Source organism: Chanodichthys erythropterus, chromosome 9 (assembly GCF_024489055.1).
Source record: "Chanodichthys erythropterus isolate Z2021 chromosome 9, ASM2448905v1, whole genome shotgun sequence".
Lineage (NCBI taxonomy): Eukaryota > Metazoa > Chordata > Actinopteri > Cypriniformes > Xenocyprididae > Chanodichthys > Chanodichthys erythropterus.
This window is the reverse complement of record NC_090229.1, coordinates 3,807,038-3,924,730: the sequence shown is the minus strand read 5'-3', so window position 1 is coordinate 3,924,730 and position 117,693 is coordinate 3,807,038. Positions and strand designations below refer to the sequence as shown.

At 35.6% G+C, this 117,693-nt stretch overlaps 4 protein-coding genes across 15 annotated transcripts; 2 read left to right on the top strand and 2 right to left on the bottom strand.

Moving 5' to 3' along the window:
* Positions 1-7,129: 7,129 nt before the first annotated feature.
* si:dkey-178e17.3 (somatomedin-B and thrombospondin type-1 domain-containing protein) lies at positions 7,130-31,970 on the top strand. Of its 2 annotated transcripts, none has more exons than XM_067394290.1 (5): positions 7,130-7,501; positions 23,008-23,193; positions 24,019-24,109; positions 29,892-30,050; positions 30,130-31,970. In XM_067394290.1, the coding sequence occupies exons 1-5, from the start codon at positions 7,273-7,275 to the stop codon at positions 30,233-30,235; spliced, it is 771 nt and encodes a 256-aa protein (XP_067250391.1). In that variant the 5' UTR covers positions 7,130-7,272; the 3' UTR covers positions 30,236-31,970. The 2 variants fall into 2 exon arrangements, with proteins under 2 accessions (XP_067250391.1, XP_067250392.1); XM_067394291.1 differs by having other exon boundaries at positions 23,011-23,193; positions 30,130-31,960.
* A 6,356-nt stretch (positions 31,971-38,326) lies between these two features.
* snap29 (synaptosome associated protein 29) lies at positions 38,327-43,622 on the bottom strand. 2 transcript variants are annotated; one of them, XM_067394289.1, is made up of 6 exons: positions 43,479-43,622; positions 42,776-43,028; positions 42,500-42,699; positions 42,199-42,284; positions 39,363-39,467; positions 38,327-39,278 (listed from the first exon to the last, which is right to left on the bottom strand). In XM_067394289.1, the coding sequence occupies exons 2-6, from the start codon at positions 43,025-43,027 to the stop codon at positions 39,118-39,120; spliced, it is 804 nt and encodes a 267-aa protein (XP_067250390.1). In that variant the 5' UTR covers position 43,028; positions 43,479-43,622; the 3' UTR covers positions 38,327-39,117. The 2 variants fall into 2 exon arrangements, with proteins under 2 accessions (XP_067250390.1, XP_067250389.1); XM_067394288.1 differs by having other exon boundaries at positions 42,776-43,033; positions 43,479-43,594.
* On the top strand, positions 42,932-105,419 carry pi4kab (phosphatidylinositol 4-kinase, catalytic, alpha b). Of its 9 annotated transcripts, none has more exons than XM_067394285.1 (57): positions 42,932-43,060; positions 46,966-47,082; positions 48,370-48,463; positions 48,560-48,648; positions 48,722-48,794; positions 48,867-49,129; positions 51,901-51,967; positions 52,185-52,333; positions 54,679-54,744; positions 54,923-55,019; positions 55,118-55,306; positions 55,614-55,714; positions 55,813-55,942; positions 57,574-57,703; positions 57,860-57,955; positions 58,038-58,221; positions 58,460-58,563; positions 59,906-60,074; positions 61,680-61,730; positions 70,915-71,023; positions 71,140-71,276; positions 71,622-71,755; positions 73,285-73,367; positions 73,657-73,727; positions 73,817-73,941; positions 75,277-75,358; positions 75,453-75,536; positions 75,618-75,707; positions 77,543-77,662; positions 77,743-77,784; positions 80,816-80,830; positions 81,009-81,101; positions 82,613-82,769; positions 82,906-83,033; positions 83,104-83,262; positions 85,710-85,861; positions 85,989-86,096; positions 86,171-86,298; positions 88,447-88,605; positions 89,346-89,425; positions 90,954-91,153; positions 91,325-91,415; positions 93,986-94,153; positions 94,250-94,303; positions 94,679-94,799; positions 94,870-94,999; positions 96,601-96,671; positions 96,763-96,835; positions 97,222-97,292; positions 97,460-97,566; positions 97,779-97,883; positions 98,224-98,349; positions 99,983-100,103; positions 100,179-100,338; positions 100,418-100,507; positions 100,807-100,890; positions 105,262-105,419. In XM_067394285.1, the coding sequence occupies exons 2-57, from the start codon at positions 46,984-46,986 to the stop codon at positions 105,311-105,313; spliced, it is 6,231 nt and encodes a 2,076-aa protein (XP_067250386.1). In that variant the 5' UTR covers positions 42,932-43,060; positions 46,966-46,983; the 3' UTR covers positions 105,314-105,419. The 9 variants fall into 9 exon arrangements, 8 of the variants coding, with proteins under 8 accessions (XP_067250386.1, XP_067250381.1, XP_067250388.1 ...); XM_067394280.1 differs by lacking the exon at positions 42,932-43,060 and adding an exon at positions 44,942-45,226; XM_067394279.1 differs by lacking the exon at positions 42,932-43,060 and adding an exon at positions 45,738-45,853.
* serpind1 (serpin peptidase inhibitor, clade D (heparin cofactor), member 1) lies at positions 62,616-69,131 on the bottom strand. Of its 2 annotated transcripts, XM_067394278.1 has the most exons (5): positions 69,036-69,131; positions 67,850-68,772; positions 65,120-65,393; positions 63,281-63,425; positions 62,617-63,037 (listed from the first exon to the last, which is right to left on the bottom strand). In XM_067394278.1, exons 2-5 carry the CDS (start codon positions 68,769-68,771, stop codon positions 62,846-62,848), a joined length of 1,533 nt encoding a protein of 510 aa, XP_067250379.1. In that variant the 5' UTR covers position 68,772; positions 69,036-69,131; the 3' UTR covers positions 62,617-62,845. The 2 variants fall into 2 exon arrangements, with proteins under 2 accessions (XP_067250378.1, XP_067250379.1); XM_067394277.1 differs by lacking the exon at positions 69,036-69,131 and having other exon boundaries at positions 62,616-63,037; positions 67,850-68,807.
* Positions 105,420-117,693: the final 12,274 nt, after the last annotated feature.

Sequence of the window (117,693 nt, the reverse complement as noted above, 5' to 3'; positions counted from 1 at the left end):
TATTGTAGTTAATGGCAATTTAATATTTTGCTCAGTTATAGCTTTACCAACAGGTGCAATCCCACCACTTTTTTATGGGTCCTCACAGTGTGCCTATAAATAAGTGTCAAATTTGGAAACTATCTAATTTTGTTTAGGAGTTGTAGACATGTATATGTACGAGTACATAAAAAATGACGCATGCACGACTTTAATTGCTTTAATTGCCACTTTCTTTCAAAATTTTAGCATTTGGGCTGTAACATTTAGCCAATGACCTGTTTCAGAATTTCCTAAGGTAGTTTTGTCTCGATCGGATTAACGTTTTTGAACGTTGTTTTTACGCTAAATCGCAACATTGCACAAACCATAAGGCGAAACCTAGCATGTTACATATCATTGGACTCACCAAGGATACGGGAATCTAAGAAGATGATTCCAATGAAAATGGGATGTTATGAGCATATGAATATTTGATTTCACCACTAGGTGGCGCTGTATCAAAACTTCTCAGGCACCTTCATGGCATCGTGCTGATGACCCATACTAATGTGTTAAAAAAATACAGCATTTTTCTACAAAATGCAAAATGGCCGATATGGTAAAATTGGGTATCATTCAATTTGGCATGCTGCCCTGAATCTAACAAGACAAAGTTTTATAATTTTTGGCCAAATCGTTTGGAAGTTATAAGCAAAAAAAAACAACATTTTTGCTATCTCCAGACCAGTAGGTGGCGCTGTGCCAAAACGCTGCATGTAGCCTCAGGTCATGCTTGTGATGACATGTGCCAAGTTTGGTCAGAATATGCTAAAGCGTTGTGGAGATATAGCCTCACGTCCAATTTGGCGAGCTCTTCTTCTAATTTGTTTGCGCGTTATTCGAGAACAGTTGGGTTTATTAAAAAGCTTTTGAAAACTTTTGCCAGCTGAAGATGATCTGATTTGATTTTCATGAAAATTGGAGCAACCGTCTAGGAGAAGTTCAAAACATTTGAGATTATTTGGTGGGAACATTTGGCGAGAAAAGTTTCATGATGGAAGGGTGCAATCGAATGGTCCATTCATTGAGCCAAGGAATCGGAGGAAGTTTTGTTTCTAACCCTTATGGTTCAAAGGTTATTAGCGTAAACATGAGTGAAACTATGTGGACTAGTGGTGGTGCTAGAGTCAGGGTTCCTACGCGGTTTGGAAAAGTATGGAATTTGATTTGAGTAATTTCCAGGTCTGGAAAAGTATGGAAAAATATGTGTTTCCAGACTATTGTCTCTATTCATTTTTCTAATTTATTATACTTGTAAACTAGTCACTTTACAGCGAAATTAGCTCTTTTGAATCTAAATACATAATTTATGTGAATCGTGTAGATCCGAAGAGGTTTTTTTCAGGGCGAGTGCGTGTCTCAGGATTCTCACAAGAATGGAAAATGGGCTACTTTCCCATAGACTGGAGTGAGTTGTGATCTTTCTTGGTGCTCTATGGCGTGATAGATCGCTGTGGCTCTCGTGAACCAACCATCTCTTCTGCTTTACTAGTTACAGCACAAAATAAACATGATTGAACATCCAAAGGTATGTTGAAAGATAAAGTACAACTTACTGAAATCTGTATCACATGCAATCAATCAATCATTGTTTAAACTGCAGAAAAGCATCAATAAAACAGCATGTAGCCTACCTCAGAAAAGCCGTTCAATGTCCAAAAACTCATTATTCAGCTAAAAAATGAACTTCGAGAGGAGCATTTTGCTAAATATATGCACTATAGGCTATTGCATATTCATTGTATTTGTACTTAACATGTGCTTCGATATTAAATGTATAAATCTGTTTCATGACAGCCACCATCTAAATAAAAAAAAGAAAAATAAATGTCATTAAAAATTTATATACACTTCCTTATGTGTAATTTAGCCTATATGAAAGTAGCTTGCAAATCAGTTTTAACCAATTATTATAATGATGTACCAGCTGTAGGCCCCAAATGAATCAATATTGAATCGAAGGTAATCAAATCGCAAGCTTCTGAATCAAAATCGCATTAAATTGTGAAATTTTATCAATTATCAGCCCTACTGTCAATAATTTATTTTTACTTTTTTTTTACTTGAAGCAAATGTTGGTTTTCCCATTTATGTTGTTGTCAGAGTGCACCAGAATGCTTCATTTACATGTTAAAATCACAAAAATCTTCTCCTGAGGGAGGATGCCCCCAGACCCCCCTACAAAACTTTAGTTTGTACACATGACCTTTTACACCTCTTCTTACTTTGCAGATGTTTATAAACTTATGCATTTCTAAAATATTACAAAAACTGATACTGTGCTTGTGTAGGCTACTCGTACTCATAGGCTACTTTTATAGAAGTCTTTTGATACCAACAAATACTGACAACAGAACAGAATGGATAAATCAGAGAAGGATGTCTATGAAGTAAATGTGTCGAATTATTAGAGTGTTAAACAAATTAAATATTTACACCTATGTAGCGAGTGGTATGGTCAGAAAAGGAAACAAAGTCACTACGCCACCCTTTTAAACAGGGAATATATTAGTACTTTAATTAATTTAGATTAATCCGCAACAGAAGTCACACATGAACGTAGTTTTAAGAAGAGAAGGGCCTAACTTTATTTCAACAATCAAACACTGATTTAAAAATCACTAAAAGACTGTAAGACCCATACTAAAAACATGAAGCAGAGAAAACATAGAAAAGGAGACTGAGGCATACCAATGGCAGAAAATCGTTTGGAAGGAGGTCTGGAAATTTGAGTCTGGAAAAGTATGGAATTTTGAAATGGAAAATGCGTAGGAACCCTGTAGAGTACGGGAGAGGATTAGGGCCAAGCAATAATAAAAAAAATAAAACCATCTCGAGATTAAAGTTGCTAAATTTTGAGAAAAAACTTGTTAAATTTCAAGAAAAACGTTGAGATAAAATGTTGAGAATAAACGTATTCAATTATGAGAAAAAACTCATTAAATGACAAGAACAAATTCGTTAAATTTTGAAAAAAATGTCGTTAAATTTCAAGAAAAAAGTCGAGATAAAGTGTTGAGAATAAAGTCATTAAATTACGAGAAAAAAGTTGTTAAATTACAAGAACAAATTCGTTAAATTACAAATTTGGTCTCATAATTTAACGACTTTTTTTTCTCGTAATTTAATGACTTTATTCTCATAATTTAATGGCTTTATTCTCAACATTTTATCTTGACTTTTTTCTCGAAATTTAACGACATTTTTCTCATAATTTAATGAATTTGTTCTCGTAATTTAACGACTTTTTTCTCGGAATTTAATGAGTTTATTCTCAACATTTTATCTCGACTTTTCTCTCGAAATTTAACGACATTTTTCTCATAATTTAATGAATTTGTTCTCGTAATTTAACGACTTTTTTCTCGGAATTTAATGAGTTTATTCTCAACATTTTATCTCGACTTTTCTCTCGAAATTTAACGACATTTTTCTCATAATTTAAGGAATTTGTTCTCGTAATTTAACGTCTTTTTTCTCGGAATTTAATGAGTTTATTCTCAACATTTTATCTCGACTTTTCTCTCGAAATTTAACGACATTTTTCTCATAATTTAAGGAATTTGTTCTCGTAATTTAACGTCTTTTTTCTCGGAATTTAATGAGTTTATTCTCAACATTTTATCTCTACTTTTTTCTCGAAATTTAACAAGTTTTTTTCTCGTAATTTAACAAGTTTATTCTCAACATTTTATCGACTTTTTTCTTGAAATTTAACAAGGTTTTTTTTCGTAATTTAACGAGTTTATTCTCAACATTTTAGAATGAAACTGGACGTTTCTGAATGGTTAGTGGATAAGTTGATGTAGTTGCTGTGGAGTTGATTCAACTCATCCACTAGCATGTACCTGTTTGCCAAACAGCGCCATACACACCAAGCTAACGTTTATGATTGCTATGAAATGGTCTAATATTTTTTCCAAAATATCGCTCGGACAGAAACGCTCCTTTTTTAGCAATCAGTCTTGCCAGGGTCAACTTGCAGGCTATCCAAGCTAAAGAGACTCTAAACAGTGTTCAGCGCTCGTCTGTGCAGACAACGACAGAACATCTAGCATGCTTTGCTCCAACTTTTGCCATGGCGTTAGAACTGGTACACCGTTTTTGATTGCAAAAACAAAATGGCGGCTCTGGGGGTGGAACCATGCAGATTAAGGGGCGGTAATATTATAATAAGATCCCCTTCCTATGTAACAAGGGGAGTAAAATCTGAGCGGCTCGTTTTTTCACATGCATGCAGAGAAAGTCCTACCAAAACAAAGTTACTGGGTTGTCCTTTTTCACGTTTTCTGGGTTGGTAGATGCACCGGGGACTCGGTTATAGCACTTAAATACGGAAAAAGTCAGATTGGATCAGAATGAACTGAATCCAACACCCACCCCATCCATAACTCTCACTCCAAGCTAAACTCAAAAGCTGGCAGCCCTGGTATTCGGCCAACAAATGTGACCTCCGGAGGACGCAGCCTTCGAAATGAGACATGAATAACAATAGTCCTGTAATGGGCAGATTCTCTGGCAGAATGAAGGATTGTTTTGAGTCTGTCTCCTGTCTGTCTCACACACACACACACACTGTTGAGAGATTCCTCGTCTCTTTATGTCCCGCTACAATAGCTCTTTGTTAGATACATGGAAAGGAATCCCTTTCTCTCTCCCTCTTTTTTTTATCAAATCCATCTTGTTCAGTCTCAAGATCTCAAAGTAAAATATGACCAACAGATAACAAGTTTGACCACATGCTTCATTGATCTGTGAGGCCCTGAGAACACCGATGGCCCTGTATCTGTCTTTTGTTTGTCCTCTGAATGCTGCCGTACAACTGTCGTCACAGGAAAACTCCCAGCAGCAGATGTTTTACGGTGTCGTCCTGAAATTGACCGAACACATACATACACGAGCTCTGATGCGCGAGTAATCGCATTCATGCTCTAGAGAGAGACCCGTCTCACCTCAAAAATGACTTTCTTTCTCAGTGTTTCTGTCTTGTTTTCCAACACAAATATCTAAAGACTCTTATATCAAGATACATTTACTGGAGAAGCAAACTGACTGAAGATATTAAGTCTTGTTTTCTGAGAAATTGATCAAAATGAAGTGAGTTTGTGCTTAAAATGAGAAAAACATCTGCCAATGGGGTCAGAAAAATAAGCAACACTTTACAATTTGTTAACATTATTTAACGTATTAACTTACATTAACAACAAGCAATACAGTATTTATTAATCTTTGTTAACATTAGTTGGAAAAATACAGCTGTGTGATGTTTGTTAATGCTAGTTCACAGTGCATTAACTAATGTTAAACAACTTGATTTTTAAAAAAGTATTAGTAATTGTTGAAATTAACATTAACTAAGGTTAATAAATGTTGTATAAGTATTGTTAATTCCTAGTTCATGTTAACTAATATTTTAAAGTGTTACCAAAAAATAATCTTAATTCAAAGAGAAAATGTTTATTTTTCTGACCCCATTTTTTTAAAAGAATTAATATTTTCTGTAATAAAAAGTAAATGTATCTTTAGATATTTGTATTGGAAATCAAGACAAATATATGCACTATGAAAATCACTTTTGCTCAATTAAGTTCTAAAATGATTTTTTGTTTGCTTCTTTCTTAATTTAAGCTGTTTAATTATTTTACTATTGTTATTTTACTCTTTGTTGTACTAATATTATTTGTTACTCTATTTGAACTCTTATGTGCAGAAAAAATGTTCAGAATCTGTTTTCTATCAGACATTAGTGATGTTTTCCATCTTTGCTATGAATTTGTCAGACAAACTGGCTCCGTTACATGAATTAGCAGCTTGTATCAGCTCATTCTCGCTCTCAGTGGGGGGTATTTCATAATAATCCAACCACAATCATATAATTATCACGTCCATCACGAGGTGAGGAAACAAACAGATGTTGCGTAATAACAGCTCAGAGTGCTGATCTCAGATCAGATGCATTTGAAAAGTCTGACACTCAGTTCAGCTCATGCAGGCTTGAGCAATTGAATTAAAGGATTAGTTCACTTTCAAATTAAAATTTCCTTATAATTTACTCACCCCCAGCATGTCATCCAAGATGTTCATGTCTTTCTTTCTTCAGTTGAAAAGAAATTCCAGGATTATTCTCCATATAGTGGACTTCAATGGCCTCCAAACGGTTGAAAGTCAAAATTACAGTTTCAGTGCAGCTTCAAAGAGCTTTAAACAGTACCAGAAAAGGAATAAGGGTCTTATCTAGAGAAACAATCGGCCATTTTCTAAAAAAAATTTAAAATATTTTATACATTTTAACCATAAATGCTCATCTTGAACTAGCTCTCTTCTTCTTCTCTATTTGAATTCCAGCAGTGTAGACACTGTTAAGTGTATTACTGCCCTCCACAGGTCAAAGTTTGAACTAATTGTTATATACTTGCATTAGCATATTGAATATGACAATTTAGTTCAAACTTTGACCTGAGGGGGGCAGTAATACACTTAGCAGTGTCTACACTGCTGGAATTATAATAGAGAAGAAGAAGAGAGCTAGTTCAAGATGAGCATTTATGGTTAAAACGTATAAAATTAAAAAAAAAAAATTAGAAAATGAGTGGTGGTTTCTCTAGATAAGACCCTTATTTCTCATCTGGGATCGTGTAGAACGTTTTGAAGCTGCAATGAAACTTTAATTTTGGGCTCCATTGAAGTCCACTATATGGAGAATAATCCTGGAATGTTTTCATCAAAAACCTTCATTTCTTTTCGACTGAAGAAAGAAAGACATGAACATCTTGGATGACATGGAGGTGAGTAAATTATCAGGAAAATTTCATTTGAAAGTGAACTAATCCTTTAATGAGATTTAGATAAGAGCAACTTCCAAAATGTGCAGTTTTACAGGGTCTTCAGAACAAATCAATCAGGGCTTTGAGGCAAAAAGCCATCTAAATGTAACAAATATGCCATAGATATTTAGGATTTATGTGTGCAAAAAATAGCCAGAAGTGAAATGACATTTCTAATCCAACATTTGACATTTCTTTTACACTCTAGTATTGGTTTAGTGTCATTGCGTGCGCGCCCTGCAGGCGGCGCTGTGCGAGACGCGCTTCAGTCAGCCAGCGTGCACGCGCACCTACAGATGAACTTCAGCGATGCTCCTGACTGGACTCGCTCGGTGCGTCTGAAAGTGCGCAGATCTGTGAGAAAGTTCTTTTAAGCGGCATCTTTAGTATTAAAGCGAACTCTGAATAGGTTTTACGACGCGCCGTGATGGTGATAATGACGGGAGCTCGTGTTTGCGCGATGTTTGTGCTTGTAATGTGTGTGTCCGGAGTGTGTGAGGCGGGATGCGCGGACAGACCGACACCGAGATGCTGTCCGGGACGGAATAACGAGTGCGTGGAGAGGAGCGCGAGGAGAACCGTGTGTTACTGCGACACGTACTGCAGGAGGAGCGGCGACTGCTGCGACGATTACCAAAACGTGTGCCACATATCAGGTGAGTCCGTTAAACGACGTCGACGCCGATATAATGAGCCGTTAACCTGTTGCGGCATCACGTGACGTCACGCCGCTGTAATTGAAGTGCGTGAATTATAATTTTTTATTTATTTTATTTTTTTTGTAAACCCTTCGACTTAAAATATTTACTTGAAATAACCCCTGAAAATTTTAAGTTAATATTTTAATAATTTAACGACGCATTCGTCATTTTTAAAGTGTTTTATTAACGAATATTTACTTAAATTTTACTGTTTTTATTGAATTAATTAGCTTTTCATCACGTTTTTGGAAACCCTGCTGTAGAACAAAAAAAAATGAAGCTGAAGGATATATAAAAGAACCACAACACTCGTCAATTCTCACTTTTATTATGATTTTCAGTGGATCAGTTTCTCACACAAAGCATTATATGACTTAAGAAGATTGGGAATAAAAGTGCACAAGTCACGTGATCAAGTGTTGGTTACTATTCACTTTTGCTTTGTTAAAAAAAAGAACAGTAACACTATATTTTGCAGTATGATACATGTAGTTACTATTGTAATAACTATAAATTATGCATAATTACATGCAACTAACCCTAAACCAAACCAAAACCTAATCCTAAACCTAAACCTATAGTAAGTACATGTAGTTATTTAATATTACTCAGTACTTAAATGTATAATTACAGTGTAACAAAGACACCTTAAAATAAAGTGTAACCAAAAGAACTTAAATTTTACTCTTTTTTTTCTTTTTGATTGAATTAATTAGCTTTTCATCACGTTTTTGGAAACCTGCTGTAGAGCCAAAAAAAAAAAAAAAAAAAAATGAAGCTGAAGAAGAATATATAAAAGAACCACAACACTCGTCAATTCTCACTTTTATTATGATTTTCAGTGGATCAGTTTCTCACACAAAGCATTATATGACTTAAGAAGATTGGGAATAAAGTGCACAAGTCACATGATCAAGTGTTGGTTACTATTCACTTTTACTTTGTAAAAAAAAAGAGAACGGTAAAACTTTATTGCCATTGTTACATATGTTATATGTAGTTACTATTGTAATAGCTATAAATTATGCATAATTACATGCTACTAACCCTAAACCAAACAAAAGCCTAAGTACATGTAGTTATTTAATATTACTCAGTACTTAAATATATAATTACAGTGTAACAAAGACACATTAAAATAAAGTGTAGCCAAAAGAACCGCTAGATATTCTGCTATAAACATCTCCTTTTGCATTCTACAGGACTAAAAACACATTTTACAGTTTAATTCCTATATTTGGACTGAAATGCTGTTGGATAATTCAACTTAAAATTTAAATAATGTCAATTTTTTCAAAGCATGTTCTCAAATTTGGAAGATTGTAAGAGACAGAAGATTGAGGTTGATGGAGTATTGACAGAAATCAGCGGCTCAGAAACAGCTGGTCTCTCAGAGCAAATGATGTGACGTGATGAGTGAAGTATGTGTGTTGGTGAACCTGTGAACCATCATTATCTGTCTGTCTCTCATCTGCTTCAGCAGAACTCAGAAACGGCTTCAAATACACCTTATGTATGTGTATAAACAGTACATCCCATCAGCTCATGGCAGGAGCAGCATTCGGCTCTATATAAGGCAAAGCAATGTAAAGACGGCTTTCATCTCTCTGTTTTGACTTGAGGGAGGTCTTGAGTGGCTTCCAGGTTTGTTGGGCTTCTCAGGAGTTGCTCAATCGTCTGTTTACACTGTAAAACTCTCAGCTATATCAGTGAAACTTTAAAACATCTGAAAGCAGAGCATGACATCCGACAGTGTTTGAACCAAAAACACTTCGGTCGCACTTATAAATGAGTGTCGTTGCATTAGATAAGAACACAGTGTCGTTTTATTGAAAGGAAAGATACACAAACTGTTTAAAAGCAAAATATTTCACAAAAAGGAGTCGAAAAAATGCACAAATGGTTGTGATTCATGAATGCTTTTTAATGAAAACAGTCTGCAGATTACTGCTGAAGTGAAACACTGCAAAAATGAAAGTGAAAAATTAAAGAAGTTTAAGTTTACTGTAAAACAAATGTACGTTATTAATAATTTTTTTATTTTACAGAAAATATACATTTTGAAACATTTTTACTCTAAAATAGCTATAAAAACAAAGCCTTTGTGTAGCAATTAGGCATGTGACGGTATCAAATTTTCATGTTGCGATAATTGCATACGCTTATAACACGGTATACGGTATTATCACGGTATTGAAATAAGTTGCAAAAAAAGTGTTGTCATAGTATAACAGGTTTAAGAACTCTTAACTAATGAAGCCTTATGTCACTAAGTTTTACTGAACAATAACAAATAATCAGAAAATTTTCAATCATTATAGAGCATGTAGTAGTCCATATTAAAATGTAAAAATGTTTAAGTTTGGAAATAAATAGCCAGTTAAGTCTTTAAGTATTGGTGCTGTGATGAGCAACTTTGTGAAAACAAAAAACTGAATGGCTGTTTGAAGCATTTTAATTACTGTTCAGTAGCACAGCTGCTGTTAACGGGGTTTCCGGGGTAACCGCAGCATTTCTGCTATTCCATCAGCGCCCTCTGCTGAACATGCACTTTCATTCAGCGCATCTCTTTCACTCATTTTGCCATGTGCTTCTCATGCATGTTGGGTTTGTTTATATAGTGCGCGTGCATGCTGTGGATTTTATATGGTTGATGAAAATTTGAATAAAAATTTGAATAATTCATAATAAATAATTATTCATGGTATTTTGAGGTGCCCACGTAACAATATTGTGCGTATTTATTATCGTGATATGTCGTATTACCGAATATCGGCACAAGTTTAGTAGCAATTAGATGCTATTTACACTAAGTGACAGCAGCAGCATTTTCTTATATATATATATATATATATATATATGCTATTTACACTAGGTGAAAATAGCGATAGATTCTATTTACACCATGTAAAAATATCAGTTTTTTTGCAATAAGAGTAAATAGTAATTAGATGCTCTCTATACTTTATATTGGCAGATATTATTTGCACCTCAGTATTTTTGTACATTAACAGGATGCAATAATATCATAGAGTGTAAATGATTATATTTATTAAAATTATTAAATGGATGCTGCCTTATTGGGAGAATAAAATCCCTCCCTACACCTTCCTCTAACCCTACCCAATAAACACTTAATATTATTAAGCACTTGTTTGTAGTTTATTTCCACTTTTAGAACATTATTATCATTTTTACTGAAAATAAATGCGAGCTCGGCAAAAGGTGGATTAGAACCTGCGTCGATCACGTTAGAAGCCAAGTTTGCGAGCCTTACTCGCTACTGAAGACGTTGACTTCTGTGCATCTTTTTAAAAACTTAAGTGACCCAACCAGACATTGGTGGGCGGAGCTGGTGTAAATAGTGTTTGCCAACAAGGGACGCTATTTGCACTTAGTGTAAATAGACAGCCAATTTTTTATGCTTTCTCCTGTAACAAATTAAGACATTTCTGTCACAATATCACTTCTATCACAAAACAGTTGCCAAATATGGAACCTTGAGTTTCAGACCCTTCCAACGATATGTGTTTTTTCAAGATTAGAAAATGTTTTAATTATAAAATAGTCAAAATAAATTTTGTAATATGAAACAGTACACCGTCCACTAGGGGGAGGAGCTCGCTTAAAGGTTTTAACCCTCTTTGACCCAAAAATTGTTTACGTTATGGTCACACTTGTATTGTTCTTGGTCAAAAATGACCAAATTGGAAACAAATGGGAAGCAAATTTCATCTAGTGGAAACGTATTGCGCCCAAACAAAATCTTACTGAAGCTCATTTTTTTAGAGATCAATCACAAATTTGGAACCCAGTTGTTTAGATGTCTTTGATTTTCTCACAGTTTTAGAGTAAAATGTGTTTTGTAAAATATATATTTCATATGAAGTATTTTTAAATACTAATTTAAAAGTATTTTTATGCATTTTTTTCATAATAATAAACTTAAACTTCTGTAACTGTCAGTGCATTTTTCACTTCAGCAATAATCTGCCAGATATCTTCTTTAAAAAGAGACCAAACTGAATTTACGATGTTTTACGAGTTTCAAAATTTCATTGTCAAAACGTGATTAACAGGTAATAAATGGATCAAAACTATTCCATAAATATAATTTAGTACCATAAAATCCCCCAAAAATACAAAATATTAAATAAGAAACATTTTTGAACTAAAATATATTTCATTTAAATACATTTTTTTTGTTATTTTTGAAGAGCATCAGAGGGTTAAAGTACCAATTCCATGTTGACGCAATGTCCAAAGTTTTTCACAGTATGAATTTTGAATTTTTAAGCTTTTAAATGATACCTAATTTATGATGATTGCTAAAATATGTGATAGAAAAAAAGGCAATAAAAAAGAACATTAAGGGGTTAAAACTTGTAGTCTCTTCATCCCTTGTTTCGTTTCAGAGAGCTCAAATAAAGTTCTTCAAAGTTAACTCATCTATTCTTCGGATTTTCTGTCCAAACCGGACGTTGTTGGCAGGTGTGCTGTTGTCTTTGTGACTGTTCATCGGCATTGTCGCTGTGCAGATTGTTTTTATTATGAGTAATGTTGGGCTGGAGGGATTCGGTTGGTTTTTTGGTTTGTTCCCGTTTCCAAATAACAGCTTGTTCTGATTCATTCTGACACATACACTCCCTTACTCATGATTACTGCCATATGTGTGTGTGTTTCAGCAGTAGACTTGATATATATATAGCTGAGGAAACAAATATGCAAAATATTTTCTAAAAGAAAAACAGCTCTCTGAACCCTTAAGCAGATTTATATGTGTGTTTGGGTGTGTGACATTGCTAAACAATCATAGCTTAGAATTTTTCAGATTTATTTTCTTAACAATTGATAAATCTCAATATTTATTTGCTCAGAAATGGCTAATTTTAATTGGTGGTTCATTTATATCAATCAACCACACAGCCAGAAAGATTATTCAAAACCTGTAATGTAAGAATTAAAACAGTTAAGTCTCATTAAAAATAATCAAGGAAGGACCAATATAACAATGGGAACTACACAGTAAAAAAAGAAGCAATATTTACCTTCGTATATTTTATGTGCGTGTGTTTGAAAATACAGCAGTGTGTTTTTCATGAAGAAGGACGTCACCTCAGCCGCATGGAGTGAACAAACACACAGTGTTGAAATGGCAAAAATATAGAGGAAGAACAGGAATAGAGGTAGAAAGAAACCCATTTCTGCCCCTTTCTCTCTCCTGTAGCCTGGAGCAGGTTTTATTTAATTAGCTGCTCTTGATGTTTCCAGTAATTGTTCCCAGTCTTGGCTGTTATCTAACTTCAGATTATGTTGTTCAAGGCTGTGGGTCATTTACGGTTACACTCTGAACCACAAGTGAACTATAATACTAAAGCACAATGACTGTGTTCTGGAGGGATTGGTTTTGGACAGGACTGGGTCACATTATATATTGTCTGACGGTAGAAATGTTTAAACCGCTAGAGAGCTGTGCCGTTTATTATGTGAAGCATTGATGTAAGATTTATATTTGCTATGGATAATATGAACTGTTATTTGAGTCCATCAAAAGCACAAAAGGCAAGAAAACAATGAAATGAGATGAAGTACCTGTGCCATTTTAAAGTGTTTTATTGGATTATCCAAAAATACATTGAACATATTTGGTTTAAATGTCTAAAATTACAATTTGTTCAACCTCCCATTGCCAAAATAACAGCTCTGGATCTTCTCCTATAATGCATAAGGTTGATGAACACATAGCAAGAGATCTAAAACCATTCCTCCAGATCCTTCAGATTCAGAGACTCTTTTCTTCAGCTCATCCCACAAGTTTGTGATGGGGTTTGGGTCGGGGACTGCTATGTCCATTGGCAAAAACTTCATTCTGTGGTCAGTGAACTATTCTGTTGTTGATTTTGAGATGTGCTTTGGATCATTGCCATGCTGGAAGATCCAACCATGAGTCCATGACCCAGTTTAAGCTTCCGGACAAGGTCAGTCAGGTGTTTATGATACCGTGTCCGTGTGTCCTTGGGTCTTTGGAAGAAATTTAGCCCCACAGCATGTAAAATCCACCACCATACCTCACATGTTTCTGTCTACTACGCCACACTTACCTCTGATGTTTTTCCAAAAAGCTTCATTTTGGTCTCATCTGACCATTAAACCCAGTCCCACTGAAAGTTCTAGTAACGTCTGGCAAACTAGGTGCGTGAGATGCCACCAAATGTTTTTTTTTTTTTTACTGCAATCTTCCCAAACAGGTTGTGGTTATATACAGGTGAGGTCTGATCATAGTTTTGGAGACTTTCTGACCCCAAGACTTAACTCCCTGAGGTCTGAAAACGCGCCGGCGCGTTTTGCAGGATTTTTTTCACGTTGCAGCAAAACAGACTTAAAATACTCCGTCATTTCTTGTCATAGAGACATTAGTAATATATCAATTAAAACTATAGAATGTCTTCTTTTATTTGTGTACACTCAGAATAAAAACCCAATGTTGTGCTTTTTGTAAAATAAAGAAAACTAACATGATGCGTGATCTCTCGTGTCCCTCTGAATGAAGTCCAATCTGATAGTTCTCAGAAAATGAACTGTAACTTATGAATACTAATGACAAAAAAAATGACACTTATGTCTAAAGAAACGTTGAAATGTCAGGTTTTAAACAAACATTCTGTGTTTATGTAATCTGTATGAAAAGAGAGCCATGTCAGAAGTCTGTGATTCAGCTCATTACCCGCTAATGCCGCCACGCCCACGGAGCCAGTGCTATTCAGACGCAAATTCAGAGGCAATACATGCATTCATCATCTCAATCGTGTATTTATTGTCTTAAAAAGTGTTTATTTGGATGTTAAAGCCATTAGCGATCTGTAGAAGACATGCCATTAGTTGCTAGTTCCTTTTCTTCTTTATATGAATTTGTGGCCTAAAGGTGTACAGAGAGCGCCCTCCGGCTGCAAGTATGAATTAAAAACACCATTCCTGAAATGTCCTCTTCTTCTTTAGAATAATTTGTGGACTAAATGTGCACAGAGAGCGCCCACAGTATCCAGCACTCATATAGATGACAATAAATATTACTTCTCAGTATAGAAAATTGACATAAATATATAAGAATCCATCAGTATTTCTCCAAATGTGCATGCTTTTAAGCTAAAAGCCTATATGAAATGCCATAGAGGTAACATAATTGTTCAGACACTTTGCATCACAGAAATACATTATATTTTAAAGAATATAATAGAATACCATTATTTTAAATTGTAATAATATTTCACAGTATTGCTGTTTATGATGAGCTGAGACATTATTACAGAGGTTTTTTTCACAGCCTACCTGACTGAAAGGCCTCATTAATATGCAAGTCATTTCAGGTCATTATTATGCGATTATTTTGTCTTCTCAGATGTAAATGGCCCATTATTCATGATCATTCACGCCTCCATGCATACTGTGTTTCTTGACAAAAAGTGTCTTACAAAAACTAAATCAATATATTGTTTTATATGAATGAGTAGGCAGCATAATTTTTACATAATTCTGAAGCAAAAACTCTAGCCTACAACCTCCAATACCCAAAAGTCTTGTGAACACAGATTTAATATACTTTTTTTGGCCTTATTTCAGTGACTTATTTTTTTTGTTTTTTCAATAACCACGCATAAACATAATTCCTTCAAAAATACAAACATGTACATACATGTTCCTCACATATTATTGTAGCCTAGTTTGTGCTGAATACAGTGTAATGACACTTTTGTCATTTATTTGTTTATGAACAACTGAAAAAAGCACAAATGTCAGGGCATGCCAAAACTTCCCCAAGCCCCAAATCAGCCTCAGACTCCAGAGGGTTAACTACCATCTGCAATTCTTACAGTTTGTTTGGCGACTCAAAACATCCTCAGTGTATGGGGGGCCAATATAGACACACATCCTCTTCCAGGTAGATTGTCACCATCTCCAGTTGACTTAAACTTCATAATTATTGCCCAGATAGTGGAAATGAGTATTCCAACAATTGACCCATCGCAAAGACCCGTCCCCCCTTAGTTACTGTTGCTTTGTTCGACAAGCCATGGCGCTGTCATGCCACACAGAGTGAAAAATACATTGCAGAGCAAAACCTCTGTTGAGGTACCAAGCGAGCTGTACCAATACTAAAATGTGATGTGTAAACACTGCAGATCACTTATTGGTCAGAGAGAATCATCACTACCAGCATCATTGGATTTGCGATACAAGACACCAAACCCGCTAGATTTAAATAGTAGCAGCCACCGCGGTATCATTTGTTCAAACTACTTTTTTAAAGGACTTGCTTTAAACGACCGTTGCATGCAACTTGAAACAAGAAATGGCTGAACCGTGGTCAAAGACTATAGAATAACACAAGTTATACGAGTGTTACTCGTATTGTTTTGAATGGGAAAAAGTGTAACGCACAATATGGCGGAATAAGTCCCGCCTTCTAAATAAGAACCAATCGCCGACTGGTAAAGTCATTGCATCACTGCAGAGGCCGTTAGAAGCACTGGTTTCTATAGAAACAGTCAGACTCGCACCTCCGAAATGAGGCACAAGAGACGCGCATTTAGGTTTGCGCATGCGCATTAGCTTGATCCAGCCTGAAAAATAGATTTTTTGTCATGATTTCAAGAGTTTGGAAAAACATTTATGAGACAGTTGTTGTCAGATTTCATTGGTGATTGCAAATATGAAATTTAGTCGTAAGGTTGGCGAACAGTTTTGGAGAATTTGATGTTTCCCCATTCAAAGAGATAGGAGCTGCATGATGCCCAGGATGCCAGAGAGGCATTTCAAAGATGGCCGCCGAGTGAAATGACTTGTCTTAAAAGGACTTTGCTGTGGTCCATACACGAGGTGGTGGTGCAACTATAATGATCAGTCTATAATCACACCCACTAAACTGAAGTGGAAAAGCAAACCGATTAGTGCCGCTCAGTAACCTTCTGTCACACATCATTACGGTATTCTCAGGTCTTTCCCGTAGTGATGGATGATTATAGGAATTTTGCCTTTGTGTCACTTCAAATTTAAAGCTCAGTGAAACAGGAAGTCATGCCTTATCACTTGAAGGTGCAGTAAGCGATTTCAGAGAAACACTGTTGATATTTTAAATCACCAAAACAAACACGCCCCTACCTAAATGGACCACAACCATCTTAATAGCTCCGCCCCAAATACATGAACATGCTATGCACCACAGGCACCTCCCCGTCATGAGTGTATACGCCCCTTACTGCTGATTGGCTACAAGTGTATATTGGTGCTCGGTGTGATCCACTTTTAACAGCATTTCTCAGAAATCACTTACTGCACCTTTAAGTGTTCCTGATCACTAAAGTGAACTTAAAAACATAATATACCATACACATGGGAATATACTTCAGTTAGATTTTTTTACTCATTAGAATTTGTAGGGGTGCAAATAATTGTGGAAAACATTTTTCGTGAAAAAAAAAAATGGTTTTATAATTTTTTAATTAAAGGTTAGATTTATGTGAATATTTTGAATGAAAGATTAAGAGGAGCAATTGCAAACCATTATGGATATAACCATTATTTTAAAAGGTTTCTTTATATACAATTTTGGCCATACTATATTCAAGCCTCGTCTTTACAATGCATTCAAGCATTTCTGCCAAAACCCCCAGTCTACTATGAAAAAAAGAGGGTTGTTGATGTGAAATGTGATTAATTAATTAATGCATGACATGATTAATTATTCCATTAATGCAGCTAATGGAGCTGAGCAGATATGCCTGAAGTATAACCGAATGTAAATTCTGCCTAAGGATATTCTATAACACAGAAGATTCAATCAAAGTCAAAACAAGTTATAAGTAACAAAACACTCAATTACGTCCCAATTTGGATGCACAATTAAACAACATGTTGCTGGCTGTAGGAAGTTTGTTTACTAAACATTTTTATCATAATCATATCAATCTTGTATTATTATAGCAGTAGTCCATGGGAGGCTGGGGATTTTAACATGTGAGAGGTTTTTAGGCAGTCTGCTTCACATCATACACCTTAAGAGATGTTTAGTCTGCAGGAAGTGTTATTAAGGTTTCATGGTCTGTTTTGAACACTGATTTTATTCTGATGGCTGGTGAAAGATGTTGTTTCTATGACTCTGTCTTTGCTGTGAGGTTAGTGTGTTGATGTGAGTCTGTTTGATGTGTCTCAGGACAAAGTTTACTGTCTCTGTGACAGATTCCTGAAACTGGAGGAATGCTGAGGAATATCTAACGTGGGTTTGGTGGCCCTCGTAATCACCCGAATAAGAGCGTGTGTGAACAGTAAACAGGAAAACGCTGGTGCACATGTTGTGTGTTACCTGACTGAGTCAGCTGCATGTCTGCTCCTTTTCAGTTTTTATTTCATGAGCGTATCATCTTGAGGAAAAACACATGTTCCTCCGCTGGCTCCTCTCTGTCCTCCCACATCATCTCCTGACGAGACTACCGTTAATTAATACTCAGCAGAGCTGCTCCATCTGTGTTGCTTTGGCTCTGTATACAATGAATTAAAGTGTGCGATTACAGACTTCTAGTGTGCTGTTTTTCACTGACAGATCTTTGTGTGGCAATCAAATATTCGAGAGATTTCTGTATTATTTTCCTCCACATTTTGGGCATTCATTCAGAATTCTTTTAGTACTTGATTCTTTTAGAATGATTAAAAAGAACCCGGAATCACTTTAGATCTAATTGATCTGTAACACTTTACAATAAGGTCTCATTGGTGACCCCAGAGAGTGTTAGGGAGATTAAAACGTGTTGGGACCACCAGTGATGGTCCGAGTGAAGAGAGGCTTCTGGGAACAGGGCACGGGGCATATCTGCAGAAGTAATGCAGGGGAATGTGGGGAATTTGACAGGCCCTTTGTATGGAGGTGTGTGTTTGTGAGTGTGTTTGTGTTCATTGTGTCACTCTGGTGCGGAAGAACAGAAGAATGAGAACGAGCCATGAGGTCAGAACGGCATGAATGAAATAAAGCAGTGATTCCCAATAAGGGATACGTGATTGTTCATGTATCAGCATGATTTCAGCAGGAATGCTAATTTTTTGTCTTCCCTTTAAATTGCTACACAGATTTTATGTGGTTTACATAAGTCTGTAGGGCTGGGAAAGTTGTGCAACTTTAAGTGTGCTTTGGATTTCTTTAAATCCATTTATATACTTAAAATTGTGGTGCAAAACCCAGATTTTACTGCTCTGAGAGTCAAACAGGCCTGAAAACAGCAATAAAAAACTGATTTACAGGGTTTTAAAGTATCTCAACAAGTAGAGCGCACATCAGTCCAGATCAAATAAACAAATTAATTGGTTTATTATCATTGAGCTTGAGTTGTTTTGATTTTATTTGCTCTTTGAGTGTGTACTGATGTGTATTTTAATATTTTAATATGCAGTATTTTGTACATCAGTACTTTCAGTGTGGTTTACAGCTGCAGTCTACATGTGCTCCACGTTTGTGAGAATGGTGTGTGCTGTACATGCGTGTGAGTGATGCTTGTACCTGATTGCATGTGTGCACGCCAGCTGTGTTCGTGTGGTTAGCATGTTCTGGTGGATAACGTGAGCACATGTTACATATACAGAGTTAATCCTAAAGACTTGCTCTAAAACTTGGTGCATTATATCACACTGCTTTTTGAAAACATACAATATCCAGTGTTGAATGTATTATGCAATTTTTCAGTCTAATCATACCACTTCATTAGCGTCTTATTTTAGCTGGATTAATGGTAAATTTCACAAATAATTACAAAGAAACGGCAGGTAACACATTGAATTAAACATAAAAGTATTTTTTGCAAAATATACTCCACTAATCTGTTTTATTCACAATATTTTTTTAAGCTTTATTATGCAAAACACAATCTTTCTGAATAAACAATCAAAACAAACACACTTATTTTATGATAGTTCTTTAAGGAAACTCAGTTATGGAGAGAAAACCAAAATTTTTAACTTCTCCTAGTTGGTGAAAATGTGCTTTAACTCCCTGAGGTCTGAAAACGCATCGGCGCGTTTTGTAGGATTTTTTTCACATTGCAGCAAAACAGACTTAAAATACTCTGTCATTTCTTGTCATAGAGACATATGTAATATATCAATTTTAACTATACAATGTCTTCTTTTATTTGTGTACACAATGTTGTGCTTTTTGTAAAATAAAGAAAACTAACATGATGCGTGATCTCTCGTCTCCCTCTGAACCCTCTGAAGTCCAATCTGATAGTTCTCAGAAAATGAACTGTAACTTATGAATACTAATGACAAAAAAAATGACACATGTCTAAAGAAACGTTGAAATGTCAGGTTTTAAATTGTTCAAGTCAAATCGAAAACGAACATTCTGTGTTTATGTAATCTGTATGAAAAGAGAGCCATGTCAGAAGTCTGTGATTCAGCTCATTACCCGCTAATGCCGCCACGCCCACGGAGCCAGTGCTATTCAGACGCAAATTCAGAGGCAATACATGCATTCATCGTCTCAATCGTGTATTTATTGTCTTAAAAAGTGTTTATTTGGATGTTAAAGCCATGGTTAGCGATCTGTAGAAGACATGCCGTTAGTTCCTAGTTCCTTTTCTTCTTTATATGAATCTGTGGCCTAAAGGTGTACAGAGAGCGCCCTCCGGCTGCAAGTATGAATTAAAAACACCATTCCTGAAATTTCCTCTTCTTCTTTAGAATAATTTGTGGACTAAATGTGCACAGAGAGCGCCCTCTAGCTGCAAGTATGAATTGAAAACACAGTATCCAGCACTCATATTGATGAAAATAAATATTACTTCTCAGTATAGAAAATTGACATAAATATATAAGAATCCATCAATATTTCTCCAAATGTGCATGCTTTTAAGCTAAAAGCCTATTTGAAATGCCATAGAGGTAACATAATTGTTCAGACACTTTGCATCACAGAAATACATTATATTTTAAAGAATATAATAGAATACCATTATTTTTAAATTGTAATAATATTTCACAGTATTGCTGTTTATGATGAGCTGAAACATTATTACATAGGGTTTTTTTCACAGCTTTCCTGACTGAAAGGCCTCATTAATATGCAAGTCATTTCAGGTCATTATTATGTGATTATTTTGTCTTCTCAGGTGTAAATGGCCCATTATTCATGATCATTCACGCCTCCATGCATACTGTGTTTCTTGACAAAAAGTGTCTTACAAAAACTAAATCAATATATTGTTTTATATGAAGGAGTAGGCAGCATCATTTTTACATAATTCTGAAGCAAAAACTCTAGCCTACAACCTCCAATACCCAAAAGTCTTGTGAACACAGATTTAATATACTTTTTTTGGCCTTATTTCAGCGACTTCAATAACCACTAGGGGTGTAACGGTACACAAGTCACGGTTCGGTACAGTTTTCGGTACAGCAGGTGGAGAGAAAACTAAACATAAAATTGCTTTTTTTATTATTAAACAGAGGTTTACTGAACAAATTGTGTTTTTGTGTTTTTGTCTTTAAATATATTAAATTAAATTAAAACTAAAAGTTTCTTAAGGATAAAAAAAATTATCTCTGCTAATGCTATGAACTATGTAGGGAGCCCTAACTTGAAAGAAGCCCAAACTATTAGCCTAAATTCAATTGCTTTTTATTTTGAGATAAAATAATCAACACTCAAATAACAAATTGTATGCAAACCTGTAAGCTGCACCTAAGGCAGTTTTTGCATTAACTTCTAAATGTTTTTACTCCAATTCGTTGTTGAAATATAATCATTTCTACACAGTGGCTGTTATTTTAACATCAGATTTATTTAAACATACATTAAATAGCCTAATCAGGATATCACTATTAAGTAAAATAATGAATATATTGGCTAATACAGTGCATATATTAAGCGAAAGAGTTCATTTCTCTAGCGAACTAACAAGCTGTGAACACTGAATGGCTTTTCTGAGGTAAATGCATCATGACATAGGCTATTGTTGAATACGGACGCTTTCATTGATGTCTTTCCACCGTTGAAACACTGAATGAGCGATTACATGAGATATGACCGTTTCAGTAAGTTGTACTGAATCTTGCAACATACCTTCAGATGTTCTTTCATGTTTATTCTGTAACTAGTATGAAGGAGGAAGAGATGAACACATTCACTTGCGCTCCGCGCTCGCGCTGCCGGTTGAACTGAGGCGCCTGTACAGTGATCTGTCACCCCACATCAAAGCACGTCAAAATGGCATTTTCTGTTTAAACTTCATGATTTCGTGGACAGAATTTGAAGGATGACACTTTGTTTCTTATCGAAAGTAACAAAACGCAGAGCTTATTGCGGTTATTGGTGGTGAATATTGGTTGCAATGTAATGCTTCGGTACACACGTGCACCGTACCGAAAGCCCTGTACCGAAACGGTTCAGTACAAATACGTGTACCGTTACACCCCTAATAACCACGCATAAACATTATTCCTTCAAAAATAAAAACATGTGCATACATGTTCCTCACATATTATTGTAGCCTAGTTTGTGCTGAATACAGTGTAATGACACTTTTGTCATTTATATGTTTATGAACAACTGAAAAAAGCACAAATGTCAGGGCATGCCAAAACTTCCCCAAGCCCCAAATCAGCCTCAGACTCCAGAGGGTTAAGAGCTTTAGTTTGGTTGAGATATATAGTAGCAATAATGAGTAAACCTAAAACCTAAATATTTGTTCCTTCTCCTCAATACAGGACCACAAACACTGATGTGCCACAGAAATCACTGTCTTAAGTTTACTAATATTTTCAAACTTATAACCATGTGAATCTGTCGGGGATCTTGTGTTCCTCTGAACCTCACATGAGAGAGCAGCTGTGTTTTTGAGATCTACACTCAATGTCGCTTGCTTTCTTCTCTGTTTGTGTGTAGTATGAGGTCGTGTATGATGTCACTGCACACAGCTGCTCACCCATGTAAGGTTACAAACTCTTAATGTGAGCTGGTATACATGCATTTGTCACCTACACTTAAAAAATTAATTCAGGGGAATTTTTTAAAATTAAGTTGCTGTAACTTAATTAAATTGTCTTTATCTTTGGAAATTGGGCAGTGGATTTCTAGTTCCCATCATGCTTTGCTTAGGACTGGATGAGGAGAATAGAGTGGTGCAGTGATGCATTTTTGTGGGCCAACCCGTAAGTTATCATCATACTAGTTTTGTTTATGCAGCAAATTAAGTTCCTCTAACTCAATGTAGATTGTTGGTTAAGCAGTTGTCATAACAAAAAAAAAATGATGCACTATTTTTTTTGTTGATCCAAAACATTTGTTTTTATGGTGTACTTTAATATTAATCTAACTAACTATCTTTAACATTATTCCCTTTTATGACTGATTGCATGTAAACGGTTTTCATGGTCGATTTAAAGAAAACATCTGCTCCTCTCTCTCCTTTTCCTCTCAGCAGCTATAGACTGTGAAGTCAGGCAGTGGGGTCCCTGGTCTCCCTGTTCATCTGTCTGTGGGGCGGGGACTACAGAGCGAAGCCGACAGGTAGCCACGCCCCCACGCAACGGAGGCGCTCCGTGTCCCGATCTCAAACAGCGCAGAGGGTGTCTCGCACACAATGAGGCCTGCAGTGCAGTTAAAGGTAACATACAGACTTGCTCGGTTAAACCCTAGTATTGCTGTCTTCTGCCTACATAGGCAGCACACTTCTAAGGCAGCATCCAAACTGCACTGGACTTTTTTCACATTTCAGGGGTTCTGAGATGTGGATGTCATCATAGTTGAGTAAACTCGTATTGTGGTGAATGGAAACTGCACCACCTATACCACCTAACTTTGCATTGGGAGTGCGCATATAATCCCTTAATATGCTATGTAGACAACACACTAGGTTTTGAAACAGCTAGTGTGTCAATGTGTGTGTGATCCAGGGTGAGATAAAGAGGGAATGAAAAATGTGTGTTTGTTTATAGATTTGGAGTCAATGTCAGTGTATGAGAATTCCCACATCAGTATTGCATTATATCAGTACTAAATCATTCCACCTTCAGAGGCTTGAAGAGATGCATTTTACTACCTCCGTGTCTTTGAGCGCAGATGTGTGCTGCATTTATTGTTTTTTCAGCTGAGATCTCATAGTAAGATGTTTGACAACAGACAAAAGTTGGCAAATATATTTTTTCCCCCAACGTTCATTATTTTAGAGAGTTTTTCACCATTCTAATAACCTTTTAGTGTCTTGACAAATGCATACAAATATCCCATAAATGTCTTTCAATCAGTATATACTGTAAGCTCATAAAAAAAAGGCATGAATTAATTATATAAGAATGAGAAATATTGTTTTAGAAGTACACTGCTTAAACTGTCCGTGTGTGTGTGTGTTGTATGCTCTGGTGCTGTGTTTTGTCTCTGGAGGAGTTTAATTTGCTCTCTTTCATTATCTTGATCTCTTCCTCCTCTTTAGAGGTGGCCAAAATCCTGCCTGACTCATTCAAGCGGAACTTTAAGGACCCTTGGAGACGGCCGCACATGCTTATGAAGGAGGAGAAGAAGAGGTGAGAGTGATGGAACATTTTAGAAAGCAGAACAAATGCAACTGCGAAAATAAAACAGAACATTAACAGATAATTCAAACACATTCCTATAACCGAAGGTTGCGCAGAGAGTTTAATCATCAACAGTGTTGCCTAGACTTGCAGTGACCTTCACATCTGGAACAAGACGAATATGTAGCTGTTTGTTAGGATTATTGAAATGATCGTTAGTCATAGTTTCAGTCAAACCAAGACCTGGCATGTGGTGGATATCTGTGTTTTGACTATCCAGGTACATGCTGGATAATTACAGAAAGGTATCATCAAGATATTTGTATTTGTATATATGGGTCAATGTGTAATCCTGAAAGTCGCATGAAATTAAAATTCAACCTTTTAATCTTCGAAGTGCATGTATACGTTTTATAAAAAAAAAAGACTTCCAAAAGACATCCAATCAACAACTGGATGCAAAAAACAAGACCCTGTCCTACATTTTTATTCAGTAATTCGATGCACTTCACAATATGGAAGAAAAGATCTGTCACTACTTCTGTTTTATCGTGACTTCAAAGGGATAGTTTGCCCCAAAATGAAAATCCTCATTTCATTCCAAACCCTAATGAACTTAATTTTTGTTCAAGTTAATTAGCAGCTTATGGAGCAGAGTACTGTGCACAGTAAAAAAAGAATGGACACCAGTGCTTCCCACAGGTTTGAAATATACTCGCGGTGGTAGCCGCCTATTACCCACGGCACAAAAATGGTCTACTACATGTGACAAACAAATAATGTGTGATTTTTAACAGTATTTTTATTTATTGAAATTAATTTTAATTACATAGCATATTACACTTAATTACATACTATTATTATGCATTGTAAATTATGCAAAATTACAGCATTTAAATGGTTTTCCTTTTCCTATGTTCTCCTTGCTGTCATATAGTGTCTCTCTCAGTGAATGGGACACAGATTTTACTAGTAAAATTTATAAAATGAATAATATATGTGTCAAATGTTCTTAGTCTTTTCTTCCTGTGGGGGAGACTACTATCATTTACTATGAATTAAATGGAAATCAAATTAAATACAATTTATTGTGTAACCAAAATACCAATAATGCCCAAAAGAAAAAGAAAAAAACTTAGCGTGTGACTTTTAATTATAAACAAGCCTGAAATACACCGGGACTCTTATTTTGAAATGTCTGTACTATTGCAGGCTGATCCTTCAGATTCTTACAATCGTCTAAAACATTTTATATAAAGAGCATGAAGTAGAATTTGTAAGAATTCACCAACTTGAGTTCATTAGCAATCGCTTGGCATAAATCTGTGCTTTTCATTGATTGAGAATCACTTTGAAGCAGACTGAAGCGCTGTTGTGCGAGCTTGTAGAACACGCAACAGCGCCCCCTTGTGACTTTGCAAAATGCAGCACCCGTGGGAATGTCAGTGGGAGTAAACATTTCATTACCTTGCGCGGATATAAAAGTATAAGAGGATAAAAATAATAAAAGCAAAAATGTGTCTCCAAATATACTTGGACGGCTGTTATAACACGTGGTCGCCCCGCCCAAGTAAAGTCTATGTGTGGGAAGCACTGGACACTTGGGCTGTAAAGATAAAAAATGGCGACAAAAAAAAAAAGTAACTTAAAAGTAGTCAACTTGTACACTACATTCCAAGTATTTGTGTGAGGGACAACCCAAAAGTCATTATTCACTGGGTATCTTTCTGCTCAAATTCTTCTATATTCTTCTACTACACGCCGTTTTTGTGTGTGTCCCTTTAAATACAAATGAGCTGCTGCTCCCGGCTCCCTTTCCAGAAGAGGGCGGAGCTTTAACAGCTCAACAACAACAAAGCTGGAGAATCTCACGCAGCCAAATTGAGGATTGTCTCATTGACTCAGGAAGATGTTACAATTTTTAGAATGAAACTGGACGTTTCTGAATGGTTAGTGGATAAATTTATGTAGTAATTTATGTAAATTTATAGAGTTAATCGTTAGTCAACTCATCCACTAGCATGTGCTAGCATAATCTTTTGTGCAAATCCAGCGTTGAATTGACCCTTGTTTGTGAAGCAGTCCGGCATAAAATGACTAAAAACATTATAATACAACAACTCTTCCTCTTCTCTAAAGCAGCCCAACATGGCCTCGCCCCCTTTGTTGTGTGTTCTCGGGGGCGGGGTTTATGTAAATTTTAGGGTTAGTGATGTCACCAACCTGGGAAGAAGCCTGTTGTATAGTCTCTACCAGCCGTTTGTTGTAGTCCTTAAATTCTGTAAAAGAAAATATCTCCCTTTGCACTTTGAGCGTTGTAACTTTGCTGATGTTGTTTATGTTCAAACAGCAACATTACACACTAACTAAAGTTAAAAAAGTGAAATCATAATCAATATAAAATATTCATACTAAAAGCCACAAAAACCTTTTTCACAGGTTCTATTTTCTAAGTACATCATCCTAAATCCACAACTTAATTTAAATAATTTCACAAGCCCATCCTTAAGTCACTTTATGTCCTTTGTTACATCCTTAGTAAAACCTGACTGAGGACAGGAAATCAGATTAGTGTGTGTGTGTGTGGGACATTAAGAGAATGAATGCGACATGTGATCAGTGTGCAGATAATGAGGAGTTAAATAGGATAGCAGGAATTAAATCGCAGGTGCAGGTTCAAATGAACTGAGATTAAACGACTATCTGAGGTTCCTTCTAAGCAGCGCAGGAAATCCTAGAGCACACCCTTTCATTAATCACAGGTGTAGTTTCAGCATGATGGATGTGTGTGTGGGTGAGAGAGAGAGAGCATGAGAAAGACGACCAGGACAACATGCAGACCACAGAGGAGGAAGGAACGCCACAAAGGCAACACATCAAACTAAATAATTCCAGCGTAGGAAGGCTGACCTTTAACCTTATACAGCCTGCACTGACTGCAACACACAAGCACACACAAAGGAATTATTATTGAGACAAAAAGAAAGTGTTTAAGAATCCAATCTTTAATACTTTGTGGACAGTGTATAGTACATGATTCAAACATCTTCTGACCAGTGAATTTCCATGGCTTCTCCAGTTTAATGATTACTAGATAATGACATTTATACATTGGAATTGTTTGATATTTTAAAGCCAAGCATACCTAGAAATGAAGCATAACATTATGACCACCTTCCTAATAATGTGTTGGTTCCCCCTTTTTTCTGCCAAAACAGCCCTGACCCGTCGGGGCATGGACTCCTCTAAACCCCTAAAGGTGTGCTGTGGGATCTGACACCAAGATATTAGCAGCAGATCCTGTAAGTTGTAAGGTGGAGCCTCAGAGGATCGGACTTGTTTGTTCAGCACATCTCACAGATGCTTGATTGAATTGAGATCTGGAGAATTTGAAGTCTCAAACTCGTTGTTGTGCTCCTCAAACCATTCCTGAACCATTTTTGCTTTGTGTCAGGAGCATTATCCTGCTGAAAGAGGCCACAGACACCAGGGAATACCGTTTCCATGAAAGGGTGTACATGGTTTGCAGCAATGCTTAGGTAGGTGGTACGTGTCAAAGTAACATCCACATGGATGGCAGGACCCAAGGTTTCCCAGCAGATCATTGCCCAACGTGATTCATCAGACCAGGCCACCTTCTTCCATTGCTCCGTGGTCCAGTTCTGATGCTCACTGTTGGCTCTTTCGGCGGTGGACAGGGGTCAGCATGGGCACCCTGACTGGTCTGCAGCTATGCAGCTCCATACGCAACAAACTGATGCACTGTGTATTCTGACACCTTTCTATCAGAACCAGCATTTAACGAGTTCGTTTGCCCATATAATCTTTAGGATATTAGGTTAGCTAATTTGGCTTGCTGTCCACTGAGGAGGGGCTCGATGAAGCATCTTCAACTCGAGCTCTGATACACCCCCCAGTGAATAAATATAGGATGTGATTACATAGGGCAAGGTACCTGAAATGAAGGTGGAGTTTGGGGAGGTGGAGGGATGCTGAAACAGCTGAGACTGAAGAGAGGTAAGCAGCTGCTTATATGCTCTGGCTGTTGATTGGAAGATTAGATGGGCTCGCTCATCTCTAAATTACGTTTAGGAACTTCACTAACTTCTTGAGCAATTTGAGCTCATCTGTTGGACCCAGTCGCTGGTTCACCACTGTTGGAGCACTTTTGATAGATACTGACCACTGCAGACCGGGAACACCCCACAAGAGCTGCAGTTTTGGAGATGCTCTGATCCAGTCGTCTAGCCATCACAATTTGGCCCTTGTCAAACTCGCTCAAATCCTTACGCTTGCCAAATTTTCCTGCTTCGAACTCATCAACTTTGAGGACAAAATGTTCACTTGCTGCCTAATATTTCAGGTGCCGTGATGAAGAGATCATCAGTGTTATTCACTTCATCTGTCAGTGCTCATAATGTTATGCCTGATCAGTGTATAAACCGGGTGTGTCTCATACGTCCTGAAAAGTGAAGCTGCGGGCTCTTTGATCGCCCCCTGGAGGCTGGATGCAGTACAGGTCATAAACCCCGCCCTCTCAATGCAGTCGAATGAGACTTCAGTGAAAACTTAAAATTAAATTCTGCTTCAAATAAAACTTTCTGAAAGATGGTTTTGGTCATTTAAGGTAGTTGTTATCACACTGATATATATTCAATTGTTCGTTTTTGTGATGATTTAGATTTTAGCTAGCAATTTGATGCTATAAAAACGGGGCGTGTCGTCATGATTCGAAGTTAATAGACAGCTTGTCTGAGGACTGTCGGAGCTTCGAGGGGAGATTGAAGATGTTAATTGTTAACTGTTGTTTGTTAACTGATGTTAACTGTTAATTTTCGATTTCTTTGTTATTTAACACCAACAAAATGAGTTGTTCAGCAGTAAACTGTACTAACCGACCTACAGGATCTGACGGATCACTGAACTTTTTTTCTGTAACATCAAATGTGGGTGTTATAAGATAATTAATAAATGTTATTAGTTAAGATAACACACCTAATGTTAACCATGTCAGGAAAAAGCAGGTGATCGTTATCTGGCAGTTACTTATTATTTTTATGGGTATAAAATAATAATTAGCAGGACAAAACTAATGATAGCTTACTCTAATTACAGCAATCGATCTCCTGTAACGTTAGTTGAACTTGATTTAAAATGGCAGGACCGTTTCTGACGATTTAGAGTTGTTTCTAGTGACATATTATATTGAGTTTATCTGATGAATTTGCTGTTTTAAAAGTATTATTGCTCTAGTAACAGAATAGCCTATTATTTTATTGGTAGAATTTTAAATTGTATATAATTTTTATAGTCTATTTAAAATACATGAGTGATGACGCAGTCGTCTGGGCGGAAGTTTGATACCACGACTCCGCCTCCGGCTCAACTGACGATTCCTTCTGCGCATGCCCAGGCTCCAAACTTTTTTTTTTTTTTGACGTATTGCGTAACGTGTCCATTTTGGCTTCAGTTCAGTACAATGGAAGGAAGCGGCGTCGCGTCGTCCATCTTTTTTTACAGTCTATGGTATATACACTGTAGACATTTTATTAATGCCATGTCCGTTTTTTCTGTGATTTCAATGACCCTGATAGAAACTGGCACTGTCAAGCTCCAAAAAGGACAAAAACATATATCAATAAAAGTAGTCCAACATAAAAGTTGCTCATTCATATGCAAAGTACAAACAATGTCTTTGCTCATATCATGAGTGTGGCAGGTTTGCCAGATTTCCAGTGAATAATATAGTTTGCAAATGGTGTTATTTTGTCTGAATTTCTCTCTTTTGCAGTTATTGCGTGCAGATGCGTGTGAAGCAGGCGAGCGCTGCGTGTAAGGTGAGACCGTGGAGTGCTGGTTTGGTCCGCGAGCGCGCCGTATGTGTCGAGTGTCAGAGCGACGCCATGACGACCGATAACCGCTGCCTTGGAGACGGGCTGCAGAACATCAGGTACGTATTGCACACGCATTCATATGCAGACACGCTCACAAAAACTGAGGTCTTTAACATATAATGTCTTTTCCACTAGGACCTACTGGACCGCTGCATCAGCACCAGGTTGCTCTGGGTCGTGGGTTCGAGAGTCATTCACTGAGGACTGTCGGTGTCCATCTTACTCCATGATTTTTGTCTGAACCAACACACCCTTTAAAGCTAATTTTGAGGGACATGTTATTCCAAAGCCTATTTTTTAAGCCAAATTGTCTCCATCAAAAGTTAAGCAATAACGCCACAGCATATCCATGTATCTGTGCCTCCACCAAACCAACACACAACCCTGTTTTTCTGAAGCTCTTCTATCTACCTCCAGAATTCACCTGCACCCGTTTCTGATGCCTTATATTATAGTTTTCTCTGTACTGTTTTTCTACTCTGATTCTGATGTACTGTATTTATATACGTTTGAATGTATCTTCCATTTGTCAGTTTGTGTGTTTGTGTCTGTGCAATTATGCACCTGCAGTAATGTTTGTCCGTTTTGCGTGTTTTTGAATGCAAAACTTGTTTGTTAATGCACGTGTCGCTGAAAGAGAAGCTAATGTTTATGAATGTTTCTATTTTTAGTATTTCAGTTTCTCGAGATCCCTTCTTTGCTCTTTTTCATGAGTTCTGGAAAGTGTCCTGACCTGTAGAATACTATGAAGGGCACTTTCACACTGTTAAACCAAAGTCGCTTTGACATTAGCGTTCAGTTTGTTTGGTTGGTCTGAAAGCTGTATTTGAAACCGCACTTGATTCTTCTTGAAAATGGGATAGGGTTCTTGTGTTTGCAATTGGTATAAAAGCCAAAATGGTGCAAATTGTGGTCGTGAACTACATCTGATGATGTGCAATTTGCCCGTGACAGTATAAATTAATTTCTCTTTGCTGCTTGTCTCTTCATAAAATCCCATTTATTTTATTAAAATAAATTTGCAGTTTATTTATTATTACAGCATCTCTGACTCTCGCGCACACATATAACATCAGGACTGCGCCAAATAAACGCTTTCTAGATTGCAGCTTCATTGTATTTTTCATTAAGTAATATTTCAACAGCTTGAGATTTATTTATGCTCTTGTATGATTTTGTTATTTGCAATGTTACTCTTTTTCCATCACACATTAAACAGTCATACGTCTGTTAATTTTCTTTCATTTCTTGCATTTAGTTGTTGTTTTTCAGTGTCATAATTGACATATTGGTGTGACTCTCAGATCACTAACCCAGTCATTGGCGTCACCGAGCCGAACTAGGTATTTAGCGTGCATGTGCTCATTACAGATCAAAGGGCTTGTCTTGTTTACATACACCCGTCTGCACACATACTATGCTCACTACATATATTTTATGGCATTATTTGCATGCTTGCTCAGCAGAATGCTAAGTACAGCATACTTGAGATTCAGGTAATGTGTTTTCTCCCTAACACACTTGAGGTTCAGTTTGTTGGATGGAATGTACCTGAATGATACCCAACACAGTTACTCTAACCAGTACATTCTGCACTGCTTTACATATACAAGCCAAACGTTTTGGCACACGATTAAGGGCCAGTTTACATGCAAATTTATTTCCATAATGACCAACACAATCTACCAATTAGCATCTGGTTTAAGACATGCTTTTTTGGGCGGTAAATAATGGCACAAATACCAGTAAATTGACTAGCTCAAACCTTAGTAAATCCCCTTGTGATTGTAAAAGATGTAGGCTAGTAAGAGCTGTGTGTCTAAAACTTACTCCCCTGAACTCAACGACAGACACTAGAGACTGTGGTATTTAGCCTCCTTGTTAGAGCGCCCGACTCCCATGCCGGTGGACCCGGGTTCGAGTCCTGCTTAGACCGGGCAGTTTGAACAGGAGGGGTTACATGATTTTCATTTAAATACTCCACAAATTGTCTGAAAGGGAAACTCCACCAAATGCATATGCAATAAGGTCAGCTGCAAAAATAACTAAATTTGTTATACTTATTAAAACCCTGTAAAGCTTCTGCTTAAATGCTTTCAATTCATTTTGCATAAACAACATGATACAAACATTAGTTTTCTAACTAAATGAATGTATGAATGTCTTTACAAAAATTGTGTATATACTATATATACATTCTTTACAAATAATGCAATTACTATGTATAAATAACCACATGCTACTTTATTTTGATTTTACCAAAAATATTCCCATTTAATACACTACCGGTCAAAAGTTTTTGAACAGTAAGATGATTTAATGTTTTTAAAAGAAGTCTCTTCTGCCCACCAAGGCTTCATTTATTTGATCAAAACACAATAAAAACAATAATATAGTGAAATATTTTTTATGATTTAAAATAACTGTATATATTTTAAAATGCAATTTGTTTCTGTGTTAGCAAAGCTGAATTTTCAGCATCATTACTCCAGTCTTCAGTGTCACATGATCCTTCAGAAATCATTCTAATATGATGATTTGCTGCTCAAGAAACATTTATTATTTGATGAACAGAAAGTTCAGCATTTATCTGAAATAGAAACCTTTTGTACCATTATCAATAGTTCTAAAGTTTGGGGTCAGTAAGATTTTTTTATTTATTTATTTATTTATTTTTTGGAAAGAAATTAAATACTTTTATTCAGCAAGAGTGCATTCAATTGATCAAAAGTGACAGTATAGACATTTATAATGTTGCAAAAGCTTTCTATTTCAAATAAATGCTGTTCTTTTAAACTTTCTATTTATCAAATAATACTGAAAAAAATGTATACAACTGTTTTCAACATTGATAATAATAATAATAAATGTTTCTTGTGCAGCAAATAGGAAAATTAGATGCACAGGGATGGAGGTTCAAATCTGGTCTATGTCATGAAAAGATCCCTCTCCCCCAACTTCCTGTCTGTTCTTTACTGTCAATATACAAGAAGAATGGCAAAAGCCCATTAATAATAAAAAAGTGACATCACTGAAAAGACAACAGATGAGCTCAGTGATTATCTTACCAGTGAGGTCATTGTTAATTTTACCACTGAGCGCACTGGAGAACTTTCTAATGGGGTCTGTGAGATTTAAAGGTGTTTTCTTTAGTGTGTACGTGGAATGGGAAACAAGTTACATTAAATAAATCTTAGAAGGTTTTTTAATAACTTCAAATGTATGATTAAGTTGTTTTACTAGGTGCCCTTTAGGTCATTCGAGATTCACACATGGTTATTGATTGATTACTGAACTACCATCATGCTTTCCTTGTCAAACTCCAGTAACTATTAAAAATAATTTACTGGACTGCACTGTTTTTAATGTAAATAAACAACGTTTTTACTCAGAGAACATGAAAAATACCAGGATATCTGAGTGGATTTTCTATCTTCTATTAATCTTAAATGTCTTAATTTAGCTTCATTCATTAATTGTAATTATAAAGCGATAATATTTTTGGTGTGCCATCAGCGATTCGGAGCACCAAAATAACGTGATTTCAGCATTTTTTGGTGGTTTGACACGCGATCCAAATCATGATTCGACACGCTGATTCATAACGCTCTGAAGCTTCCTGAAGCAGTGTTTTGAAATCGGCCATCACTATATAAGTATAGTTATTTCGTTTTTTTGGCACACCAAAAATATTCTTGTGGCTTTATAATATTAATATTGAACCACTGTACTCACATGAATTGATTTAAATATGTTTTTAGTACATTAATGGATCTTGAGAGAGGAAATGTCATTGTTGGTTATGCAGGCCTCACTGAGCCATCGGATTTCATCAAAAATATCTTAATTTGCGTTCCAAAGATCAACAAAGGTCTTACGGGTGTGAGGGTGAGTAATAAATTACATTATTTTCCTTTTTGGGTGAACTAACCCTTTAAATGAAATGACTTTGGTGCTACAGGCTGGGTAACCGAGGGGGAAAACATGTCATCTTCTTTGGACCACTGCTATATGGGTGCTGACAGCAGTGAATTCTGGGATTAGGAGTTGAAAAGAAAGGCATTTCGGCCCGGTTGTCAACTAAACATGAGGAAACTAATTCGAAAGTGAGTATGACCAATGAAAATCTGATTAAAGTGAGCAGAATTGTGTTTTATCCGCAGTGGTATTTCAACATTTGTTAGGTAGGCAAGCCAAGAACACTGGGCGTAACCGCTGCAGTGCCAGTGACAGATAAACTTTTCCCTCGTGTGTGTATTTTTCCTTTCAGGAACAGACTGCAAACATTTTTCCCACAGCCCTAAACCCTACGTTTACAAGCAATATTGTGACTTAATGAGTAAACTGATTACATAATAAACCACAGAATGTCACAGCGCAAAACTTACCTCAGCGAAAACAGCCGCCAGTCAGTCAGTCTCCCGCGCAAAACAGATGCTCGCGCGGACCGTTAATGATGGCTTTGAGACGCGCGCGCAGATGTGCACGCGAGAAGGAATGATAATGAATGTGTGCGACTCTGGAGAATCTCCACTCTTTGATCTATGAACTAAACGTTTTTCGAGCTCGTTTAGCGGATACTTTCGTTTGAGCTAAAGTAAACAGAACTTAAAGGGTTAGTTCACCCAAAAATTAAAGTTCTGTCATTTATTACTCATCCTCGTTCCACACCCATAAGACCTTCATTCATCTTCAGAACACAAATTAAGATATTTTTGATGAAATCCGATGGCTCCGTGAGGACTCCATGTGAGTACATACTCCTGCCATCGCTCGTTTTCTGCTCTGCCATCACTGCTTTTTACCACAAGTTCTCATAGCCAGCAATGACATTTCCTCTCTCAAAATCCATTCATGTACTAAAAACATATTTAAATCAGTTCATGTGAGTACAGTGGTTCATTATTAATATTATAAAAAACAAAAAAATAACGACTTATTTAGTGATGGCCGATTTCAAAACACTGCTTCAGGAAGCTTCGGATCATAAATGAATCGGTGTATCCACCTGTTTCCGCGGGGCGCTACTGTAAAAGAGAACGTGGGTACAACTTCCGGTGAGGCGGCGGAAGTAGCATACCAATGGTATTTTGTGCGCTAATTAGCGAAGAGGCTAAGTGTTTTTTGGATCATTGTTTACTTTGTAAAGTTGCAAATCTTTATGAGAGATGTCGTTACGGCGCTCAGGGACAACATCTCAGTTTACTACATTAATATCACAATACAATAAACAGTTTTCGTGCCCTTAATTGCTCTTTACTTTACTGACCTTCCACAAAAGTGCTGCTGCATGACTAGAGCATCCAGACCCTGCAATACATGAACAACCCGCGGTCTGTACTTCCCGTCACTGATGCACCAAAGCCTTATGATGTTATTGACTCCTAACGTGTCGTGCGTGCCAGAGCCAGTCGCGTTTCCACTGTATGCGATGCTAAAGGCTACTTGTGTTAACCACTGCGATAATACACTTATGGAAAATATCAGAGACTGCTTGAGGAATGAAGACAGTTCTTATGTGATTATAATCGTGTATTTATATGGTTTAATGTTTTATCTGTCTCTTCCATGCCTGTTGATTCCTGACAAATGCATATTTCACAGATTCACACTCCGGTTAACTCGTATAACTCATAACTCTTGTTGTCTTCTCATGAGCTCCCTCTGTTGCTCTGGCTGAAAGGATCAGGATAGATAGACGGAGAGATCGCGCAAACATCCTCGGATATCAATCATCGCATAATTTAGAGGAAAATCAATAGAAAGTCTCAGAAAAGTGACGTAAACATAGGGTATGTTATCAATATATTTCTAAATGTGTAAGCCTTTAGATTTAAAAGCCTTAATGGAGTTGTTTTTTGCATTCTTGTGATCGCAAATAAATGGAAGCAGGCCTAACTGAATAGGTCTGTGTTTTCTTTTTGTCAATATAAATATCAGTTAGATTTAGCATGATTGATGTGCACTCCTGACATAAATTAATACATTACTATTACTGTAACATTTTTTTTATTGTAAAACATTGTTCAAATATTGATGCTGGAATCTTAAATCTTTAAGTAAAAAACAAACGTTCGCAAGTTTGGATCATTAAATCTTGAATCACTGTCAACTGTTGAATGAATGAGTGTCACGTCCAGCTTGTTTACTTCGAACCGGAAGACGCTCCCACGTTTGACGCAAGGCCTCATGGGGCGTAGGAAACTTGTGGATAGAATCAGCGGTTCGGAACGCCATAGTCACGTGAGTTTGGCAGTTTGACACGCGATCCGAATCATGATTCGACACACTGATTCATTATGCCCCGAAGCTTCCTGAAGCAGTGTTTTGAAATCGGCCATCACTAAATAAGTCGTTATTTTGTTTTGTTTTTTGGCGCATCAAAAATATTCTTATCGCTTTATAATATTAAGATTGAACCACTGTACTCACATGAACTGATTTAAATATGTTTTTTGTAAATTAATGGATCTTGAGAGAGGAAATGTTATTGCTAACCATTTAAGATATTGTTGATGAAATCCGATGGCTCAGTGAGGCCTCTATTGAGAGCAAAGAAACTCTCAAGGTCCATAAAGATACTAAAAACATATTTGAAACAGTTCATGTGAGTTCAGTGGTTCTATCTTAATATTATAAAGCGATAAGAAAACTTTTTGTGTGCCAAAACAAAAACAAAAAAACGAATTTTCAACAATATCTATAAGGGCCGATTTCAAAACACTGAAGCTTCTGAGCTTTATGAACCTTTTGTTTTGAATCAGTGATTCGGTTCTCCTATCAAATGGCTAAACTGCTGAGATTCGTAGAGCTCTGAAGCAGTGTTGTGAAATCGGCCCATATAGATATTGTTAAAAAGTCGTTATTTAGATTTGGTCTTACAGGTGTGGAACGACATGAGGGTGAGTAATAAATTATATTATTTTAAATTCTGGGTGAACTAACCCTTTAATGGACTATATTCACGGTTACTTCCTGGTTGTCGTTAAGCCAGCTCGGGCATTTCCAGTGAACTGTCATCTGTTCATTCTGTAGTCGCTGTACATCGACACAAAACCATCTATGGTTGACTTTTTAATGTTGTATTCATATTTTAATGCAGTTATCACATTTACCTAATTTGCCAAAAAATCAATTTTATTGATTGCAATAAAGACAAAGCTATTGGGACCGTTTAAAAATGCTGTGTCTGTAATTAGACACATTTTTTCCCCCATCACTTCAAATATTATTTTTAATGTGATGACCACAAACATTACTTGTTCATCCTTCTGAGACTGTCCCCAATGTAAAACCAAATGTTTAAAAATGTAGGAAATTCAACATTTGATAGAAAACACTTATTTAAAAATAAAAAAGACGATAATTACCATTTTAACCAGCAGGTGGCGGCAGAGTAGCATTCATTTGGGCATATATCTAATCGTTTATCACTTCGCTTTATATTAGACATTATAACATAACTAGGTTTAAAAATACATTTTGTCAATGTGAAGTATGAAATACTCAAAAAAATCTCATGAAAAACAATAACTTTTCTTGTAAATGAATGACACAAAGTGAGCACCGCTCTCTCTTTATAATCACAGCAGCTGTCAGTCAGTGCAGCACAGGATCAATGATTTCAGCACACTTGTGAAAACACATTTTATTAAATTAATCTAACTAAAGTGCTCAATAAATATTTAATTTATGAAGCTTTTTTTCACATAAAAGTGTGAAAACTGATGGTCGAATTAAACTTAGCCGAGGTGGAACACTGAGGTACTTCTTTATTTATTTTTTATGCTGTCTTACGTTTGAATAACTAATTAATGCTATGCCTATTTAAGTGACTATATTCTCATTAGTATTACACTACTGATGCTCAACACACCAGCAAATGACTCTCATCGGAAGTTTTCGAGCTGGCTTATATTATTGAGGAAGTTCTAAAGAACGCTCTGTGCATATAGTCCATTAGTTCATGGTCTCTCAATAATAAAATCAAGATGTGTGATATATCGCCATCTAATGGACTGATCTTACAAGTACCACTTCAACTAGTGCACTGTGGCAGTATCAGAGATGGTACTTTGATATATAGGGTGAATTCAGGGTGATTTGGGACAAATTTTGCCATTGAGATGACTTGGAAAAAGTGTCCCAATTAACCTGAATTCACCCCTACCATTTAAATAAAATAGCATAGTATTTACTCCAATAATCACAGGGTACATGCACAAAATTGTACTTTTTGTGCATGCTCTTTACTGCCCATAGATGATGTTTTCTATCCATTATTTTGAATCTACTGAAGTGACAAATTAAGTGACTAACACAAATTACAACATTATATTTTATTTATGTTCACATATTCCATATTCATCAAACAGAAATTGTTTGCTTTATTAAGAGTACAACATTTGAACAATAAATTCCAGTCGACGCAGAAACGATAGTGAAACCTCAGCAGATTCTGTCTGGTAATATCATACAAAGCTACTCTAATATAGACCTGAAAAAGAAAACACGATTTTGTGGGTTGCATTCACAAATAGTGATTAACAAAGACTTGAGTACTAATCTCTATAATGAAGTCTGAGATCAGTCAAGTGTGAACATTAAGGCAGACCAATATCTTTCTCACTATTTAATCACCTTTATACACAGATTAGTGTGCTTACATGGGCTGTACTAGCAGGAAATGAGGATACATCATTATAAAAGTGTCTGACGAAAGCAGATTTCTCATAAGGGCGCAAAACAAAGTAATTTATAAGCATTGGCCATATTATAATTGTGCTCAGTTAAGGAGTGCAAGGTATGTGGTTAAAATTATTGAAATGGTTGAAGTCTGGTGTGCGAATCTCTGACATACTTTTCTTACAGCTAACATTTTCAACTCAAAGTTTATCAGCCGTTTATTCACATCAATCTTTAACCCACACACAGATGCATAGTATAATCGGACATGTGTTAGTGACGACTAAATGAAGGCAGCACTGAAATAATGAGTGTTGAACTTCTCTTTCAACACACATAAACACACTTCCCTTGGAGAGAAGATGAAAAATGTTTTTCGATTTGGATGGCAGACAGCACCTCAGCCACACCTCCAGGAAGTGACATCACACTCAGGGTCTATTTGAGGTTTTTGAGTTGCCGGTTGGTGGAGCTGATCTTGCCGTCCATGGTGTCGACCTTATTGAGCAAAGAGTCCAGAGAAACGTCCTGGTCGTCGATCTCCGCCTGCAGTCCCAGACCCAGATTCTTCAGACGGCCCAGACCCAACGACATTTCATCTGGAGACAGAAGACCAAACACACATCAGATCCTGGCTGTGAGCGACCTGATCAAGGGGCAAGAGAAGCTCTTGTGTTTCTCACCGAGGTTGCTGTCCAGCTGTTGATGTGCGGCCTGCAGCTGTTTGTTCTTAGGATATCCGTTCTGATCCGGTGGTCCATTATCCAGGGACGCAGAAGCTCCGAATCCTGTTCAAGCAAACATATGTGATTTTGATGAACTGGTAATAATGATGATGGCGGCTATCGAAACACTGCAAAAAATGGCTTTCTTCCTCAGTATTTCTGTCTTGTTTTCCAGTAAAAACATTTTACTAAGATACATTTACTTGAGAAACAAAATGACTGAAGATATTAAGTCTTGTTTAATGAAAAATGTATCGAAATTATGCTTAAAACAAGAAGAAAGATCTACCAAAGAGGTTAGAAAAATAATCTTGTTTTCACTTTGAATTAAGTTTGGCAGATATTTTTCTAGTTTCAATCACAAACTCACTTAATTTTGATAATTTTCTTTCATTAAATAAGACTTAATATCTTCAGTCATTTTGCTTCTCCAGTAAATGTATCTTGATTTAAGAATGCTTAAATATTTGTGCTGGAAAACAGAGGAAGAACAATTTTTTGCAGTGCATGAAGCTTTGAAACCTTTGCGAATCATTGATGATTTAAGTAAACGAGGCTTCTTTATGTCAACTTTCAGAACATTTTGAAATTGCAATGGTTTACCACTAGGGTGTGATGATCTCTGTGAACCCATGAACCAGAGTCTATATGGTTTTTACCTGATCTTGGATCAGTTTTTAATAACACATTAGTATAATAAATACGGAGCCTCGCACATGACATGCAGGAAAAAAAAAAAGTAAATCATGCACATGACGTAATATTTTGTTTCCTCGATTTATAAATCATGCACATTATTTACTATTTCATTCCTTCGATTTATAAATCATGCACATTATTCACTACTTCATTCCTTCGATTTATAAATCATGCACATTATTTACCATTTCATTCCTTCAATTTATAAATCATGCACATTATTTACTATTTCATTCCTTCGATTTATAAATCGTGCACATTATTTACTACTTTGTTCCTTCGATTTATAAATCATGCACATTATTTACTATTTCATTCCTTCGATTTATAAATCGTGCACATTATTTACTATTTTGTTCCCTCGATTCGCTAAATTGTGCACATTATTTACTATTTTGTTTCATCGATTCGCTAAATCGTGCACATTATTTACTATTTCGTTCCTTCGATTTATAAATCATGCACATTATTTACCATTTCATTCCTTCAATTTATAAATCATGCACATTATTTACTATTTCATTCCTTCGATTTATAAATCGTGCACATTATTTACTACTTTGTTCCTTCGATTTATAAATCGTGCACATTATTTACTATTTCGTTCCTTCGATTTATAAATCGTGCACATTATTTACTATTTTGTTCCCTCGATTCGCTAAATTGTGCACATTATTTACTATTTTGTTCCCTCGATTCGCTAAATTGTGCACATTATTTACTATTTTGTTTCCTCGATTCGCTAAATTGTGCACATTATTTACTATTTTGTTTCCTCGATTCGCTAAATCGTGCACATTATTTACTATTTCGTTCCTTTGATTTATAAAACGTGCACATTATTTACTATTTCGTTCCGATTTATAAATCGTGTTTAGATTTACTATTTTGTTCCCTGGATTCGCTAAATTGTGCACATTATTTACTATTTCGTTCCTTCGATTTATAAATCGTGTTTAGATTTACTATTTCGTTCCCTCGATTCGCTAAATCATGCACATTATTTACTATTTCATTCCTTCGATTTATAAATCGTGCACATTATTTACTACTTTGTTCCTTCGATTTATAAATCATGCACATTATTTACTATTTCATTCCTTCGATTTATAAATCGTGCACATTATTTACTATTTTGTTCCCTCGATTCGCTAAATTGTGCACATTATTTACTATTTTGTTTCATCGATTCGCTAAATCGTGCACATTATTTACTATTTCGTTCCTTCGATTTATAAATCGTGCACATTATTTACTATTTTGTTCCCTCGATTCGCTAAATTGTGCACATTATTTACTATTTTGTTCCCTCGATTCGCTAAATTGTGCACATTATTTACTATTTTGTTTCCTCGATTCGCTAAATTGTGCACATTATTTACTATTTTGTTTCCTCGATTCGCTAAATCGTGCACATTATTTACTATTTCGTTCCTTTGATTTATAAAACGTGCACATTATTTACTATTTCGTTCCGATTTATAAATCGTGTTTAGATTTACTATTTTGTTCCCTGGATTCGCTAAATTGTGCACATTATTTACTATTTCGTTCCTTCGATTTATAAATCGTGTTTAGATTTACTATTTCGTTCCCTCGATTCGCTAAATCGTGCACATTATTTACTATTTCGTTCCGATTTATAAATCGTGTTTAGATTTACTATTTCGTTCCCTCGATTCGCTAAATCGTGCACATTATTTACTATTTCGTTCCTTCGATTTATAAATCGTGCACATTATTTACTTTTTTGTTCCCTCGATTCGCTAAATCGTGTGCATGATTTCCTTATATGTTCCCTCGATTCGCTAAATCGTGCACATGATTTACTATTTTGTTCCCTCGATTTATAAATCGTGCACATTGTGCACATACACTTTCAATAAAACATCTGTAATTGGTTTGTAAAAGGTGTTTTCACTGCATTTTCATCGTTTTGACCAGCAGGCGTCACCAGTGTGTGGCGATTCCAGCGCTTTGAAACAGTGAATCTCTTTGTAAAGCCACTGGTTCTATTGATTCAAGCTTCCTTTCTCCCATCGCTAGGTATTACTGGCAATACTTTGTAAGTGCACAATCATGTGTTTGTGTTTACCAGATGTGTCCAGTTTCCTGAGGTTCGGATGGCTGGCTTGATATTTATCTTCCTGCTGTTTGCTCTCCGCAAGTGCATTCTGTAATCTGTAATATCATCAGACATTCACAAAATTACAAAACCGTTGTGTTGTTAAGTAATATTCAGAAATGTTGGACTTTGCATTTCCAGATATGACATCTTTCCTGACTAAGATCTGATGTGAATCAAAACAAGGGGGAAAAAACAGGACAATTATAGCACTTTTCAGTGCAGGTAAACTTCTAAAAGCTACTAATTTTGGGTCAGTATTTATCTGCACCTGCTGTTGGCCTCGTAGGACACCGGCTGGTCCTTCTGTGCAGGTTTAGGAGGTTCAGGTTTGCCTTTGAAATAGTTGACCATGCCTCCCCACACACTCTTAATGGTGTTTATGTGCCTCTGGCTCGTCCTCATGTCCTGCTCCATGTTGTCAATCATTCTCTCGGTCCTTTTCAAAGCTTCACCCTGTCGAATCAGTTCCTGTGGGAGGACAATAGAGCGATTTAAATAAAATGTGCGGTGTATAAGAGACAAAATACACTGAGGTTCTTCTCACCTCTGCCGTCTCGGATCCAACCTTCTCCGATTCGTAGATGAGTCCGAGCGAGCGGTGGCTGCTGTCCACGGCTGACTGCGCTGTACGCATCACTTCCTGCTGCAGCTGTCTCTGTCGTCTCTCTGCCGGACTCATTGAACTCTCCTCAGGATCATCGTCGAAGTTAAAGCCTCGTCTCGGTGCTGCGCGCCCCGAGTCCTCTTCATCATCATCATCAGCGAAAGGATTGTGGGATTTGGAATAGGCAGACATCCTGTGCTTGAGTGAGAGGAGATATAATATAATGTAATATATTTATTTTCATAAGATGTAATAATAAATAAGGCAGTTAAAGGACAGTTACATTTCTTCAAGTGGCTGTACCATGGTTATCAGCTGTATATTACCATGGTAAATGTCCAAAAAACATGGTACTTTCTGTTAGTATATAGATATGGATCCTGAAGAAGCTAATATAACTGAAAAAACATATATAGATATAGATTAAGCGTGCAAAAGTGCTAATATTTCATAAATATATGTATTATTTAACTTCATTTAAACTGAAAATGCTGTAGAAGCTCGTATGTTTGTAACTATCGAAGCTACTGTATGTTTCCTGAAACAACCTTTAAATAAACCTTACATCGTCTTCAATAACACTTCCTCTCGGTCTATTTGATTAAATTTCGATATATTGAACACTGTATCGATAAATTTGTACCTTTGATCGCTGGAGGGAGATTCGTTCTCTTGCTATCAGCTGAGCTGACGCTTATGGCGAAACAACTTCCGGTGGTGTCATCGTGACGTCAGATAGGCTCCTCCTCTGATGCTTTTTGTTTCATCTCATTTTCACTTTTTGTTGTTATTATTTATGACAGGATTCGAAACCAAGAGCTGGGATTTGAAAACAGAGATAGCTCGAGCCACAAAACACACTTTTGAAGTTAATTATAATAAATGTAAGTTATTCCAAGTATTATTATTATTATTATTATAAATTATATATATATATATATATATATATATATATATATATATATATATATATATATATATATATATATATATATGCACTACCAATTGTTATTATTAATTATAAATATTGTTAGTGAATAATATAATAATGATATCAATAATAATAAATTATTATTATCATGGATATCAATAATTAAAGTAAATAATAATATATGAATTTTACTACTACAAATTATTATTATTATTATTATTATTATTATTATTAATTTTTATCATGGTCAATTAATAATAACAATAATAAATATGATTATTATTATAATAATAAATAAATAATATATTCTACTACTGCAAAAAATATTATTAATTATGAATATTATTAGTGAATAACAACAACAATAATAAATTAATATTATTATAAAATTAATTGTTAATATAAATAATAATATATTAATTATCAATAAATATTTATATATATATTACTACTACTACAAATATTATTATTGATTATTAATATTGGCAACGTATTAAAAGTAATAACATCAGTAATAATAAATGGTTATTTTATAAATATGAATGATTAATATTCTACTACTAATAATAATTATTCATAATTATTAATATAGCAGATTAATAGTAATATAATAATAATAATAACAAATGTATTATTATAATTTAAAATAATAATAGTTCAAATAAATAATAATAATAATAAATGGTTATTATTATAAATATTAATTATTAATATACACAATAATTTATTAATTCTACTAATAATGATAGTTATTAAAATTACATAAAAATATATTCTACTACCACTGCTGCTAATTATTACTATTATTATTAATTATAAATATTGTTAGTAAACAACAACAATAATATTAAAAATAATTATTATATCATTTAATATAAATCATATATTCTACTACTACTACAATTAATTATTAATATTGTCGATTAATAATAACAACAACAAATGCATTATTATTATTATTAATCATTATTTCATACATTAACATTAATTATTTATAATTATAGAGTAACAACAAATGAAGCTGCAACAAAAATAACATAAATGTATATATTTTAGCCAATGCTCTGTTAAAGTGTTTAAAGTTTCTCTTTCCTGTTCTCAGTTTTCAGTAATAAAGCTGTCAAAACTATTTCCTCATTTATATATCTATAACCGTCCATCAGTGTGAGCCAATAAGATAAACTACACTGATGATGCTTCAATGCAGACACGCCTCGCGCTCGCGCTCGCGCTCCGTCTCTCTTCATCGGCTGTTATTTGTGCCTTCACACTTTCCGTATTGCGGTCGGGTTTTCCTTCACCGCGGGCAGCAGCAGGAATCATCGTTCGCGTGTTTCCAACTTTCCCGTGGCGTCTCGTGAATCATGGCCACGCGCGGCGGCACGCGCGAGTTCTATTTCAACACGGTGCTGTCGCTCGCGCGCTCACTGGCAGCCCACCGACCAGCGCCCGTCGAGAAGGTACAAGAAAACACACTAACGTTACACTGACTGCACTGAGATCACGCTGCGCTGCATTGTTATTATATCACTGCGCTGCGTTACCTCGATGCGCGCGACAGGTGTCACAGGCAAGTTTGCTCATTATGTGTGAGTTATAATCTGAAATATAATAAGGCATTGCATGCATATGAGACTTACTATACTTATAAAAGAATTGCATATGCTCCAAACCGTCTTGAAACATAAAAATAAAAGCTTTTGCATGGTATTTTGGCTGTCCTAAAACATATAAACCAAACAAGAACATCTGTAAATGCTTGTTTACATTTTATGAGATATGTTTGATGTATGAAACTGAAAAACAAAATGTCTAGTCACATGTTTAAGCCGATGCCAGGCACTAAGTGGTGCCGTCTCGTGCCAGCAGCGCCGATGCTGGTGTTTTCTGGTGCTGTTAAAGGGTTTAATGCAGCAGCAGCAGGTGTTGATTTCCTCTTGAGCTCTTGTGAAATGCATTGCCACACTGCAGAAGGCGTGACACGTTCATCTTTCATGCATGATCATGCATTTCCGCGCTGTTTAACCCTTCGTTTGGGGGGCACACTCAGGGCCCTTGGAGTCTCCAGAGACCACAGGCAACTAAATGTAATTTTATAACAAAATAATTGTTTTTTTTGTTTGTTTTAAACAAATGTAATTTTACTCTGTTTATTAATGTTTTTACTCGAAATTTGTGCAGTTTTTGGAGGATTTATCATATTTTTTAAATGTATATAAATAAATAAATAAAAAAATATTTTTTTTATACAAAAACGGCGTTTTATGTTATAATTCACTTTATAAAAGACCCACATTTCTAAATTTCGTTCATGGGGATAACATGGATATTTGACATGGTTTAGTGTAAGATTTTTGCCCATCTTTTGGAAAATGCGGTTTTAAAAGTAAGAAAAATTATCACTTTTACCAGTAGAAGCTGCAGAGCTCCAATAAAAAGTGATTTTGCAATAAATAATTTTTTTTTTTTAAAACTTATTTTTTTCCAATACAAAAAAAAATGCTAAACTTTGACAAAAAGTAGCTTTTATTGTCATAATTGTGATTTCATAATATTTAGATATGAATCCAACTGAAAAAACTTGTGAAAAGATGTCTTTCAGTCAGTCAAATAGCACATAGTGGAGCTCTGCTGCCATCTACTGGATAAAGTGATAATTTTTTACTTTTAAAACTGCATTTTCCAAAAGATGGGCAAAAATCTTACACTAAACCATGTCAAATTATCCATGTTATCCCCATGAATGAAAGTTAGAAATGTGGGTCTTTTATAAAGTGAATTATAACATAAAACACCGTTTTTGTATAAAACATTTTTTAACTTATTTATATAAATTTAAAATATATGATAAGTCCTCCAAAAACTGCACAAATATGAAGTAAATACATTAATAATCAAAGTAAAATTACATTTTATTTATTTATTTTTTTTAAACAATTATTTTATTACAAAATTACTTTTTGTTGCCTTCTGTCTGGAGACCCCAAAGACCCAGAGTGTGACTTTTTTTTTTTTTTTTTACCCTAACATAAACAAGAAAAAATATTTTTTAATTTATTTATATAAATTTAAAAGATATGATAAATCCTCAAAAAATGGGTCTCTCTTGGGTTTTCTCAGGTCTTTCTTAGAGGGAAGTTGTTTAGGTGTTTATTGTGACAGTTCAGCATCAGCAGCAGATTGTGTGTTTCTCCATCAGGTGCAGAAGTTATTATGCATGTGTCCGTGCGACAGCCGCGGCGTCTTCAGTCTCGATGTCCGGCGCAGGGATGCTGTCATCGCTCTGGCTGTGTTCCTGGTCGAGTCAGATTTACAGGTGACTGAGGCTGATTATCGGCTTGTTTTTCACATGTGAAACTGTGTGTGTTCATTATATTTTGGGGACAAAATTGTTGCTAAATATAACCTCCCTTTGGGAACGTCCTCGAATGGAAAGTTGAAACTGGTTTATGAGAGAAACTGCATGCAAAATTTGTATGTTTCTCTGCATAAACACACTGTATGTGTGTGATTTGGTTTCTTTTTTGAAGCATATATATAGATTTTGGTTTGAATTATATTCAGATCAAGTCATTATTTATTGAAATATGCACAAAAATTAAATAAATGTTAAAAATTAATGCAAAAATAATAATTGTAGATTTTATAATATAAGTAAATAATAATATATTATTGAAAAAAATATGCAAACAATTTTAGAAAAGAAATTTTAGTAAAAATAAAGATGAATTGAATGCAAAAATAATTTTAGAAAAAAGTTAGTAAATAAAAATGATAAATATGTAAAAAAATGTTTTAGAAAATATATTTTAGTAAATAAAAATAATTGAAAAATATACAAAAAATTGTAGAAAATACATTTTAGTAAATAAAAACTGCAAAAGTAATTGTAGATTTTTTTAAGTTAATAACAAATTATTATTGAAAAAATATACAAAAATAATTTTAGATGAGAAATTGTTGTAAACAAAAATGATTAATTGAAAAATATGCAAAAAATTATTTTATAAAAGATATTTTAGTAAATAAAAATGATTAATTGAAAAATATGCAAAAATAATTTTAGAAAATAAATTTTAGTAAATAAAAAAGATTAACTGAAAAAATGCAAAAATAGATTTTTTTAAAGTAACAAAAAAATTAAAAAATAATTTTAGAAAAGTTTTATTAAATAAAATATGCAAAAATAATTTTACAAAATACATTTTAGTAAATAAATATGATTAATTGAAAAATATGTAAAAATAATTTTAGAAAATGCATTTTAGTAAATAAAAATAATTGAAAAATATGCAAAAATAATTGTAGATTTTTTTTTAAGTAAATAATAATACATTGTTATTGAAATAATATGCTAAAATTAATTATTATTACAAATAATTACAAAGCTTGTTTTTCACATGTGAATCTGTGTGTGTTCATCATATTTTGGGGACAAAATTGTTGTTAAATATGACAACCTCCCTTTGGGAACGTCCTCGAAGAGAAAGTTGAAGCTGGTTTATGAGAGGAACGGCATGAAAACTGTGTATGTTTCTCTGCATAAACACACTGTATCTGCATCTTTCCAACACATGGTTTGTGTGATATTTGTCTTTCTCAGCACAAAGACACAGTGGTAAGTTACCTGCTGAGTCTGCTCAAGGGCTTACCCAGAGTGCAGTGGGTGGAGGAGAATGCTGGGAGGAAGTGTAAAGGTACCAGTTGCTGATTCATCTCTCATCAAGTACATTAGTGTAAATGTAAGCATGCACACCAGTGTTTAAAAGTGTGATATTTTGATGTGTGAACAGAGACTCTCCCCATGGCGGAGAACTTCAGCTTCTGTCTGGTGACGCTCCTGTCTGACGTCGCTCAGAGAGACCCAGAGTCTCGCTCGCAGGTCTGATCTTCAGCGCTTCTTTACATTTCCATGTTTTTTTCCTTTTGCACTCATTTAACGTCCTTCTGTCCAGATCCTGGAAGCGGTCATGGAAGTAATGCAGTCTCTGCTGGAGATCTGCCAGACGCCGGAGAACCAGGATAAAGGTGATTCCCTTTTTCACTTCACGAACACACGTTTATATTCGCACCCGTCTGACTCTTGTCCTGTTTCTGCAGTGTACCTGTGCAGGTATGCTGTCCCGTGTCTTCTAGGCGTGACTCGAGCTTTTGGTCGCTACGGTAACGGCGATGAGTCCCTCCTCTCGCAGCTCTTCCCGCGAGGAATGCCGCAGCCGGCTCACCGCGTGTCTGTGGAGACAGAGGGCATTCGGAGGAGATCCTTCAATGACTTCCGCTCTATTCTGCCCAGCTCTCTGCTCACGGCCTGCCAGGGAGACACGCTGAGACGCAAGAGTGGCATCGCCAACCCTGACGCACAGGTCACCGCATGTGTGCCGAATGAATACTTGCATACTGATTAGTGCAGCATAATGACTATTACTTGAGAAAAAGAATAGTATGTGTAAAAGGATGCATTATGCAGTGATAAACGTTTCAAACTAAATGTATGTGACCGTCACATGACCTCATGTTGTGTTTAATTCAGCTGGTGGTGTTCGTTTATCCTCTCAGGAAAAGTGATTTATTGAAATATGCAAAGAAATTAAAGAAATATTTTAAGTAAATAAAATAAATTATTATTGAAAACATATGCACAAATAATTTTTTTAAGTAAATAATACATTGAAAAAAATGTGGAAAAATAATTTCAGAAAATATATTTTTATGAAATAAGACATTTTAATTGACATATGGAAAATTTTTAGAAAATAAATATGAATATAAAAATATGCAAAAATAATTTTAGAAAATAAAATTTAGTACATAAAAAAGTGCAAAAATAATTAGATTTTGTAAAAGTAAATATTAATGCATTATTATTAAAAAAATATGTGAAAATTATTATAGAAAATACATTTAAGTAAATAAAGTTAATATGTAAAAATATGTAAAAAGAAAATTAGAAAATTTTAGTAAATAAAAAGGATTAATTGACAAATATGCAAAATAACATTTGATTTTTTTTAAAGTAAATAATAAATTATTGAAAAAATATGCAAAAATAATTTTAGAAAATAAATTTTAGGAAAAAGTTAATTGACAAATATATAAAAAAGTAGAAAATAAATTTTAGTAAATAAAAATGATTCATTGAAAAATATACAAAAATAATTAAAAAATTTTTTAATAATTATTGAAAAAATATGCAAACATAATTTTAGAAAATAAATTTTAGTAAATAAAAATCATGAATTGAGAAAAATGAAAAAAAAATCTAGTAAATAAAAATGTTCAAAAATTTTTAAAAAAGTTAATAATAATAATAATACATTATTATTAATAATAATACATTATTATTGAAAATGTTTTAAACAATTTTAGAAAAAATAACTAAAAATGAATTATTAAATAAAATGCAAAAATGTAAGTAAATAAAATTAAATATTTATTATTGTCTTATCCCTTGGCAGTCTGATCTAAAACTAAAAAAAAATCACAGTGGAAAGTACTTATGTTCATTTATCAAACTGGAAAAGGTCAAGTTGAGCACATTGCATTGTGGGATACAGTATCCCAAGCACTGCTCTGGTTGTATGCTGCACATTTTGGGGGGAAAAAAAGTAGTTGGTCATCCATGTACTCTTTGCATTCAGAAGTTTCTCAATCTGTGCACCGTTTAGAGCAGGGGTACTCAACAGGCGGCCCGTCAGCATTCAATTTGTGGCCCGCATCATGCTACATATAAATGTATATTTATTATAATTTGCGTCTAAAATTAGCGTGAATATTACTTCGTTTTTTTTTACACGTACACAAGGGTAGGCGTACAGTGCACGTGACGCTGTAATCATCAGCAGAGATCGCGTATAGTGTACGCGCAGCACAGTTTTTCTAACCGCAAAGAACAATAAACTGAAGGCACTTTGCACGCGCGCATTGAATAGTTTTTGCACTAATTTAGTTTGTCCACAAGGTGTCAGCACTGAAACGGGCTGTTGTTTCAGTCTGAAAAGAAACGGATAAGACGGAACAAGAGTAACAACAAACACAATAGCCGACCGTGTTGAAGAGCGCTCGTTTGAGGGGATTAAAAGATAGCAGCAACTCTAATTTTAAACAAGTACAAAGACATTTTATTGTAACTATTTGAGCGAAAAAGACTAGACAAGCATTAATCTCTCTAGTGCGCATGTGTCGAGCACTTGTGTTCGTGAACGCCATCAAAGGCTCGAGACTGTGCGCGCAAGTAAAAAACAAAGTAACCTTATTTTTCCATGATGAAATGCAGTTGACATTCCTCAAACTTTGCAGTGTGTAAGTTGCCGAGCATCATGAAAAACACACCTTTTATTCTTAATGTCAATGTGTTATAAACAGAAAGCAAGCAGCGCTCCCATTAAAGATCTGTCATCACATCATTGAGCTCACGGAGAATATCTGATTTATCATGTTTACAACGTTGGTTATAGTTAGATAATTCATAAAATTGTGATTGAACATTAAAAAAAAGAAAAAAAAAGATTTTTGGATTCTTACCAAATTAAAAGGTAATAATAATATAAATAATAAAACGTTTATTCTCTGAGTATAAATAGGTGCTATAAAAAGTGTTAAAAAGGTGCAATGGAGTATAAAAAGACTATAAAAAAAAGTGCAATGTTTTCGTCTTACGGACAAACTCTTATCAGCCAGTGAACAACAGCCAGACCTTAAATTTCTTGTGAAAAGAAATGAAATGAGGATGAATAAGGAATGAATAAGGATTTCTTTTCATCAGTTCTTGATTTTCTTTATGCATTTGTACATTAAGAATACAGCAAGACAAGCTATTAATCATTTTTTTTAAATGCCATTTATCATGTTAAGTGACACTTTAAAAAGGACACCATACTATTAAGACTTAGCTAGATAATAAACTGCACTTTTAGTAAATAAACAGTAAAACTACAAATATTGTCTTAAGTAGGCCTAAAAAGTCTTACGATCCAAGTTATAATTTGTGGCCCTTTGCGTTTCATTTGGTTGAAATGCGGCCCTCTTGGCCTCTGAACTTGAGTACCCCTGGTTTAGAGTATGTATCGCAGTAGTATGTAGTATGAGTGGTGCAGTATTGTAGTATGAATTGGTAGATGTGCTGTTATGTTCACAGGTGAGTCCGGACAGAGGCGGACCGTCGCCCTGCTCTCCCACAGCTCCAGGGCCGCAGTATTTTGAAGGTAATGTCAGGTTTGCTGTGTCACAACTCTAATCTCTGAATGGTTTAACGTCTGAACATTCTTCAGCAGATTCTGAGTTCAGAGTTCATGTGCTTGTTTCTCAATAAGCACCTTTAGTTCTCAGCGTGTTTTAGCTGTTTGTTGGTTTAATTCCATTACATTAAAGTTTAGCAGACATGTAAATCTGGTTGTTTGTGGCGGTTGATTGTTTCTTCAGGCTCTTATCTGGCTGATGGCAGTGCTGTGAATCCAGATTATTACTTTACGACCGTCAGTTCCAGCTTCTCCATCTCTCCTCTCTTCATTGGTGCCAGCGGACTAGAAATAAACGTCCCATTAGAGCTGCTGAGACGCCTCTTACAGATGGTACACACACACACACACACACACACACTTAATGTGATTTCTCATTGTTTGGCAGACAATAAACTCCTTATGTGAATCTTTTCCTCATGACATCACTAGTGATAACCTGATATGGGCTCTGATCCTGTTATCTGATAGAGCGTCCATATTTAATGTACCTAATGGAATATAATAATGGCAAATGAAATTGCTAAAAGGAACACTTCCTTAACATGATATTTACTCCAAAATACATCAGAACGGAAATGTGTTCATTATCCGTTGACTGAGCTGTGGATTTTGTGACTTACACAAGGGGGAATTGAGCCTTCTGTTAATCAGCCAGTGTTATTGGCTGATGCTGATAATGACACTATTCATAGATTTCAGTCACATGACTGGCGCGGAGAGAGCAAAACATCTATAGATCTGCTGCACAGGCCTGTCAATTTTCAGTGTTTCAAACCATGAATATTTAGATGGCCTCTCAAAAGAAGAAAATAGGCGCTGTGCAGACCGATCGGCGTATGACATCAAAGTGCCACGAGAGTGATTCAGAAGCATAAGGAGTCGCTTGAACAAGCCTTTCACTTTTCATTTCTGGATGAATCCGCGTTTTTGAACAAATCTCTTGAATGAATGATTCAATGACTCACTAATAAAGACTTCACTTGTTTCATTACTAGATGAATCAGCATTTTGAACAAATCTCTTGAATGAATGATTCAATGACTCACTAATAAAGACTTCACTTGTTTCATTACTAGATGAATCAGCATTTTGAACAAATCTCTTGAATGAATGATTCAATGACTCACTCATAAAGACTTCACTTGTTTAATTTCTGGATGAATCAGCATTTTTAAATGAATATCTCGAATGAATGATTCAATGACTCACTCATAAAGACTTCACTTGTGTCATTACTAAATGAATCAGAATTTTTGAACAAATCTCTTGAATTAATGATTCAATGACTCACTCATAAAGACTTCACTTGTTTCATCACTAAATGAATCAGAATTTTTGAACATATCTCTTGAATGAATGATTCAACGACTCACTCATAAAGACTTCACTTGTTTAATTTCTGGATGAATCAGCGTTTTTGAACAAATCTCTTGAATGAATGATTCAGTGACTCGCTCAAAGACTTCACTTGTTTCATCACTAAATTAATCAGAATTTTTGAACATATCTCTTGAATGAATGATTCAACGACTCACTCATAAAGACTTCACTTGTTTAATTTCTGGATGAATCAGCGTTTTTGAACAAATCTCTTGAATGAATGATTCAGTGACTTGCTCAAAGACTTCACTTGTTTCATCACTAAATGAATCAGAATTTTTGAACATATCTCTTGAATGAATGATTCAATGACTCACACAAAAAATCTTCACTTGTTTCATTACTAGATGAATCAGTGTTTTTCAACAAATTGCTTGAATAGATCCAAAGAATCCTTTTTTTCATTATTGGATGAATCAGCATTTTTGAACAAATCTCTTGAATGAATGATTCAATGACTCACTCATAAAGACTTCACTTGTTTCATCACTAAATGAATCAGAATTTTTGAACATATCTCTTGAATGAATGATTCAACGACTCACTCATAAAGACTTCACTTGTTTAATTTCTGGATGAATCAGCGTTTTTGAACAAATCTCTTGAATGAATGATTCAGTGACTCGCTCAAAGACTTCACTTGTTTCATCACTAAATGAATCAGAATTTTTGAACATATCTCTTGAATGAATGATTCAACGACTCACTCATAAAGACTTCACTTGTTTAATTTCTGGATGAATCAGCGTTTTTGAACAAATCTCTTGAATGAATGATTCAGTGACTCGCTCAAAGACTTCACTTGTGTCATTACTAAATGAATCAGAATTTTTGAACAAATCTTGAATGAATGATTCAATGACTCACACAAAAAATCTTCACTTGTTTCATTACTAGATGAATCAGTGTTTTTCAACAAATTGCTTGAATAGATCCAAAGAATCCTTTTTTTCATTATTGGATGAATCAGCATTTTTGAACAAATCTCTTAAATGAATGATTCAATGACTCACTCAGACTTCACTTGTGTCATTACTAAATAAATCAGAATTTTTGAACAAATCTCTTGAATGAATGATTCAATGACTCACTCATAAAGACTTGTTTCATTGCTGGATGAATCAGCGTATTTGAATTAATCTCGAATGAATGATTCAATTTTATGTTTTTATTTCTGGAATTCAACTGTTGCGCTCTATTAAAAAATAAAGCTGAAGTAGCTTGACTTGATGTGAATACACTGTCAAAATCTCCTAACATGGATTCATCTCTTTCCATCACTGTTGTTTCTGCAGGTGAAGCACTTTGTCTCCGATTCATTCCTAAAGACTCTGGACGCTGTTGTGGTCGAGGTTACAGAGGTAAAGCTTCAGGATTTTCTCTGGATCTGCTGCATACAAGATCAATACTGTCTGCTGAAAATGCATTACACAGTATTTTGTCTTCAAATAACGTCACAAACCAGACACTCAAGCATGTTTGATAGCTGTTTGTCCTTCCTAATTCTCCCTTGCTTTATTTTTTTCTCCATGTATGAAGGCAAATCCAGCCGTCGACCTCTTTTACAAAGTCTTCAGCGACCCGCTGTATGTCAGCATGTTCAAGATGCTGCGGGACACGCTCTATTACATGAAAGGTTGATAAACTGAGCTCTACATGCTTTATTTGCTGGATTAATTGTTTGTATTTGACCTTTGCCGTGCGTGAATATTTCATGTTAATCGCTCTGTGCAGATGTGCAGACGAGCTTCGTTAAAGAGGTTCATGACTTTGTGCTGGAGCAGTTCAGCAGCAGCCAATCAGAGCTCCAGAGGGTTCTCCATGAGGAACGGTTGCCAGGGGAACCCAGTCCTCTGAAGCTCCGTTGTCATGCCAACGCAGCCTGTGTGGACCTCATGGTGTGGGCCGTCAAAGATGAGCAAGGTCTGTGGCATCCTGCCAATCACTGACGTCTGCGTTTATAGCACAGCACATACACAACCGGGGCATGTTGTCACACTCCAGTGGAGCTATTTCTGGGTGGAATTGTATTATTATTATTATATAAGAATGTCATTTTCTATATAAACTGAAACATGAGATCAATATGTATCTATTTTCATCATACACATTTATGGTCTTACTGTGAACTATTACAGAGAATGTGTTTTTAATAGTGCTGTCAAATCCATTAATCGTGATTTAATCACATCTAATGTAAAAGTTTGTGTACTGCTCGTTCCTCTTTCAGGTGCTGAGAATCTGTGCACTAAACTGTCCGAGAAGCTCCAGTCCAAAACGTCCAGTAAGGTGATCATCGCTCACATGCCGCTGCTCATCTGCTGTTTACAGGTGAAGACTGACCGATGACACAGAGACGAGGCCTGTGTGTGTGAGAGGTCATGTGAGGAATGACACTGTGTGTGTGTGTGTGTGTGTGTGTGTCTCAGGGTTTAGGGCGTCTGTGTGAGCGCTTCCCTGTCATCGCTCATTCCGCCACCGTGTCTCTGAAGGACTTCCTGGTGGTTCCGTCGGCTGTGCTCATCAAACTCTATAAGTATCACAGTCAGTGCAGTTCAGGTCAGTTCAGCATCCGCCTCCTCTGAACCCTGTCCTGAATGATGTTTTGTAGAGAGAGATTTTATTACTCTTGATAAAAGTCTGTTGTTTATTATATAATTTATATATCTATTTTTATTATTTATATCATCCATTTTCTTATCTAACTATATGTTTATCTGTTTTATATTTATTTTTATTTATTTTCTATTTATTTGTATTTGTGGTAGCACTTTACAATAAGGTTCATTAGATAATGTTTTATCTAACATGAAGTAACCGTGATCAATACATTTGTTACTGTATTTACTAATCTTCGTTAATGTTAATGAAAATTCAGTTGTTTGTTCTTGTTAGTTCACAGTGCATTAACTAATGTTATCAAGATATTAATAATTATTAGTAAATGCTGAAATTAACAAAGATTAATAAATGCTGTATAAGTGCAGTTCATTATTAGTTCGTTAACTAATGAACCTTATTGTAAAGTGTTACTGTATTTAGTTGATCTATAAACTCTTCTTCTTGTATATTTATCTATTTTATTCATCTCATTTATTTATATATCTATTTTTTTATCTTTATGTATTAAGTATTTTCTGAAGTCTATTTGTTTAAATGGTTTATTTTATAGTTTTCTGTTTTCTTAGTTGTTTGATCTTTATTTATTACTTATATCTACTTTTTATATATGCTTTTTTATCTGTATTTATCTTATGTTTATTTTATCTATTTTCTCATTGATCTATTTTTATCTGTTTATTTTATATTTATTTGTCTTTTTTCTTTTCTTTTATTTGTATATTTATTTATTTTGTTATTTATTATATTATGTATATTATTTTCTTCATCTGTTTTGTCAATTTGTTTCTGTTAATATATATATGTATATATGCATGTATTTATATTTTATTTATTCATCTATTTTCTTGTCTATTTGTTTCTGTTGTTTATTTTGTGTATTTATCTTTTTTATTTATTTTTATATCGGTTTTCTATCTATTTATTTATACATCCGTTTTTCATTTGTGTTGTTTATTTCTATCTAATTTGTTTATATATGTATTTTTATCTGTATTTATCTTATATTTAATTTATCTATTTTCTCATCTATTTTTATCCATTTATTTTATATATATGTTTTTTCTTTAGTTTATATTTAGTTTATTTATGAAGTTATCTATTTTTTTTTATATATAATTATTTCATTGTTATTTCTTTATTATATTATGTATATTATTTTCTTCATCTGTTTTATTGTCTGTTTGTTTATCTGTTGTTAGTTTATTTTATCTATTTTCCTATATATTTGTTTATTTGTATACATATATATATATATATATATATATATATATGATTTGTTTATTTTATATATGTATGTATATAGTTTATTTATTTTATAATCTATTTCTTGTCTATTTGTCTGTCTGTTGTCTATTTATTTTGTTTATCATCTCTGTATTTTTAGCTATGTTTTAATTTTATATTTAGATCATCTAGTTTCTTATATATCTGTTTGTTTGTTTATTTATTTTATTTATATATATATATATATATGAAATAAATAAAGGTTAATCCTCTGACATAGTGTTTATATACAGATATAGACACTGCATGTGAACTCTGATGACCTTTTAACATCTTTCCTTTAGGAGGCGGCGGAATCAAAATAAACGTGACCAATGAGCATTCTCAGTCTGCGCTCAACTTCCTGTCCAACAGGAAAGACCAGCCGTCCATGTACGAGCAGCTCAGAGACATCTCCATCGATAACATCTGCAGGTCTGGCTCAGTCCATTTGTGATGTTAGTCAAGCTTTTACTTTAGTTTTTTGCTGCTGTGCCTTTAAGACGTTTACGTAACATTACACACTAAAGAATGATGAACATGAGGAAAAAAGCACATTTTCCCACATGATTCACTCACTGTCGTCTGCAGATGTCTGAAAGCTGGTCTCACTATGGATCCTGTGATTGTGGAGGCGTTCTTAGCCAGCCTGTCAAACCGGCTCTACATCTCCCAGGAGAATGACAAGTGAGGAAACAAACACACTGCCTGTCTCTCTTTCTCCTGCCTCGTCCGTCTCTCTGACATGTGTGGGTGTATTTCTCCTCAGGGAGGCCCATCTCATCCCTGACCACACCATCCGAGCGCTGGGTCACATCGCCGTGGCCATGAGAGACAGTCCCAAAGTGATGGAGCCCATCCTGCAGATTCTGCAGCAGAAGTTCTGCCAGCCGCCCTCGCAGTTAGACGTGCTGATTATAGACCAGCTGGGCTGCATGGTCATCACGGGAAACGTAAGGCTCTGTCTGACACGCACACATACGGGTGGTGTGATTACAGCTGTTCGGTGTGTGAAGCTGCAATAGGAGGTGTCCGTTCTCAAGCATAATTACAGTAATTCAGGAAAGAAACTGACATACCGAATCGCCATGGGTGATTTTTAATTTCAGCCCCTGATCTTGATCAAAATGATGGCGCAGGTATAATTTGTGTTTCTCTAACCGACAGTGTGTGATTCGTGTTTAACTACAGCAATACATCTATCAGGAGGTGTGGAACCTGTTCCAGCAGATCAGTGTCAAAGCCAGTAATGTGGTGTATTCTGCTACCAGAGACTACAGGGACCATGGATACAGGTGTGTGAGAGTGTGTGTGACCTTTACCCGATGCTTTTTAATGCATTCAGTTTACCAGCTTAGAAATGCTTGATACCATCTGTGGAAGTTTCAGGCACTTTTTAAAGGGTTAGTTCCCCCAAAAATGAAATTTCTGTCATTAATTCCTCACCCTCATGTCGTTCCACACCCGTAAGACCTTCGTTCATCTTCAGAATAGGGCCGCACAACGATTAATCGTTTGCAAAATAAAAGTCTGTGTTTACGTAATATATGTGTATAACATGCACATACATGTATATATTTAAGAAAAAATGTATATTTCTATATAAAATATTTATATGTAATATAAAATATGTATAAATATGTATATTATACATTCATATATTTTTTAAATTTATACATGTATGTGCATGTATTTATATATACATAATTATTATACACAGAACACACACATATATTACGTAAACACAGACTTTTATTTTGCAAACGATTAATCACGATTAATTGTTGTGCAGCCCTACTTCAGAACACAAATTAAGATATTTTTGATGAAATCCAATGGCTCAGTGAGGCCTGCATTGACAAAGCTACTGAAGACGTATTTAAAACAGTTCATGTGACGACAGTGGTTCAACCTTAATGTTATGAGAATACTTTTTGTGCATCAAAAATAACAAAATAACGACTTTATTCAACAATATCAAGTGATGGTGATTTCAAAACACTGCTTCATGAAGCTTTACGAATCTTTTGTTTCGAATCAAAGGTTCGGAGTGCGTATCAAACTGCCAAAGTCAAGTGAACTATTGAAATCACATGACTTTGATGCTCTGAACCACTGATTCAAATCAAAAGATTCGTAAAGCTTCATGAAGCAGTGCTTTGAAATCGTCCATCACGTGATGTTGTATAAAGTCGTTATTTTGACGCACAAAAAGTATTCATGTCGCTTCATAACATTAATGTTGAATCACTGTAGTCACATGAACTGTTTTAAATACGTCTTTAGTAGCTTTCTGGACATTGAAAGTGTTAATTATCTTGCTGGCAATGCCATCGGATTTCATCAAAAATATCTTAATTTGTGTTCTGAAGATCATACATTTTTGGGTGAACTAACCCTTTAAGGTTTCTTGCACCAAAAACAGTTTAAATTTATTTTTCATGACCATTTTCCATTTTCAACAGGCTATTAGTTTTATTTTTCCAATTGTATCTTTTTAGATTTCTGTATCTAAATGACCTTGTGAATGTATGTAAATTTGTAAAGCGTCCTTGAGCTCTGGAAAGGCGCTATACAAATTAAATCTGCTTCCAGCGTGTCTCTGGTGGGGGTTTAATATAAAGTGTGTTTTTGCAGGCACTGCTCTTTAGCTGTGATAAATGCCCTGGCAAATATCGCGGCTAACCTGCAGGGGGAGCAGCTGGTGGACGAGCTGCTGGTCAATCTGCTGGAGCTGTTCGTTCAGCTCGGCCTGGAGGGCAAGAGAGCCAGTGAACGCGCCAGTGATAAAGGCCCGGCCCTCAAAGTCAGTCTGTGTTTGACCTGCAGTCTCTGATTCTCTCTTGCTACACTTACACTTATTAACTCTTTCCCTGCCAGTGTTTTTAAAAAAAAAAAAAAAAAAAAAAAAAGTTGCCAGCCACCACAGCACTTTTGACCATTTTTACAAAAAATTTCATGGTTCCAAGAATATGTTGTTGTATGAATATACGAACATGCAGTGTATCAAAATAAAGAGTCTGCATTAGGCATGTGACTGTATCAAATTTTCATGTTGCGATTAATTGATTAAGCTTTTATCACGGTATACGGTATTATCGCGATATTAAAATAAGTTGCAAAACCATTTTTGTCAGTTTAACAGGTTTAAGAACTCTTTTTGTAATAAAACAAAAACAACTCTGAAATTTTCAAACAGATTAAAATGCAAAAGAATTAGGCTATAAAGAACAACAGATAACACTTTACTCTTTTTAATGCATTAACTAAGATTGAGCAATAGCTACATTTGTTACAGAAAGTGTTATTTTTTGTTTAGAAACACAACTGATCATTGTTAGTTTTATCTCAGGTCCATTAAATAAGTTATTTTGATTTTAGTAATGTTATTAAACAGTAACTAAGAAATTAACATTAATTAATAATAATTAATACTTTATAAGTATTTTTATTGTCAGTTTAGTGATAATGAATTAACATGTTAACTAATGAAGCTGTATGTTTTCAAAGTTTTACTGAACAATATCAAATAATCAGAACATTTCTAATCATTAGGGCATGTTGTAGTCCAGATTAAAATATAACAATGTTTAGGTTTGAAAATAAATATCCTTTTAAGTCTTTTTTAAGTATTCAGTATTTGGTGCTGTGATGAACAACACTGAGATTACAAAAAAATGAATGGCTGTTTGAAGCATTTTAAAAACTTCACTAGCGCAGTTGCTTTGTTTGCACGGTTTCCGTGGTAACCGCTGCATTTCTGCTGTTCCATCAGCGCCCTCTGCTGTCAGAGAGTGAACGCGCACTTTCATTCAGCTCGTCTCCTTCACTGGTTCCGCCATGTGCTTCTCGTGCACGTTGGGATTGTTTACATCTGAGCGCGTGTCCTTTTGACGCAGAATACAGCGGTGTTGTACATTTTATACGATTCATGGGTAAAATATTCTTAATTGCCTTACAAAAAATGAATAATTGGTAATAAATTATTATTTACGGTATTCTGAAGTGCCGACGATTACAATATCATGCATATTCATTATCGCGATTTATCGCATTACCGAATATCGGCACAAGTCTACTCTGCATTAAAAAAAAACTACCTTCATGCATTTCTTTATGAACACTTGAATGTGGGTAAGTTTAATAAAAAAAATCAACGTTTTGAATAAAATCGTGTTTCTGCCAAAAACTACGTTTCCATGTGCATAAGCATTGCTTTTAGCGCTTGTTTCTGCTTCTTCATCTGTGTTTTGATCCGGAGATTCTATACTCTTTCAGAAGATGCATAATAGCGCCCCCTACAGTGAAATTCTGACAGTGATCGGGAAAGAGTTAAAAGGAAGATTCTAGAATGTTTTAGTCTGTCTAGAATGTTGTTATAATTTATTTTTATGTTTTTTTCCTTCTCTAGGCATCCAGCAGTGCTGGTAATCTAGGTGTCCTCATCCCTGTAATCGCTGTGGTAAGACACACACACACACACACACACACACACACACACACACACACACACACACACACACACACACACACACACACACACACACACACACACACACACACACACACACACACACACACACACACACACACACACACTCTATGTGGCCCATTTCATTCTTTTTATATTCATTTTATTTTAAGGGGAGGTGCTGTAAGCATAAATTATGATTTTGGAATGATATTTAATATATGACTTTCAGTAATATATTGCATACAATCTAAAATTACTTAATAAAAACAAAAAACTTTATACCATTCTAATATAATTTATAGTATAATTTTATATTATTTATAATATTATAATTTATAGTATATTGTAAGATTTAAATGCCAAAGAAAACAGCCTTTAAATATTATAATTTTAATATTTTTCTATTATGAATTATAATTATAAATAAATTGTTGTTAAACAAGAGTTGTTGATCACATTAGAATGAAAATAAAAGCATTTTCTGGGCCTGTTTCACATTTAATATAATATGCAAATGTTAAATGTTTTCCTCTTCACTCCCCTTAAATGATTTATGAGCTCTCTGTGGACAAGCATGTGTTTGAAGATCAAAGAATGCATTTGGGCAAAAGCATGAAGATAACTAATCACAGATTTTGTCTACATGAAATCAGATAAATCTTGCTCTTTGTTTCTCATCAGATCCTGTGTTTTGTAATGCAAATGCTTTTTCTGGTTATTTTGGATGCTTCATTATTCCCTTATCTGTCCAAAAATCGTAATTAGGTCTTGAGCGCTCGTGGTTAGACTTTAACTTTGCTGACAAATATTTACTTGGCTTGCAAAATGTCCTGAAATGTTGTTTATGTACTCGCGTTGTTGTTATGCACCCTTTGAACAGATTGCTTCAATAAGCCAGTCCTCTGATTCATTTTATTTTCATCAACATGTTCTGCCTCAAAAATACAAAGATGTTTATCAGTTGATGAACTTATTACTTTACAAAATTCCTTACTTTATAAAACAAAACACAACCATCATCTGCTTTATATCTGGCTACTATTTCATATAATTTCTTGACTCTTTAGTTTCATTGCTATACAGTGATGCTGTATTTTGCTTGATTAACTCTGTGAAGGGTCTACCACACGTCCCATGAACACGACGCAGCCTGTGCGATGCTCGTAGATGAGGAAGAGGAAGGGGCGGTCCACCACAAAACGCGTCTGTGTTGATAAGGGCATGAATCCGATGTGTGTCATCGCTGCGGCCTCTGTACCTTCTTCATTCACTGTAATGGTGCCCTGATGCTTAAACTGAGAGAGAAGAGATTATAGGAAATGAAGGTTATGATGGTGCAATGAAAGGTCAAAGAGTATGTTTTCTAAGAGATCAGGCGTAGGCGACCTAAAGTGCTTTCAACATAACATTAAAAAGGCCTGTTACCACATCTTGCAATGCATATTTAATTGAACTTGCAGATGTTTGTGCAGCATGATATGTGAAACAAGCTGAGGCTTGAGTTGCATTTGTTTGGCACATATCAGTTGTTCTCTTACCCAGTTGATGATGACCTTCTCAGAGGTCATCGGGGAAAAGTCGCCCTTTTCAGTGAACAGGTCCGTCAGGCCCATTTCCTTCAGGTGCTCAATCAAGTCATAGTTCTGCTCCAGCTTAAACCGAGGGAAAACCACCTCACGAGTCCTGCCAGAGACGAGAACAAAAAGAGAAGTTTGATTTATTTTCAGGATACAACTGTAGAATGATTTAACCATTTAAGATGTGAAAGGAGTTCAATTCAGCTATAAGCAGCTCTACAGAAGACAACACTGAAGTGTTGTCACGATCTTGAAAAATATTGATATTCTACACCATTTTTGATTACCATACCATAGGAAAACTGCCATATATTCCATCATACAGATAATTTGTTATTCTCATCTCATAATTTGATAATTTGGGAAATTTGGTTGCAATAGCTTACACTCAGAACAGTTGCACTACAGTTACAAAAAAGAGACAACAGTCAGTAATAAAATAACAAATGAAACAAACAAAATGCAAAAAATAGCACAAATAAATACAATAGAAATTGAATTAAAGATGGTGTGACGAGCAGGGCGGGCGAGAGCCGTGAGGGAACGGCGCGAGGCCGGTGACGCGAGTGATAATGAGCGTCACCTGCGAGGCGTGCCGGCCTCGAGTCTCTCACGGAGGAGCTCCGGAGGCATAAAAGGAGGAGCGACTACAATGAAGGACGAGAGAGGACCAGGCCTGGACTTTATTTTATGTTTTGTTATGTTTGGGTGGCCGGCAGACGTCCGCGAGGGTCTGCCGGCATTACTTTCGTTTTGTTTGTTTATTTTATATTAAAGTTTGGTTGAATGTTCGCCGGTTCCCGCCTCCTTCTTCCCATATCTACTAACCTCGTTACAGATGGCTTTAAGTTTTTCAGGTGGGTCTAACAGTACTATTCAGATTAGAAATACTACAGAAATTAAAGTAATCAAATGTAAAATAACACTGGATAGTCTTAATTGTAAATATTAAATACAGATTAATGCTTACAATTAAAGTTACAAAAGTTATTCAGTCAAGAGCAGTGAGTGATTTTCTCTTTATCTTTTGTTCTTTGATAGACAGATTTGACAGACAGCAGCAGGTTTATTAGGCTGCTGTCACTTTAAGAGCTTATGCGCAGATCCAATATACTGTTACAGTGTGCGTAAAACATTGGTTTTCTAACTTTTTACTGTCCAAAACTGACTGTATTTACCTGAATACTTTGCAAGACAGGAATATATAATATAGGTAAGTGGTGCACATGCTTTTGGTGTGAGTGCGAAACCTGCGGGAATGACTAAAATTATGTGCACGCAATACAAGCACTATTCAAACAGAGTGAATGATGATGATGAGTGAGTGACAGGAGGCGGGTTTGTGTCAATTCACCGTCGGAGAGAAGAGAGCAAGAACGTGCAGCTGGTATATAATATTATTGAAATCAAAGGGAAATAATTGGTTAAGAATGATTGCTTTCGAACTAAACCTAAACCAGGGGTAGGCAAGTTCGGTCCTAGAGAGCCGCTGTCCTGCTGAGTTTAGCTCCAACCTTAATCAAACACACCTGAACAAGCTAATCAAGCTCTTCAGGATTACTAAGGCTATAGGCAGCTGAAGGTTTTTTTTTTTTTTCAGGGTTGGAGCTAAACTCTGCAGGACAGTGGCTCTCTAGGACCAAACTTGCCTACCCCTGACCTAAACTTAACCCTAGAATCTGAGTGTTATTCCAGGGCCAACAGTCTGATTCTACTTTGTCTAGCACTTGAAGTGATTGAGTTAATGACAATGCAAGTGCCTTGCACACTTGGTCAGACTAGTGTTTTATGGTGCTTTACCTGTTGGTCATGTTGTTAAGCCACTTGTTGATCAGGGTTGGGGAGATCTCCTGCTCCAGAGATCTCATTCCCGAGAGTTTCTGAGGAACGGCGATGAGCATGCTGATGTTCCCAGAGTAGGGCAGCTGCAGTATGTCACAGTTGAGCTCGTGGTCGGCCGCCGCCAGGTAACTTCCTTTGTTCTGCATCATGGGAACACGCACTTGCTTTTTCTCATTGACACGGAATTGCCGGTAGTGTGTCAGTTCCTTCGGAAACTTCTGCTCCCACGTGCCTGTGTTTGTTATGGCATTGAAAACATCACATTGTGGTGTTATTTGTGAACTGCAGTTCATAAACTAGGGGTGTCCAATCCTGCTCCTTGTAGGCCACGTTCCTGCAGAGTTTAGTTCCAGTTCTTATTAAACTGTCCTGAACCAGTTAGTCAAGGTCTTCAGTATCACTATAAACATCCAGGTGTATTTAAGCTTAACTCTGTAGGAAAGTGGCCCTCCAAGAACAGGATTGGACACCACTTGTTGAAGCAGAAGTTCCTATTCACCAAATATCTACAGCAGGGGTAGCCATTTCTGCTCCTGAAATGGCCACTTTCCAGCAGAGATTAGCTCCAGCTTTAATTTAACACACCTGAACCAGCTAATCAGGGTCTTTAGGAACACTAGAAACTTCCAGGCAGGTGTGTTGGAGCAGGGTTGGAACTGAAGTCTGCAGGAAGGTAGCCCTCCATGAGCAGGGTTGGCTTCCCTGTTGAAAAGACCCGCTTAGGCTGGAATTGTCCTGGTTTTTGGTCGTTTGGTGCAAGTCTAGTTAGCATATCCTTGAGGTTCGCCAGCAAAACTTCTTGAAGCTAATGGACAACTCCGGTCCTGGAGGGCCAGTGTCCAGCAGAGTTTAGCTCCAACCCTAATCAAACACACCTGAAACAGCTAATCAAGGTCTTTAAGATTAGTATAAAGTTATAGGCAAGTGAGTTTTTATCAGGGATGGAGATAAACTCTGCAGGACACTGGCCCTCCAGGACCGGAGTTGTCCATCCCTGCAATAGGGTCTTTCACACCGGGAAATTATAGGAACTTATAGTAACTAGCCACTAGGGCGGATCCCCAAGAGCTAAATGTGGCCATTAGGATTTAGTTGCATTCGCACCGCCACAGTGTTGCCAAGTCTGCAGTTTTCCGGTGGAATTGGGCTACTTTAACACTGTTGTTGTTTTCATATCCGTGGGTTGAAGTGACCCCAAATAACATGATATTTAGCCCCTGGAACTTTACGCAAATTTTTAGCCCCCCGTAATGGATTGGGCTAGTTTTGGGCTAGATTTCAGTAGCAATTGGGTGGATTTTGTTGTGAAAACCTGGCAATCCTACACCAACAGTAGGAACGCTGAAGTGACGTAAGCCGGACGACAACAACTTTATTAAAGCATGGCATTTAATAACGTCAACAACTGGAGAATGAAGGGCGCCGTGATCTGAGCTGTGTTTTTGTTGAGATTTGTGATAACTGAGATGGAAAGTAGAGATACAAGTTATATGATGGAAAGAGCCTTGATGATATGTAGCACCACAAGTTTCCCCCTTTTAGCTGAGAAAAGAACACAAAGCAGGTAAATGCCATTAACATTAGCTTTCTGTCTTGTTTATGTCCATCATGGAGTTTGTTCGTGGAGTAACTGCATTTACGTGGCTTTTTAAAAATGGCGGGTGCACTTTCGTACAGCATGCGTTCAGTCCTCAATTAACGTACACTTTCATTATTGGTAGTTCCTATTGTGTATAAAGCTTTCCTGTAGCTCAGTGGTTAAGAGCAATGCCAAGGTCATGGGTTCGATCCCAGGGATTGCACATACTCAGATACAAATGTATAGTATAATGCAATGTAAGTCGCTTTGGATAAAAGCGTCTGCCAAATGCATAAATGTAAATGCAAATGTGCTGGGTTAGACCCTACTCCTGAAGTAGGAGCTAATTTGCCCCCCTCAAAACGAACTAAATTAATTCCCAGTTCCTGCAGTGCGGACACGCCGAAAAGTGGTAACTTCCGCCATTAGTTCTAGGAACTATGAAAAGGTTCCTCCGGTGTGAAAAGCCCCTATTGAGCCTGGTTAACCTAGTTCACAAGAAAGCTTGTTGGACCAGCCTTAGTAGCAACAAGGAAGTCTTGCTGGTTAACCTAGTCAAGATGCTGGTCAATTTGGTCAGGCTAAAATCAAGCTAAATGGCGGGTGTACTTTCGTACAGCATGCGTTCGGTCATCAATTAACGTACACTTACATCACTGGTAGTTCCTATTGTTCTGGGTTAGACCCTACTCCTGAAGTAGGAGCTAATTTGGCTCCCCCAAAACGAACTAAATTCGTTCCCAGTTCCTGCAGTGCGGACACGCCAAAAAGTGGGTACATCCGCCATTAGTTCTAGGAACTATGAAAAGGTTCCTCCGGTGTGAAAGCCCCTATTGAGCTGGTTAACCTAGTTCACAAGAAAGACAATGCTTGTTGGACCAACCTTAGTAGCAACAAGGAAGTCTTGCCGGTTAACCTTGTCAAGATGCTGGTCAATTTGGTTGGGCTAAAATCAAGCTAAATGTTTGATGCTGCATTAATGCTTGTAGTACATGATTTGCTCAAGGATTGATTGCATATTATTCAAATAAATGGGGTGAACCATTAATCTTACTAAAGAGTTTCAGATTTTCGGTCTTGACTCAAAGAATGGAATAGAATTGATTCACCTTTGAAGTAGAGGTAGTTCAGGAGCATCACGGCCATGTTGGGGTCGACGCTCTTCAGCGGTTCCTTTATCAGACCTTTGGTGATTTTCTGAATGCGCTGGTTGGCCTTCACAAGGAACGCCGGGTCGGCAAAATCCACAGACTGTGGCTCGGCGAAGTAGTACATCTTGGCATCGGAACGGAAAGCCTCCTCTACGCGGACATTACGTTTCACATACAGGTCGTTAACGGAGCGTAAGGTGTAGCCGAAGTTTCGTCTGAAGAGCCTGTGTGTGAGTTTGCGGAACAGCTTGTGCACGGTCGAGTTATCGTAATGTGTGCTGGCGTTGACGAATTCTTCAAATCCGAGAGTTTGGTACAGTTGCTCGTGGGTGGTTGGGCCGGTTCCCAGAGACATCATCGCCATCGCGATGGAGATCCCGACAGGAGCAAGCAGGATGTTGTCTGTCTGGTTAAGCCGATTGCGCAGTTTCCGATAAAGCCGAAACCCGAAGCGGTTGTTGACGACATTGATGCGCTGCAGGCGCGTTCGCCCGTGGAAGAGCCGCAACAGACGTGCTCTGCGTATTTTGGGGTCACTTGGCTCAGAGAAGAGGTCAAGGTCGGGAGCAGGGGTGGAGATCTCATCTATGTGATCGCCTTCGCTGTAGTCATCCTCACCTTCCGCCAAGATCTTATCGAAGTCTATGTAGTCTTCGTCGTCCAGCCCCTCCAGAGGGAGGTCGTTCGTGACCGTGTTCTCCCGATGGAAGTCCAGCGGGATGGATTCCATGTCTGTGTTCCCTCCATCTGGAGAAAGTCCACGGGCATCAACCAACTTTTCCTTCTCAACTCCGCCGAAGTGTGATTCGAGGTCTTTGACCCCAGCCAGAGTAGGGCTGCTCAAAAGAGAGACTACAACTATAACTTGAAAGACCCACATCCTATGAAAACAAGCACACATGGGAATATTGAACGATTGACTGCTTCACTTGCAGATATCGCACAAATATTTCTCTGAAATCAAACACTCAATGCTCATACGCATGTTGCCCAATCCAGGGCCATAACCACCATAGACAGTTATAGGGTCGCCAATAGTGATTTTTCAATGACTATTCTTAAAGTTTTGCTTACTTCCGTAGCTTGATCTCTGAAATATCACACCAGTCTTATGAAATCTTTTATGATAGTTTGAGCTGCTTACCTGCTTTCTCCCTCTGGAATCTGTGATTGTGTGTATGTGGATGGCCGTTTGTGGATTCATTCCCCAACTGGACTTTGAATTGGCTCTTCACTGATCAAACAGCAGTGAGTTCAAACAGTCCACAGATTTGACTTATTTAACCCTTGAAATGCTCTCCGTCCATTAATACTAGGCTCAAATTACTACAGATATACTGGCCTCATAGGACTTATATTACCCCAGTTGAACTACATGGGTTTAATGCTGATATCCCTGACAGCTTTATTAAATTTAATGAGAGGCAACTGGGACAACGTTTCATTGTAAGCCAAGAGTTGCAAGAAAAGGTTCTTGCTGTGATTTGTGACCTGACTGAAGAGAGTTTCTCCTTGGAAGTGACATTTTGCTTATTGTAAATTTACCATGTAAATTTAGTTGTACATTATAGATTTCAAGTGATTTGATAGGGGAAAAACACTGAGACCTTCCTAATCTCAACAGATCAAAGAAATGTCATATAAATGACATACATAAACAGGAGGAAAGTAAAAGTATTTACTTGATAGTTTAAGATAATGTGGAATGTTAATGTCGATTGTAAACAAATCCATGATTTGATAAGTAAATGATTCTGTATTGATCACTGTAACAATGTATTGTATTTTATTGCATTTAATGTCATTTATTTTATTTTTTTTACTTGGAATGATTATATATAATATATCATTTCAAGTAAAAAATTAAATAAATTACATTAAATGCAATAAAATACAATACATTGTTAGTGATCAATATATATAATAAAAATAAAAAATAAAAAATATATATAAATTACAAAAATATATATATACAGTACAGTCCAAAAGTTTGGAACCACCAAGATTTTTAATATTTTTAAAAGAAGTTTCGTCTGCTCACCAAGGCTACATTTATTTAATTAAAAATACAGTAAAAAACAGTAATATTGTGAAATATTATTAAAATTTAAAATAACTGTGTACTATTTAAATATATTTGAAAATGTAATTTATTCCTGTGATGCAAAGCTGAATTTTCAGCATCGTTACTCCAGTCTTCAGTGTCACATGATCCTTCAGAAATCATTCTAATATGATGATTTGCTGCTTGAGAAACATTTATGATTATTTTCAATGTTGAAAACAGTTGTGTACTTTTTTTTTCAGGATTCCTTGATGAATAGAAAGTTCAAAAGAACAGCATTTATCTGAAATACAAAGCTTCTGTAGCATTATACACTACCGTTCAAAAGTTTGGGGTCAGTAAGAATTTTTATTTTTATTTTTTTGAAAAGAAATTAAAGAAATGAATACTTTTATTCAGCAAGGATGCATTAAATCAATCAAAAGTGGCAGTAAAGACATTTATAATGTTACAAAAGATTAGATTTCAGATAAACACTGTTCTTTTGAACTTTCTATTCATCAAATAATCCTGAAAAAAATATTGTACACAAATATTTTGTACAATTGTACACATTAAATGTTTCTTGAGCAGCAGATCAGCATATTAGAATGATTTCTGAAGGATCATGTGACACTGAAGACTGGAGTAATGATGCTGAAAATTCAGCTTTGCATCACAGGAATAAATTACTTTGTGAAATATATTCAAATAGAAAACAGTTATTTTAAATTGTAATAATATTTCACAATATTACTGTTTTTACTGTATTTTTAATTAAATAAATGTGTATATATATATATATATATATATATATATATATATATATATATATATATATATATATATATATATATATAAAATGTTTATTTATTTATATTTATTCTTTTTTTTGTTGTTTATTTATAGTTTTTATTTATTAATTTCTCTTTATTTATTGTATTTAATTTGCTGTCTCTTTGTGTTTAATTTCACACAGTTGACTCGCCGGTTGCCCCCCATTAAGGAGGCCAAACCTCGTCTGCAGAAGCTCTTTAGAGATTTCTGGCTCTATTCTGTGGTCATGGGTTTTGCTGTGGAAGGTTCTGGTAAGGAAATAAAATCATCACTGACAGCATTTAAACATGAATTCACCACATGCACATTTTGACTCTAGCAGTTCTCACAGTATTTCTACAGAAGTGTGTGTTTGCCTGTGGTTTAGGTCTGTGGCCTGAGGAATGGTACGAGGGAGTGTGTGAAATCGCCACTAAATCCCCGCTGCTCACGTTCCCCAGTGGAGAACCGCTGCGTTCTGAACTCCAGTACAACTCGGCACTGAAGAACGACACGGTTACTCCGGTATCCAAACGCTCTCTCACCGTCTCAGTGCTGTTTTACAGCTGTGTTATCTAAATTACTATTACCTCTAACAGTGAGTGGAAAGTTAAGCACGTGTATCATTTGTGCTTCAGACATGAATGATTGCTCAAATTATTTGTCTTCTCCAAAAAATCCCAAAAATGCAAAACCAAATTTATTCCTGAGGAGTTAACTTGATGCCATTCACTTAACATGTTGAGGTTATGTAGCACACTACTGTTTGACACATTATCCTTGCATACTACATATTGTTTTACAGTAACAGTATATAGTATATTAATGACCCAGACCTTGTTTGTTAAAAAAAACCCTCCTTTTTTGAAGGCGGAGTTAAGTGATCTGCGCAGCACCATCATTAATTTGTTGGATCCGTCACCTGAAGCCTCCGCCCTCATCAATAAACTCGACTTCGCCATGTGCACTTACCTGCTGTCTGTCTACCGGCTGGAGTATATGAGGTTAGAGACGCTTGACTTCCTGTTCCCAGTCTTTCTGACTTCCTTTAGAACAGCACCTTCATTATTCACCATTTTCCTACTCTCCATTTGCATGAATAATGGTAGTAACTTCCGTTAAACTGTAAACAATTAGCGAAAAGTTAAAAACAGGGTACAATGGGAGGACATTATTCTACTCACCCTTCAACAATTGAACATCAGGACATGTAAAAGTGTAAAATCATTGACAAATTACTACCACAAACCATGAATAACCCCTATAACCCCTGTCTTTAGGGCGGTGCAGCAGCCAGAAGAGACATTGTGCCATGAACAAACAAGTTATAGAAGGCTTTTTATTCCACAAATCACCAACATTCACCATGGATTTAATGTAGTAATGCTAACTGTAACCATGGTATTGTGGCATAAATAGTCAAATGTTTTTAAATTATTAATTTCATGAAATTCAAGCCCTTTTAATGTTTTTTTTTTTTTTTTTTTTTTTTTTTTTTCAAATGCTTCATACTTTTTAAATATCTAATTTTAATTTTATTTTTAATGTGATGCTTTGTAAAACTAAAAAATTAGGGATGTAAGAGAACTAACACTTCGTAGCAAACAAAAACTTTTATTTAAAAGAAAAAAAGACATGAAATTACTACTATAACCAGAAGATGGCAGCAGAAGAGCACTTGACCCTCATCTCAATGTGCATACTATCCACCCTAAATAGTATTGAATATTACTAATGTCACACACTATTTAGGATGGATAGTATGCAAATTGAGACGCAGGCTTGGTCATTTCCATTTCCTAATATTGGGGAAAAATAGCAAAAAAGTCACAAAGTCTCATGGAAAACAAAAACTTTTCTTCAAATTGTGACTGAATTACACAGAAACAAGTAATTTTATAATCACTTTTATAATCTAAGAGTAGAATATTTAAATTTTCCTTATAAAAATTAGGTTTTTGCACCTTACTGTTATTAATAATTAAATAAAGTTCATTTTAATTCAAGCTCAGTGCTTTACTGTCAAATTACATGTAAACAAACGTGTCATATTATTAGTAACCGCACTGATTAATGCAAAACAATAGTAATTTTATAATTAAATTAACTTTATGATTAAAAATACCCCCAGTGCTAATAAATCAGGTGCTGGCGCCACCATTTGTAGAGGAAACAAGAGATTCTTGGTGCATTCCAGTGAATTATTAATGGGATATACTGTAAATTAAATCGGGAGAGCAAACCACAAATGCACAGCATGTGTTGTCTTTTTTTATACTGTTACAGCAGAATACAAAGAGGAAAATAATGCAGCGAATGAAAAGAGCTCTTGCCACAGATATTCTTGTTGCATTATAACATGAACATGAACGAACTTTTACAGCTCATTCAGTCAAACGGAAGGATTATTTGTTGCATAACCTTATGATTTGAAATTATTTGTTTGTTGTTGTTGTTTTTTTTGTTGTTGAACTTCCCCAAACCGGAAGTGCCTCCCATAATTTAAAATGTACTCTCTCTCTGGCCTCCACAGGATGTTGCACTCTAACGATGCCGACCGCTTCCAGGTGATGTTTAGATACTTTGAGGACAAAGCCATTCAGAAAGATAAATCAGGTCAGAAACTCAACAGAATAAAAAGTAGAACTTTTATTTATTATATCATCGAATCAAGAGTTTTAACTCATTCATTAAAATTTAACTGATTTGTGGAAATTAATAAATGGAAATGAATTATTATACAACAAATGATCATGAAACTAGTCAAATCACAAGATCTTTAGGAAACAAACTGTTGCTTAATTGTATGTAACCAGCAAAATCATTGCAAATATATTGTGAATATTCAATATATCACACAGTTCTGACTTGCATCTTTATCATGTCTCTCTCTCTCTCAATGCAGGCATGATGCAGTGTGTGATCTGTGTGGGTGATAAAGTCTTTGAGGTTTTCCTGCAGATGATGGCTGAGAAAGTGAGTCGAGTATCTGAAGGATCTCTCAGCACTCAACTGAATGCGGTTTGATCACTCATTATTGATAATGGCTTTGCCTTCTGTTTCAGCCCAAGACTAAAGAGCACGAGGAGGAGCTTGAGCGTCACGCTCAGTTCCTATTGGTCAACTTCAACCACACCCACAAGAGGATCCGCAGAGTTGCAGATAAATACCTCTCAGGACTCGCTGAAATGTAAAGTGACTTTCTATCTGCTAGTGAGCTCCCTACCTAGACAGCATATTAAAGCATCGCTTATGATGTAAACTCAACAATTTCACCCAATATTTGTGTATTCTTTGTAGTTTTTGTTATTTTTATGCTTATTACTATTGGAGTATAGGGTTCCACACAACGTCTGCAGATTAGGTTGCTTTTAACTTTTGAAAAAACATGTGTCGAACATCTTCCCAAACTTGTAATGAAAATATTTTATAAATCTGTTCTCATCAAAAGAGCTTTAAGGTCTCCCTGCAGTTTTACACCAAAGTAAAAGCTCTATAATTTAATGTTTGTAAGTAAATAAATTAAGACTGACATAAATATTAGTATTGTAATTTTACTGATGTTCTGTAAAATAAAATTATTTTTATTATTATTATTATTAAATATATAATTTTGTTTCGTATTATTACATTAATATTGTTGCTATATTAAAATATTGATTTATTTAATAATAATAATTATGATTGACTATTAAATATATTATTTAAATATCAAAATATTAAAATAATAAATATATAAAATAAAATCACATAAAATATAATCTAAAAAAATATAAAATATCATTTAAAATTGTATATTTTATATATATATCATATAAAATATCTTATAAAATGTCTGTTGATTTAATTTAATAATAATAATACTTAATGTATCATTTTGTTTTGCATTTTTATTACATTAGTAATGTTGCTATAGTATAATATGTATTTAATAATAATAATAATAATAATAATCATAATTAAAATGTTGATTATGATTATTAAATGTATCATTTTAAATATTAAAATCATAAAATACCATATACAGTAAGATATAATATCATAAAATGATTTTTCATTGATTTAATTGGTGTAATTTAATAATGATAATAATATTAATAAAAAAATAATTGTTTTTCTCATACACAAACACAAACCAAAAGCTCAAATCACTGTTTGTCCTCTAGATTTATTTAATAATAATAATAATAATAATAATAAATAATGGTTATTATTATTATTATTATTATTTAGTAGATTATTATAATAGTAGTAGTATTGCTATAGTAAAATATTTATTGATTTAATTGTATTAATTTATTATTAATAATAATAATAATAACAAAAAGCACCAACACAAAGCCCAAATCTGTCTGTCCTCTATATTGATTTAATAATTAAAATAATCATAAAAAATGCTGCTGCTTATTAAGTAGCATTTTTTTTCGAGTAGTATTTGATTTAATTGTATTAATTTTATTATTAATAATAATAATAATAATAACAAAAAGCAGCAACACAAAGCTCAAATCTGTTTGTCCTGTAGGTTTCCTCACCTGCTGTGGAGTGGAAGAGTTTTGAAGACCATGTTGGACATCCTGCAGACTCTGTCTCTGTCCCTGAGCGCCGTCAGTACAACACAACACACCAATATAACTAGTGTTTCCACTGTCACATGTCATTCACTCACCCTGACCTCCTCTTACTGATCCTGTTAAACAGGACATCCACAAAGATCAGCCGTACTACGACATTCCCGACACCCCGTACAGAATAACGGTTCCCGACACGCATGAGGCGCGAGAGGTGAGACGGAGCCTTTGAGCCCTGAATGTACTCGCAATCTGAGTCGAATGATTCGAAATGTTGTTTGTATTTGCTCTCCAGAGCATCGTGAAGGACTTTGCCGCCCGCTGTGGAGAGATCTTGAAGGAGGCCATGAAATGGGCCGCCTCCGTCACCAAATCTCATCTCCAGGTGAGCTCAAGTCACAGCAAAATCTCCAGAGTTAAATCAGAGATAATTAAGTGATTGTCCATTAGTGATGAACACCTGCTGTTAACAAGCACTGAAGAAAAGAGAAACACAAGAACTACAACTGACTTCAGTCACAGCCTTATTAATTGTTTAATTATCTCATTAACTTACTTTAACACTATTTAGAGAGGGACCATATGTATTCTGAGCAGAGTTGTTTTAACACTCTGAGGTCTGAGGGTATCGCCGGCGATACCACCGCGGTTTTTTTCTTACCAGTGTGAAAGAGACTCAAAATACTCCGTTAACGTTGCACATACAATTAAGAGTTATTGTCCTGTCGTGTATTTATTGTCTTGAAAAGTGTTTTGAATAGCCATAGTTAGTGATCTCTGTCCTCTGTTAGTTCGGTTAGTTCCTGGATTGCTTATTCTTCTTCAGTGCTCAGGCATTTGTGGACTAAAGGTGAACAGAGCGCCCTCCGGCTGCAAGTATGAATTGAAAACACAGTATCCAGCACTTATAGTGATGACAATAAATCCTGAATAAATATTACTCTTCTGTATAGAAAATTGACAAACATTTGAGAATCCATCAATATTTCTCCAAATGTGCATGCTTTTAAGCTAAAAGCCTGTATGAAATGCTATAGAGGTAACGTAATTGTTCAGACACTTTGCATCACAGAAATACATTATATTTTAAAGAATATAATAGAATACCATTATTTTAAATTGTAATAATATTTCACAGTATTGCTGTTTTTTCTGTATGTTTGATTTACACCATGATGAGCTTGAGACATGATTACAGAGGGTTTTTTCACAGCCTACCTGACTGAAAGGCCTAATTAATATGCAAGTCATTTCAGGTCATTAGTATGTGATTCTTTTGTCTTCTCAGGTGAGAATCATCCATTATTCATGATGATTCACGCCTCCACGCATACTGTGTTTCTTGACCAAAGATGTTTTAGAAAATTTAAATCTCTCAAAAACTCTAGTCTACAACCTCAAATACCCAGATGTCTTGTGAACAAAGATTTAATATATATTTTTTGGCTTTCAAAAAATAGTGACTTAAGTTTTTCAGTGACTTAAGTTTTTTGTTTTTTCAATAACCACGCATAAATGTTATTCCTTCAAAAACACAAACATGTACATACATGTTCCTCACATATTATTGTAGCCTAGTTTGTGCTGAATACAGTGTAATGACACTTTTTCCATTAATATGTTTATGAACAACTGAAAAAAGCACAAATGTCAGAGCATGTCAAAACTTCTCCAGGGTCCTAAAAATCCTCAGACCCCTGAGGGTTATATCTGGGGATTTTACTGATATATGTGTATATGTGTATATGTATGTATGTATGTATGTATGTATGTATATATATATATATATATGATATATATATATATGATATATATATATATATGATATATATATATATGATATATATGATATATATATATATATATGATATATATATATATGATATATATATATATATGATATATATGTATATATATGATATATATGTATATATATGATATATCATATATCATATATATATATATATATATATATATATGTATATATATGATATATCATATATCATATATATATATATATATATATATATATGAGATATATATATATATATATAATTAGTAAAATGTAATTTATTCCTGTGATCATTCAGCATCATTACTCCAGTCTTCAGTGTCACATGATCCTTCAGAAGTCATTCTAATATGCTGATTTGCTGCTCAAGAAACATTTCTGATTATTATCAAAACAGTTGCAATATGTTACACATTTTTCTGTCTCAGGAGTATCTGAACAAGCATCAGAACTGGCTGTCGGGTTTGTCACAGCACACGGGTCTGGCGATGGCCACCGAGAGTATTCTCAGCTTCGCGGGATACAACCGTCAAAGCACGACGCTGGGGGTGAGAAAACGCCCTATTACCCAGAGTCCCTCTAACAAACACACGTCCTGATGGTAACCCATGCTGTGCTCTTATGGTAGATGGTTACTGAGATTGTAACTGAGGTTTTTGGGCAGATTAAGGTAAGACGGTTGCGAGTCTTTAGAATAAAACCATCAATCATTTTATAAGAAAGCCTGAAACTGCTGATTAATGCCACAATGAAAATACATATTGAAATCACTAAATTCAAAACATCTTTGAAGATTGACAGAACATCATATGATCATGATCATAGACGCACTTCACTGTGACACGTGAATGATACTCTGACAGATCATTTATTTATTTGTCTAGTCAGTTTTTATTTATATACCTCTTTTCATAATGCACATTGTTTCACAGCATCTTTAAAGATAATAGGTGCGTCCCAATTCGCGTACTTGTGCACTATTCTATGACGTTTTTAAGTATAAATAGTGTGAGTAGTGTGTTCACACTGAAAATTCCAAAAAGAAAAAGTGCACTTTAAATACCCGGATGATGCACTAAATTAACGGAAAAAACGAAGTGTGGAATGTTGGACACTTTGTGCACTCAACTGTCGCAGCTTTAATTACGTAGTGTTGTTAAATAACCTTATACAATTCACGCACTACATGGATGAGTGCATAGTGCACAAGTACATAGTGTATAGTGCGTCATTTGGGACGCAACTTATAATGTTTGCAGCAATAAAGTGTTATTCTCAGCTCTTTTAGCAGTAAATGCATACAGCAATTTGTGTATTTTATGTATGCATTGAACCATATGGCCAGGGGCCTCATTTATAACCGGTGCGTACACAAAACAGGCCCTGGAAGAGCCGTACGCCACTTCCTATGCATAGGTTGTGATTTATAAAAACAAACTTGACGGGAAAATTTGCACACATTTTGGAGACAGAGCAGTTTGGCGACACCGATGGTGAGGTGAGGGACTGACGGCAGATGAAGGAAAACCACTCCTCTTTATGAGTCCTAATCATAAATGCAGTGCATGTAAACAGTTTAAATAAATAAAAGAATGATTTACATCTGATCCTCATGTCGTTCCACACCCAGAAGACCTTCGTTCATCTTCAGAACACAAATAAAGATATTTTTGATGAAATTCAAATGCTCAGTGAGGCCTGCATTGACAGTAAGATAATTAAGACTTTCAGTTCCCAGAAAGCTACTAAAAACAAAACAGTCATGTGACTACAGTGGTTCAACCTTAATGTTACGAAGTGACGAGAATACTTTTTGTGCACCAAAAAGAACAAAATAATGACTTTATGCAACAATATCTAGTGATGGGCGATTTCAAAACACTGCTTCATGAAGCTTTACGAATCTTTTGATTCGAATCAGTGGTTCAGAGCGTGTATTAAACTGCCAAAGTCACATGATTTCAGTAAATGAGGATTCTTTACGTCATAAGTGTTTCGCGATTTCAATGGTTCGCGTGGATGAATATGCATATGCAAATGATATGCAGATGAGGATATGCATAGTAAAACTACGCGTTGTAATCTCCATATATTGTGCAGCTTCTGCTTTTGTGCAGTACAGTCCAAAAGTTTGGAACCACTAAGATTTTTAATGTTTTTAAAAGAAGTTTCGTCTGCTCACCAAGGCTACATTTATTTAATTAAAAATACAGTAAAAACAGTAATATTGTGAAATATTATTACAATTTAAAATAACTGTTTTCTATTTGAATATATTTCACAAAGTAATTTATTCCTGTGATCAAAGCTGAATTTTCAGCATCATTACTCCAGTCTTCAGTGTCACATGATCCTTCAGAAATCATTCCAATATGCTGATCTGCTGCTCAAGAAACATTTATTGTGCACAGATTTTTTTCAGGATTATTTGATAAATAGAAAGTTCAAAAGAACAGTGTTTATCTGAAATCTAATCTTTTGTAACATTATAAATGTCTTTACTGCCACTTTTGATTGATTTAATGCATCCTTGCTGAATAAAAGTATTAATTTCTTTCATTTCTTTTCAAAAAAATAAAAATAAAAATTCTTACTGACCCCAAACTTTTGAACGGTAGTGTATAATGCTAAAGAAGCTTTGTGTTTCAGATAAATGCTGTTCTTTTGAACTTTCTATTCATCAAGGAATCCTGAAAAAAAAAAGTACACAACTGTTTTCAACATTGAAAATAATCATAAATGTTTCTTGAGCAGCAAATCATCATATTAGAATGATTTCTGAAGGATCATGTGACACTGAAGGCTGGAGTAATGATGCTGAAAATTCAGCTTTGATCACTGGATATAAATTACATTTTCAAATATATTTAAATAGTACACAGTTATTTTAAATTGTAATAATATTTCACAATATTACTGATTTTACTGTATTTTTTATTAAATAAATGTAGCCTTGGTGAGCAGATGAAACTTCTTTTAAAAACATTTAGGTTGGTGAGTCCTCTGGTACATTAGTATTCAGTATATAACACTGTATGAGGTACTGTATCCCACAATACACTGCATATTTGACCTTAATGTGGACTATAATGCATTAAAAACATTAATCATATGAACTGAAACCGTGTGAATTGGGAAGAGTGTTACATTAATGACTTTTCACACTTAGTTCACCCAGAAATGAATTTATTACTCTCCTCATGTCGTTCCACACCTGTAAGACCTTCGTTCATCTTCAGAACACAAATTAAGATATTTTTTATGAAATCCGAGAGGTATATGACTCGACATGAGGGTGAGTAATTAATGACTGAATTAATCCTAACCCTTTAAAACTAACCTGATGTGTCTGACCGGATCTAATCAAAATGTAATACTCCCATCTAACTTTTCAACTGCATAAATTGATTATTCCTGCAGTGACACTTCATAATTATTCATTAGCACTGTTGTTTTCATATTATGTTAATTTGGTCTTTGTTGTATTTGTTTTTTTGTTGCATGGTATGAGCTCTGATATAATTTTGCAGCATGTCTGCGTATCATTTGGTTGTTTTGTCATTGTCTTTATTTGTGCCGTTACATCATTACGTCTCTGCTAACCCGCTGGGCTGATAACTCATCTGTGTGTGTGTGCTGTGATTGGTTGGTCCTGGGTTTGGTGGGTGTGGCCTGCCGTGTGTCCCTCCCCCTCGCCCCAGGCAGCTTTTCCTCAGGTCAGTGCTTTCAGTTGCTTTAACTCATGTTTCATTTATATACCTACAGTATATTATGTTTTCATCATAGCGGTCGAGCGGTCAGTCCTGCTGCTGCACCTCACAGGACGCCTGATGCTTTATTTACATGGGGATGTTTTTAACTGTGAGAGACTAAATCAGTTTCCATCATCTCCAGGTTACCCAGCTGACGGAGCGGCCCACCTGTGTGAAGAAGGATTACTCCAACTTCATGGCGTCACTCAACCTGCGGAACCGTTACACCGGAGAGGTAAACGCATTTAATGAGGTGTTTATGAGTGAATCTCATGACAGGAACATATTTCCAGCTCATTTTTCACAGAAAATTTAAATCTTTTTATTTTATTTAAAGAATGTCTATTTTTAGGACCAAAGGGGACAAAAATATATTAATTTAATTTAATTTTAATTTAATTTAATTTAATTTAATTTAATTTAATTTAATTTAATTTAATTTAATTTAATTTAATTTAATTTAATTTAATTATTTGCATTGTGACAATTGTTTTTTTCACTGTAAATTAAAATAAATAAATAAAAAATAACATATTCTTATTATTTTTCATAAAGAACGTCTATTTTTAGGCCCAAAGGGGACAAAAATGTATTTATTTATTTATTTTGCATTTTAATTTTAATTTAATTAATTTCTTTTCTTCAGTTAATTTAATTTAATTTGTTTTTTCACAGAAAATTAAAAAAAAAAACATATTCTTATTATTTTCCATATAGAAAGTCTATTGTTAGGACCAAATTTAAATTTTTAAATTTTAATATACTTATTAATTTATTTAAAAAACTGATTAATTAACTAATTCATTTTTAGTTATTTGCATTGTGTCATAATTATTTTTTCATAGAAAATTAAAATAAAGAAATGAGAAATAACATATTCGTATTATTTTCCATAAAGAAAGTCTATTTTAGGACCAAAAGGGACAAAAATATATGTATTCAATTTTGTATTTTGATTTAAATTTTTATTTTTTATTTAATTTATTTAAATTTAATTAATTAATTTATTTATTTATTTGTTTTTTTGCATTGTGACAATTTATTCACAGAAAATTTAAATAAAGAAATAAAATATTCTTCTTATTTTTAGAACGAAAAGGCAAAAATATAATTATTTAATTTTTTATTTATTTTAATTTTATTTAATTATAATTTAATTCATTAACTTATTTTTATTTATTTGCATTGATATTTTTTTTTTTTCAGAAATTTAAATAAAGAAATAACTTCTCATTTTCTATAAAGAAAGTTTATTTATTTTAATTTTTAAAATATTTTTTTTATTCATTTATTTGCAGTGACATAATTATGGCAATTAAGCACAGCTTTACTCCAAATTCTCACTACTGAAACAAAGAAAAAACTTCTCATTCTTATTCTTCAATTTAAATAATATATTATATTTTGCCTTGAAGCCTTTATGCATTATAGTAGTTTTTGTTGTAGTGCTTAATTTATGCAGATTTTACATAAAAAATATTGTTAGGATTGGATGAGAATCTAACGATAATCCCCACTGAAAATAATGAGAATTACAAACTCAAAATGAAAACATCCAGACACATTACAGTAATGAGAATATTGTTGCATTATGAGGAAAATGCACTTTATTGTCATAAATATTAAATAGTATTTAAAAAGGCTCCATTTTCGAACCTTCCACTTTGTTTTTGGGGTGAAATATGATTTTGTGTCCGTAAAGCAAGAGTGCATCATTTGAGTGTGTGTGTGTGTGTGTGTGTTGAGGTTGCCGGGATGCTGCATTTTGCCGAGGCGACGCACAGCGAGTCGAACCTCAGCAAACTGATGATCTCTCAGATGAGCAACGCTCTGGACGCCAAAGACTCGGACGCCTTCATGCAGAACATGTTTAAGATGACCGCGCTGTTCATCAGCAGTAAAGGTAGCACACACACACACACACACACACACACACACACACACACACACACACACACACACACACACACACACACACACACACACCCTCCGTGTCCAGTGCAGATCAGGTTTGAGTGACACACAATCGTCTGTCTCAGACTGCGATCTTCAGCTGCTGCATCACCTCTGCTCGTCTCCTCTGAAGATGTTCACGGAGCAGGGCATGGAGACGGCCATCGCCTGCTGGGAATGGCTGCTGGCAGCTCGCAGTGGAGCTGAAGTCCAGGTAACTGTCATCACTGTAACAGCTGTAACACATGCTGTGAAAACACGGTGTTCATGACGTGTGTGTGCAGTTCATGCGTGAGATGGCGGACGCCTGGCAGATGACCGTCAAGCTGAAGATGGGCTTGTTCTCGGAGACGGAGTCGGAGGCCGATCCGTTAGCCGCTTCAGAAGAGAGTCAGCCGCTGCCTCGTCCACCCAACGTCACACCGCATTCACTCTGGATTGAGGTCTGTACTCTTACTGTTTATATAGTGTGCATACAGTGTGTCAAGTCAGTTTTATTTATATAGTGCTTTTCACATTGTTGCAATATATTTTAGCTGGAAAGCTAGAGGAGAACTGGCTCCTAAAACTTTGAATTTTTTCTCCAATAATCAATATCAAATGTTTTTCGTTCCTTGGCTTTGGTTTGCACACTAAGGTTGTTTTCAGTCTTTAGATGCTAAGGACCCCCAAATATGATCATCCTTGCATGTAAAAGGCATCTATCTTTTATACACACCAAATATATAAAAAGATTAATATTATAAATAAAAAAATTAGTTTCTATTAAGTTGCATTATTATTTTTTCTATTCACAATAGTAATGTTCTGTTGAATGCATTAATTCATTTTAATGTTTATTTATTTATATTATTATTTTTTTATTATTTTAATCTAGCTTAATTCATTTAATAGATTAATGACTATTTTAATAATTTTTATTTTATTTTTTTCTAGATTTTCTCACACATCCTCCTATGAGGGATTCCAACCTAAAACTTCTTTTTCATCTCTCTTTTATAAACACCCATTTCATACACCTAAAAATTGTTTAAGTTAAATTATTATATTTTTTCTCTAATAACTCTAGGAATGTACTGTTAAATGCATTATTTGTTTGTTAATCACTTAATTCATTTATTTAGTTTAGTTTGCTTATATTATATTATATTATATTATATTATATTATATTATATTATATTATATTATATTATATTATATTATATTATATTATATTATATATATTTATTGTATTATATTTAATATATTTATTGTATTATATTTTAGTTATGTTGTATTTTAATTTAATTTATTTGAATTTAGCTTAATTCGTTTAGTTATTTTAGTTTGCTTATTATATTATATTTTATTATATTTAATATATTATATTTTATTATATTATTAAGTTATTTTTTATTTTTAATTATCTTAATTAAACTTCTTTTTCATCTCTCTTTTATAAACACCCATTTTATACACCTAAAATTGTTTGTTTTAAGTTAAATTTATTATTTTTTCTTTAATAACTCTAGGAATGAACTGTTAAAAACATTATTTGTTTGTTAATCACTTAATTCATTCATTTATTTTAGTTTGCATATTATATTATATTATATTATATTATATTATATTATATTATATTATATTATATTATATTTATTGTATTATATTATATTATATTTAATATATTTATTGTATTATATTATATTATATTTAATATATTTATTGTATTATATTTTAGTTATTTTGTATTTTAATTTAATTTATTTGATTTATTTTAATTGAGCTTAATTCATTTATTTATTTTAGTTTTCTTATTATATTATACTATATTCAATATATTTATTATATTGTATTAAGTTATTTTTATTTTTAATCTAGCTTAATTAATTTAAATTTAAATTTATTTTGCTTATTATATTATACTATATTATTATATTGTATTATATTATATTATTTTTATTTTGTTATTTTGTATTTTTTAGTTTTATTCTAGCTTAATTTAATTTTTAATTTAATTTAGTTTATTTTAATTTAGTTTAATTAATTAATTTTAGTTTGCTTATTATATCATATTATTATACTATATTATATTTAATATATTTATTGTATTATATTATATTATTTAGTTATTTTGTATTTTAATTTAGCTTAATTCATTTATTTATTTTAGTTTGCTTATTATATTATATTTAATATATTTATTGTTTATATTTTATTTATTTATTACATTTATTATTTATTTATTAATCTAGCTTAATTACATTAATATTACTATTTTAATAATTAAATAATTCATTTATTTATTTTAGTTTGCTCATTATATTTTATATTTATTTATTTATTTAGATTTTTTACAATTTTTTTTCTAGACTTTCTCACTCGTCCTCGCATGAAGGACCCCCATCCTAAAATTTAAACACGCATTTTATAAACTGTTTAACTGTTATAGTTTCTTTTAAGTTACATTACATTATTTTATTTATTTTAATGTAATTTTATCTTCTGTATTTAATAGATTAATTACTATTTTACCACATTTTATTTATTTTACTTTTATTTATTTTATTTTAATTTTTTGGTTTGATCATAAAGCAATATGTACTAAATAGCAAACCTCAACTGGTTTATATCACTGTCAAATGTAAATGTATCATCCAGCTCTAAACTGCTCAATCTCCTTATTTAATCAAACATTCAAATGCAAAAACACAAAAATGAAATAAAAGATGATAATGTAATGTGGACATGACAAAAGTGTAGTGTACCACTGTTTATATACTATTTTTATAAAACAGTAGGCAGTATACAGCGTAGCTACTGTTTAGTATGCCGTCGACTATTTCATTTTGAAAACATATCATATCTCTCCTTGCATGAGTGATTGTTGTATTTCTGTGTGTGTGTTTAGTTTCTAGTGCAGAGATTTGAGATCGCCAAGTACTGCAGTGCGGATCAGGTGGAGATCTTCACCTTTCTCCTGCAGAGGGCGCTGTCCATCAGCGTCGGCGGACCCAAGAGCTGCCTGAACCGTCATGTAGCCGCTATAGGACCCCGATTCAGGTGATGATTCAAACACATTAATGAGAAAGTTTTACAGCATTTACACAATAAACTGTTATTAGCTTATATCTGAATGTGCAGTATGAACACATGAGTAACATGTGGTACTGTTGTAATTGTGTTTTAGGCTCCTGACTCTTGGTCTCACTCTTCTGCATGCTGATGTTGTGACCAACGCCACCATCCGTAACGTCCTGAGAGAGAAGATCTATTCCACAGCTTTTGATTACTTCAGGTATGAACATCAACACCAGCAGGGGGAATATGATTTCTCTTTCAGACTGAATGTGTTTGGTGTGTGTTTTTCAGTGTGGCCCCACGATTCCCCACTCAGCCCGAGAAACGCCTGCGTGAAGACATCAGCATCATGATCAAGTTCTACGCGTGTCTGCTGTCGGATAAGAAATATCTCACAGCCATTCAGCTCGTCCCACCAGGTAACCAAACACTGACGTTCATATGAACGATCTTCAGGTCAAATCCACAAACATATTAACTGTTTTCAACACTGATAATAATCATAAATGTTTCTTGAGCAGCAAATCATCCTGAAGGATCATGTGACACTGTGAAAATTCAGCTTTGATCACAGAAATAAATTACACTTTACTATATATTCACATAGAAAACAATTTTAATTTAAATGTGTAATAATTAGGGCTGTCAAGCGATTAAAATTAATCTAAATTATTAATATAATTAATCGCACATCGAATTTGACTGAGAGATTACCCCTAAAAGATCATTTAATGTCATTATTGTGTTAAATGAGAAAAGCATCAAATAGACAAAATAAAAATATTTTATTTGATTCAAAAGTAAATGATTTTTGGGTGAACTATCCCTTTATTTTATTAATATAAAAAAACACTATTTATTTATTTATTTTTTAATTTAATATTTAATATTTTATTAATAAAAAATAATTATTTTTTTATGAAATGATACTCTAAATCAAAAACTACAACTGGCAGTAGGTGGCGGTAAATGTCTAAATGAGTGAGTCATTGAATCATTCATTCACTCGATTCATTCAGGAATGAAGTAAAAGGCTCTTTATAAATGGATCATTGAATCATTGATTCAACCAATTGATTCGCTAAAACTGATTGGCTTTATAGGTCATATTTTCATTGGCAAAATTGTGCAAAAGCAGACAATATTGTACGTAAAATATAACACAATATTAACTTCTTATTTATTGAACTGTTGTATAAAATCAGTATCACATTTGCACTCATGATATTCAGGACAAAAACGGCACTAGTGTGATATTGCTTTAACAATATCATGATATAAATATGAGACAAAAACTATACAGGGGCATTTTTTCCTCAATATCTTGACTTTTCGGGGCATATGGCTGCTTCAATAAGCTTTATCACACAGTGAGCTGTTGCCCTTCTTCATGTTCAGACATCTATGTAGGTATGCGTTAAAGGTGCAATATGTAATATTTTCTGTCCGCTAGAGGCCTATTCAAAACAAAGGCGTAGTTTGACGCCAAGTTTGAGCGAGGAATCTTGGGACGTGTGGTCTTCACTTCATAGCCGGTGGAAACAATAGGGATATGACTCGGGAAGAAATCATGTTCATGGATGTGATTATTAACGTTACTGTAGTGTGAAGCAGAGCAGGAGTGAGTGTTGTGGAGCTGAACGAGGAGCTGGAGCGATTGATCAACACACGCCTCACGAGCAGCGGGACTTTTATTATGACACAGTCGCCGGCGCTGCTTCCGCTTTACCGGTCATGAGTATGAGGAAACGCAGCTCTGTTTATCATATTAGATACATTTGAGAGTGTTGAAAATGATGTTATAACGGCGGCTGCTGTGAGACACTGTTACACACTGCAGTAAGATCGATCCATTTTACAATATCATATTAAATGCTGGATGATTGTGTTGATATATGGCATGCAATTAATTTTAAAATGTATTGTATGATGGAGAAAATGCTGTATTACTGTTACTAAAAATAAAGCTAAATCTGATTATGCTATGTTAGCTTCACAAAATAGTGTTTTTCTCTGAGGCGTGGTAAAGCATGAGACTGAAGAAAATTAGATTTAAACAATAAGACTAAACATGTTGAGCTATATAACAATAATTAGTTTTCTGTCTATAAATATATCAAACAGTTGTTCCCTTGTCTATTAAAACATGTAAATATTAAAGCATCTTTGGTGTTTCCATGGTTTCTACAAAATAACCCGGAAACCGAGGATAACGCGGGGATGACGCCATTGACAGGCGACTCCTCACACATCCGGGAGCCTTGGATAAAATTTCCATTTTCTCACTATTTACAAATAGCTGCAAACATTTGGGATATTGTAAGTACTCAAGTGAACAAAATGTATAACACTGGCCTAGTGGTTTTTGGATATTTTACTGCATATTGCACCGTTAATAATAGCCCTAATAATAATATTTCACAATATTACTGATTTGACTATTTTTGATCAAATAAATGGAGCCTTGGTGAGCAGAAGAGACTTAAAAACTAAATTTGGGGTCAGTAAGAATTTTTGTTTGTGTATATATTGAGTGGTAATGACAGTGTTGATGTGTGTGACGTCAGATCCTCAGGACGTGTCTGTGAACAGTCTGTCTGTGATGGCGGTGACGGACTCCAGGAGCAGTCTGGACGCGGCTGTGGGCTCCAGACAACAGGCCGGTCAGGGCTGGATCAACACATACCCGTTGTCCAGCGGCGTCTCCACACTCTCCAAAAAATCAGGTCCTCGCCCCATTTCTTTTTACAGAGGGAATGGATTGGAAACTGCATCACAGCTCAATGGGTCTGCTGTGCCAGTCCTTCTCTTTTTCTTAAGGGTTTTTTTCTCTCTCTCCCTCATGTTGTTGTTGTTGTTGTAGCATCATTGTCTATCTCTTTATCTTTAAACCACATAAAATACACTACCAGTCAAACTTCACACAGTCAAATTTGACAATTCTTGCCTTTATGGAATATTGCAGTATTTATTATAAATGATTTATCCGTTCACATCATTTGTTTTAATTCATGTTTCTCGTAATCTTGAATCAGAATATCTTCTCCTCCCTCTTGCAGCATCTTTTCTCTTCTCTGATGATGAGGGCGGGGCAACCTGTCACTCACATGAGATCCACCAATAGCAAACCACCACCATCCAATCAATTCCCCACAGACAAAATCAAGCCCCGCCCTACATTTGTTCTTGTTTGAGAAGCGTTTCACTCGGATATACGGCACTATAGGGATGAATTGAAGCTCAACTTCCCTATTGTCCACATGTTAGATTAATAATAAATTGATGAACATATAAATAAATGTCTACAAAACTAAGCAGAAGCCTTTAGATCAGAAGGAGTTTTAAGATTATGAGCAGTTATGTGTGTCCAAACTTTAGACTGTTAGTGTACACATGTTTTTTTGTGTGTGTATGACAGATGAGGTCACAATCCTTCTTCATCATGTTAAATTCTCGGGTCTTGTAGGTCTGTCAAAGAAGACGAACAGAGGAACACAGCTGCACAAATACTTCATGAAGCGCCGAACGCTGCTGCTGGCCCTGCTGGTGAGATTATAGCATCAGTTATCGGATTATTAAAACTGACCAAGATTAATATGTGTGTCTTTAGTCTAAATACTGGTCGCGATATCATTCCTGCATCCCAGTGTGTGCACTATCCATCCTAAATAGTATGTGAGATTAGAATAAGTGTGTCCCGAAGCATAGTATGTTGAAAAGCGTACTACTATTTTAGGTAGATTTTCAGTGCAGATCTGGTGTAGTGACAAATTTGGTAATTTAGCCATTTTATATATATATATATATATATATATATATATATATATATATATATATATATATATATATATATATATATATATATATATATATATATATATAATGACTAATATTGCCCATGCACTTTGGAGGAGGATTCAGTTCAGAACTACAAACACGAATAAAAAGTGTTAAACTACAAACATGGTGGATGTGCCAATGTGACGAGATGATTAACAGGCCAGTTTACGGTGACAGGATGCATGTAACTATGCAAAAGCATCTATTAAAAACGCAATTTTATGACATGATAGTATGTCTTTTTTGCTACAAACACAAAAGTATGTACTTTTTCTTTTCAGAAAGAGGATATACACTACCAGTCAAAAGTTTGGGAACATTTGGGAACGAAGTCTTTTCTGTATTTATTATGAAATAAATGAAGCCTTAATGAGCAGAAGAAACAGTAATATTGTGAAATATTATTACAATTTAAAATTAAAGTTTTCTATTTTAATATACTTTAAAATATAATTTATTCCTGTGATCAAAGCTGAATTTTCAGCATCATTACTCCAGTCTTCAGTGTCACATGATCCTTCAGAAATCATTCTAATATGATGATTTATTATCAATGTTGGAAACAGTTGTGCTGCTTATTTTATAACCTGTGATACTTTTTCGGGATTCTTTGATGAATAAAAAGTTTAAAAATATCAGCATTTATTTAAAATAGAAATCTTTTGTAACAATATACACTACCGTTCAAAAGTTTGAGGTCAGTAATTTTTTTCTTTCTTTTTTTTTTGAAAGAAATTAATACTTTTATTCAGCATGGATGTGTTAAATTGATAAGTGATAGTAAAGATTTATATTTTGAATAAATGCTGTTCATCAAAAAAATATTAATCAACACAACTGTTTCCAACATTGATAATAAATTCATATTAGAATGATTTCTGAAGGATCATGTGACACTGAAGACTGGAGTAATGATGCTGAAAATTCAGCTTTGATGACATAAAATAAATTATATTTTAAAGTATATTAAAATAGAAAACTATTACAATTTTAAATTGTAATAATATTTCACAATATTACTGTTTTTTCTGTATTTATTATGAAATAAATGCAGCCTTAATGAGCAGAAGAGACTTTGTTCAAAAACATTAAAAATAGTAATGTTCCCAAACTTTTTACTGCTAGTGTACTTTTAGGGGTTAGTATACGTAGGCGACGTAGGAGACTTCAAGGAGTATGTGCTTAGTATATGATTAAACCAAATGAGCACATGATTTATTTCATTCGTTGATAGGCCAGTGAGGTGGAGCGTCTGACCACCTGGTACAATCCTCTGGGCAGCCAGGAGCTCCAGATATCAGCCGAACAGTCTGTGGAAACCAGCATCGCCAACTGGAGGTCAAAGTACATCAGCCTGACTGAGAAACAGTGGAAGGACAATGTTAATCTGGCGTGGAGCATCGCGCCGTATCTCGCCCTACAGCTGCCAGCCAGGTGACTGACTGTAGGCATTTATATTTTATGCATTCGATGACTCGCATTGCACTCAAGGTCTAGATTTATCCAATTACGCATTCCCTGAAAATCAAACCCATGATTTTGGCATTTCTAGCACCATGTGCTGCTGTTTGAGCTACAAGAATGAATGCAGTACTCTATTTACAGGTTCAAGAACACTGAAGCCATCTTCTCAGAAGTGACCCGCTTGGTTCGGTTGGATCCGGGAGCGGTCAGTGACGTTCCTGAGGCTGTGAAGGTGAACATCCAGATCCCAACAGAACCTAATGATGAAATGAACGAGTAATAGACCTTAGTCGGTTACACAGTAAAATCAACTCTGCTCAGAGTACATTTCGTCCCTCTCTAAATAGTGTTAAAGTAACACTGAAGCAGAGTTAAAGTTAATGAGATAATTAAGCAATTAATAAGGCTGTGACTGAAGTCAGTTGTAGTTCTTGCCTGCGTCTCAATGTGCATGCTATCCATCCTAAATGGTATGTGACGTTAGTAATTTTCAGTACTATTTAGGGCGGATAGGGTGAATAGTATGCACATTGTGCACTTCAGTGATTCTGCTTGTTAACAGCAGGTGTTCATCACTAATGCACAGTCATCACTTAATTAATTGCTTAATTATCTCATTAACCCTTAATGGTCCCTTTGTTGTACCGACGATTTTGTCCCTCGGGGTCAGATAGACCCCAAACGTTTACAGAGCGATTGCATAAGGAAATATAAATTTTTTATATGATAAACTATATATCATTTTTTTTTGACTTCTCATCTATGCATTTATGCTGTGTTTTTGTGGATATTTTGTATTTTTTTACCTATTTACTGAACAATTACTTAACCATGTCATAAATTGGCTTATGAAAAATTGATTTTTAATAAAAAAAAACCTTTAATGATGAACTTAATTAAATCTAAATTGTATTTGGACATTGCTCCATGTGGTAGGGATAGAATACTACCATCTAGAGGTTTGTGGAAAAAGTTCATGGGTTATAGTTAAAGAATTATGGTGCAATGGCCAAAACTTTCCAATAGAGGTCAATAGAGGCTCAATATTGACTGTGTGTGTTTGTGTGAAAATGAAGGAAAATGCCAGCGGGGTCAGCTGGACCCCAAGGACCCATTACTTTAACTCTGCTTCAGTGTTATTTTAACACTATTTAGAGAGAGACCATATGTACTCTGAGCAGAGTTGAATTAACTCTGGGATTTTGCTGTGTAGGCACCATTTAATTTAATTTGACATTGAGGTACAGAACTACATTTTGTTCAGTTCCCAAACATGTTCCTGGAGCCTTCCCAACGCCGCATGTTTTCCATGTCTCCTTAATCAAACACACCTGATTCAGATCATCGACTCATTAGACAAGACTTCAAGACCTGAAATGAGTGTGTCAGACAAAGGAGACATGCAAAATGTGCAGTGTTGGGGAGGCTCCAGGAACGTATTTGGGAACTGTTTTGTTTTCACAGTCTGTTTCCTGGAGTTTTTGTCCTCTGGATATTTCTGAAATATATTAAGATGAACTACTTAAGATAAAAAAAGTGATTAAAATTCAGAATATTTGGGCACATGCAGGTACGGGTGTGCGATATTGACAAAAATCTTTCTGGGATTTTCTCGATAACAGTATTTAGACAATATTTTGATAAGAGTGTTTATTGCATTGGTACCTTGGCAGGTTTAGGACTGCCGTGGACAGCTGACTCCTAAAGTTTTTGATATTTTTCACACTCTGTGTGGTGGTCAGTTCGCAGCAGTGACAGAAATGATCATTTCTACTAAGTTTAAATAAATTTTTACCTTTTTGGGCCATTTTACCTTTTACCTGCATCATCTTTTGTCAAATTCGTACATTTAACCGATAAATAAATTTGCAATGCAAAGAAAACAGAAGCTGCGTCTGAAGTGGCATTTAGACACACTACACAGACTGTTTAATAGCTTTCCTGTAGCTCAGTGGTTAGAGTGTGGCACTAGCAATGCCAAAGTCAAGGTTCGATCCCAGGGATTGCACATACTCGGATACAAATGTATAGTATAATGCAATGTAAGTCGCTTTGGATAAAAGCGTCTGCCAAATGCATAAATGTAAATGTAATACAGATCAGAGGGATATGAATGCATTTATACTGCAGTTACAAATGCATAATTAATGTTTTAAACATAAAATGTTGAATATTGATATTTTGAAATGATTTAAAAAATGCAAAGATACTTTAAATGTGAAATTAAAACTGCCAGTAGGTGGCAGCAAGCCACTGTTAATGAGTGAGTCATTGAGATTCAACTGATTCATTCAAACGGTTGATTCAGGAATGAAGCATTTGTCTCTTAATGAGTGAGTCATTCAATCATTCATTCAACTGATTTGTTTATTCAGTAATAAAACACATATTTTTGTGGCTAAATAGATCAAAAACAGACAATATTGTGTCTAAAATGTAAGTCACTTAATATATGTATGCAATCTCTAGGTGTGATTTAGTAAAGTGAGAGACATAATTTCAGATTGCACGTCGTTAAAGCAACATTTACGTTATTATCGTAGATGATATATATCACAAACCCCTTGTTGCAGGACTTGAACTAAACACTTTTCCCTTATGCATTCATATAAATTTTAACCTAAAATCTTGCTGTTGAAAACAATAAAAGTTCATGGACATGTTATTCATTCACTGCTCATAAACATTGTTTCCCCTCAAAAATCCTGCCAGTTCCTTCAGTTTCTGCCTCGTACAGGAACAGCATTTGATTTATGTGATTTTGTGTCTCGTAACTGTGAACGTGTGTGTTTCCCGCTGCAGTTCTTGGTGACGTGGCACACGATTGATGCTGATTCTCCGGAGTTGAGTCACATCTTGTGTTGGGCTCCAGCTGACCCTCCGACGGGCTTGTCGTATTTCTCAAGCATGTATCCGCCACATCCTCTGACCGCGCAGTACGCCGTCAAAGTCCTGCGCTCCTTCCCTCCTGTACGCCATCATCATCATCATCATCACTCCATACAGTGCTTTATCTTGGGCATTCTGAGTGTCTTTATTAATGTATATTTTACTCTCATTCAACAGGATGCTATTCTGTTTTACATCCCACAAATTGTTCAGGCTCTCCGTTACGACAAGGTATAGTGTGTGTATGAAATTAAAAAAGTTAAAGTGCCCCTATTATGCTATTTTAAAGACTCCTAATTTTGTTTTGGATTCTCCTAGAATAGATTTACATGCATACAAGTCAAAAAACACTTTAATTTTCTCATAATATCCACTGCAGCATCAGCTCTTTTCTTGGTGTCTGAAATGGTTCGTTCGAGGATTCGAACTCTCTAAACCCCGATTTGCATGTGCAAAGTTAGATTTGTAAGGGTATAAATGAAGTTGCATGCATCGTTTTAATATTTTGCAAAATTATAAATCATATGTAGTATATGCATGACATATATTGCATTTTCTCTCTCTGACATGTTGAGTGCACTTGTAATACCGTGTGTGTGTGTGTAGATGGGGTACGTGAGAGAATACATCCTGTGGGCGGCACAGAAGTCTCAGCTTCTGGCACATCAGTTCATCTGGAACATGAAGACCAACATCTACACAGACGAGGAGGGGCACCAGAAAGACCGTAAGCCATCTTCATCATCCTCAGATAAATGGATAGAGCTCCTCAGTGATGTTCGTTCTGTGTTTTCCAGCTGACATCGGGGAGCTTCTGGAGCATTTGGTTGAAGAGATCATCGGCTCTCTCTCGGGTCCAGCTAAAGACTTCTACCAGCGCGAGTTTGACTTCTTCAACAAGATCACCAATGTCTCAGCCATTATAAAGTAATAGAAACCTGGTTCATTTTGATTCAAACATGATTTTTTTCCCAGAGAAATACTAGTTTATGTTATCATATTGGACTAAAACTTACTGGCTTCGCTCACACAGGGTATAATGATCACTTTTTTGGGATTTCCCCCCCATGTTGTTACAACTGTGGTGTTCCCAGGTCAAAAATGACACATCTATAAAAAATGCTTATAAATCTCTGGTTGTCTATGTTATTGCTAAATACTTGATTAAACATTTTTTATCAACTTTATCAATCAGTTCCAAAAAGAAATACAAAACCTGTGCTAACTGAAAGAAAACAAGTTGATAAAAAGATTAAATCCAATATTTGATGATTTATAAGCAATTTAATAGGTTGGTCTTTTTTGACCAGGAACACCAAATTAGGACTTAAAGGTGCAATATGTAAGAATTTTGCAGTAAAATATCCAAAAACCACTAGGCCAGAGTTATATATTTTGTTCACTTGAGTACTTACAATATCCCAAATGTTTGCAACTATTTGTAAATCGTGAGAAAATTGCAATTTTACCCAAGGCTGTCAATTGCGTCATACCCGCGTTACCCTCGGTTTCCGGTTTATTTTGTAGAAACCATGGAAACACCAAAGACGCTTTAATATTTACATGTTTTAATAGACAAGGGAACAACTGTTTTGATATATTTATAGACAGAAAACAAATTATTGTTATATAGTTCAACACGTTTAGTCTTATTGTTTAAATCTAATTTTCTTGATTTTTTGCGAGTCTCATGCTTTACCATGCCTCAGAGAAAAACACTATTTTGTGAAGTAGCTAACATAGCATAATCAGATGCAGCTTTATTTTTAGCAACAGTAATACAGCATTTTCTCCATCATAAAATACGTTTTAAAATTAATTGCACACAATTTATCGACACAATCATCCAGCATTTAATATGATATTGTAAAATGGATCGATCTTACTGCAGTGTGTAACAGTGTCTCACAGCAGCCGCCGAGCGAACACACACAGTAACGTTATAACATCATTTTCAACACTCTCAAATGTATCTAATATGATAAACAGAGCTGCGTTACCTCATACTCATGACCGGAAAAGCGGAAGCGGCGTCGGCGACTGTGTCAGTGAAGTCCTGCTGCTCGTGAGGTGTGTGTTGATCAATCGCTCCAGCTCCTCGTTCAGCTCCACAACACTCGCTCCTGCTCTGCTTCACACTACAGTAACGTTAATAATCACATCCATGAACATGATTTCTTCCCGAGTCCAATCCTGATTATTTTGCACCGTCTGTTGAGGTGAAGACCACATGTCCCAAGATTCCACTCTCAAACTTGGTGTCATCAAACTACGCCTTTGTTTCGAATAGATCTCTAGCGGACAGAAAATATTACATATTGCACCTTTAAAGATCAATTCTATTGATTTTTATAAGAGTTATGTGGGTTTTATGTAATTTTTTGTTTGTTTTTATAATTCTTTTATGAGTCTTTTGATTTTGAAAACACATCTGAAGTCACTGAACGCACCTCTTGTTTTAGTCTCAAGATGGCGCTTTGTCCATTTTCTGTCTCATGTTTGGAGCTGAGATCTTCTCCATATTTCAGGCCCATTCCTAAAGGTGACGAGCGGAAGAGAGCGTGTCTGAGAGCCCTGTCCGATATCAAAGTCCAGCCAGGTTTGAATATCTCTCATCATCAGATCACATTGTTCTTGGCTGATATTACAACCACTTTTAGTGACTAAACCGTTCATTTGATGTTTCTCAGGCTGTTATCTGCCCAGTAACCCTGAGGCCATAGTCCTAGACATTGACTACAAATCTGGAACGCCAATGCAAAGGTACAATCAAACAAGCGCCCATATTATGCTATTTTAAAGCTTCATAATTTTGCTTTAGGTCTCCTGAAACAGATATACATGCATCCAAGGTCACTTTCTCATAATATCCACTGCAGCATCAGCTCTTTTCTCACAGTGCCTGAAACAGTTCGATCAAGGATTTGGTCTCTCTAAACCCCGCTCTGCTCTGATTGGTCAGATGGCCCAGTCTGTTGTGATTGGTCAGAAACCAAACGCTCATTAGCATATCTGAACTTCAGCTCCGGATCTCTCTCAGCATCTCTCTCTCATGATGCTGTTGGTTCATCAATCTCATGCTTTGGAAGCGCATTTGATGGGGTTTAGATGCACAATATAATCACGTGACTCTGTGTTTTCTCTCTCAGTGCTGCAAAAGCACCATACCTGGCCAAATTCAAGGTGAAACGCTGTGGAGTGAGTGAACTCGAGAAGGAGGGTATGCAAAAACCATCAAATACGTATGCAAGTAGATGATTAATCACGAATGCATAGCATAATAATAATAATAATAATTTTAGACATTTTAAGATGAAAGTCTGAGGGATTGCGGTGCCTTTTAAGCGCTCGAACACATCTAGTTTTACACTCTCTTGTGTGTTTTAGGTTTATTGTGTCGCTCGGACTCACTGGATGAAGCTCAAAGCGGAGAAGACGCTCAGAAGATCTGCTGGCAGGCAGCCATCTTTAAAGTTGGAGACGACTGCAGACAGGTATCAGTTTCACATTGACGTCTCATGTGCTTTGTTTTTGTCCCTTATAAACAGAAACATGTATGTAATATAAATCAACCGATGTTGACAATTTTTCGAAAACATTAACAAATGCATTGAATTTAAATATGCATTTTGTTTAAAGCACATTTAACAGATGTAATTAAGTGGAAAAGGTTTGGTTTAGTCCTTTTTCTAATTTCTTCCTCCAGGACATGTTGGCTTTGCAGATCATCGGTCTGTTTAAGAACATCTTCCAGCTGGTGGGACTCGACCTGTTTGTTTTTCCTTATAGGGTGGTAGCGACGGCACCAGGGGTGAGCCATTTTATTTTATTCCATTTTTTTTTTTTTTTTATTTATTTTTTTAATTAAAAAAATATATACATTAATGTTCATTTTGTATTTTATATGCTTTTAATTTATTTTAAATGTTTATTTTTTTTTTATTATTATAAAGGTTTTTATTTTAAAATTGTATTTTTATTTTATGTTTACTTCAATTTTATTTAAAACTTTTATTTAAAAATAATAAAAAATCAATAAATTCATAAATTATTCAAAATTTTATTTTAAAATAAAAATGTAAATAATGTTTAATTTTTTTTATATGGATAAATTTAGTTTTTGGTGTAACCGTCCTGTGTTCGTCCCGCAGTGTGGCGTCATCGAGTGCATCCCAGACTGTAAGTCCAGAGATCAGCTGGGACGACAGACAGATTTCGGGATGTACGATTATTTCCGTAACCAGTACGGAGACGAATCCACTCTGGCCTTCCAGAAGGTGAGAAAAGCCTCAGTCTCTTGTTTTTATTGAACACTGTTGATGTCAGTGTTTCTCAACCAGGAGTCCAGCGTCCACTAGAGGGCGTCAGGAAACTTCTGCATGAGGATTTAAAATCAGACAAAACACACTTTAAAATGAGCTAAAACAACTAAAAGGCTATTTATTTTCTTTTAATTTATTTCTTATTTTAATGTATTTCTTTTTTTATTGGCTTAAACAACTAAAAAGCTATTTATGTCCTATTTTAATTTATTGCTTAATTTAATTATTTATTTTTTCAATTTATTTCTTTTTATGAGCTAAAATTAATTAAATTAAAATAATAAATTATTTTTATTTGTTCATAAAAATAAATAATTACATATTATTTTAAAGTAATTATTTCTTTTTTATGAACTTAACCAAAAATCAATTTTTGTATTTTAATGTATTCCTTAATTTAATTATTTTTAGTTTAATTTATTTCTTTTGTATGAGCTAAAACTTAATTTATTTCTTATTTTAATGTATTTCTTTTTTATTGGCTTAAACAACTATTTGCTATTTTAAATGATTTCTTATTTTAATTTATCTCTTATTTTAATGTATTAAAATTTTTAATGAGCTTAAACCAACTAAAAAGCTATTAATTTCTTATTTTAAATTTATTTCTTTTTTATGGGCTTAAACAACTAAAAAGCAAATTATTGTGTTTTAATTTATTTCTTATTTTAATGTATTTCTTTTTTATTAAAAAACTATTTATATCCTATTTTAATTTATTGCTTAATTTAATTCTTAATTTATTTCTTTTTGTGAGCTAAAATCAATTAAATTAAAATAATAAATTTAATTATTTCTTATTTTTATTTATTTTTGAGCTAAAATTAATTAAATTAAAATAATAAATAATTAATTAAATTAAGAAAATAAATTATTTTTATTTGTTCATAAAAAGAAATAATTACTTATTATTTCAAAGTAATTATTTCTTTTTTTATGAACTTAACCAAAAATCTATTTATTTTCTTTTTTAATGTATTCCTTAATTTATTAATGTCTTATTTTAATGTATTTCTTTTTTTATAAGCTTAAACAACTAAAAAACTATATATTTGCAATTTTATATTTTTCTTTTTTTTCCTGTTTCTTTTCATGTATTTTGTGTATATACTTAATTATTTATTATTTTTTTTATTTTTGGAGATCCAGGATTTTGAAAGTGTGAAAGTTTTTTTTTTCTAGGCCTGGAAAAGTCATGTAAATTAAAATAATTGTTTTATATGTAACATATTTGATCAGGTACTGTAGAAATTGAGTAAAAAAAATCTTATTCTTAATTCTTATCCAATAAATCAACAATGACTGTAAAAGTCATGCAGATTCTCTAGTTAAAAAGAGTAAGAACCCTGAAAAATGGCTTTTTTTAATCTATATAATGTTATTTAATATTTATTTAATATTAGGAGTGCCCATCAATTAAAATAAGTTTTTAAAACTAAACTTAGGGCTAGGCAGCCTTCAAATATGGTTATACATTTACTTTAATGCATTTGCTTTTATCCGAAGCAAACCCGGCTGTGAAGGATGGAGTTGTGAAACAGTTTTCAGTGGTTGTTTTTGCTCCGTCTCTCTCTCGTGTCTCCTGCAGGCGAGGTATAACTTCATCAGGAGCATGGCTGCGTACAGTCTGCTGCTCTTCCTGCTGCAGATCAAGGACAGACACAACGGGAACATCATGCTGGACAGACAGGGACACCTCATCCACATCGGTGTGACTCAAACCATCATAAAGCTCTGTTCTGTGTTCATCACGCGTGTTTCTAACGTGTGCGTTCGCTCCTCAGACTTCGGCTTCATGTTTGAGAGTTCTCCGGGCGGGAATCTGGGCTGGGAGCCGGACATCAAACTGACGGACGAGATGGTGATGATCATGGGCGGGAAGATGGAGGCCACGCCCTTTAAGTGGTTCATGGAGATGTGTGTGCGCGGATACCTGGCCGTCAGGTGAGATGTGTGTGTGAATTATGTATTTTAATGTGTCTGTTAGAAACTGAGGAACTGAATGATCTCTGTTGCACTCTAGGCCGTACATGGATGCTGTGGTTGCCTTGGTTACGCTGATGTTGGATACAGGATTGCCCTGCTTCCGCGGTCAGACCATCAAACTGCTCAAGTGAGTTTAAAGCAACTTCAGTGGAGTTTTTAAGTACATGCAAATGTCAGATTTATATTGGAAAAATGATAAATCAAGCTATGGAAGAACCATTTTTTTAAATTGAAACACAAATCAATATACATTAACGTGTATTTGTTGTTATGAACACTTGAACACAGTTATAAATTTGAGGATTATTACGAATGCATCATCATAGATGTCAAGAACATCTCCAGAGACGCTTGAACAGGAACAGCAGGAGAACATGCATGCTTTGGTTTGTTGTGTGACGATCTGAAGTGAATCTTGTGTTGTAGGCAGCGTTTTAACCCTGGAGTGAGTGAGAAGGAAGCAGCGGCTTTTATCATCAAAGTCATTCAGAACTGCTTCCTGAGCAGCAGGTCAGTGTCTCACACACACACAAACACACTGAATGTACAGTAGGGGTGTAACGATACACAAAACTGTTTTGAAACAGTGGTTTACTGAACAAATGTTTGTCTTTAAATATATTCAATTAAATTATAACAAGGTGTCATAAGGATAAAAAAATGTATGCTTCTATAATATTAAAGGTTAACAACTGAGCCCAAACTATTAGCCTAAATTCAATCGCTTTTTATTTTTAGATAAAATAATCAACACTCAAACAACAAATTTTATGCTGCACAACCATCAAAACAGATTCATTTAAACATACATTAAATGATCAAAACAGATTAAGTCAAATATAATGAATATATTGGCTAATACAGTGCATATATTGAGCAAAAGAGTTCATTTCTCTGGCGAACTAACAGGCTGTGGACACTGAATGGCTTTTCTGAGGTAAATGACATTGTTTACGATCTGTTTTATTGACTTTCTGCCGTTGAAACACAAAATAAGCGATAACACGAGATATTATTATACGTTTCAGAAAGTTGTACTGTATCTTTCAACATACCTTTAGATCAGTTCATTCATGTTTATTCTGCAACTAGAGATCGATATAAAGTATTGATATATCGATGCTGACGTTGAGTATTGAAAGTATCGATACTCAAATTAAAATATCGATACTAAGGTGTGTTTTTTTTTTTTTTTTTTTTAACCAGTGATTTTGTTTAACAATGAATTTAATGCATAAAATATGCATTGGATTGGACAAATAACCTATGTAAGTGAATAATTTGTAGTAAAAGTATTTTCCTGCTCATCTGAACACACAAATGCTGCAAGTCAGAACCAATCGATCACAGAGCGTTCGCTCACTACCGACACTACATTCAAACAGCTGTAGGGCTGCGTTTAGTAAGGTAAGAAATCATTGATGCTTTTGGGAAACGCAGCCCAGAACAATGCTTAACAGAACACAGAAAAAATATAATATTATTATTTTTTATTTCACAATAAACAAAATGAAATAGCCTACATAGTTTGTGCAATTAGCCTACATTTATTTAAAATGAACTTTAAAAGTTCATATTGATGTTCTGTCAGAATACAAATGTTTAATTTAATGGGTGCAACATCCTGTCAATGGCAGTCCCTTATGAAAATGAACCATTACTACAGTGACCATAGTTCAGCTAGGCATATAGTAGGCTTATTTGTAGATTTTCCATACCAAGTAAACATTTTAACCATGTGCAAACAAAAATATAATCTAATATAATGTTAAGTGGGTATCATAACCCATTTTACTCTTAGTAATTCAATAATTGAATAAATGTTGCAATCTTTAAGTTCATATTAGAGGTATCGTATCGGTATCGATATCAGCGATATTGGCCTTGAAAGTATCTGTATCATATCGAAAACAAAATGAGTGGTATCACCCATTCCTATCTGTAACTAGTAGTCTTTTAAGGAGGAAGAGATGATCGCGTTCACTCACGCTCCGCGCCGGTTGAACTGAAGCGCCTGTACAGAGATCACGCCACATCAAAGCGCATCAAAACGACACTTTCTGTTTGAATTTTGCGATTTCGTGGACAGAATTTTAAGGATGACACTTAAAACGAAAGTAACAAAATGCAGAGTTTTGAATAATAGGAGGCCTTAATGTTGCAATGTAAGTGCACACGTGCACCGAACCGAAAGCCCTGTACCGAAACGGTTGTTTATTGTTTAGGGGTGTAACGAATACGTGTACTGATACACCCCTAAACATCCCCCGAGCGGTCATGGTACAGATGTCACGATTCGGTGCATACAGTCAGAAGACTGTGGCACGTGTGGTAATGCAACTGTGTTTAGTAACCGCCACAATAGGAAAAGGAGCATAAAAATCTGTCCCAAAACAAGGGGTTGAGTCTGAAATCGCCCCCTGTAACTTAATAGGGCGCTGTTTGAGCGGACAGCCATTTGTAGTGGCGTCCGAAACCGTAGTGGACGATAATGAGTGCTCATTCGTTATTTAAATGCATTCGAATGATTATTTAAACAGCAGGGACAAACAATGCAAAAACGGCACTCAGTGTCCAAATTCACTCACTCGTTTTCATTCAATCCTTCAAGTAGGCATGTGACGGTATCAAATTTTCATGTTGCGATTAATTGATTAAGCTTTTATCACGGTATACGGTATTATCACGATATTAAAATAAGTTGCAAAAACATTTTTGTCAGTTTAACAGGTTTAAGAACTCTTTTTGTAATAAAACAAAAACAACTCTGAAATTTTCAAACAGATTAAAATGCAAAAGAATTAGGCTATAAAGAACAACAGATAACACTTTACTCTATTTAATGCATTAACTAAGATTGAGCAATAGCTACATTTGTTACAGAAAGTGTTATTTTTTGTTTAGAAACACAACTGATCATTGTTAGTTTTATCTCAGGTCCATTAAATAAGTTATTTTGATTTTAGTAATGTTATTAAATAGTAACTAAGAAATTAACATTAATTAATAATAATTAATAGTATTTTTATTTTTATTTATTTTTATATTTTATTTTTAAGTATTTTATTGTCAGTTTAGTGATAATGAATTAACATGTTAACTAATGAAGCTGTATGTTTTCAAAGTTTTACTGAACAATAACAAATAATCAGAACATTTCTAATCATTAGGGAATGTTGTAGTCCAGATTAAAATATAAAAATGTTTAGGTTTGAAAATAAATATCCTTTTAAGTCTTTTTTAAGTATTCAGTATTTGGTGCTGTGATGAACAACACTGAGATTACAAAAAAATGAATGGCTGTTTGAAGCATTTTAAAAACTTCACCAGCGCAGTTGCTTTGTTTGCACGGTTTCCGTGGTAACCGCTGCATTTCTGCTGTTCCATCAGCGCCCTCTGATGTCAGAGAGTGAACGCGCACTTTCATTCAGCTCGTCTCCTTCACTGGTTCCGCCATGTGCTTCTCGTGCACGTTGGGATTGTTTACATCTGAGCGCGTGTCCTTTTGACGCAGAATACAGCGGTGTTGTGCATTTTATACGATTCATGGGTAAATTATTATTTACGGTATTCTGGAGCGCCGGCGATTACAATAACGTGCATATTCATTATCGCGATTTATCGCATTACCGAATATCAGCACAAGTCTACCTTCAAGTAGAGTAATATAGGGAATAGTGAACAAGGGTATAAGGGTTGATTTTGAACACAGCTAAGTGTTCAGATGCACACAAGAGCTTGTTAATAGCCTACTATATGCTGAGTTTCAGTGAATTTTTGTGACGCGCTCCACAAACTTCACGGAAAGGAAACTGGGACGGCAGAAAACGCATTCTGTTTTTCATGTCCGTGGGTTTAATCGACCCCAAATAGCATGATATTTAACCAGGGGAACCCCACTAAAAAGCAGATTTTACCCTTCCAGAATGCAAATTTGAGTAGCAATTGGGCGGGGTTTGTTGTAAAAACCTGGCAATCCTGATTCTACGCACCGACCCAAAACAAGGCTGCATCTGAGCACCTAGGCAATGACTTGTAAGGCAGCGTTTGTGCATGAAGGCACCTCACGAGACTGATTTCAGAGTTCAGTGATCTAACAGCACGAGCTTTGGTGAGAACTAAACAAATATTTAATAACTATAGTAGTCATTACTCGCTAGAAATGACATCAAAAGTGGAAATGTTGATCAAAAACGTACATTTACAGACAAACCGACCAGCAAACCAGCAAACACAACTTTCGGATGTCATCTTTATTTTTCTAGCTCAACTTTCACAGAATGGATAGCACAGAATTGTGGGATATCAAAGGCAGTGAAGCATACATCTATGCTTCTTTCAAAAATCGATCAGATGAAGGTATCTAAGGAAACACGAAGTGTAGATTCGGATGTGCCTTAATGCCTTCCTACCTTAACTTGTGTCCTCCAAAGGCAGCATTTACAGTTTTCGGTTCAGATGCACACTTCAGAGCATGCTAGTAGCATATATACACAGTTTTGCTTAATTTTTGTGACACGCTCCACAAACTTCACCGAAAGGATACCAGGACGGCAGAAAGCGGCTTCCTGTTTGTTTGCTTTATTTTACAAAAGAACAATGTTTGTTCAATGTAATGGTATGACCATAAATGAGAGTGTTTGAAGTTGTTTCCGCTGTTATAATGAGACTAAATCATTTGGCATTGTGCTGATTTGTGGTGGAAGTCTCACTACATTCTGTGATTTAAATATGTGTGTCCTGACAAAGAGAAGCCTCAGGTCTCCTCATTACCCCCTTAATGTACAGATATACACACATCACTCATGTGCTAATTGCATTGCATGTGATACTTAAAAGAATCATATATGAATTACATGAAATGTTTTTCATTTGTTCCAGGAGCAAAACGTATGACATGATCCAGTACTATCAGAACCAGATCCCGTACTGAAGGCCAGAGAAACCTGTGTGTGTGTGTGTGTGTGTGTGTGTGTGTGTGTGTGTTCTCCTCTCACTGTCACAGTCACAGTCTGGTGTGTTTCTGCACTTTATACACCTGACATGAGTTTGCATGGATTCATACGCACTTATATCAGCACTTATGAGACTCACAAGACTTTCTGCTGCATGATGATTTCAGTTATACTTGATTTTAAAGTCAATTTCGTGCCATTTTGAGTGATTTTGTTTGTGGCCTTTAATAATTTCCTGGCAAATCATGTCGTTGTTACAGCAGATGTGGACTAGAGACAAACGTCACATCTTAGAGGTGATAAATTAACGCACAAAAATCAGTATTTGGTTGATTTTATTTATTATCAGGCATTGGAGGAGAGATGTTTGAAGAGTTGAAATGTTTGCTATTCTGTGAATCTTGATTGTTTTGCGGCTCTGAATTTGTGTAATAATATTTGTGATTTTATGGTCACGTGACCTCTGATCAATCACTGCTTGTTTTGCAGTATGTGCCTGTTTATTGATCAGTCGATTGTGCAGTAAGTGACTAATCTTTGTACGCTCGTTTGTACGGTTGCATTAATTTTATCCTTCCTTTGGACTATTTATTCTGTCTGCGATATTTAATAAATGTCTACAACAATTGCACATTTGTAAAGCTTATTTACTGCCATTGAACATGTGATAATCGCAGATGTCAAAATGTAATGGTTTTTATTTAATTATTTTATTTTGCTGTTACCATATTACTCGTTTAGTCCTACTGTTAGTTAATTTACAAAATGCGTCAAAGACTGACACTATTTAAAATATCACTATTGAAATTGAGTTCCCCAGAGTTGAACACGATCAGATCTCTGCAGATAATCTATTGATTTATCTTTTGTTTGATAACTTTGCTTGGGCTTTAAATCAATTTCTGAATCTGAAATATCCAGGTGGTTGTTATATGTTTAGTTATTATTCTCATTAAATGTTTATATTATTCTATACACATGTTGCTCAAATCACTTAATTTGAATTTTCAATGCAACTTTAAAGTTCAGTATGCCACATATGAAGTAATAATATTAAAAATATAATGTCCCTGTTTTGTACATTTTGTCAGAAAATATTGAAATGAGATACAAGGAAATACACAAGCATAATCTGATGTGCGTCATGGAAAAACACTGTACTGAGTCATGAACCTGTTATGTGTTGTAACATGTTTTGAATAGGCAGTATCTAGGGTAGCGCCCTGTGTTTTACCTATTCTGATCTATTGTTAAATTTGTAAAATTTATATAATAAGATTTGTCAAACATTATAACAAAGACAAATGGGCAACACTATGTATTTCCACATCAAAAAGTGGAATGGAATTTATTTTAGGAGTTTTTAATAAAATCTAAACTTATAAGAGGATCTAAACTCAATAGTTAATAATTCAATTGGAAAGATAAACAGAAATCAGATATAGCAATCTCTGGTTTATAATGGTTTATCATTTTTTGCAAGGTTAACATTTACACTTTTTGTTGAAATGTTCTATTTTTTTATTTAAAATAAAATGAATTGTGAATAGAAGGCACTGTACAGAACCAACTTAAAAGTATTTTTTTTAAAGCACAAAAGTAGTGTTTATCAAAGTTACTGTATTTGCAATTTAATCTCGTCTAGTAGAATATAAAGTGTTTGCTGAAGTGTGTTGTTTCCTAAAACATATTTTGCTTGATGATTGATGGAAAGAAAAGAGAGTAGAAAGAGTTCAAACATCTTTCCTATAAATGTTTCTCTCTCTCTTTGATGAAAATGAAAGTAATTTTGTTGTTGGAATTTTCCACCTGACATCACTGACGGCCTATAAATGTAGAATGAGGTCTTTGAGAAACAAAAGTGGGCGTTTCTGAATTTGTGGGTGTTTTCAAACTGGTGGGTGTTTATAAATCTTACAATGAAAATGATCCACTTCACCCTACCCCACCCCACCCCACCCCTAAACCCTACCCACACACTGATGTGGGCAAATCGGGTGACTCTCAAAAACACCTCCCACACTGATCTTGTATAAATATTGAAGCACCTTGTGCACTCTCATTTCGGGCATACATCGAGAGGGAAAAGGAAGCCTGGCATACGCTGCCCCAACTACATACACAGAACCACGCTGAACCGACCGAACGAGTGCTTCAGGATGCTCTTCTTCGAGGCGTCGGCTCACATAGCCACGCTGCACCGACCCAAGGACCTCGGCCAGCTGCTTTCCTTCGGGCCGTCGGCTGACATAGCCACGCTGCACCGACCCAACAACCTCGGCCAGCTGCTTTCCTTCGGGGCGTCGGCTGACATAGCCACGCTGCACCGACCCAAGGACCTCGGCCAGCTGCTTTCCTTCGGGGCGTCGGCTGACATAGCCACGCTGCACCGACCCAACGACCTCGGCCAGCTGCTTTCCTTCGGGGCGTCGGCTGACATAGCCACGCTGCACCGACCCAACGACCTCGGCCAGCTGCTTTCCTTCGGGGCGTCGGCTCACATAGCCACGCTGCACCGACCCAAGGACCTCGGCCAGCTGCTTTCCTTCGGCTATACTCACCAATAGTCTGACTATAACCAATAACTATAATTTAATTTGAAATTAAAAAAAAATAGACACTTTTTTTTGTGTTTTTATTTACTCACCTTATTTACTTTATTTATTGACTGCCAGCTGCTCTTGCTCTTCTGCCAGCTGCTCTTCGAGACTGCACAGCCATGTTGAACCAATCCAGTGACCGCTGCCAGCTGGTCTTCTTCGAGGCGTCATAGCCATGTTGAACCGATCCAGTGACCGCTGCCAGCTGCTCTTCTTCGAGGCGTCATAGCCATGTTGAACCGATCCAGTAACCGCTGCCAGCTGCTCTTCTTCGAGGCGTCATAGCCATGTTGAACCGATCCAGTAACCGCTGCCAGCTGCTCTTCTTCGAGGCGTCATAGCCACGCTGCACCGACCCAACAACCTCGGCCAGCTGCTTTCCTTCGGGGCGTCGGCTGACATAGCCACGCTGCACCGACCCAACAACCTCGGCCAGCTGCTTTCCTTCGGGGCGTCGGCTGACATAGCCACGCTGCACCGACCCAACAACCTCGGCCAGCTGCTTTCCTTCGGGGCGTCGGCTCACATAGCCACGCTGCACCGACCCAACGACCTCGGCCAGCTGCTTTCCTTCGGGGCGTCGGCTGACATAGCCACGCTGCACCGACCCAACGACCTCGGCCAGCTGCTTTCCTTCGGGGCGTCGGCTCACATAGCCACGCTGCACCGACCCAACGACCTCGGCCAGCTGCTTTCCTTCGGCTATACTCACCAATAGTCTGACTATAACCAATAACTATAATTTAATTTGAAATAAAAAAAAAATAGACACTTTTTTTTGTGTTTTTATTTACTCACCTTATTTACTTTATTTATTGACTGCCAGCTGCTCTTGCTCTTCTGCCAGCTGCTCTTCGAGACTGCACAGCCATGTTGAACCAATCCAGTGACCGCTGCCAGCTGGTCTTCTTCGAGGCGTCATAGCCATGTTGAACCGATCCAGTAACCGCTGCCAGCTGCTCTTCTTCGAGGCGTCATAGCCATGTTGAGCCGATCCAACGACCGCTGCCAGCTATGGTCTGACTATAACCAATGACTATAACGTAATGTGAAATAAAAAAAAAAAATAGTGACACTTTTTTGTGTTTTTATTTACTGAAATGACTGAATATGACACTTCTCTGGTATGGTCCAATTGACAGCGGTCGTCTGTATTTCTATAGAGCGTTGACATGCAGCCAGGAATCGTGTTTCCTGACATTCATTCACTTAACAACTTTCTTCTGTGGACTCCATTCTGCAAACTCAGATCCATCATTCATTATCACAGGCAAGTAACAATGTTTACTTTCAACAACAGTGTTTTAAGTTTAATGAACATTTGCACATAATGTGTTTCTCATGTATGAATGAGGTGTGTGTCTTGTTTCTGTTTCAGTGATGCAGCACAATATTGACGGGAACCTTCTAGAAGCTTCTGTGACAAAACACAGTTCAGTACTTACAAGCACTATATGACAAACAGGTGCGTCCCACTGAGAACCTGTAATAAAGGTCTGTTTATGAATTCCCCTCAAATCCCAGTAGAAAACATCCCTACTCCAGCCCAGTCACACTAACCATCATTTGATCCATCAGTAAACAGTCTCTGTTTGAACACAAGCACTTCATACAAAACTCCACTAGTATTCTAATATTTCATGAGCACTTCCTGTAATAAGCAGTTAGATCTTTGCTGGCCTTCCCTTATATTCATTTACCTCTTTCATTTCTGCCATCAATGAAAAATCTCTTAGTGGGTACACACTAAAAGATTTTTGAAAACATAAGATTTTCAAAGTGTGAGAGACCACACACGAGGACAAAAATTCCTAGATTTAACCGTTTTGCTCCTATAGTGTGTGGTGTGCCATGATGTGACAAACACAGCACACCACACATAAACAGATTTTCAGCCAGAGTCCCTACTGTGAACACGAGAAATCTCACAAAATTTCTCGAGACTTCAGAATAAACATGACGGACGATATGCAGGAAGAAATTGCGTTGATAGTGTTTGGAATGATTTTGGTATGTTTTACACGACATTTTGTATAAATACTCATGCTGTTGCCACAAATCGTCAATGTATTGTAATAACCCAGTGTTTGGGTAGATTTAGTGTTACCCATCTCCTGGGTCAGACGTAACAACCCAGTGTTTGGGTAGTTTTTGTGTTACCCATCTCCTGGGTCAGACGTAACAACCCAGTGTTTGGGTAGATTTGTGCCTCACAGCTCCTGGGTCAGACATTATAACCCAGCGTTTGGGTAGATTTAGTGTTACCCATCTCCTGGGTCAGACGTAACAACCCAGCGTTTGGATAGTTTTGTGTCTCCCAGCTCCTGGGTCAGACGTAACAACCCAGTGTTTGGGTAGATCTGTGCCTCACAGCTCCTTGGTCAGACATAATAACCCAGTGTTTGGGTAGATTTAGTGTTACCCATCTCCTGGGTCAGACGTAACAACCCAGTGTTTGGGTAGATTTAGTGTTACCCATCTCCTGGATCACACGTTATAACCCAGTCTTTGGGTAGATTTGTGCCTCACAGCTCCTGGGTCAGACATAATAACCCAGCGTTTGGGTAGATTTAGTGTTACCCATCTCCTGGGTCAGATGTAACAACCCAGCGTTTGGATAGTTTTGTGTCTCCCAGCTCCTGGGTCAGACGTAACAACCCAGTGTTTGGGTAGATCTGTGCCTCACAGCTCCTTGGTCAGACATAATAACCCAGTGTTTGGGTAGATTTAGTGTTACCCATCTCCTGGGTCAGACGTAACAACCCAGTGTTTGGGTAGATTTAGTGTTACCCATCTCCTGGATCACACGTAACAACCCAGTGTTTGGGTAGATTTAGTGTTACCCATCTCCTGGATCACACGTAACAACCCAGTGTTTTGGGTAGATCTGTGCCTCACAGCTCCTTGGTCAGACATAATAACCCAGTGTTTGGGTAGATTTAGTGTTACCCAGCTCCTGGGTCAGATGTAACAACCCAGTGTTTGGGTAGATCTGTACCTCACAGCTCCTGGGTCAGACATAATAACCCAGTGTTTGGGTAGATTTGTAACTCACAGCTCCTGGGTCAGACATAATATCCCAGCGTTTGGATAGATTTAGTGTTACCCATCTCCTGGGTCAGACGTAACAACCCAGTGTTTGGGGTAGTTTTTGTGTTAAATCAGAGGTCTTCAACCCTGCTCCTGGGGACCCACTATCCTGAGAGTTTAGCTCCAACCATAATCAAACACACCTGACGCAGCTAATCAAGCTCTTCAGGATGGCTTGAAACTACACATACAGGTGTGCTGAAGCAGGTTGAAATAAACTTTCCAGGACAGTGGGTCCCCAGGAGCAGGGTTGATGACCTCTGTGTTAAACAGATCCTGGGTCAGACGTAACAATGTGTTAGAAAATAAGGAACGGTGAGAGAACATTGTGCTTGATAAGTTTTTAATCTTCAAATTAAACTTGGGTCTTCAGCTGACAAAGTTTAAATCCCGTCTGGCTAGCGGTCTTTCCATAATGTGTATGCATTAGGTCAGACGATCTTTAGTGGCTGTTTGTTCACATTCTATCACGAGCGTTTCCACTATGAAAGCAATCCGGTCAAATGTGTTCCCGAATACCTCTGGAAGTGATCAAAAGTGGACAAGCTCCAAACATTTAACACCCCTTTTACACCTGTATTTAGCATCATACGCTTGTGATACAATCGACCAAAATGCATTTTATGCTGCCTTCACATGCTCTCGGATTTATCGTAAATACGAGTTTTCTAGGTAAAAATTGCACTTGAATGCCCTCCCATTTCAAATGCGATGAGCTCATATTCACAACTTCGGAAGTGGGAATTATCAAATTTCCGATAGCATGTGAAGGCAGCATTAATACCAGGTGTAAACAGGGCATGTGATGGCCAACGACCAGAATGTCAACAGGAAGGAGATCATCAAACAGTAACTAAATTAAATCAGTGATATTTGCTTTACTCTGTTATTCTGTGGGATTTGTGTGTGTTTTCTAGCTGACATTGAGCAGCTTCTGGTGCAGCTGATTGAAGATCATCGGTTCTCTCGGGTCCAGCTAAAGATTTCTTCTAGCACAGGTCTGATATCTCAACCATTATAAAGTACTAGTAAAGCACTAGAGCACAAACCAGCTCAGATACCCTCATGTATCCCATCATCCTTTTCAGTCCCCAATTTTCTCTCCTTTTTCACTTCAAATCACTATCAAAAAAACAGATACAATCTGCCAATAAAGATTGTTACAAAACACACTTCAGTACTTATAAGCACAATATGACTCATGACTCATTAATTACAGGTGTGTCCCACTAAGATAAACCTGTAATACAGGTGTGTTTATGAATTCCCCTAAGATCCCAGCACAAAATCCCCATTACAACTCAGTCACATTAAACAGTGTTTCATATCAGTAAACAGACAATCCTGCCTGTTTCAACACAAGCACTTCATAAAACATGTTTTGAATTGTGTATTTTACAGGAATAACGATTGACCTCAAGCAGCGATGAGACCATTTCATTAAAATATTTACAGGAAATGTTTTGCATGTTAATCTTTGTTTAACAGAATATAAAGCAATGAAGTGTATAGTTTCCAAAAATAACATTTGTTGGTTCGGCGAAGGAAAAGCTAATTAATTGATAAAATATTCAATGACGCCTCAAATGCCCAAACACTCTTGTTGTCTAATACCTTCCAACATGTTTGTGAAGATGTGAGATTCACTGGTTCTGGTGGTTTCTGAGGCGAAAGAACACCAAACTAAACCCAGATCCACCTCTCATTTTCAAAAGGAAGTAACAATGTTGAATTTCAACAGTAACAATAACAGTAGGCCTATTTTATTAACTTTATATAAAATTTGGGATATGATTTCAACATCACCAATATCTCAACCAAAATAATAGAAACACTCAAATCAGTGCAGAAAACAGCTCAGACCATTTTTTGTGTCATTTTTGTGCACAAGCCTTATTGCTCTTAAAACCCTTCTAGGTCAGTTGTGTATCTGTAACATGTTTTACTCATAGACAGTAAAAGAAATGGACACAGCGACCCCATTAGAACTCAATTGAGTCAAGTGAAGCCCATTTTTAGCGATTTTTAGCACTTCCGTTTCTGACGCGCAGACTCACACTAAGCTTGATGACGTCCGCAACCTGTCTGACAGATGTAAATCTTCTAGTAGCTGTGCGTGAAAACTGCCATCGTTAATCTTGCAGAGACGGCGAGCTTGAGCGGGGAGTTCTTTGGCGTGAGTGAGCAGGAGTAAGTATTCTGATTAATTAGTTTGTCTAGTATTTTAAAATGTAAAGCCAGTACGCCATATTAAGATAATATCCCCGATTGCCTGCGAGCTTCTCCTCCTGTCTGTACTGTAATTTCTCTACTGTGCGACAGAGTCGAGTGGTTATGACGCAATCGTTAGCTTATTTTTACAAAAACTGCCATAATGTAACATAGAAGGTAATGGAGCCCTTTATACATTGTCGTGTATCTTTGGAAATAAATAATGGACAAATGGAGTCTTTAAACGTCTCAGATGTAAAGTTATTCACTGTCAAAGTGACGCCAAAATGAATGGGAGTCAATGGGGATGCTAACGCAAGTGAAGTTCTGCTACAAGATGGCGGCACCCGGCCGACTTCAACTTCCGGTCGACTTCCTTGGGCACTGGTTTTACTACATGAGCTTTTCAAGTTCTAGAAGTGAGATGGCCCCCTCTTGTGGCTGGATGAATTTACTGCATTTCAGACTGTGTTGATCCTGCAGTGTTTTATGTCAGATTGTAAATGCAGAGATCAGCTGATCATCAGATTTGTGATCTGAGTCTCATATCAGAGTCTCTACAGGTACATTAAAAATACTAATGCTTACATGGAGAGACTATCATGCACTTTCCCAACTAATCTTAATCTAACTTTTCTTCACGGAATAGTTATAAAAGCCATCTTTGTTCTCTTTAATTCAATTCAAATTTGCTTTATTGGCATGACTTAAACAGTATTGCCAAAGCAGTGGTCATTACAATGAAAAAATAATGATTATATAATGCATAATCGTATAAATATAGATATACAAGAAATAACAACAACAAAAAAGAATAAGACAATGTAAAAATATAAAAATAAATGGAACATTTCCCTTTTGGTGATTCTGAAAGAAAACGCGCTGGGTTTCTACTGTTGCTATAGTAACGAACGCAACTTTAACGCGCATCTGATCTATAAACCGCGCGCTCTTATGTCAGTGTTGTTAATGGTGTAGTTATTTCAGCAGTTTCCTCGCACATTCAGTTTAATGACATAAAGTTCATAATTTCATTTATCATTCATTGAACTGTGCGTATGCATTTAGACACTTACATTATGTGTTTGCTCCGTCCACGCAATAAATGCGCGCCTTGAAACTGCTCAGGTAATGTCAATGAACCATTTCCGACTTTTCCACGCAATAAAAGCGTTTTATTTCAACAGAAGTGACCGCGCAATGACTTGGCAGCTTTATCAATGGCTTGGGCAGTTTGACTCAGGATTGTTGGTGTCTTAATAGAGAGCTGTCATATGCTCATGTAAACAACAGGTATTTTAAAAAATAAAAATGAATAGAAGGCACTGTACTGAACCAACTTAAAAGTATTTTTTAAAGGTTCACAAGCACAAAAGTAGTGTTTATCAAAGTTACTGTATTTGCAATTTAATCTGTCTAGTAGAAAGCTGAAGTGTGTTGTTTCCTAAAACATATTTTGCTTGATTGATGGAAAGAGAGAAGAATAAGTTCAAACATATTTCCTTTAAATGTTCTCTCTTTGATGAAAATGAAAGTAATTTTCCACCTGACGCCAGATCACTGGTGGCATATATATATAGAAGCGGGTTGCATTCTCATTTCGGCAGACATCGAGACGGATCGAGAGGCTCTCCTTCAGGGCGGCGGCTCGCATAGCCGCGCTGAACCGACCAAATGAGCGCTTCGAGCGGCGGCTCGCATAGCATTGGCGGAACCAGGATTTTTTCATAGGGGTGGTCAGGCAGGGGCCAGCAACCAGTCTGGAGTCTCACCATAATGTACTGGACTGTGCCTATACAACACAACTGAATACAGTTAATTTGTACCTAATTGTAATTGGGATAGTGAATTAGATCATGGAATGCTGAGTGAATTTGACCTTTGTTTTTTTTTTTGTTTTTTTAATCATTCCTCATTTGCAGGCATATTAATAAAGGGGCTCACACTATAGCTAAATTTCAACTTGTTCAGTCAGTTCTGGTTCTCAAAACCCCCAATAGCTTGTTCGCATTGTTGAGACATGCAGATAATAACTATACTGTAGATCAAAGATTATTCAACCTTCACTGAATTTATGTATAATCAATGAACTTCGACAATTCTGAGTTTGTCTGAAAAAAAATGTGTTCTCTTTTGAATTAATTTGCTGATGCGGAAGTCAACAGCACATTTATGCCAGAATGTGAAATTAATTATTTTATGCATTTAAATGTGATACATTTTTGTTTGTACTTTATAAATTATACATTTATTTATGCATTAAAAAAATTATATTGTGATCTCACATAGCAGAATATTTCAGTCCAGAGACATGTGGCGCATAGGATATACCTCAAATAGGCTTACATACATGCATGCAGTTTTAATGCAGCTTTAATCGCCTTTTGGTTATTTCATGACTTAATAGACGACAGAACTGCGACGCTGCATGCTCGTAGTTTCTTATGCGCTTTATTTATAGTGAGTAATATACAGCGCGCCGTATTTGCGCGTGATTGAAAAGTGCGCGGTCTTGCAACCCACCGATTGAGAAACATTGTTGTTTCGTGGTCTTAAAGAGACGGTTCTGCGTTTAAATAAACGCAATTCTTGTCCAAAAAAAAAAGTAGACAAAAACAGTAGGCTAGTTGTGAGCGGAGTGGCTCCGCCCCTGCTGCTCTCCTTCAAGGCGGCGGCTCGCATAGCCGTGCTGCACCGAGAACCTTCCTCTTCCTTACGGGTGCTCCAGTGCTGAGCCTTCCCGACGGCACAGGCGCTTCAGAGCTCTTCTCCTTTACTGCCTCCAGTGCCAAGTGTGTTTTTTGTTTTTGTTATTTAATTCGATACTAATTAAACAATACAACAACAGATGTGGCGTCTTTACTTAAACTTTTTTCAATAAAACAATACAACAACAGGTGTGTTTTTAATTAATAAAACATATTCTTAATAAGAGCTTTTACAACAAATTATGGTCTTTTCCTTATCTCTTTATGCACACATGCTCCAGAGCTGCGTCCTTTTGATGGTGAACTGACCGAACGAGGGCTTCGAGCTGCTCTCCTCCAAGGCGGCGGCTCGCATAGCTGTGCTGCACCGAGAACCTTCCTCTTCCTCGCGGGTGCTCCAGTGCTGAGCCTTCCCGACGGCGCGTTACGGCTCCGGCAAGGTTTTGTTCGGTCAACTCACACCAGAAGCATTTCAGAAGCGAAGCGGCTGGATTCGCGAGACCACGAGATTTACCTGTCCAACATTGTTTTCGTTGATTTTTTCCATGTTTTTTATGGCTAAATTGTTATATTTTGTCCGGTTTGATTGTGTTTATTGCTATGCCATACTTTATTTTGCTGCAGCCTATGAAGCTAATACACTTAAAAGTCCAGTTATGGACAACAAACAAAGAAATTTAAAGTTTTTCAACTTCGAATCTCTTGTCGTCAGTTTCTGGCATCCTGATGTGAAATATGAGCGGGTTTACACAGGGTGATTATTTTGACTTTATTTTGTATTTGAGCTGCGCGTCTTGGACGCGGCGCCCGTCAAAAATAGGCGAGGTGCCTATCAAAACGCATCGCGGCGCGGCTGGTGTAAACACGATCATTGACTAGAGTGGCCGCGGATCAGCTCCGGTAGCAGCCGTAACGCGCCGCAGACGCGTGCAGTGTAAACGAGGCTTTACTCTTCTCTTTTGCTGCCTCCTGTGCCAAATGTGGTTTTCTGTTATTTAATTAAATACTAATTAAACAATACAACAATATTTGTGGTGTCTTTAATTCATAAACTATTTTCTTAATAAAAGTGTGTTGTCTCTTTTCTTAATAAAAGCTTTTACAATAAAGTGTAGTCTTTTCCTTATCGCTTTATGCACAAATGCTCCAGACCTGCGTCCTCTACTCTCCTCCTCAGTCGTTTTCGGTCTTTGTCAGCGTGTCTTGCTTCACCTGAATCAACCACCACAGTAAACCCACCGGCACAACATCGTTTGACAACACGCAAGCTCCTTTTATCGACATGCCAAATTGGTTCAGGTATATTTAACTTGGTTGAATTATTCTCAGCTGAGTTTAGCTGGATACACCTGGGTTCAGCTGTGTACCAGATTGGTTCAGGTGTGTTCAAGTTGGTTTCAGAAGCCCGCAGATTGCAACACTTCCTCAACCTCAGAGAGGTGCCAAGTGCGCGTTACAATACTGAGTTCTGATCGGTCAATCGCTGTTTTTTATAGTTTGTTAATTATCATACTGAGAATTTAAAAAAAATGTTCTAAAAGGGGATGGTGGCTTTACAGAAGGGATGCTTTTTGTCATTTTTTTCAACAAGGGGGAAGCCATCCCCCGCATCCTCATGTCCTGTAAGTGTTTTCTCTGCGTTTATCATTCCTTTGAAAATCAGTTTTTTTGCCATGCATGGGCCTCCTATAAATTTAGATTTTTGATTAAAAACCCCTTTCGTTCGTCTTCCATTAAAAAATTCTGTAA

Excerpts from the sequence above, each read along its gene's own strand:
- si:dkey-178e17.3 (XM_067394290.1), top strand. The coding sequence starts at position 7,273 with ATGGTGATAATGACGGGAGCTCGTGTTTGCGCGATGTTTGTGCTTGTA. Across the intron at positions 24,110-29,891 it reads ATGAAGGAGGAGAAGAAGAG|TTATTGCGTGCAGATGCGTG; the intron begins GTGAGAGTGATG and ends TCTCTTTTGCAG. Across the intron at positions 30,051-30,129 it reads GACGGGCTGCAGAACATCAG|GACCTACTGGACCGCTGCAT; the intron begins GTACGTATTGCA and ends CTTTTCCACTAG.
- snap29 (XM_067394289.1), bottom strand. The coding sequence starts at position 43,027 with ATGTCTGCCTATTCCAAATCCCACAATCCTTTCGCTGATGATGATGAT. Across the intron at positions 42,700-42,775 it reads TTGGATCCGAGACGGCAGAG|GAACTGATTCGACAGGGTGA; the intron begins GTGAGAAGAACC and ends GTCCTCCCACAG. Across the intron at positions 42,285-42,499 it reads TCCTACGAGGCCAACAGCAG|ATTACAGAATGCACTTGCGG; the intron begins GTGCAGATAAAT and ends ATGATATTACAG.
- pi4kab (XM_067394280.1), top strand. The coding sequence starts at position 45,131 with ATGGCCACGCGCGGCGGCACGCGCGAGTTCTATTTCAACACGGTGCTG. Across the intron at positions 83,263-85,709 it reads CGCATTCACTCTGGATTGAG|TTTCTAGTGCAGAGATTTGA; the intron begins GTCTGTACTCTT and ends GTGTGTGTTTAG. Across the intron at positions 97,567-97,778 it reads TTGGAGACGACTGCAGACAG|GACATGTTGGCTTTGCAGAT; the intron begins GTATCAGTTTCA and ends TTCTTCCTCCAG.
- serpind1 (XM_067394277.1), bottom strand. The coding sequence starts at position 68,792 with ATGTGTGCTTGTTTTCATAGGATGTGGGTCTTTCAAGTTATAGTTGTA. Across the intron at positions 63,426-65,119 it reads CTTAACAACATGACCAACAG|GACTCGTGAGGTGGTTTTCC; the intron begins GTAAAGCACCAT and ends CGTCTCTGGCAG. Across the intron at positions 63,038-63,280 it reads AGAAGGTCATCATCAACTGG|TTTAAGCATCAGGGCACCAT; the intron begins GTAAGAGAACAA and ends CTTCTCTCTCAG.